The sequence below is a fragment of the Moschus berezovskii genome, chromosome 8, assembly GCF_049115385.1.
Source record: "Moschus berezovskii isolate FMDL1 chromosome 8, NW_MosBer_1.0, whole genome shotgun sequence".
Lineage (NCBI taxonomy): Eukaryota > Metazoa > Chordata > Mammalia > Artiodactyla > Moschidae > Moschus > Moschus berezovskii.
This window is the reverse complement of record NC_142467.1, coordinates 42,634,113-42,778,291: the sequence shown is the minus strand read 5'-3', so window position 1 is coordinate 42,778,291 and position 144,179 is coordinate 42,634,113. Positions and strand designations below refer to the sequence as shown.

At 40.1% G+C, this 144,179-nt stretch overlaps 3 protein-coding genes, 1 non-coding gene and 1 pseudogene across 4 annotated transcripts; all 5 read right to left on the bottom strand.

The window, feature by feature from the left end:
• Positions 1–6,942: 6,942 nt before the first annotated feature.
• LOC129558742 (uncharacterized) lies at positions 6,943–25,829 on the bottom strand. Its single transcript, XM_088838355.1, has 10 exons — positions 25,787–25,829; positions 23,425–23,757; positions 20,608–21,024; positions 19,789–19,926; positions 19,351–19,563; positions 18,228–18,323; positions 15,099–15,154; positions 11,685–11,799; positions 10,800–10,836; positions 6,943–6,961 (listed from the first exon to the last, which is right to left on the bottom strand). The coding sequence occupies exons 1-10, from the start codon at positions 25,827–25,829 to the stop codon at positions 6,943–6,945; spliced, it is 1,467 nt and encodes a 488-aa protein (XP_088694481.1).
• Positions 25,830–36,096: 10,267 nt separating this feature from the next.
• On the bottom strand, positions 36,097–47,763 carry LOC129558962 (plexin-A1-like; annotated as a pseudogene).
• On the bottom strand, positions 44,345–44,574 carry LOC129559679 (small nucleolar RNA U89). The gene has a single exon (XR_008686620.2). It is a non-coding gene; the product is annotated as a small nucleolar RNA U89 (small nucleolar RNA).
• Positions 47,764–81,206: 33,443 nt separating the features above from the next.
• On the bottom strand, positions 81,207–98,102 carry LOC129559328 (hepatitis A virus cellular receptor 1-like). Its single transcript, XM_088838353.1, has 9 exons — positions 98,063–98,102; positions 95,701–96,039; positions 93,004–93,249; positions 92,722–92,799; positions 91,594–91,689; positions 88,079–88,134; positions 84,949–85,063; positions 84,050–84,086; positions 81,207–81,309 (listed from the first exon to the last, which is right to left on the bottom strand). Exons 1-9 carry the CDS (start codon positions 98,100–98,102, stop codon positions 81,207–81,209), a joined length of 1,110 nt encoding a protein of 369 aa, XP_088694479.1.
• A 20,137-nt stretch (positions 98,103–118,239) lies between these two features.
• Positions 118,240–138,309, bottom strand: HAVCR2 (hepatitis A virus cellular receptor 2). The gene is made up of 7 exons (XM_055429729.2): positions 138,047–138,309; positions 135,947–136,285; positions 135,019–135,102; positions 129,203–129,243; positions 127,680–127,806; positions 124,099–124,135; positions 118,240–122,104 (listed from the first exon to the last, which is right to left on the bottom strand). Exons 1-7 carry the CDS (start codon positions 138,099–138,101, stop codon positions 121,945–121,947), a joined length of 843 nt encoding a protein of 280 aa, XP_055285704.2. The 5' UTR covers positions 138,102–138,309; the 3' UTR covers positions 118,240–121,944.
• Positions 138,310–144,179: the final 5,870 nt, after the last annotated feature.

Sequence of the window (144,179 nt, the reverse complement as noted above, 5' to 3'; positions counted from 1 at the left end):
CTCTGAGGTTCCAATCGCCAGTGTTTCCAGGTGTTTGGAAACTTCTCTTTTTTTTCTTTTTAAGCCTCCCTTCCCAGGACGGAGCTCCGTCCCTCCCTCTTTTGTTTCTCTTTTTATCTTTTTATCTATTTCCTACCTCCTTTCAATGACTATGGGCTGCTTTTCTGAGTGCCTGATGTCCTCTGCTGGTATTCAGAAGTTGTTTTGTGGGATTTACTCAGCGTTCAAATGTTCTTTTGTTGATTTTGTGGGGGAGAAAGTGGTCGCCCTGTCCTATTCCTCCACCATCTTCCCGTGCTCCCCCCTAAAACACATAATTATTTTAAAAATCCATCGTGAACTAGCTGAAGGCAGCACCTACTCCACTCTACTGATTCAAAGCTGTAAGTTTGGCAAGACTGGGTCAGCTGCTTCCAGGTCCATGTGATTCAAACTTTGGAGTCAAACATTGGCTCTCTTATTCCAGGACCCACCATCCTAGGCCTGGGCATCCTCAGAGAGTCCTATGGAAAGCCCCACACTTCCAGGACCCTACCCTGTCTTTCCCCATGTACCCTCTCCTGTCATGCCAATCAAACTGGATTTTTACATCTGAACTTAGGACAGTATCACCTAAAGCATGTTAATAAATGTTAAAATATGCTCTGCAGGTTTAGCCCTTGATAGCAAAAGTGCTTTCTATCGCAAGAATGGGATTCTCCTCAAACAGATACATTCATACAGCCCTTTGCATCAGCACCTGAAATGGCACATGATTCTCTAGCTTCATTTCTTTTCAGTCTTCCTCAGTCACTCTGCCTCAGCCACACTAGAACACACCTTACTTTCTCCCTCTTAATATATGGGCTCTTCCTGCCTCAGCACCTTTGCACTTGCTGGATTTCTTCCACATGTCTGCCACCTACACATTCCTTGGTTTCAACTCAAACTCCCCACTTTCCCAGAGGCAGCTCCTAACCAATCCAGCTTAAGCTACACCGATTCTTCATATCCCCATGCCTTCCAGGCATCCTCTATCATAGCAGTTTTTAACCAAGGGTGATATTTCCTCTAAGGGAGACGTTGGTAATGTCTACAGACTTCTGCAGTTGTCACTACCTAGGGGTGGGGGTGGGGGGGGCGAAACAAGTGCCCTCTAGCAAATAGAGTCCAGGTATGTTGATAAACAATCCCATAATGCACAGTACAGTCCCCTCCTACAATGCATTATCTGGACCCAAATGCCATATTTGAGAAGTTTAGCTCTATCAGTGTGTTATGATTTTGCTTCTCATCATCAGTACCAGAACTTATGGTGTCAGGGTTTCTTTCCTGCTGAATAGATTTCCTCGGGAACTGGAATTCAGGGTTGTTCTCTGCTTCACCTCAGTACCTAGAAGAGTGCCAGGCACCTTGACCCTCAAATCTTGTCCCATTTATCCTTGTCCTGAGAGTCCACAGCAAGTTGAGGATGACTGGCCTCAAGCAAATGGTGAGGATAAGAAAATATGTCACTTTAGAAAATGAAAACAAAAATGTGTTCAATTAATGAGTGTACATACAAATGAAGCTCGCAATTGGGAGTTCTTCATGCTTTCATGTACTCAAAAAATTATCTTTAAAGCCATCAGTGAAAGATTGGTTCCTCTACTTTTTAAAATGTGCAAAATTTCTAAGTTCAAATATATGGTTTTAATTATGTTGTTGCTGCTTACTCACTAAGTAGTGTCTGCCTCTTTTGTGACCCCAGGAACTGTAACCCACTAGGCTCCTGTCCGTGGGATTTCCCAGGCAAGAATACTAAAGTGAGTTTGCCATTTCCTTCTCCAGAGAATCTTCCCAACTCAGGGATCGAACACACGTTTCTTCCATTGGCAGATGGATTCTTTTACTACCGAGCCACCAGGATAGCCCTGGTTTTAATTATACCTGTATCCTAATGTCACAAGCGATTGTAGAAAATGTAATCTCAATGATCTCAAAAGACAAAAACGAAGGTCAATACATTCTATATTATTAGCATAGCCACAGAAAATAATTTAATATTAATTAAATACCTTACCTTCCTTCCTTCTAACCCACTCTTCCCCTTGTGTGTGCTCAGTTAGTGAGTGGTGTTCAACTCCTTGCAACCCCATGGACTGTAGCCCACCAGGCTCCTCTGTCCATGGGATTTCCCAGGCAAGAATACTGGAGCAGGTTGCCATTTCCTACTACAGGGGATCTTCACAACCCAAGGATGGAAGCTGTTTCTCTTTAGTCTCACATATTGGCAGGCAAATTCTTTACCACTAACACCACCTGAAAAGCCCATTCTTCCCCTCAGTTATCAAAAAAATTTTCTACACTATGATAGCCAAATTACCCATTATCAACTTTTCTAAAACAGATACATTTGTCAGAAAAATAATCAGGGACCATATAGCAAGAGATTTCTGAATGCAATACCACAGAAATTATATACTTACTACTGATGATGGTAAAGCGTCTGTCTACAATGTGGGAGACCTGGGTTCGAGCCCTGGGTTGGGAAGATCCCCTGGAGAAGGAAATGGCAATCTACTCCAGTACTATTGTCTGGAAAATCCCATGGACAGAGGAGCTTGGTAGGCTACAGTCTATGGGGTCGCAAAGAGTCGGACACGACTGAGCAACGTCACTCACTTCACTGATGATAGATCTCCTATCACTATAAACTACACATACACAGAGACAAGCTGATTCTCTGTAGTGCTTTTCTTTTTTTTCACTTCTATTTTTCTCCCAAATAACATGTCCAGATGTTCAAGTAGGTTTTAGAAAAGGCAGAGGCACCAGAGATCAAATTGTCAACATCCGCTGGATCATGGAGAAAGCAAGAGAGTTCCACAAAAACATCTATTTCTGTTTCACTGACTATGCCAAAGCCTTTGACTGTGTGGATCACAATAAACTGTGGAACATTCTGAAAGAGATGGGAATACCAGACCACCTGACCTGCCTCTTGAGAAACCTGTATGCAGGTCAGGAAGCAACAGACAGAAATGGACATGGAACAACAGACTGGTTCCAAATAGGAAAAGGAGTATGTCAAGGTTGTATATTGTCACCCTGCTTATTTAACTTATATGCAGAGTACATCATGAGGAACGCTGGGCTAGAAGAAGCTCAAGCTGGAATCAAGATTGCCAGGAGAAATATCAATAACCTCAGATATGCAGATGACACCACCCTTATGGCAGAAAGTGAAGAGGAACTAAAAAGCCTCTTGATGAAAGTGAAAGAGGAGAGTGAAAATGTTGGCTTGAAGCTCAACATTCAGAAAACGAAGATCATGGCATCTGGTCCCAACACTTCATGGGAAATAGATGGGGAAACAGTGGAAACAGTGTCAGACTTTATTTTTTTGGGCTCCAAAATCACTGCAGATGTTGATTGCAGCCATGAAATTAAAAGACGCTTACTCCTTGAAAGGAAAGTTATGACCAACCTAGATAGTGTGTTAAAAAGCAGAGACATTACTTTGCCAACAAAGATCCGTCTAGTCAAGGCTATGGTTTTTCCCGTGGTCATGTATGGATGTGAGTGTTGGACTGTGAAGAAAGCTGATCGCCGAAGAATTGATGCTTTTGAACTGTGGTGTTGGAGAAGACTCTTGAGAGTCCCTTGGACTGCAAGGAGTCCAACCAGTCCATTCTAAAGGAGATCAATCCTGAGTGTTCATTGGAAGGACTGATGCTAAAGCTGAAACTGCAATACTTTGGCCACCTCATGCGAAGAGTTGACTCACTGGAAAAGACTCTGTTGCTGGGAAGGAATGGGGGCGGGAGGAGAAGGGGACGACGAAAATGAGATGGCTGGATGGCATCACCGACTCGATGGACATGAGTTTGAGTGAACTCCGGGAGTTGGTGATGGACAGGGAGGCCTGGCGTGCTGTGATTCATGGGGTCATAAAGAGTCGGACACGACTGAGCGACTGAACTGAACTGAACATGTCACTGGAATTACTGCTACACCAATGTATGTGTGGAAATACTTCTAATAGGTGTAAAAAAGTCAGGACAATATTGTAAATCAACTATACTTCATTTAAAAATATATTAAAACTTAGGCATAAAAAATGACCTACTCTAATATCCATGGGGTCGCGAAGAGTCGGACACAACTGAGCGAGCTCACTTTCATGCACTGGAGAAGGCAATGGCAACCCACTCCAATATTCTTGCCTGGAGAATCCCAGGGACGGCAGAGCCTGGTGGGGGCCATCTATGGAGTTGCACAGAGTCGGACACGACTGAAGCAGCTTAGCAGCAGCAGCAGCACTCTAATGTCATTCAATGTTCCTAGTAAGACTTAGAGCTCAGGGATAGTCTCTAATTCTGTGTACCACCTGCTTTCTACTCACCTGCATGTCTTGTTCCACAGAATGCTGCTGGGCGTGCCAGTAGTCATTGTGCTCAGGGGTTTCCAACATTTTGAAAATGCTCAATTAAACAAAGTTAAGCAGATTCCCAGAACCTGTAACATTCCATCACAAAACTTCCGGAAGGAAAGGGAAAATAGAGCATGAATCATAAATTCAAAGGCCCACAAGACACAAAGCAGGTAACAAACATGAGGCTTCAGGCAAGGCAAGGGCTGAGGGATGTGGTGCCATCTAGTAGGGCCCTGACTGCATAGGGATGCCACCCAACGTGTCAGGGCTTTCCTGACAAGTTACAAATCTGGGCTTTAATTTGAAATCTGCATGTTTATGCATATTGTCTTGGATTTTTTTAAAAATGCATTGTAGTTGGAACATAATTTTTTTAAGTCAGATTAATCTGGCCCCATTGGTGAAAACTAGTAAACAATGTTTATCAATATTCTTTGATCATATAACCTTTATTCAGAGGTATTATTTTAATTGCCAAGAATTTAACAAAAGTATAAAAAACATTGCCTTCAAAAACAAGCATCCAGCCCTCATGGACCACTTTGGTGTGAGTAGCTCTGAATGACCCCCAAATTACTAAAGCATGAGTTACTTCAGGGTTTACACAAAGTGAAATTAATCTCCAGTCTTTTAACTGTTCATGTAGAAATGCTTCTAAATGATTAAAATTATACTTACATTTAGCCTTTGTCTAATTCTTCTTAGAAAACCAAATTTTAATTGAGTGGTAAAAAAGAAATATAACACAGATATTGATTCAATATGAAAAAGACCTTTTATCTCTCCAAAACAATTTTAAAAATCAAAGAGGTTTGAGGACAATTTAGCATTTTCTAGAAACTGGTAACACTCTCAAAATATACTATTATATTTGCAAACTCTATTCTCTAAAACAGAAAGCCTCTCTGATACTCCCTCCCTCTCTTTTTCCCTTGTATTTATTTCTGCCCTGCCTCATTCTAAAAATCACAGCCTGCCAGTTGTCAACATAAGCACCTAGAACTGTGGCACTGATGTAGCAAAAATATCATAAACTATATGGCTATTGATTTTCTTCTCCTGCTGTCCTCATGGTCTACTCAATACCATTGCTTCTTCTAACTGCTAAAGCACCATCTTCCTCCCAAAGAAAGCATTTAATGCCTTGTATTTCCAGATCCCTGAGAAACCAAATTTGTCTATAATGGCAAAATCACGCTCACCTCCATTTTTCTATTGGGTAAATAAAAACCTGTACACACCATGATTTGCAACCTTGGGGACCCTAAGCAGTATCACATTTGGAGTCAGTTGATTTAAAAAAAAAAAAAGGACAATCATGAAATGATTGCATGTTAAGTCCTTTAAGTACCAGACTAGATGTCCTGATTCTAAGTTGTATTCAGGTATTCTTGACAGCCTTGGTAACTGAGGTAGAAGTGTTTTTTCCTGTCTTCCCAATGAGAATTCCTGATGGAAAACAGGATTCATGAGGTCTAAAGAGAATGTATAATTCAAAGAAGTATGTTCCATGTTTTAAAGACACCACTGCAATGATCCGGAGAAAGCAATGGCACCCCGCTCCAGTCCTCTTGCCTGGAAAAGCCCATGGACGGAGGAGCCTGGTAGGCTGCAGTCCATGGGGCCGCAAAGAGTCAGACATGGCTCAGTGACTTCACTTTCACTTTTCACTTTCATGCATTGGAGAAGGAAATGGCAACCCACTCCAGTGTTATTGCCTGGTGAATCCCAAGGATGGGGAAGCCTGGTGGGCTGCTGTCTATGGGGTGGCACAGAGTCGGACACGACTGAAGTGACTTAGCAACAGCAGCAGCAGCAGCAGCAGTTGCAATGATCAGTAAGTTTGAGCCAGTTTAGTATAAAAAATTAGGACTCTGTGACAGAGGTTGACTTTACACAGTTGAGCTAGCATCACTGTACCCAGTGTCCCTGACTCATAGGAATGCCATGGGAAACCGACTGAAAAATTGTGCAGCTGACTGAAAGGACTCTGACACGGTATCTGATCACTGTCTTCTACTGTCAAGGGCATAACACTTTAGAATCTGGATGCAGGACTTAGTTTTCAGTAATGTCGACATCGTCTTCTGCTTGGATAGGCTTCAGAGCTGCATTTTTCAAAGCTCCAATGCGAGAATCTTTCAATGGAATCACACTGTAGAATAACATGAGTAAGAGAAAAGAAGATCACTTCTCAAGTATGAGCAGCACATTTGTTTATGTTCATTCAAGCCTGGGTATTTGCATTTCTCAGAGTCCCATTCAAACATCCTATGAAATAAATAGAAGCTTCCAGAATTGTGAATATGAAGTTACAAGAAATTATTTTTAATAAGAAGGTAGAAAGGCACACTTTTTGGTTTCAAAAAACTCACACTGGTCTCTTTCAAGACACTCGTGCAATAGACACAGAAATTTATAATCTAAGAAGACAAATACCACACATCAAATTGAAGTACTAAACCAGGATGCACAGTCTCAAAGATGGCCAGGAAATGGTTTGGCTGGTGTTTTTCTAGATGAGGACTGTGACCCTTCAGCGAATGTTATTTAGTGGTATGTATCCTGTATTTAAGATAAATATAAGTATACAAAATATATAAGTATACAAAAAAAACAAAATGGCTGTCTGAGGAGGCCTTACAAATAGCTGTGAAAAGACAGGAAGTGAAAAGCAAAGGAGAAAAGGAAAGATATACCCATTTGAATTCAGAGTTCCAAAGAATAGCAAAGAGAGATAAGAAAGCCTTCCTCAGTGATCAATGCAAAGAAATAGGGGAAAACAATAGAATGGGAAAGACTAGACATCTCTTCAAGAATATCAGCGATACCAAGGGAACATTTCATGCAAAGATGGGCTCAATAAAGGACAAAAATGGTATGGACCTAACAGAAGCAGAAGATATTAAGAAGAGGTGGCAAGAATACACAGAAGAACTGTACAAAAAAGATTTTCATGACCCAGATAATCACGATGGTGTGATGACTCACCTAGAGCCAGACATCCTGGAATGTGAAGTCAAGTGGGCCTTAGGAAGCATCACTATGAACAAAGCTAGTGGAGGTGATGGAATCCCAGTTGAGCTATTTCAAATCCTGAAAGATGATGCTGTGAAAGTGCTGCACTCAATATGCCAGCAAATTTGGAAAACTCAGCAGTGGCCACAGGACTGGAAAAGTTCAGTCTTCATTCCAATCCCAAAGAATGCTCAAACTACCACACAATTGCACTCATCTCACATGCTAGTAAAGTAATGTTTAAAATCCTCCAAGCCAGGCTTCAGCAATACGTGAACTTCCAGATGTTCAAGCTACTTTTAGAAAAGGCAGAGGAACCAGAGATCAAATTGCCAACATCCGCTGGATCATGGAGAAAGCAAGAGAGTTCCAGAAAAACATCTATTTCTGCTTTATTGACTATGCCAAAGCCTTTGACTGTATGGGTCACAATAAACTGTGGAAAATTCTGAAAGAGATGAGCATACCAGACCACCTGACCTGCCGCTTGAGAAACCGTATGCAGGTCAGGAAGCAACAGTTAGAACTGGACATGGAACAACAGGCTGGTTCCAAATAGGAAAAGGGGTACATCAGGCTGTATATTGTCATCCTGCTTATTTAACTTATATGCAGAGTACATCAAGAGAAACGCTGGGCTGGAGGAAGCACAGCTGGAATCAAGATTGCCAGGAGAAATATCAATAACCTCAGATATGCAGATGACACCACCCTTATGGCAGAAAGTGAAGAAGAACTAAAGAGCCTCTTGATGAAAGTGAAAGAGGAGAGTGAAAAAGTTGGCTTAAAGCTCAACATTCAGAAAACTAAGATCATGGCATCTGGTGCCATCACTTCATGGCAGACAGATGGGGAAACAGTGGAAACAGTGGCTGACTTTATTTTTGGGGGCTCCAAAATCACTGCAGATGGTGACTGCAGCAATGAAATTAAAAGACACTTACTCCTTGGAAGGAAAGTTATGACCAAACTAGACAGCATATTAAAAAGCAGAGACATCACTTTGTCAACAAAGGTCCGTCAAGTTTATGTTTTTTCCAGTGGTCATGTATGGATGTGAGAGTTGGACTATAAAGAAAGCTGAGCACCAAAGAATGGATGCTTTTAAACTGTGGTGTTGGAAAAGACACTTGAGAGTCCCTTGGACTGCAAGGAGATCCAACCAGTCCATCCTGAAGGAGATCAGTCCTAGATATTCATTGGAAGGACTGATGTTGAAGCTGAAACTCCGATACTTTGCCCACCTGATGCAAAGAGCTGACTCATTGGAAAAGACCCTGATGCTGGGAAAGATTGAGGGCAGGAGGAGAAGTGAATGACAGAGGATGATATGGTTGGATGGCATCATTGACTCGACAGACATGGGTTTGGGTGGACTCTGGGAGTTGGTGATGGACAGGGAGGCCTGGCATGCTGCGGTTCATGGGGTCGCAAAGAGCCGGACAGGACTGAGCAACTGAACTGATACAAAATATCAGAGCATATCAGATGCAGTAAAATTGTATTGCTTCACCTAAGCGTGTTCTAGATCACAGAGTCAAAAATCACACCATGCCTTAACAGTCAAAATAGAAAGCCATGGGTTAGGTGAGTTTTATAACATGCATGCTGACACATCGAGAGTACACAAAGGTCATTTGTGGAGTTTTGATATCAATGCTTTTTTAGAAGTTATCTGTAGGCATTATTTTTATTACCTAAGCCTGCACAGAAATTATATGAAATGCACTGAATCGTGACTCAGCTCTGATCTTTAAACAGATTAGTCATACATGTGTGGAAACAGGTTAGGTTCAGCAGCTCAAAATGAGTCAAAGTGATATTGCTGCCCCAAAAATAACATCATGAGTAAATACACCTTTCTGTTTTTGTTTTGTTTGCTTTTCTATATTATACAGCATCTTCCTCAATAAATATTTTCTTTTCTAATTAGGTGATTAGAAACTGAAACTTTAAAGAAGTAAACATTGAAAGAACAAAAATGAACTAACAGGATGTTATCATTCATGATTTTCTGTATGTAGGGAGCACTTATTCTTTCCACTCTTGGAAGCTGACAGTCAAAAACTCCTTAAAGCCTGAGTTTTGGACTCTAAGAGACCTGCTGTCAGGTGTGACCTTGGATGTCACTTAACATCACTAAACTTGTTTTCTAATTTGCAAACTGAGAGTAATACTACTGCCTGTCTCAAAGGTTTATTGCTGTGAAGGGCTTGTCTGCAATAATAAAATCCAGCGTCTATGGAACACTTGCAATATGCTGGAGATTATTCAAGGCATATTTTGTGGACTGGCTCATGTGATTAACTCAGATGTAGGAAAGACTGGATACAAATATCCAATGAAAGAGAACTAAGAATAACGGATGGCAGTTAAAGAGGGATAAATTCAGATTCAAAGAAAGACTTTGCTTAAAGCCCAAGCTGGACCAGATGAAGCAGTTTATTTTGTTGGAAGTAGGCAGTGGTTTCCTACCTTTACAGATGCTTGGAGAAATGACTGCAGGGATGCATACAAAGAAGACTGAATTTTTTATTGGGTGAAGGGGTAAATTTGAAAAAACTGTAAATTGAAATACCAGTGAGGCCAGACGACTAATGTAAATGAACAGAGCAGGCTGGGTACGGAATGATAGGGGATGGAGGGAACCGTTGGGAGCTAGAGGCATGTCCCTACCCACTGCCTTTGCGGGTCTTCAGCCTGGAGGTGTCTTCCTCCAGATTTTTGCAGAGCTGCCTTCTGCTTCTTTGGCGCTTACTCACATAGCCTACTGCCCAGCTCCAGTATTCTCCATGGTATTTCTCTGGAAGTTCTATAGGCCCTGCTTACTTATTTATATGTTTTCTGTCTGTTCTGCTCATCTTTTTGGAATATAATAGAGATTCAACAGACATGCAAAAAACAAAGCACTGAATGAAATCAAATAACAAACTAAACAACCCATTCAAATGATCCCTGAAACAATATCTGCAGTTTAGTTCTCTTGCTCTAAGAGATAAGGTTTAAGGTGTTATTTCTATAGCAGTTTTGACACAATTCCAGAGAAATATAGAGATGCTTGGAGAAGGAAATGGCAACCCACTCCAGTGTTCTTGCCTGGAGAATCCCAGGGACAGAAGAGCCTGGTGGGCTGCTGTCTATGGGGTCGCACAGAGTCGGATACAACTGAAGCGATTTAGCAGCAGCAGCAGCAGAATAGAGATGCTGAAATCATCACTGGAAGGTTGAACAGCAATGGAGGTGCTCTATATACTAGATTTTTCAGGATCCAGAGTATTTAATGGAGAACTCGGAAGGAAAAGAGGAGAGGGACAGAGAAATTTTCCTTATGTTTACTAGAGTAAGAACATCAAAAGGCTTTTTACACAAACCATTTCAAACTTACTGTAGTAGCTCTGCCTTGCTACCCAGGCAAAAATATCCTAAATTGAGGAAAAAATTAAGAGAAAATTAAACATGAAAGCCAAAGGGTTCATGAGATTTTTTTCCAAACCAGTATATTATTACTATTATTATTTTAATATTAGCAAAATCAGTACAGTTCTCAGAGTCTAAAAAGAATTAATTTAGAAGAATATTTTTAAAAAGAAAGAGAAAAAAATCAATCTGGACCCTAACCTGATAACTCCAGGTAACTTCTCTTGAATCTCTAGGAGCCAAATAAGCCCCTTGGTATAAAGTATCTTGTGATTCATAAGTTTAGTGTATTGACCTACATGCCCTAGCTTACTTTAATGCCATTATATTTCACTGAAAAAAAACCCTGAATATTGAGCTTCTCCCATAGATGACAGGTTTTACACACACACACACACACACACACAACTGGTGGAAGGAGACCAGGAGGCGTTGGATAACTGTCATGTGAAACCCTTTGTTCTTCTCCTAGCTCTGAAATCATGTACCCTCCTAATGTGTCTTGAGCTTCTTCTATTAAGTGGGTGTTATAAAACCATCAACAGTTTTACCCCCGATAGGGATAAAAATTTGTTATTGAGGTAAAGGGAAAAGAACAAAATGGGAGGGAACAAATCTTGTATATTACAATGGCTTTTGACTTCCAAATCTCAACTTTACACAACCAATGCTTATTTCTCCGTTTTTAAATTCTCAGAATTTAAATATCATCTTTATGGAACAATAAATTTAAGATAAATTTTTTAAAAAAGGTAAGAACCAAGGAAGTTATGTGAAACTAAATCATGTGGCTCAAGAATACTCCTGTGGGCTCAAGAATATTTCTGAATATTTCAGTACTGAGGTGACTTACTTCTCCTAATCAAGAATGCCACAAACATGAGCAACAATGCCAAAATAGTAACAGAGATTCCAATGTAGACTCCCTTGTTGGTGCTCATCCATGTTTCTTGTGCCAGCGCCGTAACCTACAGAAACATCAGCAGATCAAACACAAAACAGAAAAATAAAACAACCTTGTTAGAGTTATAGGCAGAAAACATTTCAGAAAATAATATACCCAGACACATTATTGTTTATTGGCCCCTGGCTAGTTCTGGATCACGAAGGGTAAGAACAAATGATGTAAAGTTATAGCCTTATAATGAAATTCTAAGACAACTCAAAATTCAAAATGTATTTGGGGGTGGTGGAAATGTTTACATCTTACATCTTACTTGCGGTGGTATTCAGAAAAGGGTACAGATTGGTCAAAACTCAAACTGTGTGCTTCAAATGAGTGTGCTTTATTATTATTATTTACACATATTGTAGAAATAATAAGCTCTTTTCATAAATGATCCTCTTATGATACTAATAAAAAACAATTTTGGTTCCTATATAAGTTGCCATGGTGGTGCTATTTGAATGTGTTCAGTTCCTGAAACTGGCCATTAATTTAAAAACTTTCTTGAACTAGAATTCAAGATTCTATGTCTTTATAAATGGGCATGAAAGTAGCTGCTCAGATTCATGGCTCTGCTTAACAATTAAAATGCTGTGCAATTGGGAAAAAATTCCTAGTGTGAGGGATCATGACTTCCAGGACTAAACCCAAAATATACCAGGCCATCATGCTTGCCTCCTTTACATAGTTTAATTCTAATTCTAAAGATGTCCCACCAGGTAGGTATTTTAACAGAAAGGAAGTGGAAAATCAGAGAAAAAGATTAAGTCTCAAGTCTCCTCCTGCATAAGAGTTTAATCTCTGGAGTCAGAATCCCAGATTAACTTTTATTTAGTTGCTCTGTGACCCTAGAAAGTTATTTAGCCTCTCCAAACCTCTTTTTCTGTCAAATGCAGATTAAATGGGTTCTTGGGCAAGGTACTTCAGGTACCTCCTGATAAACACTAGAGGAATACAGAGGAGGGTGACCTAGCCTCTGAGCTGTCCTTGCCTAAACGGAAAACAGTCGGTGCCTTGGGAGGGAAAAGCTGTGTTATCACCTTACTTGTGGGAGGGAAAGCAGTTAGATGGAACACAGGGTTACAGGAAGCAGTCTTTGCTTGCTTTTTAAAAAATATTATGTTACATAAAAACTGGAAGTTCATTTTAGAGTGTGCAGCTCAGGGTAAAGAAAGGAAAACAAAAATCAACCATAATTTCAACATCCAGAAATAGTTACTATTACCATTTTTCATTACATACTCTTCTAGAATTTTATCTTTCTAGTACTTTTTTTTTCTTTTTTTTTTTATTTATTGGAGGCAAATTACCTTACATTAATATATTGGTTGGTTTTGTCATACACTGACATGAATCCGCCCTGGGTGTACATGTGTTCCCTTTCTTGAACCCCCTTCCCACCTCCCTCTTCCCCATATCCTCCCTCCAGGTCATCCCCGTGCACCAGCCCCAAGCATCCTGTATCATGCGTCGAACCTGGACTGGTGAATCATTTCACATATGATAATATACATGCTACATTGCCATTCTCCCAAATCATCCCACCTTCACCCTCTCCCACAGAGTCCCAACAGACACAGTTACCATATCCAATGTATACTACAGTATATACATCATTTTATTTTGTATCTATAACCTATATATAATGTTTTTTTTCTTTTCATTTTTGGCAATGTTACATGGCATGCGGGATCTTAGTTCCCTATCAGCCATCGAACCTCTACTTACTTCATTGGAGGCATGAAGTCTTAATCATTGGACTGTCAGGGAAGTCCCAATGCTATCTGAAAAGTTAGTTTTTTCATTTAACAATTGACACTGTCTTCCTATGGTATTAATTACACTGCAGTGACAACATTTTTAATGGCAATAAATGGGCATGCTTAATTGATAAGCTATTGATCTCTTATTATTGAACATTTAGTTTGTTTATAACATTTTCATGATTATAAACAGCAGCAATGTATATCTTGTCTTGTACATCTTTATGTATATGTTCATTCTCTCCTTAAGATGCAGCTTAAGTTGACCTACTGGGTGGATATATATGCTGCTTCGTTGCAAGATACCTGGGAAACACCTTGATATCTTCATGGTCAAGACACAAAAGTCCCATGATTGTGCTACCACCTATTGTGAACTTGCTTCTATATTGCTCACATTATATAGAAGAGATTAATTGCTACTAAATATACCTGTCCTGCAGGTAACTGAGGTCAAAACAGTCATCATTCAGAGTGTTTGTTTCTTTTTTTAAACTAGAATAAGTCTGACTGATATGACATTTACATGGTGGCAGTTCTGCTATTTAACAAGCACAAACAAATTCAGCCCATATCCATCAGATCAATCAGTACCCATATCATCAGAGTGATTACAATCTTTCATATCATTCCTACGTGGTAGTGTTCTCATTGTCACTAAGTTATGCAATATAAGGCCATTTGACGTCACATTAACCCCACTTTGCTTGAACTTGAATTTCTCTTACAATGTCCATGCTGCAATTTCTCACCACTTGCAATCAAGATCATTCTCATACCTGAATCTGTTCATGTTTTTTGCTTCTAAGAGTTATTTGCACATAGTGAAAGGAAAGTTGTTTCACCCAAGGAAGCTAAAGTAAAAATGTCACTGATAAATTATTCTAACTTACACACAAAGATGAGGCTTTGATGAACATCATGAGACTATAGTCCCTTGGATTGTTCCCAAGCTAATTGTGGGAAAATTTCAAAAACAAATTACAGAATCACAAAGTTGTAGAAGACCTTAGGACCTTAATACATCCTCAGATTATATATAGAAAGACTCAGCAGTGGCCTCAAAATTTCTCTATAGGAGGAAAATTGGATTGGAAAAGCATATTAGGGGGCCTATGTTTAAGGAACCACACTTTTACTGATATAATATTTTTGGCAGGGATGGACCTCATTCCACTACATCAATTCAAGGCATATTATTTCTCTAACAATGATCTAAGTCTTTCTTGGTACGTAATGTTAAGTCACTATGCCTGAATTAATTCACTCTTTTTTTCTTATTTTCTGGTCAGGAGAAATTCTGTCTTGGGTGTATATGTGTGTCTTGGTAAAACAACACTTTTCAGGTATTTCTAACAAAGTAGTGCATCTATATAGACTTGTAAAATTAACTAAAGTATCCCTATTTAAGAGGCAAATTCTTTTCTTCCTTTATTTTTTAAATTAGAAAGAATCAATCTGTGGACTAGTCTGACAATAATAATCTCTAAATGTAACTTGATTCCAGAAGAGACATATAAGTGAATTAGGCTAATAAAATAGGAAGGAATATGCTTACAGTTTGATTGCTATGCCAATGGGGAGCTGGAGACTGTGTCACAGTGCCATTTCCATCTGCTCAACAAGAAAGAAAATTAATAAGAATTACAAAAAGATATTGAACTTTCCTGCAAACACCAAATATATTTACACTGCCTTCTGGTAATGAAGGGAAAGTTCAATAATCGTGTGGCCTAATGCTGTAGGCATGCCAAGAGTAATACCAAGTTACTAACATTTATTAATTTAAGCAGTAAGGTTGTGCTTCTTAACCATTTTTCATGGACCCTTTGAAAGTGAACCCTTTATTTTTCTCCCTATGGAAAAAAAAATGCATGCTCACAGAAAATTTACTGACAACTTTAGACAAGTCACAGTGACCGATTCTCAGAACTAGGTTAAAAATTACCACGTACAGATAAATAATCAATATTTTCATGGCAGCTCAGAAATTTCCAATGAGTGCTCAGAGGTCATTACACATCCAAAGAGCAGACCACTCTGTTCAAAATGAACATTACATTGGATTTACACTCAAAATCTGAGTGAAATGCACTAATATACCTCAAACAGGTGGCATCCAACTCCTACATTCTATGCCAGTGTTCCCAGACACTGATCCAAAGGTGCTTTAGAAAATATCTTACATCACTCCCAAGGCCAGTATACCTTATACTACCTAAAATCCCAATATAAAAGGATACTATGCCTTAAAGTTTTGAATGTCCAAATTTTAATATTGTTTTGAAATATCTCTTTTGTCACACAGAACATATACTGTTGGCCCTTCTAAGCAATTATAGGTCAAACACAGGATTCTCTCTTTACTGAGTATCTATTATATACAAGCACTTTACATCCTTATACCAATTTTCTTAATCCGAAATTTTAGATAAGGTGCTGAAATGGTTGAAGTTTCCACCTCTACGAAAGGACAAGAGCCTCAGCTCATAACCACCGCACACACTATGTTCCCATCCAATGTAAACTCAGCATGTCTCAGAGATTCCCTTACTACTGACAAAGCTATAAAACCGTCATTTTCTAAATGGTAGTGAAAATGAGCTAATCACATCCCCTTAAATTTTCACACTTTATATTACTGTATCTACAATTTATACATTGCAACACTACTTCTTCAAGAGACAAAAAGAGTATCTACAGTCTAGTCTCTGTGTATGACTTATGTTATAACCTTAAAACCTTAAGCTATAGAATGAGTGATGTAAAAAAATAGCAAGGACTTGAGTCAGATAAAACTTGACTTCAGTGCTGACCTGTCACTTACCAATGTGACCTTGATCAATGTACTTTACATACACATTATATATACATATGCACGTATATACATGTATTTATATTTCTAGCTGAGGTAACCTGGAACTACAAGCTGTTAATAGCATCGGTCTCATAAAGTTGTCACATTAGATGATGCATGTAAGGTGCTTAACACCATATTAAACAAATATCAGGTATCACAATTATGTTGCTATATAACAATAGGAGCAATGGGGAAGGAACACCATGCAATGGATTTTCCAAATATCATGTCCTCATGCCTTACAAACGTAGTGAGGAATGAAACAACTTGCCCATGGGCAGGCAGTTGAATTGGAAGCTGTTTGTCTCCAAAGTAGAATTAAATGTTCTCCTCAGTCTGGCAATGGCAAGAAATAAACCTGCCCTGAAAGAATTAAATGGGATAATATACAACAATTTGCTGGCACATACATCTGAAAAGGTAGGTGCAGGCCATATGAAAACAAAAATTCCTTCTGGACTAAAATTCTTTGCTTTGTGAGGCTTTAGCCCACTAAAGTGTGACTCGGGCACTGTGAGGATTTGGCCAAATGGCCTCAGAGATGCTGCCAAGACAGCAGCAGTCACAGAAGTCGTAGGGACACAGCTGCTCCAATGTCTGTTCCATGCTGGCAAGTCTACCTTGACCAAGTTTTAGTGACATACTTTAGAGAACAATTTCTCATTTTCTACTTTGTTCTTCCCCACAAAAGTATGGGGTACAGTTGCTCCAACTGCTCATACCTGTATTTTTATCTGCTTTCTCTTTTTATGCCAAGAAACAGTTCACACCAAGGATTCCACTTTCAAAACCAAATGTCACTATTAGCTAATTTCAATAAAATTAGTCCCTCTCTGAGTCCCGCTGCATGTCCATTTTCAATTAAGAGCTTCCTTGAATGATTGGCAAGTAGGTCACTCTGGGTGTCTGCTACAGATTAACACCTCCTGAGCAGGATGAATCATACGCACAAGTCTTACAAAGTCTGACCTTGTTTGGATGCTTCACAGGCACATGGACAAATAAGCCAGTTCTGCATTACAAAGGGGTTCACATGTGGCACTCTCCAAATTTACCACCATAGGTAACAGAGTTAGCTGGGAAAGATGACAATTCAATATCATCTTTCTCCATTACAGGACAAACAGACTAATCTTACATCTCAAAAGAATATGCACTTCCCGAAACTAGGGAGAACTGGGAGACTTTTGGAGAGGAATAGCACAGTCCTAGTGGGGCCTGCCTCTTAGGTTCTGGTGTCCATGTCCTCAACCCAATTCAAAGTGTCCATGTGAAATGAAAGCTCGACAAGGCAGCAGGGGAGCCTCCTGGCTTGGTGTAGTTTCTGGGGCTTAGAGGAAGCATAAACAGGTGACCAGTTTGGTCTGAACCATTTTGGATTTAATTGTTTTAAGGCTGTCTCCAGGGAAGTACGCCTAGAAGTAAGTTGAAAGACAAGGCTGATTCATTTTATTTAGATATATGTGGATATGCATGTGGATGGTCCCAAATCATCCAAGCTGCCTATGTCACTCAAATGTACATATTTCTGGGCATTCTAAGTAGCCGTCATAGTTGCCACTCTATCACTTACCTTGTAACTCTGTCCCCAGATCTTTATCTCAAAAGCTTGTAAAAATAAGTAACATTTCCTCCATTTTCCAAAGAATAAAAACAGATTCAAAGAGGGTAATAAGACATTTGATCAAGTTGCATAGCTGAGTGGAATAGCCATTGTTGGCATTCAAGTCATGCTTGTCTTATTTTAGAATATGTGCTCTTAACAATGTGCTAATATTTCTCAAAATTTGAATGCTCCCAGGTGTTCAGGAAAGAAACTGAAGTTACCTGTTGAACAAGAGTGCCACGGTGAGCTGGTTATGTTTGTTTCATACAGGGTAGTAGACTGGGTTTCTGCTGTCTGAGTTGGAGAAGATAAAGAAGCTATAGGAATGACAAGAACAGAAAAATAGTGTTCAATTAGTGGAGGAAAATTTACACCCCCAGGAGTAATAACAAACAAAACTAAATCAGAAATTACCTTTTGACTCTTTCTTAGAAATATATTAATAGATGTCCTTGAGGTATTACCCTGCTATGTAGGCATTTCATTATCATGAATAAATCTGATCTAGATAATGATCTGAGAGCTTAACAACAGAATTATGTCACTTTTTATACTTCTTTTGTTGTTCAGTTGCTAAGTCGTGTCTGACTCTTTGCAACCCCATGACCGCAGCATGCTATGTTTCCCTGTCCTTCTCTGTCTCCTGGAGTTTGCTCAAACTCATGTCCATTGAGTCAGCAATACTATCTAACCATCTCATTCTCTGCCACCTTCTTCTCCTTTTGCCTCAATCTTTCCCAGCATCAGGGTCTTTTCCAATGAGTCAGCTGTTCGCATAAGGTGGCCAAAGTATTGGAACTTCAGCTTTAGCATCAGTCCTGGGGTTGTCATAAGAATTAAGGGGCTTAATAATTATAAAGCAGTTACCATGTTTCCTGACACAGGAAACAGAGTAAGCATTGAAATCTTATCCTCAAGTGTTGGGTTAGGCTTCAAAATGGATTAAATGATCTCTATTCAGAGCTCCTTGTAAGACAGAATCTCATACACTTGGCCCTGTTCTGGCACCTTTATTTTTTCCTCATAATTCTATGTTAAACTGGACTGAATGCACCATCCTTCTAAGATGTCCACGACCAGTGGTCTGGCTTTTTTCTTCTTTTTTGGCTATTAATGATTCCTTTGAATCTAATAAAAACCATAGGTCCATCTCACTCTAAATATGCTTAAAGATACAAACGATGAATATAAGAGGGTACAAGTATTTCACAGATTCTGTGAAGCCAGGTTTGGAAACTTGTTAAGAATCCCTCCCCTAGATTGTACATCTGCCTTAACACTGTGCCCTGGATGGTGTATATCCTCTAGTTTAAAAATTTCTGCACTTAGAAGTACTTTGCTTACCTGGCTGGAGGTGCTTTGTGTGTGCTGGCATTGGAACAGTAGTAGAGGACCTTGCTGTCACTGGAACAGTGGTGACCATCACAGTTGGAGTTGTGGTGTTGATTGTTGTTGGCACAGCAGTGGTGGTGGTTGTTGGAGAAGTGGTGACCATTGTGGTTGGAGTAGTGGTGGTGGTGATGGTTGGAGTTGTGGTGGTGGTTGTTTTGGGGGTAGCAGCATTGGTTGTTGAAATGATGGTAGTCGTTTTTGGAGTAGTAGTAATGGTTGGCTTTCCTGTAGTTTTGGTTGTTCTTGGAGGAGTGGTGGTGGTGGTTGTGATTGTTGGATTCATGGTGGTTGTTTTTGGGGTAGTAGTGGTGGTTGTTGGAATAGTGGTATTCGTTGGAGTAGTAGTAATGGTTGTCTTTCTTGTAGTGGTGGTTGTTCTTAGAGTACTGGTGGTGGTGGTTGTTGGAGTCATGGTTGTTGTTGTTTTGGGGGTAGTAGTGGTGGTTGTTGGAATAGTGGTAGTCGTTGTTGGAGTACTAGTAATGGTTGTCTTTCTTGTAGTGGTGGTTGTTCTTGGAGTGGTGGTGGGGGTTGATGGAGTCATGGTGGTTGTTGTTTTGGGGGTAGTAGTGGTGATTGTTGGAGGAGTGGTAGTCATTGCTGGAGTAGTAGTAATGGTTGTCTTTCTTGTAGTGGTGGTTGTTCTTGGAGTACTGGTGATGGTGGTTTTTGGAGTCGTGGTTGTTTTTTTTGGGGTAGTAGTGGTGGTTGTTGGAATAGTGGTAGTCGTTGGAGTAGTAGTAATGGTTGTCCTTCTTGTAGTGGTGGTTGTTCTTGGAGTAGTGGTGGTGGTGGTTGTGGTTATGGTTGCTGGAGTCGTGGTTGTTGTTGTTTTAGGGGTAGTAGTGGTGGTTGTTGAAGTCATAGTTGTTGTCTTAGGGGTAGTAGTCGTGGTTGTTGGAATAGTGGTAGTCGTTGTTGGAGTAGTAGTAATGGTTGTTTTTCTTGTAGTGGTGGTGGTTCTTGGAGTACTGGTTGTGGCGGTGTTGGTTGTTGGATTTGTGGTGGTTATTATTTTGGGGGTAGTAGTGGTGGTTGTTGGAGGAGTGGTAGTTATTATTGGAGTAGTAGTAATGGTGCTCTTTCTTGTAGTGGTGGTTGTTCTTGGAGTAGTGGTGGTGGTGGTGGTGGTTGTGGTAGGAGTCGTGGTGGTTATTGGAATAGTGGTAGTCGTTGTTGGAGTAGTAGTAATGGTTGTCTTTCTTGAAGTGGTGGTTGTTCTTGGAGTAGTGGTAGTGGTTGTCTTTCTTGTAGTGGTTGTTCTCGGAGTAGTGGTGGTGGTTGTCTTTCTTGTAGTGGTTGTTCTCGGAGTAGTGGTGGTGGTTGTCTTTCTTGTAGTGGTTGTTCTCGGAGTAGTGGTGGTGGTTGTCTTTCTTGTAGTGGTTGTTCTCGGAGTAGTGGTGGTGGTTGTCTTTCTTGTAGTGGTTGTTCTTGGAGTAGTGGTGGTGGTTGTCTTCCTTGTAGTGGTTGTTCTTGGAGTAGTGGTGGTGGTTGTCTTTCTTGTAGTGGTTGTTCTTGGAGTAGTGGTGGTGGTTGTCTTTCTTGTAGTGGTTGTTCTTGGAGTAGTGGTGGTAGTTGTTGTTGTAGTAGTAGTGGTGGTGGTCGTTGTTGTTGTTGTAGGTGGAGCTAGAAATCAACATGAAAGCAAGGATTCATCAAGCAGCAGGAAGCAAGAGACTCGTGCTGGGCCTGTGCACCAACACAGCCAAGGAGACTGTCCCCAGGCAGAACTCAGCACTTATCTCCCATGAACTCATTGGTCAACTAGAATCTGTGACTAAGCAAGGAGTGAAGACATGGTCACAACAAGGCAACACCTGCATTTAAAGGATGATATTTTGGGAGGTGTTGATATTAAAAAATGACACATGGGATTTGTGTTGAAGCACTTTGTAAAGACTAGTCATACATATCAGATTTACATATCTTCCAAAACATCTGTGAGGGAGAGAAAAGTGTCTAGAGCCTGAAGCTGTCTTTTTCCACTTAGCAGTACATGACTAGAACCCAAATAGTAGTTCCCAAGCACTAGGATATTGACCAAGTAAATAACATTCACTTCTGTCAATTCTAAGGGTACCCTCCCAACATATCTGCAACCCAAATGTGGATTAATTCACATCATTAACATACGCTGGATAACAAAGATGCCATATGCCACCTGAGAAGCCCTAAAAACAGTCATAGATAGTATATACATGAATGGATGGGGTTGTGTTCTAACAAACCTTTATTTATTAAAAAAAAAAAAAAACGTTGGTGAGCTTATTTTATAATCTGATCTGGTCCTATGGCTAGAGTATGCTGACCTGGGTCTAACAGTATAGTTAAAGATTTTGAAGAACAGTGCAGTCTCAATCCCCTCCCTTCAGTTTGAAATGAAACCTAAGAAAAAGAGGAAGCAAGAAAATAATCTGATCAAAGGAGGATAACCAGGAGGAAATTTAATCAGCTTGTTTCACTAATGTGTCTTGCTCAGGAGTAAATATTTCCTAAGGAAGAAGCTAGGACACTAAGGCTAGGAAAAGCTGCTGAGGAAGAGCCCTAAGAGAGGGTGAAAGTAAGCTCATTCTGTGTAAAGTGCAAGAAAACTTAAGTAAAGTATTGAGTTGGAGGCAGAGAGTCATTTTGGCTCAGTTATGAACCTGTTTCCCACTGGACAGAGCAGGGACTTTGCAAATATTCATTTATTAAAGAATTTATAAGCACTATAAATGTCCCCTATTAATTTCTGTCTTCCTCCAGACCAATCATATAATTTCACAACTCCAAAAATAATCTCTTCTCCACACACAGCCTCCTGCCCCATGTGTATAGCACCAGCATCTGTTGGCTTTCTTAAATTGCCTCCCAGATGTTTTCCCAGAGTCAGCTATTTTCTGCATCAGAATTGACCTTATTTTACTTGCTGTCATCAAATAAGTTAAGTGTCCTTGATGAAGTTAGGAAAAATTATGAAATTAAAATATCAAGTTCATTTAAACAAAAAAAGAGACCTAACTTATAAAGGCTCTGAGTATTGGGTTCTGTTTTCATTAGAAACTTTAGTGGCAGCATGCTTACTATGAAAGAGCACCAGAGACCAGGAAATTGTTTCGAAGCTACTCCTTTCACCAAGTGGTAAGAAAAACTAAAAAGTCTACATCAAGATAGAAAAACATAAACTTCCCAGACTTTTGGAATTCACAAAATTCTTAAAAGCCAAAAGTGAACAGTTATTGAGATGAAAATGTTCCCATATTACAATAGGGCAATTTTAATTTTTAAACAAGCAATTTAGTGATATGATGTGAGTGAAAGTGAAAGTTACTCAGTTGTGTGCGACTCCATGGACTAGAGAGTTCATGGGATTCTCCAGGCCATAATACTGGAATGGGTAGCCATTCCCTTCTCTAGGGGATCTTCCCAACTCAGGGACTGAACCCAGGTCTCCCATATTGCAGGCTGATTCCTTACCAGCTGAGCCATGATATGGTGTGAATTGTGATTCAAAAAATCCAAGGGTAGAGGGAGGGGATGAAACTATATAGACTCTTTCAATGTATGTGCAACAAAATTGAGTTGACAATTGTCAAAACCAAATGATACATCCATTTGACAGGACCTTATATTATCTGTTTTATATGTGTGAAACTCTCTATGAGTCTTAAAATGTTAAGAAAGAACATTTGAAAATTCTTCAAAAAATGACCTCAGAGAAAAGGTCAGATTTTCAAGAAGAAGAAATTCAGCTCCATAAAAATACTCACTATATCTCAGTGTGGAACAGTGAATGCTTTTTCGTGAACCAACTAGTATTCCTGAAGCACTGCTTCAGGAGAGAGTTTGCCGACTGGGAAGATCCTCTAGCCTATGGTCTTGAATCAAGGTTAGACTTAACACTTCACTCTACACAAATACAAGATATTCAGTTGAAGAGTTATTAGAAACAAGATCATAGGAAACTTTTCTTTTCCTACTAAAACAGAAAACTCTTATCTCTGGGAACCCACAGGAAGTAATCAAAGATGTGGAAGATAAGCTCACCTGGATTGATCCTCAACTCTAGGGTGGTTTTTATGTCATTGAACCACCCTCTCACCTCAATCCGGCAACAATACAAGCCACTGTCAGACACGGCAGCATTGTTTATGGTCAAAGACACATCCCTTCCACCAATATTTCCATTTAGCTGATAACGTCCATTCCTCCGATAGGTGACTCTGTATCCATCAGTCCAGATAATGTTAGTTCCGCACTGTAACCAAGGACATGCCCCTCGGCCCCAACACATGCTTGTGACTTCTCCATTATAGTGGCAGGGTAGAGTGACAGACTGACCCACCACTCCAGTCACTCGATGGTAAGAATTTACACCATCTGTAAATAAAGAGAAACCAGAGCGTGAGGTCTCAAAATTTTAACTTTTATTTTCATTTTGTTCTTTATATAGCATATGTCGTTTGAAATTATCTAACTCTATCTTGAGTTTTTAAATTTAATATATGCATTTTTCTTATAAACATATTCTTTAGCAGTGTTATTATTAACCAGATATATTTGAAGATTAAACATCATATAAACATTCTTTTGTATTCAGGATTACTTCCTACTAGGACAGATTTATGAGAGAAAGTATTAGAATAAAGGGCAGGAATACATTCAGTCTTTTGGTGAATATGATTCAAATTCCTCTCCAAAAGGTTTGAAATAAACGACACTCCAGTAATGTATCAGTGTGTATGCATTTTATCCTGTGTTTGACAGGTATCTGCTTATAAATGTTAATACATACATGTGGTGGCTTTTCCTCTCCCCTAGATTCAATCACTGTCTCAGTTGAAATCTGATTTTAAAACTTTTAAAATTTTGATTTTCAATTTTATTGCAATTTTTAAATGGCTGGCAAAAAATTTCACCTCACAAATCTCTAAGTTAAAGAAAAAATAGCTAATATTCTACTTACAGCACCATTGGCTAGAAGGCAGAAGCCTAGTAAACTCTTTAGAAATCAGTTTTTAGAAAAAAGGGTTTATAATACTCTCAGAAGGAACTGAGGCTTATAATGCGCTTTGTTGTTTTTGTTTAGTTGCTTAGTTGCACTGGACTCTTTGCCACCCCATGGACTGTAGCCCTCCAGACTCCTCTGTTCATGGAATTTCCCAGGCAAGAATACTGGAGTGGGTTGCCATTTCCTTCTCCAGGGGATCTTCCCGACTCTGCAATCAAACCCATGTCTCCTGCATTGGTAGGTGGGTTCTTTACCACTGAGCTACCTGGGAAGCCCATCATGGGATTTAGGATCGATTTTAAAAAATTCAAGCAGGGATCCCTTCTTGTAGTTGATGACTGTCCTGCAATGGAGCACTGTCCAGTTCGCCAGGTGAAACCAAATAATTGGACGATATTCCATTAAATATTAAACTTTACCTTTAAAAGCAAACAGGCAGGAAAACTCTCTCCTGCAGCAGTGGTTTAAAAAACTGTATTGCCAAATGAAGTCTGAGTGGCCCTTAAACGAAATCTGAGATTCAACAACCAGTCATAGTTAGAACCGGGCTGTACGTCTGGGAAATGCTCTGGGAATAAAACACTCATTGCTATATAAAATAGCTTTTATTACTGGGATTCTGATTATATGTAATTTTGCTTAATATCATTTTTGAATTATAAAGGTAATTTATGCTGATTATAGAAATTTGTCACAGAATATAATTTTTAAATGTACTTTTCCTCATATTCCTACCTCTGGAGATTTTTTTTAAACTTACTCCTAAAAATTTCCCTTATCTCATAGAATGTTAAAATATGAGGTAAATTAAATAAGTTTATTAAAAATTAAATTTTTTTATTGACTAAAAAAATTTTTGGCCACATGACACCGCATGTGGGATCTTAGTTCCCCAACCAGGGATAGAACTCGTGCTTCCTGCATTGGAAACACAAAGTTTTAACCACTGGAAAACCAGGGAGGTTAAACAGTCACACGTGGTTAAAAACATCAAAAAGTACAAAATGGTACAATAAAGGACTTGTCTCCTTCCCAGCCATCCCCATTTCCTCTTCCCACCCTCGTCCACGGTTACTCTTTCTTACATGCACTTGAGTAGTTCATGCATACACAACCACCCACCTACTCTTTTTTTTATATTTAAACACAAATGGCAACATAAGCTGTACTGTACTGCAGCATGCCTTATTCACCTACCCGTAGATTTTTTAATTCTTAGAATTTAAACAATTTCTTTGGCTTAAGGTTTCAGCTTGGTTCTGTGCTCACTAGTGGGTCCCATTACCTTCGACAAAGCCCTAGGTGTTAACCTCTACGTTCCTCTACCACACCCACACACCCCCTACACCACCCTCTACATCCTTGGGGTTCCAAAGCACAATCCACCTATTCACTTACCTGGCAGGAGTAGGAGGCCCAGGATGGCTACCCAAGGATGCATTGGCCTGAAGGAAAGAGAAAGCAGACTGCTTGGTGTGGCCCTCAATCAGATGGTCTCAGAACAAGTCTTAATTCTCAGATTGCAACTTCTCCCTTCACCCTTACACGGTGAATCACATAGGCCTGCCTGCTGGAAGAAAGACCACACTTGCAAATGCTTCAGCTCTCTGTCTGCTCCAGGTGACTGACAGCTCTGCCCCTTCCAACAGACAGGCAAAGCTGTCCTCTGAAACAGTCCCTACTTACCCAGCTCCTCTCCTACACTTAGAGTCCAAACTGACTCTAGGTGCTGACGGAGGAGATTAGGGAGCAAACACAAGGAAATGAGAGGAAGCAGGGAACTCCAGAGCAAAGACCAGACTTCCCATGGCAAAGGTACACTTAGCCTTAGCCTTCAAGATGAGTCACCTGGCGTTCTGGTGAGAGGAGGGTACTTCTTCCTTTGTGGTCACAATGGCTAGTCCCCAGCCTTAGTTAAATCATCAAACGTCCACTGAACTAAGAACTGAGAGTTGTGAGTTTCACTTATGGCTCAGGAGACTGCCTCTCAGTTAGCTCTAAGGAACCACGCCCAAGAGGGTTGGAGAGATAAGCTTGTGTGTGATTTTGGAGAAGTACAATCAAACATCTCAGTAGAAAGTTGTTACTAGGTACAAGAAACAAATACCTCAATCAATGCCTTTAGGGTTTTTCCAAGTACAATAAGATGAAACTTGGATTCATAAAATTTTCTCCTGTAAACATCTATCTGAAGGCCTGTTTTACCAGTTTTCCTAGAGCATAGAGTACTTCATTTTGGATCACTGCACAGAATTCCTTTAAGGGTATATTGAGTATCAGTGACTACAGTGGTTAGTGACTTAATTCTTACAGAATAGACAGCAAGGGACATTCCTTAGCTGTCAGTGCCCTCTCATGGTTATAAATTCAATTATGGTTTAGGAGGCAGTTCATGACCATTTTATCCCATAGTGCAGAGTATACCTTTTTCTCAGTCAGGCCAGTATTTTGATGATCTTCAGTGTGTTCTTACTGGACTCAGTTGTGTCTGACTCTGCGACCCCGTGAATCACAGCACACCAGGCCTCCCGGTCCAACACCAACTCCCGGAGTTCACTCAAACTTATGTCCATCGAGTCGGTGATGCCATCCAGCCATCTCATTCTGTTATCTCCTTCTCCTCCTGCCCCCAATCCCTCCAAGCATTAGAGTCTTTTCCAGTGAGTCAACTCTTCGCATGAGGTGGCCAAAGTATTGGAGTTTCAGCTTTAGCATCAGTCCTTCCAATGAACACCCAGGACTGATCTCCTTTAGAATGGACTGATTGGATCTCCTTGCAGTACAAGGGACTAGGCACTGCTAATAGTAGCCAAAAGTCTTTGGACAACATGTCTTTCAAATCTGTTTTGGTCCAGGCAAAATCCCCTGTGTTGCTTCTTCCCAAATGTAGAGCTACACTATTACGATCTTGAGTTCATAAATAAATATATACATGTATAGCTCTTGCTGCTGCTGCTGCTGCTGCTAAGTCACTTCAGTCGTGTCCGACTCTGCAACCCCATAGACGGCAGCCCACCAGACTCCCCTGTCCCTGGGATTCTCCATATTCAAGTTGCCTAGTCATCATTTTTATCAGAGACTTATTCATACATTTTGTAATGCAAGAAATCACAATCTTGTAAAATAAGTAAGTAACATAGTTAGTAGCATTAAAAGGGTCATAAGTAAATATTTAGGCCAAGAGTTTCAGTTAGGTGTGATCCAGTATATTACCAGCTCATCCAACTCAATCTGTCCTGTACAAATCACTATCTTAAAAGTAATGAAATACTTGTATTGTTCACAAGGCATCCAGCCTAATTCCTTAGTGTTATTAGGATGATTATCCTTAGTTTAACTGTTCCCAATGTAAGGGAGCTTTTAAACTTAAATGATTTAAATAATCTGGTGGGAGTCATATAAATCCACCCTGTAACTGAAAGAGGGTCCCTCCTAATAATCAGGAAGTTATATTTGCTGACTGAAATTTAGTTTGTTATTACTGAACTTGAGTAACTTTAAAAGAAAATTCATATTATAGACATGGTCAAAGAAAGCACCATTGATTGGCCAAGTGAGGGAGTCCAATCTAGTAATATCAATAGTTGCTCAATCAGAACTATAGATTTCTCATGGAATAAATTTCCTAAGGGTCATCCAGTTAGACCCGTGGAGAGGAGAAATCCACCAAGGTAACCCAGAAGTACTAGATGTAGGTAACTGATCATAAGCCTAACAACTGGATTAATTTTTAAACTCTGTATAAGACTTACACCATGACAGAAAAACATGGATTTTTGAAAAAGTTAAAGAAATTATCAAAAATAATTATAATATATGATTATATCCATATTTGTATAATTATAACTATATAATATGACATTATCATCTAATGTAACTATTATGCTGAAAACACTGTCAATAATCATACAGGTCAGGTCAGGAATCTAGGGACAGCTGTCCGCTTCTGATGTTGTCTTCTCTTTGTCTTGGTGGGAGTGTAGTTTCTCCTCTGTTTGAACTTTGTTTTAAGGTGAGTCTAATGGCTCCAGTTGGAGAAGGCACTGGCGACCCACTCCAGTACTCTTGCCTGGAAAATCCCATGGACGGAGGAGCCTGGTAGGTTGCAGTCCATGGGGTCGCTGAGAGTTGGACATGACTGAGCGACTTCACTTTCACTTTTCACTTTCATGAACTGGAGAAGGAAATGGCAACCGACTCCAGTGTTCTTGCCTGGAGAATCCCAGGGACTGCGGAGCCTGGTGGGCTGCCGTCTATGGGGTTGCACAGAGTCGGACATGACTGAGGCGACTTAGCAGCAGCAGCAGCAACGGCTCCAGTGCAGGAACTCTTTCCAAGTGGAAAATACAAATCCAAAAGTCAGTTTCTTTCTGTGCACGAGCTAATCAAGATTATCTGACAAGTGTCCTTTGATCTAGGTTGGAGACAGTCCTTTAAATGATGCATAATCTTCTCGTTATAGGTCATGGGGCATCTGATATTCATCCAAAGATAGATTACAATGATAAGCTTCAGAAACAAACTTAGAGTGTCCTTTTAATAATTCAATTAAACTTTACAATAATGTAACCTAACAACGGGGGTCTATTCAGAAGTGAGTCTTGGGCAGTAAATACAGACCTAAATTAACAATACTAGAATTTAATATCCATATATGTATTTTTTCTCTTTAAAATTATGCTGACTTCTATCAAATACAGTCAAATTAAGAGTAATTTGTTTGCAAAAATAAGTCTGCTTTCAGTAAACTTGGCCTGATTACTTACATAAGTGTAATTGATCATACAATCCTTTCAAAAATTGGTTTAGGTGGAACTTTTTATAAAGAATCTCAGATTAAATTTTTAAAAGGCTTCTTTCTCAAGGCAAGAAAAGTCATCCCAAGGGCATGCCATCAGATCCCACCTGTGATACCTAAAGATCTGGGTTAATTTCTTTCTTCTCAGTGTTCCAAAGTGTCTTCAGATTCCTGCAACTGTCAGGAGGTGGACTTTCTTATTTATTTCATAAGTCTGCTAGCAACCTAAGGGTTTGCAATTTTGGAGGGATCAGGTAGAAAGAAAAGATACCTGTTTCAATTTTGCTTACAAAGGTATCACTAACCAATTGCTGTAAGTCATAATTAATTTAAGGGGAAAGGTTTCCTTATACCTGGAAAACAGATTAAAAAGCGGTAATATTTCAGACCAGAAAAACCATAAAAACTATACCATGTTCATCAGTTCACTCAGTCCTACGTAACTCATTCTTGATCTTTTGTTAACAGTTTTATAAAGCTTTTAAAAGCCTGCACTTGTCAAAATTCCTTTCTGTGAATTTTCTTGAAAATGAAGCATTTTTGCAAAGGCATCAGGATCAAACAATAACTGTCTATGAACAACAAAGATTTTTAAAGACATGGTTAAAGGTCCGATTGTGATGCAATTGACAAGGAAATTTCTTTACTGCTGTGACAGAACATTTTAAGATAATAATCAGAATTAAGACTGATAACATTTTACTATGACATACCAGATTCTTAGGAATTCCAATAATTTCTAGAGTATATATAACATTTCACCGTACAATATAGCCTAAGGAAGTTTATCACCATCCCTTTGAAATGCTTCCCATGCAGTTAATATACAATATAAGCCTCAGTTCAGTTCAGTTCAGTCGCTCAGTCGTGTCCGACTCTTTGCGACCCCATGAATCACAGCACGCCAGGCCTCCCTGTCCATCACCAACTCCCGGAGTTCACTCAAACTCATGTCCATCAAGTCGGTGATGCCATCCAGCCATCTCATTCTCTGTCATCCCCGTCTCCTCCCACCCCCAATCCTTCCCAGCATCAGACTCTTTTCCAGTGGGTCAACTCGTTGCATGAGGTGGCCAGAGTATTGGAGTTTCAGCTTTAGCATCAGTCCTTCCAATGAACACCCAGGATTGATCTCCTTTAGAATGGCCTGGTTGAATCTCCTTGCAGTCCAAGGGACTCTCGAGAGTCTTCTCCAGCACCACAGTTCAAAAGCATCAATTCTTCGGCGATCAGCTTTCTTCACAATCCAACTCTCACATCCATACATGACCACGGGAAAAACCATAGCCTTCACTAGACGGACCTTGGTTGGCAAAGTAATGTCTCTGCTTTTTAATATGCTATCTAGGTTGGTCATAACTTTCCTGCAAAGGAGTAAGCGTCTTTTAATTTCATGGCTGCAATCAGCATCTGCAGTGATTTTGGAGACCAAAAAAATAAAGTCTGACACTGTTTCCACTGCTTCCCCATCTATTTCCCATGAAGTGATGGGACCAGATGCCATGATCTTTGTCTTCTGAATGTTGAGCTTCAAGCCAACCTTTTCACTCTCCTCTTTCACTTTCATCAAGAAGCTTTTGTGTTCCTCTTCACTTTCTGCCATAGGGTGGTGTCATCTGCATATCTGAGGTTATTGATATTTCTCCCAGCAATCTTGATTCCAGCTTGTGCTTCTTCCAGCCCAGCGTTCCTCATGATGTACTCTGCATATAAGTTAAATAAGCAGGGTGACAATATACAGCTTTGACGTACTCCTTTTCCTATTTGGAACCAGTCTGTTGTTCCATGTCCAGTTCTAACTGTTGCTTCCTGACCATACAGGTTTCTCAAGAGGCAGGTAAGGTGGTCTGGTATTCCCATCTCTTTCAGAATTTTCCACAGTTTATTGTGATCCACACAGTCAAAGGCTTTGGCATAGTCAATGAAGCAGAAATAGATGTTTTTCTGGAACTCTCTTGCTTTCTCCATGATCCAGCGGATGTTGGCAATTTGATCTCTGGTGCCTCTGCCTTTTCTGAAACCAGCTTGAACCTCTGGAAGTTCACAGTTCACATACTGCTGAAGCCTGGCTTGGAGAATTTTGAGCATGACTTTACTAGCGTGTGAGATGAGTGCAATTGTGCGGTAGTTTGAGCATTCTTTGGCATGCCCTTTCTTTGGGATTGGAATGAAGACTGAACTTTTCCAGTCCTGTGGCCACTGCTGAGTTTTCCAAATTTGCTGGCATATTGAGTGCAGCACTTTCACAGCATCATCTTTCAGGATTTGAAATAGCTCAACTGGAGTTCCATCACCTCCACTAGCTTTGTTCGTAGTGATGCTCTCTAAGGCCCACTTGACTTCTCATTCCAAGATGTCTGGCTCCAGGTGAGTGATTATGCCATCGTGATTATCTTCATCGTGAAGATCTTTTTTGTACAGTTCTTCTGTGTATTCTTGCCACCTCTTCTTAATATCTTCTGCTTCTGTTAAGTCCATACCATTTCTGTCCTTTATCGAGCCCATCTTTGCATGAAATATTCTAGTTAATTTAATATTATTATCTTTGATAAAGAGAGAAAACAATTCTCTTAGGTGTTTCAGGACCTTTTGGAAAATCTCAAAGTAAGCTAGAGGTCAAATGAACTCCATGTAGAATTTGATCTCTGGCAAGTTTGCAAAAAATATCAAAAGGCTTTAAAAAAAAACACTTGGTTAGGTGGCATCACAGGTCACTGTGAAACAACATTTATTCATTTAACCAAAAAACAATAAAATATTTCAAAGGCAAATACAGAGAGTTATAAAAAATTAATTAAATTACAAAGAAAATTAACAATCTGTTACAAAAAGCAGATCAATATTCTTAAGAAAACTCTCCCCTCTTAATAGAGAGAAACCAAATTCAGGTTTTGTACCATTTTACCTTTAATATTGAAATTCATTTGCCCAATCAAAATAATTCTAACCTTAGTTCTGCCCAAACATAGAATCCTTTCTAAAGTTTCTTTTTTCCTCTCAAACCTACAGTTTTCTATACTTAAAATAATCTGTCTCCTCTTTCCTTTTTAGAAATAACTAGCATTAGAACTGGAGAAGGAAATGGCAACCCACTCCAGTATTCTTGCCTGGAGAATCCCAGGGACGGGGGAGCCTAGTGGGCTTCTGTCTATGGGGTCACACAGAGTCGGACACGACTGAAGTGACTTAGCAGCAGCAGCAGCAGCATTAGAACAAAATTATTTTCTTTTTCCTTAATAAAATGTACTTTTATTTCTATATCTTCTTCTTACTTGCATACAAAGATGTTTTCCATATTAACTTTATAGGCTGATTACTTAGAACTATCAAATTTTTTAAAATATTTATTTATTTGACTGCATTGGGTCTTCATTGGGGCATGCAGGATGTTTAGTTGCAGCATGCAAACTCTCAGTTGGGGCACATGGGGTCTAGTTCCCTTACCAGGGATCAAACCCAGGCCCCTGCATTGAAAGTACAGAGTTTTAAATCACTGAACCACCAGAGAAGTCCTGAATTATCAACTTTCAAAAACCTTAATTTCTAGTGAAAACTGTCTTTATATTAGCATCCCATAGATTGGCAAACTTGAAATATTATGTATTAAAACTCAACATGAAAAAACTAAGATCATTCAAAATTGGGAAAGAGTACATCCTGCTTATTTAACTTACATGCAGAGTACATCATGTGAAATGCTGGGCTGGATGATGCACAATCTGGAATCAAGATTGCCGGGAGAAACATCAATAACCTCAGATATGCAGATGACACCACCCTTATGGCAGAAAGCAAAGAGAAACTAAAGAGCCTCTTGATGAAAGTGAAAGAGGAGAGTGAAAAAGCTGGCTTACAACTCAAAGTTCGAAAAATGAAGATCATGGCATCCGGGCCAGTCACTTCATGGCAAATAGTTGGGGAAACAATGGAAACAGTGACAGACTTTATTTTCTTAGGTTCCAAAAACACTGCAGATGTGACTGTAGCCATGAAATTATAAGACACTTGTTCCTTGGAAGAAAAGCTATAATCAACCTAGACAGCATATTAAAAACAGAGGCATTACTTTGCCAACAAAGGTCCATCTAGTCAAAGCTATGGTTTTTCCAGTAGTCATGTATGGATGTGAGAGTTGGACCATAAAGAAAGTTGAGCACCGAAGAACATTGCTTTTGAACTGTAGTGTTGGAGAAGACACTTGAGAGTCCCTTGGACTGCGAGGAGATCCAACCAGTCCATTCTAAAGGAAATCAGTCCTGAATATTCAATTGAAGGACTCTTGCTGAAGCTGAAGCTCCAATACTTTGGCCACCTGATATGAAGAACTGACTAATTAGAAAAGACTCTAATGCTGGGAAAGATTGAGGACTGGAGGAGAAGGGGACGACAGAGGATGAGATGGTTGGATGGCATCACAGACTCGATGGACACGTGTTTGAGCAAGCTTTGGGAGTTGGTGATGGACAGGGAATCCTGGTGTGCTGCAGTCCATGGGGTTGCAAAAAGTCAGACACAACTGAGTGACTGAACCGAAGATTGTGGCATCCAGTCCCATTACTTCATGGAAAAATAGAAGGGGGCAAAGTGGAAGCAGTGATAGATTTTCTTTTCTTGAGTACCAAAATCATTGTGAATGGTGACTGTAGCCATGAAATTAAAAGACACTTGCTCTTTGGAAGAAAAGTTATGACCAACCTAGACAGTGTATTAAAAAGCAGAGGCATCCCTTTACTGCTAAAGGTCCATATAGTCAAAGCTGTGGTTTTTCCAGTAGTCATGTGAGAGTTGGACCACAGAGAAGGCTGAACATTGAAGAACTGACACTTTCAAATTGTGGTACTGGAGAAGACTCTGGAGAGTCCCATGGACTGCAGGAAGATCAAACCAGTCAAACCTAAAGGAAATCGACCTTGAATATTCATTGAAGGACTGATGCTGAAGCTGAATCTCCAATACTTCGGCCACTTGATGCATAGAGCTGACTCATTGGAAAGATCCTGATGCTGGGAAAGATGGAAGACAAAAGGAGAAGAAGGCAGCAGAGGATGAGATGGTTAGATAGCATCACCAACTCAATAAACATGAATTTTGGCAAATGCGGGAGATAGTGTAGGACAGGGAAGCATGGTGTCCTGAAGTCATGGGGTCGCAAAGAGTTGGACTAGACTTAGTGGCTAAACATAATTTCTAAAATGCATGCACTTTCTTAGGGAAAATGTCACAATGTGGCACCAAATGTATTTATTAACAGTCCTGAATCTTTAGTTTCTCTGCAAAATGATGCCCATATTCAGTAATTAATGTTTCAGCTACCTTGTTTTATTTGGAAGGGAACTTGATATTTAATAAACTTTCATCATTCAACTTAATGTAGGAAAATCCTAAAGTTTCAAGTTACCAAATATTTAGAGAGACTAGTTATAAGTATACATTGCTAAAACATGATTATATCTAGAGTTTACCTAAAATCTCTTATCTCATTTACATTTAACAGACTTATATTTTATAAAAAAATGTCATCATACCAAGTTATTTTCCTTGCTGACAAGAAGATCTTATTGTAGTAAATCTTGGTATAATAAAAGTAATACATTTAATGTTGATGGCTGTAAAAACATGTCTATATTAATTAAACCGACAAATTTTTACTTTTACTTCAAATATTAATTTAATACTAAATATTTCTTAGTTCACATGAACCTAATATTCATTTGGGTTAATTTCTTTTATATTTTGAGAATCTATGTAAGTATATCAAGTAAATAGAGTTCATTTACAAGTTAATTTTGGTAATGATCTCCAGAGGTAGACATATCATATCTATAAGGCTCACAATCAGTTCAGTTCAGTTCAGTTCAGTCACTCAGTCGTGTCCAACTCTCCGCGACCCCATGAATCACAGCACGCCAGGCCTCCCTATCCATCACCAACTCCCGGAGTTCACTCAAACTCATGTCCACAGAGTCGGTGATGCCATCCAGCCATCTCATTCTCGGTCGTCCCCTTCTCCTCCCGCCCCCAACCTTTCCCAGCATCAGAGTCTTTTCCAGTGACAACCAGAGATTTCATAGCTTCATTTTTAAAACTTAGTCATGAATCAGGTATTACAATACACTAGTATTTTAAATGACAGTTGGAATAAGTTATTTACTTGCTTGAATTTTAAAAAGGTTTCTCCTTTTTCTTCTTAGTCTCAGAAATTAGAGATGGTCTAGATACTAGTTCCTGAGAGCCCTGGTAAAGTCTTTACATCTCAAGGCACCAGGAGAGAAATGCGAACTTCTCCTAGGAGGAACAAGTCCAACTTCCCACCTAATCACCCAATCCAGATTTATCCAGCCTCTTTCAACCAACCTCGCAGTGTCTTCTAACTTCAGGGAGGTGGGAGAGAGGGGAGCAGTTATCAATTATACACTGCCAAATAAAACTCAGGATCGTCAGTCAATAATCAGGAGACATGAGAACCAAGAAATGTCTACTCAAATTCATCTGGACTCGTCGAGGATGCAGACAGACACAGAGATCCTGCTGGTCTTGGAAGTACCAAGGGCTCTTGATCCTCATTAAGTTCAAGCAAAGGAAAGTCTGGCCTGTGTCTCTTCATGGTCCCCAAAACAGTCAACTGAAATAATAATGCACAATGTACCTGTGAGTTTCTGTTTTATTTGGAGACTTACTGAGTACAAGGAGATGGCCTCTCAGAGAGCTCCGAGGAACTGCGGTGGGGTGCAGGAGGGGATGTCGGCATGTCTGTGATATTGAAACTGTGCAGTCAAGGGCACACAGTAGAAGGCTGCTAGTCACCAGGAACAGACATCTCAGTTAACTGATTTTAGTGCTTTTCTAAGGATGGGAAGGTGAAAGAAATTTGGATTCATGAAATTTTCTCTCAAAAATATCATCTGAAGGCCTATTCTGCCAGTTTTCCCAGAGCACAGGATGTCTCATTACTGATCTCTGCCCTGACTGCTTTCAGGGTGTGTTGAGAGTCAGCTACTGTCATGGCTACAGATTCAATCTTGGTAGAGCCAAGTGGGGAGCAACATTCTTTAGAAGCCACAAGAATTAAGCAAAAATGCAAATAATTATGCCTACCCATTCATGCTACAGGATGTCTCAGGCCGCATCTTACTGAGTGATACAGGAGACTGTTTCAGGAAGCAGAGTCTGGACTAGACAGGTTCAGATCACAGCTCTGTCACTTGATTTCCTCATTTGGAGAATAGCACTCAAAATATTTGCTCTATCTCTATTTTATAAAAGTTCATAAGAATTTTTATTATGAGAAATAAGGCTGTGGGAGCCCTGTCTGGGGATGCTTCAGTCTGAAGAAGGCCTTGGTTGGAGGAGGCTCAAGTCTTAGAGTTTCCTTGACCTACTTGAACACAAGTTCCCTCCTGTTGCTAGGCCTTCACATGCTGTGCCCTGAACTACTTGCTAAAAATTAACTCTTCCATAAAACCAAGAGGTATGATTATATGTCTTTAATAGTCCTCCTAGGGGTCGCAATAGTCGGACATGACTGAAGCGACTTAGCAGCAGCAGCAGCAGCAGCAATAGTCCTCCTAGGGGTCGCAAAAAGTTGGATACAACTGAGCAACTAAGCACAGCACAGTTTTATGATGCTATGCGTGTGAATTCAAGTAGGCAACAAGAGGTGTTCTACCAAAGAATAGCATATTTCTGGGTATCTGCTTTCCTCTTTTTCACTGCCTCTATACTCTTGGAGGGGACCCTATTGACCCCACTTCAATCAGCACCAAAGGCTAGGGGGGAAAATCTGAAATGCCTCATACAAAAGTAGGCCATGTCTTATTTATTTGGGAGACACAGCCAAAGCCCAGTATATCAGTGATAAAAATGTTCTAATTTAATTCAATTCTAACACTCTTATTAATAATATATTGACAGTAACAGAGCATGATTCAATGCATCAAGGAGGAAAAATATCCAGAATTGTGCAATCAGGCAGAGACAGGAATAAGTAAGCAACTAATTAAATTGGACAGAATGATAAAAACGATAAACTTATAATAGGACTACGTCACTACCTGACTTACAACCCTCCTATGGTTCTTTCAGGGAAAAAAAAATCTAACTCCTTACTCAGATTTACAAAACCCTCAGTTCAGTTCAGTTCAGTCGCTTGGTTGTGTCCGACTCTTTGTGACCCCATGAATCTCAGCACGCCAGGCCTCCCTGTCCATCACCAACTCCCGGAGTTCACTCAAACTCATGTCCATCGAGTCGGTGATGCCATCCAGCCATCTCATTCTCTATCATCCCCGTCTCCTCTTGCCCCCAATCCCTCCTCCCAGCATCAGAGTCTTTTCCAGTGAGTCAACTTTTCTCATGAGGTGGCCAAATTATTGGAGTTTCAGCTTTAGCATCAGTCCTTCCAATGAACACCCAGGACTGATCTCCTCTAGAATGGACTGGTTGGATCTCCTTGCAGTCCAAGGGACTCTCAAGAGTCTTCTCCAACACCACAGTTCAAAAGCATCAATTCTTCGGCAATCAGCTTTCTTCACAGTCCAACTCTCACATCCACACATGACCACTGGAGAAACCATAGCCTTGACTAGACAGACCTTGGTTGGCAAAGTAATGTCTCTGCTTTTTAATATGCTATCTAGGTTGGTCATAACTTTCCTTCCAAGGAGTAAGCGTCTTTTAATTTCATGGCTGCAATCAGCATCCGCAGGGATTTAGGAGTCCAAAAAAATAAAGTCTGATGCTGATTCCACTGTTTCCCCATCTATTTCCCATGAAGTGATGGGACCAGATGGCATGATCTTCGTTTTCTGAATATTGAGCTTTAAGCCAACTTCGTCACTCTCCTCTTTCACTTTCATCAAGAGGCTTTTTAGTTCCTCTTCACTTTCTGCCATAGGGTGGTGTCATCTGCATATCCGAGGTTATTGATATTTCTCCCGGAAATCTTGATTCCAGCTTGTGCTTCTTCCAGCCCAGCATTCCTCATGATGTAGTCTGCATATAAGTTAAATAAGCAGGGTGACAATGTGCTGCCTTGACATACTCCTTTTCCTATTTGGAACCAGTCTGTTCTAACTGTGGCTTCCTGACCTGCATATAGGTTTCTCAAGAGGCAGGTCAGGTGGTCTGGTATTCCCATGTCTTTCAGAATGTTCCACAGTTTATTGTGATCCACACAGCCAAAGGCTTTGGCATAGTCAATGAAGCAGAAATAGATGTTTTTCTGGAACTCTCTTGCTTTCTCCATGATCCAGTGAATGTTGGCAATTTGATCTCTGGTTCCTTTTCTAAAACCAGCCTGCCCCACCAATCTCTCAGATTTCTTTTACCATTCTCTCCTTGCCCACAGGGCTCCAACAAATGGAGTTCCTTCAAATGTATCCCTACTTTAGGAGCTTTTCCCTACTGGTGCTTCTGCCTAGATCCCTATTCTTTCACCCCATCATTTTCAAATTTCTTCTATTCATTCTGATCTCTGCTTAAATTTCACCTTCTCAGACATTCCCTTGGTCCTTCTATCTAAAGCAGCCAACCAGTCACTGCCTTTTTTTCAGTTCTCTGAATTTATTTACCTTGTTTCCTATGATGCATTTGTGTGTGTGTGTGTGAGAGAGAGAGAGAGAGAGAAAGAGACAAATCCATCTCTCCATCTCTCCTCCCTCTTGTACAGTGATATCCAATAGGACATTCTGTGATGCTGGAGCTCTATGGGTGTTGTGCAAGCACTTGCAATCTGCCATTACAAGCAACGAATTAATTTTTTTTCCATTTAACTTGATTTATATATAAGTTTAAATAGACAAACATGGCTACTGCGTTGGATGGCACTTGACATAGACTATAAATAAATCCCTTCAAGGTAGGCCACTCCCTTTCATTCTCTATCCTGGAAAACAACTTGTTAGGGATGCAATGGGTATTGACTGAATAAAGAATGAAAGCACAAAGGCACAGAGAGAGACTGTTGATTGACTGAGGGATTGGAGTTTTGGATGGGGGGAAGTCTGTTCAAAATGTGACATATGAGCTTCACAACTGAGAATGGGAAATAGGTAAAGGGTGTTAAGTGGAAGAAATGATGAGTAAGAGGCAAGACAGGGACATAGAACCAAGGCTCTGTGATGTGCAGTAAGTGTACAATTCCATAGGACTGACTGAATTTTCTGACAAGCTGTCTCCCACGGGAGCCCCCTATGTCCTCAAGGGTCCCAAACAGCACAATGGATTTTTTCAATTTGAGCTATTCAGCAGTTGCTACTCTAGAATCAACTTTGTGACCCCTTGAAGATATATCCCAGTTGAGGAATAAGGTTCAGGCAGCAAACGTGAATTTCCAGCTGCTTCCTCCACAGGAAATGAAGCCCCAGTGCAGGCACAGAGAATAGAGGATCAGACTCACCTTTGAGAAGGAATGCAGGGGCCACTATGGTGAGAAGCATGAGGACCTATCAGGAAGCTACTGCAATATTTCTGTCTGCGGGTGCTTCAGTCTGAAGAAAGCCTTGGTTGGAGGAGGCCCTAGTCTTAGAGCTTCCTCGACCTACTTGAACACAAGCTCCCTCCTGTTGCTGGGCCTTCACACATGTTGTGCCCTGAACTACTTGCTAATAATCAACCCTTCCATAAAACCAAGAGGTATGATTATATGTCTTTCACAGAAGAGACGAGGGCGAGCAGCTCAGGCCCTGGTTGTTTCAACCCAGGACCAGCAGGACTTCCTGCAGAGTGTGGAGTAATAGCCTAAAGATGACTCCAAGCGATGTGGCCTGAACAACTGGAAAGACTGGAGGTGCCACCAACTGAGATAGGGGTGGCTGTGTATAACAGTTTGGGAGGAAATAGCGTGGACTTCAGACATTTGAGTTTGAGATTTCTCAGACACCCAAGTGAAAACTGTTCAGGAGAGGGGATCTGGGCTGAAAATACTTATTTGAGAGACATCAGCCTAGAAATGGGATTTTAAAGCCATGAACCAGAGTTGATGCTCAGGGGATGTCCTTGGCTTAGAGACTAGGCCCTGGGGCCTTGTGCAAAAGGTGGAGGTGGAAGAGACACCATCACACACATAGAAACAAGCCAGTGAAGCAGGAGGAAAGGTAAATAGTTAATGGGATCCTACTGCAGCCAAGTGAAACAAATGCATTAACAAAGAGGCAATGATCATGAATCAAATGCCGCAAAGGCAAGGAATGAGATTTGCCTATAAGACAGAGCAACCTGGAGATCATTAATGACCTTAATGAAAGCGGTTTCGCGCAAGAATAGTTGAATGACTGTTCACGTTCCCAATCTATGTTACATCTCAAGAAAAGGGTTTACCAGGAAAGGGAAAATGAAAAGAGAATTAAAAACTGAAGTCAGGGAACTCTTTCAAGGAATTTTGTGACAAAAAATAAAAGGGAGGGGGAGTTTGGAAGTAGGATTAAGAGAAAGATGATAAAAATAACAGCATGTTTGTATGATCTGGAGATGACTGAGTGGAAGAATTGATTTGGGCAAGGAAAAAATGCATGGAGCAATACAGGGACAGAATCACTGTCCAATTAGGGGATTCTACTGAGACATGACTGCGGATAGCACATCTTCGAGAGCAAATGGATGAGGGACTCAAACATGACCACTTGGAAGTGCTGAGGTGCCACTGGAAAGCAAGGGGTCATGAAAGCAAGACCAGCCCAGGAGGTGCCTGTGGAAAGCAAGGGGTCATGACAGCAAGATCAGCCCAGGAGGCCAATGCTCTCCAGCTATCTGCAATTGCCAGCTATGAGGAAGAACCCACATCAAAGATAGTTATTTTTTAAACCTTCTCCAGTATTTAAATAATTCCATCAATTATCTTCCCCATCTTAAAGCATTCAGGCGTTTCCTAAGACCAAAGTTGAAACTCTAAAAGCTGCCCAAAAGACTTCCCAAGCTAGCCACACCCTTCCTTCTATCCCAAGCCTAACAAAACTCCAAGCCAAAACTTGCTAATCTTTGCAAGATCAAGTTTCTAACACACACAAGAATACTATCTAACCTGCAAAAGTCAGAAGCAAATATCAGGCTCCTCCTTTACATTTTACAAATATTGTAACTTTACAAACCACAGACATTGATGACCAAAATTGTTCACATAGATACACATACTCCTATTCCCATTTCCTTGACTACTATATAACACACATCTAACAGATAAGGAGAGATTCAACAAAGGGATGTATTGACTTTAAGTCACACAGCTTTTGTTTCTTTGTTTGTTTCTTCCCCTTGAACGCCTTGTGGGATTTTAGTTTCCCAATCACAGATCGAATCAATGCCCCATGCAGTGGAAGCTCTGAGTCCTACCACTGAACTGTCATGGAATTTCCCACACAGCTTTCAAGTGAGCCTCAATGAGTAGTCCTTCCTCCAAAGGTACCACACAATTCTGCTCAGGTTAATTTTACTCTCTCTTTCCCTCACTGATGTTGCCCAGGGAAAGTTTAAACAATTCCAGTGTGTAAGTCCATGATTCTATTCCTCTCTCAAGAGATAGAAATCCATTTTATATGAATGACCCAATTTCTATTGGGTCATTCATCATTGTGTTAAGATTCCATATTTTACTGAGAAAGTTCAAGCAGCAAAGTTCCAGTTTTCTCTTCAGCGTAAGACAGAGGTGGATGTAAGTACATCCATCAATGTATTTGGATTCAATCTGTGATTGGGAAATCCCACAAGCCATGCAGGGGGACCAAAAAAACAAACAAAAGCTGTGTGACTTAGAGATAATACATTCCTTTGCTGAGCTGAAGAGAAGTACAGTAGTTTCCAGAGAATTATACTTACAGGTGAGTTAGGAGGTAGTTTTCCAGCTTCTCTGGTGGTCTGTCACTGATTCTGTCTCTTTTCTCTTTATGGGTAAAGATGGAATTCTTGTCCTTATCTCTTTGCCACACCTTTCCAGAGAATGTTGGAAAGTATCTTTAGAAGTTAAAATTCTCTAGTCTGCCAGTCTTTTTGCTGGTTTTGATCCAGTCACTAAACACATTACCAGGAGATTTTAGTGAGTTGAAGTAGAATTTGCTCTCTGCTAGGCTGCTTTTATTTTTTAATTGAAGAAGAGTGGATATACAATATTATACAAGTTACAGGTGTATAATGTAGTGATTCACAATTTTTAAAGGTTATGCTCCATTTACAGCTATTATAAAGTATTGGCTGCTGTACAATATGTGCCGTATAGTATATCCTTGTAGCTTATTTTATATCTAGTGGCTAATACCTTTTAACCACCTACCGTTGTTTCCTCTCCCCCATTCCCTCTCCCACTGGTAATCACAAGTTTGTTCTCTATATTTGTGAGTCTGTTTCCTCATCAATTATATTGACTAATCTGTTTTATCTTTTACATTCCACATATAAGTGATTTCAGTACTACAGTATATTTCTTTCTCTGACTTATGTCACTAAGCATCAGTTCAGTTCAGTTCAGTCACTCACATGTCCGACTCTTTGCAACCCCATGAATCATAGCACGCCAGGCCTCCCTGTCCATCACCAACTCCCGGAGTTCACTCAAACTCATGTCCATCGAGTCGAGGATGCCATCCAGCCATCTCATTCTTTGTCGTCCCCTTCTCCTCCCGCCCCCAATCCCTCCCAGCATCAGAGTCTTTTCCAGTGAGTCAACTCTTCGCATGAGGTGGCCAAAGTATTGGAGTTTCAGCTTTAGCATCAGTCCTTCCAATGAACACCCAGGACTGATCTCCTTTAGAATGGACTAGTTGGATCTCCTTTCAGTCCAAGGGACTCTCAAGAGTCTTCTCTAGCACCACAGTTCAAAAGCATCAATTCTTTGGGATCAGCTTTCTTCACAGATACCCTCCAAATCCACCGAAGCTGTTGCAAATAGCAACATTGTGCCTGTATATATACACATTGTAACTTCTTTATCCATTCATATTTATGGACAATTAGGTTGCCTTCATATCTTGGCAACTGTAAATAAGGCTCCTATGAATATTGGGGTGCATATATCTTTTTGAATTACTGCTTCTTTGGGGGGACGATATATAACCAGGACTGGAATTGCTTAGTCCAACCATAGTCCCATTTTTAGTTTTCTTATAAACTTCCATAATGTTTTTCATTAAGGCTGCACTAATTTACATTCCCACCAACAGTGTACAAGGGTTCTCTTTTCTCCATATCCTGCCAACATTTGGTTTTGTGTTCTTTGTTATGAAAGCCATTCTGACAGGTGTGAGGTGATACCTCATTGTGGTTTTGATGTTTTGATTTGCATATCCCTGAAGAGAAGCAATGTCTAACAAGTGCTTGTTGACCATCTTCATGACCCCTTTGGAAAAATGTCTGCTGAGGTCTTCTGTCCATCTTTTAACATGTTTTATTTTGACGTTGCATTGTATGAACTGTTTATATATTTTGGATATTAGACCTTTATTAGTCATATCATTTGCAAATAATTTCTATGTTTCATTATGTTGCCTTTTTGTTTTGTGATGGTTTCCTTTGTTGTGCAAAAGCTTTTAAGTATAATTAGTTCCCATTCATTTTTGTCTTTCTTTTTTTTTTTTTTTTTCAGCTTCAGTAATAAAAATTTATTGAGAATTCCTGGGGTGGTGGTTATCACCTCTGGATCACGAGGGAGGAATCAACACCGTAGCAAATCACTGAGAAATCACACTATCCCCAAACCCCTGGCCAACACAGGGAGGAAAGTCATTGCCCCAGAAATGGTCAGTCTTTGTTCATCAGAAGGGTTGGGAGGAGTGATGCAGAAGGACCTTCTCATGATGGTGGGATGGGGATGGGGTGGGTCCCAAGGTGACTCCTCAAACACCAGGGCAAAAACAGATCCACTTTCTCCCTGGAGGCAGAGTTCTTGGTCAACCAGGCTCATTTCTTACCCTTGATGAGACTGTCACTTCCCCGGGTGAAACTTTCATCCTGGAGGTTGAGCAAGAGGTTGTCAGCAGTGAGATAGATACGATTCTGTGAGGTGGCGATCGTCTTGGAGATGTTCTGGGCTGCCCGGATCTTGCGCAGCTTGATATAACCTGGGTTCTTGCTCAGGGCCTCTCCCAAGTGAGCAGGATGCAGTTAAGGGGCCACACGAGGTCAGATCTCAATCTGTCCAGTCCTGCCTACTCCCTCCACTTGGCCCTCCCCTGGGCTGTCAGATTCAAGGTTGAGCTCAAGTGGCTCGTGCCCAGCCCCACCTGTCGGCCTCCCTGCAGGCAGCTGCCAAGAACTGGAGGCAGCAGCAGACGTGGAGGTGAGGCCAGCCTGCTCTTGATCTGCCTCATGGCAGGGAGCCAGCCCTCGAGTGCTATTTTTGTTTTTCTTTCTCTTGCTTTAAAAGGAGCAGATGCAAGGAAACAAAGCTACTTTTTTTTTTAACGTACAGGTTTTCTAATTCAACATGTATTCTCTCGCTTGCTGACTGCAACATGGGGAAACCCAACCACCACACCCCCTGGTCAATACATCCTGCTGCCAACCAGGCCAATGGGTGTGACCTGAGACCTCAACACTCCCAGCTGCCTGAGCAAAGTAAGCAGGAGTCCATTGTTCCCCTAAACAATGAGCAATGGCCCCCAGATGTCCCCTTGCTCCAGGGCCAGCATGCTGTTGGGGAGCCAGACTGAAGCCTCTGAAAGATTGGTGGCGGGTCAGGGAGTAGGGAGGAGGGTGGTCATGACTGCCCCTGGGACCTCTACAGCTGAGAGCTCAGCCTGAGGCAGGGTGTGGGGGATGGAGGGCATGGTGAGGGGGAATAAATGAGATAAACTTACACTCATGACAGAAGCCCCAGGCCCCAATAAATCCCAGAGGCACAGCCCTGAGGACAGAACAGAAAGTCACTTAGGCCCTGGGTGGAGCCATCCTGCAACCCCTCCATAGGATGGACACTGGGCCTGTCTCTGGGTGAGGTCAATGTGTCACTCCAACCTCAGCCATGGACACCATGTGGTGAATCAAGAGGATGGTGGCTGTGGGTGTGTAGAGGTGAGCATAGGGGTGCTGAAACATAGCAGGTGGGTGGTGATGGCGCTGACAGACTTTAACTCATCATGACTGAGCCCTGGGCATTCAGTCTCCCCACCTGGGCCACAAGCCAGGCCCCCATCCTCATACTCTGCCCAGGAAGCCAGGCACAGCTGAACCCTCCCAGCCCCTGGGTCTAGTCCTGGCCTTGGCAAAATGGTCTCTCCCTCCCAGAGGATCCAGCCTCACCTCCAGGGCCTTAGCAGTCACCTTAATGTCCCAAGAAGGCCCCTGGTCACACCTGGGTTCCCCAACCCCATGCCAAGCAATTCTGGGCATCGAGGGTGCTTCAGGCATCCTCTCTTCCACACCAATTAAGAACTGGGACTCTGGCAGGCTCCAAGGGGAAGGTTAGTGCCAAGGGAACCAGGACTGAACACATGGCCCCCAGCACAGGGCACTTGGCACAGTTGGGACCAGGCCTCTTCTACAGATCTCCCAGCTCTGGTTGCTAGATAGGGGCCAGCCCCAAATTCACTCAAGTCCCCCTGGTCAGATGGTCATAGGCCAATGACTCAGCTACTCAGGGGTACGGTGTGTACTACTTGCTCCAGCTTGCTCCAAAGCAGCTGCCACCAGGTCTGCTTATCCTTCCCCAGGGCTGTGTCGGGGTCTCGTCCTTGTACTTGGTGATGTAAGAGTAGATATCATGCAGGATACTCATGCGATTGAATTGACTCAGGTCCAAAGTGAGATATGCACTTGGATCCTGGTAGCTGATGGCAGGCCATCTGGGTGATGTTGGCATAGTAAATCTCCACCTAGCTCTTGTAGCTAAGGATGTCTTTGGTGTGGTGCAGCTTCTGGGAGGAAAAGTCCTTGCCCAGCTCATGCTCAGATGTGGAGCAGGAATCTGTGAAGGCCTAGGCCACCACTGACAGGCAGGCGTCAGTGCTGCTGCTCTTGTGGATGTTGAATAGGACCTGTCGGTTCTTGATCATCTTCAACCAGAAGCACAGGAACAGGCAGTTTTTCTTCCAGGTGTGATGCATATCTGCAACATATATCTGGTGCCAATCGGCCAGCTCGTCCAGGAAATCAAACATGTACCTGATGGCCAGGAGCAAGGCTGAGCCCCAGTGCATGCTGAAGATGATTTGGAAGAGGGCATCCATAAACTTCTGTAGTGTGCCCTTGATGGCCAAAAGCCGCATCAGGAAGTTCTTGAAGACCGTCTTGCTGCCTCAGTCACCTCTAAGCTGTTCCAGGTGGTCATGGTTCTTGACCAGGAACACTGCTATTTTATATCAAAGAGTGCTCTGCCCATGTTTTCCTCTGGGAGTTCTATGGTTTCTGGTCTATTTACGTCTTTAACCCCTTTATTTTTGTATGTGATATTGAGTGAGTGAGTGAGTCAAAGTCGCTCAGTTGTGTCCGACTCTTTGCGACCCTGTAGACTATACAGTCCATGGAATTCTCCAGGCCAGAATACTGGATTGGGTAGCCTTTCCCTTCTCCAGGGGATCTTCCCAACCCTGGGATCGAACCCAGGTCTCCCACACTGCAGGCGGACTCTTTACCAGCTGAGCTATCGTTCTTCTACCTGTAGCTGTCCAGGTTTCCCAGTACTTCTTTTTGAAGACTGTCTTTTCTCACTTGTCTATTCTTGCCTCTTTTGTCATTGATTAATTGACCAAAAGTATATGATTCTGAATTCTCCATCCTCTTCCATTGATCCTTCTGCCTGTTGAGCCAGTACCGTAATGTTTTGGTTACCATAGGTTTGCAATATAGTCTGAAGTTGGGGAGTGTGATTTCTCCACCTCTGTTCTCTTTCTCAATATTGTTTTGGTCGTTTGGGCCTTTGTATTTCCACATAAATTTTAAAATTGTTCCTAGTACTTTGAAAGATACTATTGGTATTTTGGTAGGGATTGTATTGAATCAATAAATTGCCTTGGGTAATTTTAACAATATTATTTAACAATATTAATTATTGATAAATATTAATAAAATATTTTCATTAATAATTATTAATATAAAATTTGATATATAACACATAATACATTATATAATCATATGTATATTAAATAGTATATAAAATATATGGATATTTATATATTTATGTAAAATTTAAAATATAAATTTATATAAATATTGATAAATATTATAATCAACACTTAACAATATTAATTATTTTAACAATCATTTTAACACTATTAATTCTCCCAACCCAAAAACATGGTATAATTTTCTATCTGTATTATCTTCAGTAGTTTGCCAAGTACAGGTCTTTCACCTCCTTAGGCAGTTTTATGCTAGGAATTTCATTCTTTTTGAGGTAGGCTGTTTTTAAAAGATTCAGTACAGGTCTTGAGTTAGGGTCAGACTTTAGACCTGAAAAGTCATAGGAATTTTGAGACTGTTTATACAAGAAAGGACTTTAACTACCTGGGGCCAAACCTCGTGATCTGTATGTGAATAAACTGAGGACCAGAGAGAAATAGAGGAGAGGACCCACAGAAGTCACTCGGGACAAATGCAGAAGGGAAAGCCAGGTTCACCTACCCCTACTCCACTGTTCCTCTTCCTCAACAAACATCATTCCACCAATGTTTTTGTTGTTGTTGTTCGCAACACTCAGCTTGTGGGATCTTAGTTCCTCAACCAGGGATATAAAGCCACACCCTCTGCAATCATAGCTCTGAGTCCTAACCAGGGAACTGCCAGAGAATTCCCATTTATTTCACCAAATGTTCATCAAGCATCCCATACTAAGCAATGGAACATTTTAAGTAGATAAAGCAAACCCACAATCTCCACCCTTGAAAGTTTATGAAAACAAGCCACCACTTTCAGGATGAATGAAGTCATCGTAGGAAACAAGCTTATGGTTACCAAAGGGGAAGGTGGGAGATAAAGTAGGAGTATACAATTAACAGATACACACTACTAACAGAAGCAGAAGATATTAAGAAGAGGTGGCAAGAATACACAGAAGAATTGTACAAAAAAGATCTTCACGACCAAGATGATCACGATGGCATGATCACTCACCTAGAGCCAGACATTTTGGAATGTGAAGTCAGGTAGGCCTTAGAAAGCATCACTACGAACAAAGCTAGTGGAGGTGATAGAATTCCAGTTGAGCTACTTCAAATCCAGAAAGATGATGCTGTGAAAGTGCTGCATTCAATATGTCAGCAAATTTGGAAAACTCAGCAGTGGTCACAGGACTGGAAAAGGTCAGTTTTCATTCCAATCCCAAAGAAAGGCAATGCCAAACAATGCTCAAACTACCGCACAGTTGCATTCATCTCACACGCTAGTAAAGTCATGCTCAAAATTTTCTAAGCCAGGCTTCAGCAATATGTGAACCATGAACTTCCAGATGTTCAAGCAGGTTTTAGAAAAGACAGAGGCACCAGAGATCAAATTGCCAACATCCGCTGGATCATGGAAAAAGCAAGAGAGTTCCAGAAAAACATCTATTTCTGCTTCATTGACTATGCCAAAGCCTTTGACTGTGTGGATCACAATAAACTGTGGAAAATTCTGAAAGAGGTAGGAATACCAGACCACCTGACCTGCCTCTTGAGAAACCTGTATGCAGGTCAGGAAGCAACAGTTAGAACTGGACATGGAACAACAGACTGGTTCCAAATAGGAAAAGGAGTACGTCAAGGCTGTATATTGTCACCCTGCTTATTTAATTTGTATGCAGAGTACATCATGAGGAACGCTGGGCTGGAAGAAGCACAAGCTGGAATCAAGATTCCTGGGAGAAATATCAATAACCTCAGATATGCAGATGATACCACCCTTATGGCAGAAAGTGAAGAGGAACAAAAGAGCCTCTTGATGAAAGTGAAAGAGGAGAGTGAAAAGGTTGGCTTGAAGCTCAACCATCAGAAAACAAAGATCATGGCATCTGGTCCCATCACTTCATGGGAAATAGAAGGGGAAGCAGTGGAAACAGCATCAGACTTTATTTTTTGGGCTCCAAAATCACTGTGGATGCTGATTGCAGCCATGAAATTAAAAGACGCTTACTCCTTGGAAGGAAAGTTATGACCAACCTAGATAGATTATTAAAAAGCAGAGACATTACTTTGCCAACCAAGGTCCATCTAGTCAAGGCTATAGTTTTTCCAGTGGTCATGTGTGGATGTGAGAGTTGGACTGTGAAGAAAGCTGATTGCCGAAGAATTGATGCTTTTGAACTGTGGTGTTGAGAAGACTCTTGAGAGTCCCTTGGCCTGCAAGGAGATCCATCCAGTCCATTCTAGAGGAGATCAGTCCTGGGTGTTCATTGAAGGACTGATGCTAAAGCTGAAACTCCAATACTTTGGCCACCTCATGCGATGAGTTGACTCACTGGAAAAGACTCATGCTGGGAGGGATTCGGGTCAGGAGGAGAAGGGAACGACAGAGAATGAGATGGCTGGATGGCATCACCGACTCGATGGACATGAGTTTGAGTGAACTCCGGGAGTTGGTGATGGACAGGGAGGGCTGCCATTCTGTGATTCATGGGGTCGCAAAGAGTCAGACATGACTGAGTGACTGAACTGAACTGAACTGATACATAAAATAGACAAGCAACAAAGATTTACTGTATATCATAGGAAACTGGTGACTCAGATGGTAAAGAATTCACCTGCAAGTAAGAGAGCCAGGTTAGATCCCTGGGTTGGGAAGATTCCCTGGAGAAGGGAATGGCTACCCATTCTCAGTATTCTTCCCATGGACAGAAGAGCCTGTCAGGTCACAGTCCATGGAGCTGCATAGAGTCAGACAAGACTAAGTGGCTTACATTTCACGCTATAGGGAACTATATTCACTATCTTGCAATGAACTATAATGGAATATAATCTGAAATACATACACACATATGTGAATCACTTTGCTATAAACCTGAAACTAACATAATACTCTAAATCAACTGTACTTCAATTTAAAATAAAGGAGTTGGAGACGCCTGGCTCCCGGCGGCGCAGACGCGAGAGACGCCCGGCTCCCGGCACAACCGACCACGTGCAGAATCGTGGCTGAGAGGAGCTGCCCCGCAGCCAGGGTTAGGGCGGTGGCCGAGAGGAGCTGTACCACGTCCAGGAGGCGGTGGCTGCTTGGGCACCGGAGGGCCGAGAGGAGCTGATCCACATTCAAAGCAGGAGGCGCGGCCTTGAGGAGATACCCCTCGTCCGAGGTAAGGTACAGCGGCTGCGCCTTGCTGGAGCAGCTGGGAAGAGGTACTCCACGATCAAGTGGAATATAAGAATCCAGTGTTCTGGGGAGGAAGGAACAAGATGGCGGAGGGATAAGACGGCGAGACCACTTTCTTCCCCACAAATTCATCAAAAGAACATTTGAATGCGGAGTAAAGTCCACAAAACAACTTCTGAATACTGGCAGAGGACATCAGGCTCCCAGAAAAGCAGCCATTGTCTTCTAAAGGAAAGAGAAGAAATCAAGCTCCACCCACCAGAACACTGACACATGCCTCCCTAACCAGGGAACCCGGACAAGTCACCCGTCCAACCCCACACACAGCGAAGAAACTACATAATAAAGAGAACTCCACAAACTGCAAGAAGAGGGAAAGGCCACCCCAAGCAAAGCAATATAAGCAAGATGAAGAGGCAGAGAAATACCCAGCAAGTAAAGGAACAAGATAATTGCCCACCAACACAAACAAAAGAAGAAGATATAGGGAATCTACCTGATAAAGAATTTCAAATTTTGATGGTGAAAATGATTCAAAATCTTGAAAGCAAAATGGAGTTACAGATAAATAACCTGGAGAAGAGGATTGAGAAGATGGAAGAAAGATTTAATAAGGACTTAGAAGAAATAAAAAAGAGTCAATATACAATGAATAATGCAATAGATGAGATCAGAAACACTCTGGAGGGAACAAACAATAGAATAACAGAGGCAGAAGACAGGATTAGCGAACTAGAAGATAAAATTGTAGAAATAAATGAAACAGAGAGGAAAAAAGAAAAACGAATTAAAAGAAATGAGGACAATATTAGAGACCTCTGGGACAATGTTAAATGCTCCAACATTCGAATCATAGGAGTCCCAGAAGAAGAAGACAAAAAGAAAGACCATGAGAGAATACTTGAGGAGATAATAGTTGAAAACTTCCCTAAAATAGGGAAAGAAATAATCACCCAAGTCCAAGAAACCCAGAGAGTCCCCAACAGGATAAACCCAAGGCGAAATACTCCAAGACACATATTAATCAAATTAACAAAGATCAAACACAAAGAACAAATATTAAAAACAGCAAGGGAAAAGCAGCAAATAACACATAAGGGGATTCCCATAAGGATAACAGCTGATCTTTCAACAGAAACTCTTCAGGCCAGAAGGGAGTGGCAAGACATACTTAAAGTGATGAAAGAAAATACCCTACAGCCCAGATTACTATACCCAGCAAGGATCTCATTCAAATATGAAGGAGAAATCAAAAGCTTTACAGACAAGCAAAAGCTGAGGGAATTCAGCATCACCAAACCAGCTCTCCAACAAATACTAAAGGATCTTCTCTAGACAGGATACACAGAAAGAGTGTATAAACTTGAACCCAAAGTAATAAAGAAAATGGCTACGGGATCGTACTTATCAATAATTACCTTAAACGTAAATGGGTTGAAATTTTCAAAAAGGCTAGGAAACAATTCTCATAGCCATCAATAGTTCAGTGTTGAGTTCATGAATAGTTTTTAAAGTTTGGGACAAACTGTAGTATTTGCTATTTGAAGTACTATTTGTAATTGGCATATTACGATGTAACATTGGTCTTCATTTCCAACTTAAAACGCCTAAAAATGCCTAACAGATTTTTAGATTTGTGAATTTTAGTTGAAATGTATTTTACGATGTTACTAAACCTGCAGAAATATTGAAATATTTCAGAGAACTTATTCACTGTACATTTAATTTATTTTATTTATAAAAGTTATGAACTGTAGAAAGTTTTACTTGTTGGGTCAAATGCTTGTTGCTTCAAATGCGTTGCATTTGAAGTGCTAGTTACAAGAAAATCAAATACCTTCAATGTATAAATGCTATTAAGTTTTTAAAGGACTCTGGAGTATAAGTCAGTTTGTTTAAAGAAATTTAGTCTATTCAACCTGAATCAGCTCTGTCAAACATTAATTAAAAGCCTCATTTTAAAATAAATAAATAAATAAATAAATAATGGTGGTGGGAGGGAGGGTTGGGAAGCTGGCTGGAGGTGGAGGTGGTGAAGTTTATAAATCTAATTAAAAATGAAGTTGCATTTCCATTTTCCAAATCCACCCATCCACCAGCGTACTGTGTCACTAGACATTATGTACGATTTTACTTTGCGACAGAAACCATTACATTTAAAAATTCATTACAGCAAGGTGAGTTAGACACATGATGGATGCAGCTTTAATTCTGCCATATATTATTACAGTTAAAATGTAAATGATGAAAAATATTTTGTGCTTATCAGCATTTATGTAGAAATGTGTTTTACAGTGATATATGATGTTATATTTCTATTATTGTGATGAAAAAAAAAAGCAATACAAAAAGACGAAGTGTTTATTAAAACATGAAAAAAAAAAAGAAATAAATGGTTTTGCAGCACTGAAGAGATTATAGAAAGTAAATAAGCTAGATCAGACCTGTTTTATGTAGTAATTTTATAGTTTATTTTAATTATTTCAGTTGTAAAATATTGTTATACTGTTAATTAGTTCTGATTGTTCATATTAAACTATTGTAATGCAAATAAATAAATAAATAAATAAAATTAAAACAAAAACAAAAAAAAAAAGAAAGTAAATAAGCTAGATCAGACCTGTTTTAGGTAGTAATTTTATAGTTTATTTTAATTATTTCAGTTGTAAAATATTGTTATACTGTTAATTAGTTCTGATTGTTCATATTAAACTATTGTAATGCAAAAAAATAAATAAATAAATAAAATTAAAACAAGAAAAATAAATAAATAAATAAAATAAAGGAGTTGAGTTACACTGTTCCCCAATATAATTTATATACCTCTCTCACATATTAATACCATGTCCATTGATGTTCCAGGTTTTGAAGTTGTGAATGAGAGGATGTCAGAAAATGGAATATGAGCTAAGTGGGCTCCTGCTCACACAGCTAGAGGGTACTGCATACTGTAAAACAGAACATCTCCCCAAATTATGAAATAATGGGTCCTTTTTCTTCCTCCCCAAAACCAAAATAATGTTTTCTGCTTAAAAACACTGACATCAGAGATTTGTTTAGGGATGAAAACTTTCACTTTTAGCGATGTGTTTTGCTGCATTATTCCATGATTTTAAGTCATTTCTTCCATCCATTTTAGGGAAGATGGGTGGATCAGAAAACAAAAAAGCATGATAGCACTGGGCTTTCATCAGATAAGGTAAGGGAATATTCTGAAGGACTCAGTACTCTTCCAAACCAAGCCCACTGCAAGACTTGGCCACCAACTGAACTCCTGTGCTAGTAGAAGTTATTCAAAATGTGTGCTGAGCTTTATCAAAAGTTTTGTCAAGGCACTGCATTTGTAGTGAGCTTTGGGACTTACCACACTGACAACAGAACCCTGTTTGTTAACTAGCTATGTTGCTAAAGAATGTAGACATTTTAAAATTTCAAAACTTCAAAATGTCAAAAATCAAAAATGAATTACTTCAAGTGAAAGGAACAATATTGAAATAAATTACTTTCTCAAATGACTACCTTGAGAAAAAATATATATTTAGTAATATACTGAATGGTATATATCTTTAAAAATATACTATTGTTCTATTGTCTTGATACTTCAAATACAATCACATCCTTTGACACAACATTCCCATGTCCAGAATCATAAATATTGGAAGTATACAAATGCACATAGGTTTTTGTATAATTGAAATGGGAGAAAAAAAATTAAATATCTATGTGTGGGGAAGTGATTTACTAGATTAAGCACATTTGTTTTACTTAATACTACATAGCTGTCTAAGTAAAGGCTGTTATCCCATTCTCACAGGGAATGATGAGCTTCTGTAAGTAGTGGAAAAAATTAGATTACCGTGTGTGTGTATGAGTGAAAGAGAGAGAGAGAAAATAAGAGAATAGCCCAGAACTTTGCTAAATCTAGAGCCACTAGCTACATGTGGCTATTGAGCAAATAAAAAGTGACTAGTCAGAATGGAGATGTCCTCTAAAAGGAAAATACTCACTGAACTGTGAAGAACTAAAATGAATAAAAGCAACAACAACAAAAAAAAAATAAGAAAAAACCAAAAACACTGCATTTCTACTGGACAGTGCTGACCTAGGACTGTTCCTGGGGAGCGGGACTGGGGAAAAATTTTGATGGAGAGGACAGGGAATAGGGATTTCCACTTTTAATTGTTTTTCAGAGAGCACTGAAGATTTTAAAAATCAGAGTAGCAATGCAAGCAAAATTTATCATTTAGTTAACATTATGTGTCAGTCTTAATTTCTTAGTTTTGACAAATGGTACCACGGTTATGTAAGCTGTTAACCAAAAAAACAAAAAAAAATATGCTGAATACAGGAACTCTATACTATCATTGCAATTTTTCTGCAAATCTCAAATTATTTCAAAATAAAAACCTAAAAAAAACAACAATGAGGGAAACAAGCACTCTAATAAGATGTATCTTCTGCTTAGAGATTCTTACTTGGAGTCTCAAAGTACTTACTGTAAAGTAACTCACCTACCCACAGTTCCTTGAAAACACATTTGCTTGAAACAAGGCAGCTAAGATTACTAAATATCATATTCCTTAGCTCCCACCTGAAATTCCATCAATTCAGAAAACTCCTTTCTCCTTTGGTGATTAGAAGCTGTCTGGCTGCTGCTTAGGTACCAGGAATTTTTGCTGGCGTAAGAGGCTTGCTCAGAGAACAGGAAAGGTGCCACCTCTACAAGGATTTCACTGAGGCCTGGGCAGCTAGAAGTTTTCAAAGCCCCTTCACTTGCTCCTTGCTGCCTCATCAGCTCCTTGCTTCAGCCCTCAGACTAAACCAACACTAAGGTCAAGAGGTTTTTGCTAAGATCTCATCATGAACTTTGAGATTTAAAAAATGAATCAAAAATCAATATTATTAGTGTAACAACCTTCACCTTATTTATACAGGTGTTACTTTTAACTTAAAGGTTTCAAGATCAAGAACTAAACTCAGCATGATAATGAGTAGGAATGGCAGGTAAAACTGGATAACAAAATTTAAAACAGATCTGATATAAATAAATAGATACATGGTTATTTCAGAACTGGCCAAACGAAGATAAATTTAAACACTGCATTGGAGTGTAAAATACTCTTATTTTACATGAAGTAGGTTTAAAAGGCATGAAATGTAGAAATTACAAAGGACAACATGTCAGATTGTCATGAGGCATGTTGTTAAGTATAGACTATAAAGCTGTAACAAAATATTTTCCAAAGGTGACCCACCCACAAAACAATTATATTAAAAATAATGTGGGTATTTAAACAGACATTATACTACCACATGACACCTGCATAGCTTAAATAATATTTTTAAACATCACTACCTTCTCTGGAAAAAGAGTCACACCATAAGCAGAAGGAGCTTGACTAAGAATTACAAAAGAAAACTGCTACTATGTAAATGAGTGACCTTTATAATTATAGTCAATACACTGAAAAAAAGATGTAGAGGATCTAGACTCTTGAAAGTCACATTTCTGACTCATTCTCTACTGCACAGCTTTTCCACTGAAAGCTGGTTAAAATCTAAGCTTTCCTTAAGCTTGAGAACTCTCCAACCAAGTGTCCCATCTGCCTCTCTCCTTTTACCCTCTTTCCAGCTGAGTTCCAGAAAAGAATGATGAAAATCTTTAAAATTATAGATCTAGGGCATCTCTACTTACCTCTGGAAAGACTTTCTCAGTAGAAATCTGGGGACAAAATTAATTTTTATTCAGTTTTAAAAAATTCAAACTTAAGTGAAAATTTAAATGGAAATAAGACAGAGAATGAGATGGCTGGATGGCATCACCGACGTGATGGACATCAGCTTGAGTGAACTCCAGGAGTTGGTGATGGAAAGGGAGGCCTGCCATTCTGTGATTCATGGGGTCGCCAAGAGTCGGACACGACTGAGCGACTGAACTGAAATGAACTGAACTGAACTGAAACATAAGGGGATGTTCCCAAATAAATGAATGACAAGACAAACCACTTGGGTTTCTGCCTTGGGAATGTGAACACTAAAAGTGATAGGCAGATAAAGCATGGCAAGATCTTAAATTTTCAGTCTGAAAAGATCAGGGAGCCTCTCCGGGCCCTGTGGGTGTCTATGGCAGAGATCTAGCAGAAAAATTTCTAAGGCACTTCTAAGAGAAAAATCACACATTCAATCATTTTATGTTGTTTTTAATTAAGTTACCACTTGTCATCACCCAGACCCTTTGGGGGTTCCTTGATAGTTTGTTATCTTTCTGCCATCTTCCTCATTACACATCACTGATACAGAGTTGATCCTACCCTGAAAACCAGGGTCCCAATCCCTGCTGGAACCACTCTTGACACATCTGGAGTGATGCTACACACTACTGCTGGTTGTGACCCTGAACTTATCCAAAGTCTTCATTTCTTTCTATGAGGAGGAGGGTGGACAGGAAAACATTGCGATCATACTTAAATCAATTCTTTTATTACAAAAAATTGGAGAAAATGATTCAAACAGTTATAGATGCACATGAAAGGAAAAAGTGAAACTTGTGACTATTTGCCCCGTGGAATAACCATATTAACTTTGCAATATGCTTCTGGAATATTTTACATTAAAAGAAAAAACAGAATTAACTATGCTATTTTAGAACTTTTTCTTTTTATTAGCAACATAGATTTCTCCTTTGACAAGTAACAGAAGCTCTGTGAAACTAGGGATTTTGTCTGTTTCCTTCACTGTTATATTTCTAGGAGCTAAAACACTGTCTGGCACAAAGTAGGTGCCAAAAATTGTTCACTGAATGAATGAATGAGATCTTTCTTCCTGTCAGATCAGTCGGAAGTTCCACGGGGTCAGGGATGTGTCTATTTGGTCTCTGTGATCCCAGCACCAGAGTACCTGGCACAAGGTAAGCACTCAGTATCTGCTGAACTAGCAAAACAACCCAATGATGAAACCACCTAATTTTTTAACTGTTCCAGTGTGTTGACAATACCACAATAACCAGCTATTCCCCAATCCATGGAAAAAGTCTCTCACAAACACTGTTGCAAATGTTGTCCTTATATATAGATCCTTGTTTAAAGACTTTTTTAGGATAAGAATCCCTTTTGTGGGGCAATCATTGACCTGGTTTAAATCTGTTCTGAAATCTCGTCCCCCTAGAATTTCATAAGTTAAAAACACTTAAGATTAATTTTTCAGCTTGTTTAAAAGCCACTGCCTTGAACTTTGCAAAATGATCTCCCTTTCAAATCTCCAGGAGAAAACAAATGCTTCCCAATCCTGTCTAGATGCAGCCTGAACACTGTAACAGGCTGCCTGCATCCTTGGTGACCAACATCTCCTGCATGCAACACAGTAGCAGTTTAGTCATCACCCAGAGATGCCGTTTTCAGGCATCATCAGGATTCATCCAGCAGAAAGGAGGAAGAAGACAGGAGAGTAATAGACTTCCAGGGCCTGAGCTGGAAGAAGATGCTGAGAAACTAAGAGCTGGACAAGACCAGAAACAGGAGCTTAAGAGTATTTTTGAGTTCCCCAACAAGTGAAGGTACAGAGCTCTATCTGAATTCTCCAATGGAAAAGTTTTTCCAGAAAGTTACCTTGCTGCTTATTTAATTTTTTCACTCCAAAGATATTAAGTAAATCTCTATTATGTGTCAGAGCTGTGCCATAACTGGGGAGGAAAACAACGGTCAGGATGGACCTACTCTCCACCGTCTTGGCACTGAAGCTTATGGACCATTGTCGAAGCACGAAGGGATCTGACTCTGACAAATAAAGATGGCTAGAGACCTTCACCTACTTTCCACCAGGGAACAGAATTTGTGTCCCAGTCACTGCTTCTTCTTTTATGAAAAACACTGCTCCATTTCTCTCCATGAATGGAGAAGTCGGTCAGAGACCTTTCCCTTTGTGTACACCCCAAGCAAAACTGGTCAACACACACTGAGCGTACTTCCTTTTTCTCCAGGAGCATCTGCCACACCACAGGCCTTGCTGGGCCATCTTCTTAACCGACACCAAGGAGAGCTGTGCATTGGCACTTACTGTGGCAGAGTCAACATTCAAAGAAGTATAAACCTTGAGGCTTTTAGGGAATCTTTAAGACCATCTCCTGCAGTTTCCTAACTTCAAACTCCTGTAGTTTCCTAACCCCTTCTATGGATCACAGAGCTCTTTGAGAATCAGTGACCCCTTTAGACTTCCTGTATTGGAAAAGACACACATATATCTCAGCACGTAATTTCCCCTGTATTTTCAGGAGTTTCATGCACACATCATGTAATAGAATATCTAGAATTCCAGAGATCCCATATTAAGAATTCTTACTCTCTATAAAAGCCCACTTGAACTCTAATGTCCCAGTTAGCAGTCTCAGAGTTGGTTGGATGGAACACAGAGGCAATGTAGTGCCTGTGTATTACCACACAGGTCCCAGCTCAATCCTCGAGTGAGCTAGTTATCTTTAAAATATGGAAAAACTGCTCGGTGCCAAGGACAGAATTTCTAAAATCACTCAGCTGAGCCATCTCATGTTTTCAAAGAAGACAACACCAAGCCCCAAAATGCAGTGGTTGAATCTGGTGGCGTTGAAAGGTACAAGCAGCCCAGAGGTTGTTAGGATTGCTGCCCACTGTTGGCGGAGCAGTAATACTCATATGGATCCTCCACTTCATATACGTTTTCCTCAGTGATATAGATGTTTTCCTCGGGGTTCATCCCCTCTGCTCCTGCATTTGCCAACCTTGAAGGAGAAAGGTTGGCCAAAGTGATGAGACTGTGGAAATAAAGTATTGTAGTTGAGTTAAGCATTTTCTGGACAGCATGTTACAGAAGTGAGAGAACGGGCTTTGCTGAAGAGTTAGCAACCAAGGCAGTATACGATCCTTGATCATGTCCTGACTAGGAAGGGAAAACATAAAATAGCAATTAAATAGTCTGGGAACTATTCTGTACAAATTCAAATTAATCTGAAATTTCTTAGGTATAAAAGTGGAATTGTGTTATCTAAGAGAATATACTTATTCTGAGCAAGTGCACACTAAAGTGTTTATGTGAAGTGTCAAGATGTCTGAAACACCTGTACAAATGTTTCAGAAAAAAAACAAAATTGTATACATAAAGAGAGAAACAAAGTAAATGTGACAAAATATCAAATAACATGCTCAAATTGCTCTGTCATTTCAATTATTATGTGGGTTTAAACAATTCCAAAAAGTAAAAGGAATATGTTATGGATCCAGTGAGACTTGAGTTTGAATTCTACCTCTGTTGCTTGCCATCCATATGATCTAGGCTAAGTCAGATTTGCCTTTTCCATTTATTCATTCAAGAACTATTTAGTGTCTTACACACTGAGCCCATGCATCAAGAGATACAACAGTGAACAAAACACAAAAAGCTCCTGGAGGCTGTATATTAGTAAACTTAGGGTGTTTGGATCCTCATCTATACAATGGCAATAAGACTTTTCTCTCACAGGGCTGCTGTAAGGAACACTTATCCAGTCAATCCTCAAATATTAATGAAGTGTGTACTGAGTCAGGTGTGCACTAGGGGATAGAGTTGTCAATGTGGCTGATAAGTTGCTAATTTCTATGGAGTTTACATTTATAGGTAGAGATAAAACATTAACCCAATATTTTCATAAAGAAGGAACTAGTAGTACATGTAAATGCAAATATTACCTACTGATATTACAACATTTCAGGTTTCAGCTCTAATAAATAATGGTTATAGATCATATAAAGCCATGATGATTAAATGTGCTATTTGGTCTTATTTGACTTTTTTACTGCAGACTATTTTGTCTTCATAACTCGACTATCTTGTGTGTGTGAATGCTGTCACTTCAGTCCTGTCCAACTCTTCACGATCCTAGGGACTGTAACCTTCCAGGCTCCTCTGTCCATGGGATTCTCCAGACAAGTGTGGGTTTTCATGCCCTCTTCCAGGGGATCTTACCGACCAATAGAGTGAACCTGCATCTCTTATGTCTCCTGCACTGGAAGGCAGGTTCTTCACCACTAGCACCACCTAGACTTAGTCTAAAATTATTAGTGGTTCAGATAGTATTCAGTGGACAGAATCATTTTTTTTCTTAAAATATATTTCACTCTTCCCATGTCCCAAATGTCACAGAAACCCAGTAAAAGTTATATAAGCTTTGTGTGTGTGTGCTGCTGCTACTGCTAAGTTGCTTCAGTCATGTCCCACTCTGTACGACCCCATAGACGGCAGCCCACCAGGCTCCCCCGCCCCTGGGATACTCCAGGCAAGAACACTGGAGTGGGTTGTCATTTCCTTCTCCAATACATGAAAGAGAAAAGTGAAAGTGAAGTCACTCAGTCGTGTCCAACTCTTCGCGACCCCATGCACTGCAACCTACCAGGTTCCTCAATCCATAGGAATTCCAGGCAAGAGTACTGGAGTAGGTTGCCATTTCCTTCTCAGTTGTGTGTGTGTAGTGTAGTGTAATTAGGAATGGAGACTAATTCTGCAATATGACAGACAAGCAGTTTTCAACTCTGTTTGTACACTACAATTACTCAGAAAATTTTTAGAACAATAAGGGCTTCTGGTGGCTCAGATAGTAAAGAATACACCTGCAATGCAAGAGACCCGAGTTTGATCCCTGAGTCGGGAAGATCCCCTGGAGAAGGGAAGGGCCACCCACTCCAGTATTCCTTCCTGGAGAATTCCATGGACAGAGGAGCCTGGCAGGCTACAGTTCATGGGGTCACAAAGAGTTGGACATAACCTAGCAACTATTTCACTTTTTCACTACGATGAGACCTGTTCCACAAAGATTCTGACTCATTTGCTCTGGGGTAGACAAATATGTTTAAATGACCTAGGTGATCCTAATAGGCAATCAGAGTTCAGAATAACCAGGCTGGGTTATAAAACGCTCTGAGAGTAGACTCTAAGATTCTCATTCACTTCTGTAAACAATGACCACCTAGGGCCTGGGTGTAGTAGATGCTCCATCAGTTGAAGGGTCATCCGAGATTCCCACCTTCTCCTACCCTACACATGTATCTTCTCTTTTCTATCAGAATACCCTAAGTAAAAGGGCTAAGAAAAGTCAATTTAATAAAATAAATGAGATAAAAAAACAAAACAGGGAGGAAAAGATTGTTTAGGGAAATCTTGTCTACTGGTTAAGATTGAATTACATCTGACCACTGATATGAGTCTTGGTTTATTACATAAACTGTGGTAGAAAGTAATAAAGAGGTATTTTCATATTTAACAAACATAGGGAGTGCCTACTACATATCTGGTAGTATGCCAAGCACCAGGGACCCAAAAATGAATTGTGAGCCCTGACATCATTAAGCTTATCTTCCAGTGGGGAAGCATTTAAGAAAAATGTAAATAGAAAAAATAAAATAATTTCAAACTGTGATGTGACAGAAAGAAAAGTACTGCAGCAAAATGGATTAACCTAGAGATTATCATATGAGTGAAATAAGACACAGAAAGACAAATATTGTATCATTTATATGTGAAAGCTAAAAACATTACAAATAGGTTTATTTACAAAACAGAAACAGACTCACAGACACAGAAAACAAACTTATGGTTGCCAAAGGGGAGAGGGGAGGAGAGATGAATTAGGAGTATGGAATGAACAGACACATACCACTAAGATGAACTTTAAGCTCAGTTCTGAAAGAAGAGAATGAGTCAGCCAAATGAAGAGCCCAGGTGAGCATTCTGGATTGAGTAAAGCCCTGGTAAAGATGGTGATAAGTGGCCGAAACTGAAAGCATGACTGGAATAAAAGAGTGGCACATGGTAAGGTCTGAAATGGAGGTTGGGCTAGATACTATAGAACCCTAGAAGTCATAATCAGGAGCTTGGGTTTTATCCTAAGACATAAGAAATAATTGAAGGCCAGAAATATGATATAACCTGGTTTCGAGAAAATCACTTTGGTTGCTATGTGGAGAATGAACTAAAAGGAGGTATGAAAAAAAGAGCAGGCAGTAAGTCATGAACTGCCTCAGAGTAAGGTAGTGACAGAGAGCCACAGAATCATGAATGGATTTTAGATATGTTTTGGGAAAAGTGCAGGAAGTGAAGCTGGATTGCGTGTAGTTGGGATTGTGTGTTAGGAGTGAAGGAGGAGAGAATTCAAGGATGGCTTCTAGCTTAGGCAACCAGTTGGATGGTAGTGAAACAGTATGATGAAGACCCAGGGAGAGGGGGCAGGGTTTTAAAAAGGTGGGATATAGACTCTAGAGCTCCTTTTTGGATACAGTAAGGTGGGAGACATGTAAGTGGAGATAACACCTAAACAGCTGGACAATCAGTACCAACATGCTTGAGTACGGAAGACAGAAACTAAGGATGACATTTAAGTCTATGGAAATACAGGTTATCATCATCCAGAGGGTATGGAGAGAGGAAAAACACAAGCTCTGGGGAATCTCAACACCTAAAGATCATGCTGAAGAAGAGAAAATAATACAAATGACTGAAAAGGAGTGGCCAAACTGACAGTGATGTTTCAGAAGTCAAGAGAAGGAAGACTTTTTTGGAATGAGAAAGGTTCAACTTAGGTGAGTATTACTGAAAGATGGATGTACTGCAATGAAGACAGAGGTATCTGCTGGGTTTATCAAAGTGGAGATCACTGAGCTTGAACTAAAACTACTTCCTAGGCAATTCAGGTGTAAAAGCTAAATGGGGTGGGAGTGTTTGAAGAGTACAGAGGAATGAAATATAGGAATAACTCTTCTGAGAAAAATGCCTGTGAAGGAAAGGAGAGAAACGGGAGTAGCTGGAGAGCAATGTGTGAACTAGATCTTATTTTTATGCTAATAAAAAAAAAGCACAGATAGGAATGGAGACAGAGATGATTCTGGAGAAAGCCGTCAAAGGAAGAAGGAAGTCAAAGTCGTTGACTTTGGCAAAGTCAAATGGCAATGGCAAAGTCGTTGAAACAGGCTTTTAATACTTCATCAGTGCAGTGAGAAGGGAGGGAGGTTTGCGGAGCAGTGAAATGTGTGATGCTCATCTCAGACACTGCACTAAGAAGATACAAGATTGCTGCACATCTCTGAGGGCCAATTTAGGCTTTGCTGTCGTGATTAAAAACCTGTCACCCTCGTTGTGTGATTTTCTCTAGCAGCTGCTAGGGAAAAGACTGCAAATTGTACACAACTTTCCCATCTATTCTTCTAAGTAGTCATGGTTTGAGTTTTGGCAGTAATCATATGTGTGTACAAAACATGAATTCTCCTACTCTTCATCAACCTCTTTCCACACCCTTTCACACAAACCATAACGGTCCCCAATACCAGGCCTTGGCAGAACTCAAAAAGTGGGTGTTATCATTGCTCCTTATCTACCTGTAGACTCCATATTCATGTGGTCAATTCCCAAACTCCACTGCTACCTCTACCTAAACTAGGGTAAGTGGGAGTGAGTAGCTTCTTCCTCTGAACAATTCACTTACCATTAATGGCAGAATAACAAAAAGGTAAGCAGGATAGCCCTAGTTTCAAATCCTCTATCAATTAACAGTGTCACGTTGGACTAAAAGTTACTTAACCTTTAAACACAATGGCTTTCCAACCAGTAAATGAGAATAATATTAGTACCTTTCTCAACATGGTAATTATGAGGATTTAATGCACAAAGATTGCTGGGAGAAATATCAATAACCTCAGATAAGCAGATGACACCACCCTTATGACAGAAAGTGAAGAGGAACTCAAAAGCCTCTTGATGAAAGTGAAAGAGGAGAGTGAAAAGTTGGTTTGAAAATCAACATTCAGAAAACAAAGAACATGGCATATGGTCCCATCACTTCATGGGAAATAGATGGGGAAACAGTGGAAACAGTGTCAGACTTTATGTTTTTGGTCTCCAAAATCACTGCAGATGCTGATTGCAGCCATGAAATTAAAAGACGCTTACTCCTTGGAAGGAAAGTTATGACCAACCTAGATAGCATATTAAAAAGCAGAGACATTACTTTGCCAACAAAGATCCGTCTAGTCAAGGCTATGGTTTTTCCAGTGGTCATGTATGGATGTGAGAGTTGGAGTGTAAAGAAAGCTGAGCGCTGAAGAATTGATGCTTTTGAACTGTGGTGTTGGAGAAGACTCTTGAGAGTCCCTTGGACTGCAAGGAGATCCAACCAGTCCATTCTAAAGGAGATCAGTCCTGGGTGTTCATTGGAAGGACTGATGCTAAAGCTGAAGCTCCAATATTTTGGCCACCTCATGCGAAGAGTTGACTCACTGGAAAAGACTCTAATGTTGGGAGGGATTGGGGGCAGGAGGAGAAGGGGACGACAGAGAATGAGATGGCTGGATGGCATCACCCACTCGATGTTGGTGAGTTTGTGTAAACTCCAGGAGTTGGTGATGGATAGGGAGACCTGGTGTGCTGAGATTCGTGGGGTCACAAAGAGTCAGACACGACTGAGAGACTGAACTGAACTGAACTGAATGCACATAAAGCACTTGGAAGCATAATGCACATAAGCCACATAGGATGAGCAGCTCATCCCAGTTTCCCTGGACTGTTCCAGTTCTAGCACTGAAAACCCATATAATCGGACCCCTCCTTCAGTCCTGGGAAGTTTTGAGATGGTTTGTAATCCTACGCACAGTTGATGTTTACAGATGAGTAAGAAAGGCTACTAAAATAATAGAGGTATAAGGCCTTGGCCTCTGCCCCAAAAAGAAGAGAATATTTCAGAATTATTTAAGTATGTGAGGCTTTCGGAGTGATGGAAGTGTTTGGTCATTGATTGTGGTGATGGTTTCCTGAGTGAAATCATCTCAAAAATTCATTAAGTTGGACACATTTTAAATATACAGTTTATCGCATATAAATTATACTTATTTTTATTTTGGGGGGCTCCAAAATCACTGCGGCTGCTGATTGCAGCCATGAAATTAAAAGATGCTTACTCCTTGGAAGGAAAGTTATGACCAACCTAGATGGTATATTAAAAAGCAGAGACATTACTTTGCCAACCGAGGTCCGTCTAGTCAAGACTATTGTTTCTCCAGTGGTCATGTATGGATGTGAGAGTTGGACTGTGAAGAAAGCTGATCACTGAAGAATTGATGCTTTTGAACTGTGGTGCTGGAGAAGACTCTTGAGAGTCCCTTGGACTGCAAGGAGATCCAACCAGTCCATTCTAAAGGAGATCAATCCTGGGTGTTCATTGGAAGGACTGATGCTAAAGTTGAAACTGCAATACTTTGGCCACCTGATGCGATGAGTTGACTCACTGGAAAAGACTCTGATGCTGGGAAGGATTGGAGGCGGGAGGAGAAGGGGACGACAGAGAATGAGATGGTTGGATGGCATCACCGACTCTATGGACACGAGTTTGAGTGAACTCCGGGAGTTGGACAGGGTGATGGACAGGGAGGCCTGGCGTGCTGTGATTCATGGGGTCGCAGAGTCGGACACGACTGAGTGACTGAACTGAACTGAACTGAACTTAGAAGTAAAATGTTTGCTGAGTGCCACAATGGAGGAAAATAACAAATACTGCAACCTTGACCATGACCCAGTGTTAAAGGAACCTGCTGCCCTTCTTTAAAGAACCACACAAATAAGATAGAAAATGCATAGAAGGAAGTCACTGTTGATTCGTGAATTTAAAAGATTCATATTCTTTACAAAATAAGAAAACAGGTACTAGAATCAACCTGCCTGAATTTGAATTCCAGCTTTGTCACTTACTGATTCTGAAACCTTGAGAAAACCCTGAAAGTTTACCATCTCTAAGTATTACTCTCCTCTGCTGTAAAAAATGGGGATGACAGTACTACCTACCTTATAAGATGGTGATGATGATAAACATAAAAACATGCTTGTTACATGGTAAGCACTGAATAAAAATGAGCTATTATTAATCCTGTGTTTGAAAGGACTAAACAGTATTCATTCTACTCGATATAACCTAATGATTATAATCCCTAATTTTGGGTTGGTTTCTATATTAACAGTTCCTTATCACAGGGAGAGAGAAGCACCATCAAATAACACGTTTGAGAATTAAACCACCAGAGATAAGAATCAGAGCCAGGAAAAAACATTTTGGGGTCAGTCCTAAGATGGTGGAGGAATAGGACTGGGAGACCACTTTCTCCCCCACAAATTCATCAAAAGAATATTTGAACGCTGAGCAAATTCCATAAAACTTCTGAATGCTGGCAGGGGAAATCAGGCACCCAGAAAGGCAGCCCATTTTCTTCGAAAGGAGATTACGTGGCAAAGGGCAACTCCCAGCAGAGAAGCAACCCAGATGCTTGCATCAGCCACTAGCAAGCAGGCGCAGGACAGAGAGGTGCAGGCTGCATTGCTTAGGGTAAGGACTGGGCCTGAACGTCCCGAGGGCAATCTGAGGGAACTAACTTGAGATAGCTTTCCAGACTGTGGGATAGCTATCCTGCGACAAGGCCTAACTTAAGACACCACCAGGCCTGCTCACAGAATAAAGGACTGAGCAGAACTAGCTGGCTGTGGACCGGCTCATCCCCTGCTTGAGACAGGCAGGCGAGGGCAGCCAGAGCTGGAAGGGGGCAATCATGACCCCAGGGAGGCATCCTCTACCAAACTGCAAGCTGGCTTCATTGCTAACCAAGACTTCTTGGGATTCTGGATGGTCAACATCCACTGGGAAGGTCACAACCAGAGATCAGCTCCCCAGAAGAGACACTCAGCACACCTGAGAAGGCGCACCCATTGTAAACCCAGAAAACCAAGCGGCTGGGATGAGGGAGGCAATAAGACGCAGCCTCCAAGGAGTTGGGGGAGGAGCGCAACTGCACTCGCCAAACACCTGGTCACCTGAGCTGCTCGGACCTGGGAAGGGCACAAAACGCAGGCCCAACCAAGTCTGCACCTCTGTGGAGTACCTGAGAACCTGAACCTGAGTGGCTTAGACCTGGGAAGTGCATGCAACACAGGGTGCACCTTAGAGAGTTGCCCGCAGAGCAACCTAGACTCTGAGCAGTGTAGACTTGGAAGAACACACGCCATGAGCAGGGGCACACTCAGTGTGGCCAAGACACTGCAAGCACTCCCCACACACGCCAGTGATATTTGTTTGCAGTGTTCCTCCCTCCCCACAGCACGACTGAACAAGTGAGCCTAAAAAAGTGACCACCACCACTCCCTCATGTCAGGGTGGAAATTAAGACACTGAAGAGATCAGCCAACAGAAGAAGCTAAAATAAATAGAGGGAACTGCTTTGGAAGTGACAGGTGCAATAGATTAAAACCCTGTAGTTAGCACCAACTACATTGGAAGGGGCCTATAGATCTGGAGAAGTATAAGCCAGATCAAGGATCTGTCTGAAAATGAACTGACCCCACACTGTCTGCAACAGCTCCAGAGAAAGTCCTAGATATAATTTTTTACTATTATCATTTTATAAATTTTCTTACACTTAAAAAATTTTTTAAGTTCTCTATTACTCCTTTAATTTTCATTTTTATAACCTACTATTACCTTGAAAAAAAAGACCCTATTTTTAAAGCAAACTTCATATATATATTTCATAATTTTTGTGACTTTGTTTTCTTTTTTTTAATATTGTATTTTTGAGAATCTAACCTCTACTATAGATTTTTAATCTTTGCTTTTTGGTATTTGTTATCAACTTTGTACCTTTAAGAACCCAATCTTCAGTAACCATTTTTACCTGGGAGTGAGATTACTGGCCTGATTGCTCTATCCCCCTTTTGACCTTCTTTTTTTTCCACCAGGTCGCCTCTATCTCTTCCCTTCCCCTTCTCTTCTCTACCCAACTCTGTGAATCTCTTTGTTTGTTCCGGGCTGTGGAGAACACTAAGGGAACTGATTACTGGCTGGACCTGTCTCTCTCCTTTTGATTCCCCCTTTTCTCCTCCTGGCTACCTCTGTCTCCTTCCTCACTCTATTCTTCTCTGTGTAACACAGTGAACCTCTCTGAGGGATCCAGACTGTGGAGAGAACATAGGAAGTCATTACTGGCTAGCTTGCTCTCTCCCCTTTTGACTCCCCCTCTTCTCCTCCTGGTCACCTTTATTTCCCTCCTCCATCTTCTCTTCTCCATGTAACTCTGTGTACCTCTCCAGGTGTCCCTCACTGTGGAGAAACTTTTCATCTTTAACCTAGATGTTTTATCATTGGTGCTGTATAGACGGAGAAGTCTTGAGGCTACTGTAAGAATACGACTGAAAACCAGAGGCAGGAGGCTTAAGTCCAAATCCTGAGAACACCAGAGAACGCCTGACTCCAGGGAACATTAATCGATAGGAGTTCATCAAAAGCCTCCATACCTACACTGAAACCAAGCACCACCCAAGGGCCAACAAGTTCCAGAGCAAGACATACCATGCAAATTCTCCAGCAACACAGGAACATGGCCCTGAGCTTCAATATACAGGCTGCCCAAAGTCACATCAAACCCACTGACATCTCAAAACTCACTACTGGACACTTTATTGCACTCCATAGAGAAGAAATCCAGCTCCTCCCACCAGAACACTGACACAAGCTTCCCTAACCAGGAAACCTTGACAAGCCACCCATCCAACCCCACCCACAGTGAGGAACCTCCACAATAAAAAGGAACCACACACTGCCAGAAGACGGAAAGGCCACCCCAAACACAGCAATATAAACAAGATGAAAAGGCAGAGAAATACTCAGCAGGTAAAGGAACAGGATAAATGCCCACCAAGCTAAACAAAAGAAGAAGAGATAGGGAGTCCACCTGATAAAGAATTCAGAAGAATGACAGCGAAAATGATCCAAAATCTTGAAAATAAAATGGAGTTACAGATCAATAGCCTGGAGACAAGGATTGAGAAGATGCAAGAAATGTTCAACAAGGACCTAGAAGAAATAAAAGAGTCAATATATAATGAATAATGCAATAAATGAGATCAAAAACCCTCTGGAGGGAACCAACAGTAGAATAATGGAGGCAGAGGATAGGATAAGTGAGGTAGAAGATAGAATGTTAGAAATAAATGAAACAGAGAGGAAAAAAGAAAAAAAGAATTAAAAGAAATGAGGACAACCTCAGAGACCTCTGGGACAATGTTAAATGCCCCCAACATTAGGATCATAGGAGTCCCAGAGGAAGACAAACAGAAAGACCATGAGAAAATATTTGAGGAGATAATAGTTGAAAACTTCCTGAAAATGGGGAAGGAAATAGTCACCCAAGTCCAACAAACCCAGAGAGTCCCTAACAGGATAAACCCAAGGCGAAACACTCCAAGACACATATTAATCAAATTAACAAAGATCAAACACAAAGAACAAATATTAAAAGCAGCAAGGGAAAAACAACAAATAACACACAAGGGGATCCCCATAAGGATAACAGCTGATCTTTCAATAGAAACTCTTCAGGCCAGGAGGGAATGGCAGGACATACTTAAAGTGATGAAAGAGAAAAACCTACAGCCCAGATTACTGTATCCAGCAAGGATCTCATTCAAATATGAAGGAGAAATCAAAAGCTTTACAGACAAGCAAAAGCTCAGAGAATTCAGCATCACCAAACCAGCTCTCCAACAAATGCTAAAGGATCTTTTCTAGACAGGAAACACAGAAAGGATGTATAAACTCAAACCCAAAACAACAAAGTAAATGGCACTGGGATCATCAGTTCAGTTCAGTTCAGTTCAGTCGCTCAGTCGTGTCCGACTCTTTGCGACCCCATGAATCACAGCACGCCAGGCCTCCCTGTCCATCACCAACTCCCAGAGTACACTCAAACTCATGTCCACAGAGTCGGTGATGCCATCCAGCCATCTCATTCTCCGTCGTCCCCTTCTCCTCCCGCCCCCAACCTTTCCCAGCATCAGAGTCTTTTCCAGTGAGTCAACTCGTCTCATGAGGTGGCCAAAGTATTGGAGTTTCAGCTTTAGCATCAGTCCCTCCAATGAACATCCAGGATTAATCTCCTTTAGAATGGACTGGTTGGATCTCCTTGCAGTATAAGGGACTCTCAAGAGTCTTCTCCAACACCACAGTTCAAAAGCATCGATTCTTCGGCGATCAGCTTTCTTCACAGTCCAACTCTCACATCCATACATGACCACGGGAAAAACCATTGCCTTGACTAGACGGACCTTGGTCGGCAAAGTAATGTCTCTGCTTTTTAATATACTATCAAGGTTGGTCATAACTTTCCTTCCAAGGAGCAAGCGTCTTTTAATTTCATGGCTGCAATCAGCATCTGCAGTGATTTTGGAGCCCAAAAAAACAAAGTCTGACACTGTTTCCACTGTTTTTCCATCTATTTCCCATGAAGTGATGGGACCAGATGCCATGATCTTTGTTTTCTGAATGTTGAGCTTCAAGCCAACCTTTTCACTCTCCTCTTTCACTTTCATCAAGAGGCTTTTGAGTTCCTCTTCACTTTCTGCCATAAGGGTAGTGTCATCTGCATATCTGAGGTTATTGATATTTCTCCCAGCAATCTTGATTCCAGCTTGTGCTTCTTCCAGCCCAGCGTTCCTCATGATGTACTCTGCATATAATACTTATCAATAATTACCTTAAATGTAAATGGGTTGAATGCCCCAACCAAAAGACAAAGATTGGCTGAATGGATACAAAAACAAGACCCCTAAATATGTTGTTTACAAGAGACCCACCTCGAAACAAAGGACACATACAAACTGAAAGTGAAGGGTTGGAAAAAGATATTCCATGCAGATAGAGACCAAAAGAAAGCAGAGGTAGCAATACTCATATCAGATAAAATAGACTTTAAAACAAAAGCTGTGAAAAGAAACAAAGAAGGACACTACATAATGATCAAAGTGTCAATCCAAGAAGATATAACAATTATAAATATATATGTACCCAACATAGGAGCACCACAATATATAAGACAAATGCTAACAAGTATGAAAGGGGAAATGAACAGTAACACAATAATAGTGGGAGACTGTAATACTCCACTCACACCTATGGATAGATCAACTAAACAGAAAATTAACAAGTAAACACAAACTTTAAATGATACAATAGACCAGCTAGACCTAACAGATATCTATAGGACATTTCACCTAAAACCAATGAATTTCACCCTTTTCTCAAGTGCACATGGAACCTTCTCCATGATAGATCACATCCTGGGCCATAAAACTAGCCTTGGTAAATTAAAAAACATTGAAACCATTTCAAGCATCTTTTCTGACCACAATGCAGTAAGATTAGATGTCAATTACAGGAGAAAAACTATTAAAAATTCCAACATATGGAGGCTGAACAACACGCTGCTGAATAACCAAAATATCACAGAAGAAATCAAAATATGAATATAAACGAATGAAAATGAAAACACAACAACCCAAAACCTATGGGACACTGTAAAAGCAGTGCTAAGGGGAAAGTTCATAGCAATACAGGATTACCTCAAGAAACAAGAAAAAAGTCAAATAAATAACCTAACTCTACACCTAAAGCAACTAGAAAAGGAAGAAACGAAGAATCCCAGGGTTAGTAGAAGGAAAGAAATCTTAAAAATTAGGGCAGAAATAAATGCAAAAGAAACAAAAGAGACCATAGCAAAAGCTGGTTCTTTGAGAAGATAAATAAAATTGACAAACCATTAGCCAGACTCATCAAGAAACAAAGGGATAAGAATCAAATCAACAAAATTAGAAATGAAAATAGAGAGATCACAACAGACAACACAGAAATTCAAAGGCTCATAAAAGACAACTATCAGCAACTATATGCCAATAAAATGGACAACTTGGAAGAAATGGACAAATTCTTAGAAAAGTACAACTTTCCAAAACTGAACCAGGAAGAAATAGAAAATCTTAATAGACCCATCACAAGCACGGAAATTGAAACTGTAATCAAAAATCTTCCAGCAAACAAAAGCCCAGAACCAGATTGCTTCACAGCTGAATTCTACCAAAAATTTAGAGACGAGCTAACACCTATCCTACTCAAACTCTTCCAGAATATTGCAGAGAAAGGTAAACTTCCAAACTCACTCTATGAGGCCACCATCACCCTAACACCAAAACCAGACAAAGATGCCACAAGAAAAGAAAACTAGAAGCCAATATCACTGATGAACATAGATGCAAAAATCCTTAACAAAATTCTAGCAAACAGAATCCAACAACATATTAAAAAGATCATGCATCATGACCAAGTGGGCTTTATCCCAAGGATTCAAGAATTCTTCAATATCCACAAATCAATCAACATAATACACCACTTTAACAAATTGAAAGATAAAAACCATATGATTATCTCAATAGATGCAGAGAAAGCCTTTGACAAAACTCAACATCCACTTATGATAAAAAAAAAAAAAACCCTCCAGAAAGCAGGAATAGAAGGAACATACCTCAATATAATAAAAGCTATATATGACAAACCCAAGCAAACATTATCCTCAATGGTGAAAAATTGAAAGCATTTCCCCTAAACTCAGGAACAAGACAAGAGTGCCCACTCTAACCACTACTATTCAACATAGTTCTGGAAGTTGTGGCCACAGCAGTCAGAGCAGAAAAAGAAATAAAAGGAATCCAGATTGGAAAATAAGAAGTAAAACTCTCACTGTTTGCAGATGACATGATCCTCTACATAGAAAACCCTAAAGACTCCACCAGAAAATTACTAGCACCAGGACTGCAAAAAGGTCAGTCTTCATTCCAATCCCAAAGAAAGGCAATGCCAAAGAATGCTCAAACTACCGCACAATTGCACTCATCTCACACGCTAGTAAAGTCATGCTCAAAATTCTCCAAGCCAGGCTTCAGCAATATGTGAACTGTGAACTCCCAGATGTTCAAGCAGGTTTTAGAAAAGGCAGAGGAACCAGGGATCAAATTGCCAACATCTGCTGGATACTGGAGAAAGCAACAGAGTTCCAGAAAAACATCTATTTCTGCTTCATTGACTATGCCAAAGCCTTTGACTGTGTGGATCAAAACAAACTGTGAAAAATTCTGAAAGAGATGGGAATACCAGATCACTTGACCTGCCTCTTGAGAAACCTGTATGCAGGTCAGGAAGCAACAGTCAGAACTGGTCATGGAACAATAGACTGGCTCCAAATAGGAAAAGGAGTACGTCAAGGCTGTATATTGTCACCCTGCTTATTTAACTTATATGCAGAGTACATCATGAGGAACGCTGGGCTGGAAGAAGCACAAGCTGGAATCAAGATTACTGAGAGAAATATCGATAACATCAGATATGCAGATGACACCACCCTTATGGCAGAAAGTGAAGAGGAACTCAAAAGCCTCTTGATGAAAGTGAAAGAGGAGAGAGAAAAGGTTTGCTTGAAGCTCAACATTCAGAAAACAAAGATCATGGTATCTGGTCCCATCATTTCATGGGAAATAGATGGGAAAACAGTGGAAACAGTGTCAGCCTTTATTTTTGGGGGCTCCAAAATCACTGCGCATGCTGATTGAAGCCATGAAATTAAAAGACGCTTACTCCTTGGCAGGAAAGTTATGACCAACCTAGATAGTATATTAAAAAGAAAAGACATTACTTTGCCAACCAAGGTCCGTCTAGTCAACGCTATGGTTTTTCCAGTGTTCATGAATGGATGTGAGAGTTGGACTGTGAAGAAAGCTGATCGCCGAAGAATTGATACTTCTGAACTGTGGTGCTAGAGAAGACTCTTGACAATCCCTTGGACTGCAAGGAGATCCAACTAGTCCATTCTAAAGGAGATCAGTCCTGGGTGTTCATTGGAGGGACTGATGCTAAAGCTGAAACTCCAATACTTTGGCCACCTCATGCGAAGAGTTGACTCACTGGAAAAGACTCTGATGCTGGGAAGGGTTGGGGGCGGGAGGAGAAGGGGACAACAGAGAATGAGATGGCTGGATGGCATCACCGACTTGATGGACATGAGTTTGAGTGAACTCCAGGAGTTGGTGATGGACAGGGAGGCCTGGCATGCTGTGATTCATGGGGTCGCAAAGAGTTGGACACGACTGAGCAACTGAACTGAACTGAATCAATGAATATAGTACAGTTGCAGGACATAAAATCAGCACATAGGTTTGATACACTTTCCTATACCCTAACAATGAAAAAACAGAGAAATTAAGGAAACAATTTCATTCACCATTGCCACAAAAAGAATAAAATACTTAGGAATATATCTACCTAAAGAAACAAAAGACTTATATATAGAAAACTTAAAACACTGATGAAAGAAATCAAAGAGGACACAAATAGATGGAGAAATATACCATGTTCATGGATTGGAAGAATCAATATAGTGAAAATCAGTATACTACCCAAAGCAATCTATAGATTCAATGCAATCCCTATCAAGCTACCAACGGTATTTTTCACAGAGTTAGAACAAATAATTTCACAATTTGTATGGAAATACAGAAGGGAGAGACGCCGGCCCCAGTGGCGCAGACGCAAGAGATGCCGGCCCTGGCGGCTCAGACGCAAGAGACGCCGGTCCCGGAGCAACCGACCAGCAAAGAGGCGCAACCGACCAGCAAAGAGGTGCGGCCGAGAGGAGCTACCCCACACCTGAGGCCAGGGCCAGCAGCCGAGAGGGGCTGCCCCACGTCCAATACGCGGTGGCTGCACGGGTGCAGGAGGGCCGAGAGGAGCTACTCCACCTTCAAGGTCAGGAGGGGCGGCCTTGAGGAGATACCCCTTGTCCAAGGTAAGGTACAGCGGCTGCACTTTGCTGGAGCGGCTGTGAAGAGATTTTCCATGACCAAGGTAAGAGAAACCCAAATATGACGGTAGGTATTGCGAGTGGGCATCAGAGGGCAGACACACTGAAATCATAATCACAGGAAACTAGTTGATCTGATCACATGGACCACAGCCGAATGTGGTCCACTGGAGAAGGGAATGGCAAACCACTTCAGTATACTTGCCTTGAGAACCCCATGAACAGTATCAAAGGGCAAAATGATAGGATACTGAATGAGAAATTCTCCAGGTCGGTAGATGCCCAGTATGCTACCGGAGATCAGTGGACAAGTAACTCTAGAAGGAATAAAGGGATGGAGCAAAAGCAAAACCAATACCCAGCTGTGGATGTGACTGGTGATAGAAGCAAGGTCCGGTGCTATAAAGAGCAATATTACATAGGAACCTGGAATATTAGGTCCATGAATCAAGGCAAATTGGAAGTGGTCAAACAGGAGATGGCAAGAGTGAACATAGACATTCTAGGAATCAGTGAATTAAAATGGACTGGAATGGGTGAATTTAACTCAGATGACCATTATATTTACTACTGTGGGCAGGAATCCCTTAGAAGAAATGGAGTAGCTGTCATGGTCAACAGAAGAGTCCGAACTGCAGTACTTGGATGCAATCTTAAAAATGACAGAATGATTTCTGTTCGTTTCCAAGGCAAACCATTCAATATTACAGTAATCCAGGCCTATGCTCCAACCAGTAATGCTGAAGAAGCCGAAGTTGAATGGTTCTATGAAGACCTACAAGACCTTTTAGAACTAACACCCAAAAAAGATGTCCTTTTCATTATACGGGACTGGAATGCAAAAGTAGGAAGTCAAGAAACCCCTGGAGTAACAGGCAAATTTGGCCTTGGAGCACGGAATGAAGCAGGGCAAAGGCTAATAGAGTTTCGTCAAGAGAACGCACTGGTCATAGCAAACACCCTCTTCCAACAACACAAGAGAAGACTCTACACATGGACATCATTAGATGGTCAACACCGAAATCAGGTTGATTATATTCTTTGCAGCCAAAGATGGAGAAGCTGTATACAGTTAGCAAAAACAAGACCAGGAGCTGACTGTGGCTCAGATCATGAACTCCTTATTGCCAAATTCAGACTGAAATTGAAGAAAGTAGGGAAAACCACTAGACCATTCAGATATGACCTCAATCAAATCCCTTATGATTATACAGTGGAAGTGAGAAATCAATTTAAGGGACTAGATATGACAGATAGAGTGCCTGATGAACTCTGGACGGAGGTTCGTGACATTGTACAGGAGACAGGGACCAAGACCATCCCCATGGAAAAGAAATGCAAAAAAGCAAAACGGCTGTCTGAGGAGGCCTTACAAATAGCTGTGAAAAGAAGAGAAGCGAAAAGCAAAGGAGAAAAGGAAAGATATAAGCATCTGAATGCAGAGTTCCAAAGAACAGCAAGGAGAGATAAGAAAGCCTTTCTCAGTGATCAATGCAAAGAAATAGAGGAAAACAACAGAATAGGAAAAAACAAGAGATCTCTTCAAGAAAATTAGAGAGTCCAAGGGAACATTTCATGCAAAGATGGGCTCGATAAAGGACAGAAATGGTATGGACCTAAGAGAAGCAGAAGATATTAAGAAGAGGTGGCAAGAATACACAGAAGAACTGTACAAAAAAGATCTTCACGACCAAGATAGTCACGATAACGTGATCACTGACCTAGAGCCAGACATCTTGGAATGTGAAGTCAAGTGGGCCTTGGAAAGCATCACTATGAACAAAGCTAGTGGAGGTGATGGAATTCCAGTGGAGCTCTTTCAAATCTTGAAAGATGATGCTGTGAAAGTGCTGCACTCAATATGCCAGCAAATGTGGAAAACTCAGCAGTGGTCACAGGACTGGAAAAGGTCAGTCTTCATTCCAGTCCCAAAGAAAGGCAATGCCAAAGAATGCTCAAACTACCGCACAATTGCACTCATCTCACACGCGAGTAAAGTCATGCTCAAAATTCTCCAAGCCAGGCTTCAGCAGTATGTGAACCGTGAACTCCCAGATGTTCAAGCAGGTTTTAGAAAAGTCAGAGGCATCAGAGATCAAATTGCCAACATCCACTGGATCATGGAGAAAGCAAGAGAGTTCCAGAAAAACATCTATTTCTGCTTCATTGACTATGCCAAAGCCTTTGACTGTGTGGATCACAATAAACTGTGGAACATTCTGAAAGAGATGGGAATACCAGACCACCTGACCTGCCTCTTGAGAAATCTGTATGCAGGTCAGGAAGCAACAGTCAGAACTGTACATGGAACAACAGACTAGTTCCAAATAGGAAAAGGAGTACGTCAAGGCTGTATATTGTCACCTTGCTTGTTTAACTTATATGCAGAGTACATCATGAGGAACACTGGGCTGGAGGAACCACAAGCTGGAATCAAGACTGCTGGGAGAAATATCAATAACCTCAGATATGCAGATGACACTACCCTTATGGCAGAAAGTGAAGAGGAACTCAAAAGCCTCTTGATGAAAGTGAAAGAGGAGAGTGAAAATGTTGGCTTGAAGCTCAACACTCAGAAAACAAAGATCATGGCATCTGGTCCCATCACTTCATGGGAAATAGATGGAAAAACAGTGGAAACAGTGTCAGACTTTATTTTTTTGGGCTCCAAAATCACTGCAGATGCTGATTGCAGCCATGAAATTAAAAGACGCTTACTCCTTGGAAAGAAAGTTATGACCAACCTTGATAGTATATTAAAAAGCAGAGACATTACTTTGCCAACAAAGTTCCATCTAGTCAAGACTATGGTTTTTCCTGTGGTCATGTATGGATGTGAGATTTGGACTGTGAAGAAAGCTGATCACCGAAGCTGATCACTGAACTGTGGTGTTGGAGAAGACTCTTGAAAGTCCCTTGTACCGCAAGGAGATCCAACCAGTCCATTCTAAGGGAGATCGATTCTGGGTGTTCATTGGAAGGACTGATACTAAAGCTGAAACTGCAATACTTTGGCCACCTCATGAGACAAGTTGACTCACTGGAAAAGACTCTGATGCTGGGAAAGATTGGGGGCGGGAGGAGAAGGGGATGACGGAGAACGAGATCGCTTGATGCATCACCGATCTGTGGACATGAGTTTGAGTGAACTCCATGAGTTGGTGATGGACAGGGAGGCCTGACGTGCTGTGATTAATGGGGTCACAGAGAGTCAGACACGACTGAGCACTGAACTGAACTGAACAAAAAAACCTCAAATTGCCAAAGCAACCTTGAGAAAGAAGAATGGAACTGGGGGAATCAACCTGCCAGACTTCAGGCTCTACTACAAAGCCACAGTCATCAAGACAGTATGGTACTGGCATAAAGACAGAAATATAGATCAATGGAACAAAATAGACAGCCTAGAGATAAATCCATGCACCTATGGACACCTTATCTTTGACAAAGGAGGCAAGAATATTCAATGGAGAAAAGACAATCTCTTTAACAAGTGGTACTGGGAAAACTGGTCAGCCACTTGTAAAAGAATGAAACTAGAACACTCCCTAACACCACACACAAAAATAAACTCAAAATGGATTAAAGATCTAAATGTAAGACCAGAAACTATAAAACTCCTAGAGGATAACATAGGCAAAACACTCTCTGACATAAATCACAGCAGGATCCTCCATGACCCACCTCCCAGAATATTGGAAATAAAAGCAAAAATAAACAAATGGGACCTAATTAAAATTAAAAGTTTCTCCACAGCAAAGGAAACTGTAAGCAAGGTGAAAAGACAGCCTTCAGAATGGGAGAAAATAATAGCAAATGAGGCAACTGATAAAGAATTAATCTCAAATATATACAAGCAACTCCTGCAGCTCAATTCTAGAAAATTAAACAACCCTTTAATCAACAAATGGGCCAAAGAACTAGACAGACCTTTCTCCAAAGAAGACATACAGATGGCTAACAAGCACATGAAAAGATGCTCAACATCACTCATTATCAGAGAAATGCAAATCAAAACCACAGTGAGGTACCATTTCATGCCAGTCAGAATAGCTGCTATCCAAAAGTCTATAGGCAATAAATGCTGGAGAGGGTGTGGAGAAAAGGGAACCCTCTTACACTGTTGGAGGGAATGCAAACTAGTACAGTCACTATGGAGAAAATTGTGGAGATTCCTTTAAAAACTGGAAATAGAAAACTGGAAATTGCCATATGACCAACAACCCCACTGCTGGGCATACACACCAAGGAAACCAGTATTGAAAGAGACACATGTAGCCCAATGTTCATTGCAGCACTGTTGATAATAGCAAGGACATGGAAGCAACTTAGATGTCCATCAGTAGACAAATGGATAAGAAAGCTGTGGTACATATACACAACAGAATATTACTCAGCAATTAAAAAGAATATATTTGAATCCATTCTAATAAAGTGGATGAACACTATTATACAGAGTGAAGTAAGCCAGAAAGAAAAACACCAATACAGTATACTAATGCATATATATGCAATTTAGAAAGAAGATAATGATAACCCTATATGCGAGACAGCAAAAGAGACACAGGTGTATAGAACAGTCTTTTGGACTCTGGGAGAGGGTGAGGGTGGGATGATTTGGGAGAATGGCATTGAAACATGTATTTTATCATATGTGAAACGAATCACCAGTCCAGGTTCGATGCATGATACAGGATGCTTGGGGCTGGTGCACTGGGATGACCTGGAGGGATGGGATGGGGAGGGATGTGGGAGGGGTGTTCAGGATGGGGAACACATGTATAACCGGGGCGGATTCATGTCAATGTATCACAAAACCACTACAATATTATAAAGTAATTAGCCTCCAATTTAAATAAATTTATATTAAAAAAAAAAAACAAGCATCCAGCCCTCATGGACCACTTTGGTGTGAGTAGCTCTGAATATCCTCCAAATTACTCAAGCATGAGTTATTTCAGAGTTTACTCAAAGTGAAATTAATCTCCAGTCTTTTAACTGTTCATGTAGAAATGCTTCTAAATGATTAAAATTATCCTTACATTTAGCCTTTGTCTAATTCTTCTCAGAAAACCAAATTAAATTGAGTGGTGAAAAAGAAATATAACACAGGTATTGATTCAATATGAGAAAGACATTTTATCCCTCCAAAACAATTTTTAAAATCAAAGTGGTTTGAGGACAATTTAGCATTTTCTAGAAACTGGTAACACTCTCAAAATATACTATTATATTTGCAAACTCTATTCTCTAAAACAGAAAGCCTCTCTGATACTCCCTCCCTCTCTTTTTCCCTTGTATTTATTTCTGCCCTGCCTCATTCTAAAAATCACAGCCTGCCAGTTGTCAACATAAGCACCTAGAACTGTGGCACTGATGTAGCAAAAATATCATAAATTATATGGCTATTGATTTTCTTCTCCTGCTGTCTTCATGGTCTACTCAATACCATTGCTTCTTCTAACTGCTAAAATACCATCTTCCTCCCAAAGAAAGCATTTAACGCCTTGTATTTCCAGATCCCTGAGAAACCAAATTTGTCTATAATGGCAAAATCACACTCACCTCCATTTTTCTATTGGGTAAATAAAAACCTGTACACACCATGATTTGCAACCTTGGGGACCCTAAGCAGTATCACATTTGGAGTCAGTTGATTTAAAAAAAAAAAAGGACAATCATGAAATGATTGCATGTTAAGTCCTTTAAGTACCAGACTAGATGTCCTGATTCTAAGTTGTATTCAGGTATTCTTGACAGCCTTGGTAACTGAGGTAGAAGTGTTTTTTTTCTAATTCCCAATGAGAATTCTTGATGGAAAACAGGATTCATGAGGTCTACAGAGAATGTACAATTTTAAGAGGTACGTTTCATGTTTTGAAGAGACCTCTGCAATCATCAGAAAGTTTGAGCCTATTTAGTATAAAAAAAGAGAACTCTGTGACAGAGATTGACTTTACACAGTTGAGCTAGCATCACTCTACCCAGTGTCTCTGATCATAGGAATGCCATGGGAAACTGACTGAAAAATTCTGCAGCAGATTGAAAGGACACTGACACGGTATCTGGTCACTGTCTTCTACAGTCAAGGGCATAACACTTTAGAATCTGGATCCAGGACTTAGTGATAGTCATCAATAATGTAGACATTGTCTTCTGCTTCGATAGGCTTCAGAGCTGCATTTTTCAAAGCTCCAATGTGAGAATCTTTCAATGGAATCACACTGTAGAAAGAATAACATGAGTAAGAGAAAAGACACTTCTCAAGTATGAGCAACATATTTGTTTATGTTCATTGAAGCCTGGGTATTTGCCTTTCTCAGAGCCCCATTCAAACATCATACGAAATGAATAGAAGCTTCCAGAATTGTGAATATGAAGTTACAGGAAATTATTTTTAATAAGGAGGTAGAAAGTCACACCTTTTGGTTTCAAAAAACTCACACTGTTCTCTTTCAAGACACTAGTGCAATAGAACACAAAAATTTATAATCTAAGAAGACAAATACCACACATCAAATTGAAGTACTAAACCAGGATACACACTCTCAAAGATGGCCAGGAAATGGTTTGGCTGGTGTTTTTCTAGGTGAGGAATGTGACCCTTTAGCAAATGTTATTTAGTGGAATGTATCCTGTATTTAAGATAAATATTTATAAGTATTCAAAATATCAGAGCATATCAGATGTAGTAAAATTGTATTGCTTCACCTAAGTGTGTTCTAGATCACAGAATCAAAAATCACACCCTGCCATAACAGTCAAAATTAGAAAGCCATGGGTTGGGTGAGTTTTATACATTGCATGCTGACACATCGAGTGTACACAAAGGTCATTTGTGGAGTTTTGATATTAATGTTTTTTTAGAAGTTGTCTGTAGGCACTATTTTACCTAAGCCCACCCAGAAATGATATGAAATGCACTGAATCTTCACTCAGCTCTAATCTTTAAACAGATGAGTCATACATGTGTGGAAACGGGTTAGGTGTCAGCAGCTCAAAATGAGTCAACATGATATAGCTGCCCCAAAAATAACATCATGAGGAAATACACCTTTCTGGTTTTGTTTTGTCTGCTTTTCTATATTATACAGCATCTTCCTCAATAAATATTTTCTTTTCTAATTAGGTGATTAAAAACTGAAACTTTAACAAAGTAAACATTGAAAGAACAAAAATGAACTAAAAGGATGTTATCATTCATGGTTTTCTGTCTGTTCAGTTCAGTTCAGTTCAGTCGCTCTGTCGTGTCCGACTCTTAGCGACCCCATGAATCACAGCACGCCAGGCCTCCCTGTCCACCACCAACTCCCAGAGTTCACTCAAACTCACTCCAACTCACCTCCATTGAGTCAGTGATCCCATCCAGCCACCTCATTCTCTGTCGTTCCCTTCTCCTCCTGCCCCCAATCCCTCCCAGCAGCAGAGTCTTTTCCAGTGAGTCAACTCTTCTCATCAGGTGGCCAAAGTACCATCAGCTTTAGCATCAGTCCTTCCAATGAACACCCAGGACTGATCTCCTTTAGAATGGACTGGTTGGATCTCTTTGCAGTCCAAGGGACTCTCAAGAGTCTTCTCCAACACCACGCAACAACACAACTATCTGTAAGGAGTACTGTTTTTTTTTCCACTCTTGGAAGCTGACAGTAAAAAACTCCTAAAAGTCTGGTTTTGGACTCTAGGAGACCTGCTGTGTGATGTGACCTTGGATGTCACTTAACATTTCTAAACCTGTTTTCTAATTTGCAAACTGAGAATAATACTACTGCCTCTCACACAGGTTTACTGCTGTCAAGGGCATGTGAGAAATAATAAAATCCAACATCTATGGAACACTTGCAATATGCTGGAGATTATTCAAAGTGTATTTTGTGGACTGGCTCATGTGATTAACTCAGATGTAGGAAAGATTGGGTACAAACATCCAATGAAAGAGAATTAGAATAATGGATGGCAGTTAAAGAGGGATGAATTTGGATTCAAAGACTTTGCTTAAACCCCAAGCTGGACCAGATGAAGCAGTTTATTTTGTTGGAAGTAGGTAGTGGTTTCCTACCTTTACAGATGCTTGGGAAATGACTGAAGGGATGCATACAAAGAAGATTGAATTTTTTATTGGGTGAAGGGGTAAATTTGCAAAAACTGTAAATTGAAATACCAGTGAGGCCAGACAACTAATGTAAATGAACAGAGCAGGCTGGGTATGGAATGATAGGGCATGGAGGGAATCGTGGGGAGCTAGAGGCATGTCCCTACCCCCTGCCTTTGCGGGTCTTCAGCCTGGAGGTGTCTTCCTCCAGATTTTTGCAGAGCTGCCTTCTGCTTCTTTGGGGCTTACACATAGCCTACTGCCCTGCTCCAGTATTCCCCATGGTATTTCTCTGGAAGTTCTATAAGGCCCTGCCTATTCATTTATATGTTTTCTGTCTGTTCTGCTCATCTTTTCATAATATAATAGAGATTCAATATACACGCAAAAAACAAAGCACTGAATGAAATCAAATAACAAACTAAACAACCCATTCAAATGATCCCTGAAACAATATCTGCAATTTAGTTCTCTTGCTCTAAGAGATAAGGTTTGAGGTGTTATTTCTGTAGTAGTTATGACACAATTCCAGAGAAATAGAGATGCTTGAAGAAGGAAATGGCAACCCACTCCAGTATTCTTGCCTGGAGAATCCCAGGGACAGAGGAGCCTGGTGGGCTGCCGTCTGTGGGGTCGCACAGAGTCGGATATGACTGAAGCAAATTAGCAGCAGCAGCAGCAGAATAGAGATGCTAAAATCATCACTGGAAGGTTGAACAGCAATGGAGGTGCTCTATACACTAGATTTTTCAGGATCCAGAGTATTTAATGGAGAACTTGGAAGGAAAAGAGGAGAGGGACAGAGAAATTTTCCTTATGTTCACTAGAGTAAGAACATCAAAAGGCATTATTAACACAAACCATTTCAAACTTACCGTAGTAGCTCAACCTTGCTACCCAGGCAAAAATATCCTAAATTGAGGGAAAAATGAAGAGAAAATTAAACATGCAAGCCAAAGAGTACATGAGATTTTTTTTCCAAACCAGTATATTATTATGATTATTACTTTGAGTACAGCTCTCAAGAGTCTAAAAAAAATTAATTTAGAAGAAAGAATATTTTTAAAAAAAAAAAAAAAATCAATCTGGACCCTAACCTGATAACTCCAGGTAACTTCTCTTGAATCTCTAGGAGCCAAGTAAGCCCCTTGGTATAGAGTATCTTGTGATTCGTAGGTTTAGTGTATTGACCTACATGCCCTAGCTTACTTTAATGCCATTATATTTCACTGAAAAAAAACCTGAATATTGAGTTTCTCCCATACATGACAGGTTTTACGCACACATACACACACAACTGGTAGAAGGAGACCAGGAGGCGTTGGATGACTGTCATGTGAAATCCTTTGTTCTTCTCCTAGCTCTGAAATCATGTACCCTCCTAAATGTCTCTTGCACTTCTTCTATTAAGTGGGTGTTATAAAATCATCAACAGTTTTACCCCCGATAGGGATAAAAATTTGTTATTGAGGGAATGGGAAAAGAACAAATGGGAGGGAACAAATCTTGTATATTACAGTGGCTTTTGACTTCCAAATCTCAACTTTACACAACCAATGCTTATTTCTCCGTACTTAATTTCTCCTATGGAGAATTTAAATATCATGTTTATGGAACAATAAATTTAAGATAAATAAAAAAAGAACAAGGTAAGAACCAAGGAAGTTATGTGAAACTGATATCATATGGAATGTATAGCTACATGCATTTAGCTCAAGAATACTCCTGTGGGCTCAAAAATATTTCTGAATATTTCAGTACTGAGGTGACTTACTTCTCCTAATCAAGAATACCACAAACATGAGCAACAATGCCAAAATAGCAACAGAGATTCCAATGTAGACTCCCTTGTTGGTGCTCATCCATGTTTCTTGTGCCAGCGCCGCAGGCTATAGAAACATCAGCAGATCAAACACAAAACAGAAAAATAAAACAACCCTGTTAGAGTTATAGGCAGAAAACATTTCAGAAAATAATATACCCAGACACATTATTGTTTATTGGCCCCTGGATAGTTCTGGATCATGGGGGGTAAGACCAAATGATGTAAAGTTATAGCCTTAAAATGAAATTCTAAGACAACTCAAAATTCAAAATGTATTTGGGGGTGGTGGAAATGTTTACATCTTACTTGCGGTGGTATTCAGAAAAGGGTACAGATTGGTCAAAACTCAAACTGTGTGCTTCAAATGAGTGTCCTTTATTATTATTATTTACACATATTGTAGAAATAATAAGCTCTTTTCATAAATGATCCTCTTACGATACTAATAAAAAACAATTTTGGTTCCTATATAAGTTGCCATGGTGGTGCTATTTGAATGTGTTCAGTTCCTGAAACTGGCCATTAATTTAAAAACTTTCTTGAACTAGAATTCAAGATTCTATGTCTTTATAAATGGGCATGAAAGTAGCTGCTCAGATTCATGGCTCTGCTTAACAATTAAAATGCTGTGCAATTGGGAAAAAATTCCTAGTGTGAGGGATCATGACTTCCAGGACTAAACCCAAAATATACCAGGCCATCATGCTTGCCTCCTTTACATAGTTTAATTCTAATTCTAAAGATGTCCCACCAGGTAGGTATTTTAACAGAAAGGTAGTGGAAAATTAGAGAAAAAGATTAAGTCTCAAGTCTCCTCCTGCATAAGAGTTTAATCTCTGGAGTCAGAATCCCAGATTAACTTTTATTTAGTTGCTCTGTGACCCTAGAAAGTTATTTAGCCTCTCCAAACCTCTTTTTCTGTCAAATGCAGATTAAATGGGTTCTTGGGCAAGGTACTTCAGGTACCACCTGATAAACACTAGAGGAATACAGAGGAGGGTGACCTAGCCTCTGAGCTGTCCTTGCCTAAACGGAAAACAGTCGGTGCCTTGGGAGGGAAAAGCTGTGTTATCACCTTACTTGTGGGAGGGAAAGCAGTTAGATGGAACACAGGGTTACAGGAAGCAGTCTTTGCTTGCTTTTTAAAAAATATTATGTTACATAAAAACTGGAAGTTCATTTTAGAGTGTGCAGCTCAGGATAAGAAAGGAAAACAAAAATCAACCATAATTTCAACATCCAGAAATAGTTACTATTACCATTTTTCATTACATACTCTTCTAGAATTTTATCTTTCTAGTACTTTTCTTAACAGACACAGTTACCGCATCCAATGTATACTACACTATATACATCATTTTATTTTGTATCTATAACCTATATATAATGGTTTTTTTGCTTCATTTTTGGCAATGTTACATGGCATGTGGGATCTTAGTTCCCTAATCAGCCATCGAACCTCTACTTACTTCATTGGAGGCATGAAGTCTTAATCATTGGACTGTCAGGGAAGTCCCAATGCTATCTGTAAAGTTAGTTTTTTCATTTAACAATTGACACTGTCTTCTCATGCCAGTAAGTACACTGCAGTGACAACATTTTTAATGGCAATAAATGGGCATGCTTAATTGATGTTATTAATCTCTTATTATTGAATGTTTAGGTTGTTTATAACATTTTCATGATTATAAACAGCAGCAATGTATATCTTGTCTTATACATCTTTGTGTATATTATACATCCATTCTCTCCTTAAGATGCAGCTTAAGAAATTGACCTACTGGGTGGATATATATGCCGCTTGGTTTCAAGATTCCTGGGAGACACCTTGATATCTTCATGGTCAAAACACGAAAGTCCCACGATTGTGCTACCACCTATTGTGAACTTGCTTCTATATTGCTCACATTATATAGAAGAGATTAATTGCTACTAAATATACCTGTCCTGCAGGTAACTGAGGTCAAAAACAATCATCATTCAGAGTGTTTGTTTCTTTTTTTTTTAACTAGAATAAGTCTGACTGACATGACATTTACATGGTGGCAGTTCTGCTATTTAACAAGCACAAACAAATTCACCCCATATCCATCAGATCAATCAGTACCCATATCATCAGAGTGATTACAATCTTTCATATCATTCCTACGTGGTAGTGTTCTCATTGTCACTAAGTTATGCAATATAAGGCCATTTGACGTCACATTAACCCCACTTTGCTTGAACTTGAATTTCTCTTACAATGTCCATGCTGCAATTTCTCACCACTTGCAATCAAGATCATTCTCATACCTGAATCTGTTCATGTTTTTTGCTTCTAAGAGTTATTTGCACATAGTGAAAGGAAAGTTGTTTCACCCAAGGAAGCTAAAGTAAAAATGTCACTGATAAATTATTCTAACTTACACACAAAGATGAGGCTTTGATGAACATCATGAGACTATAATCCCTTGGATTGTTCCCAAGCTAATTGTGGGAAATGTCCAAAAACAAATTACAGAATCAAAGTTGTTGAAGACCTTAGGACCTTAATATGTCATCATATGGGGAGGATTATATACAGAAAGATTCAGCAGTGGCCTCAAAATTTCTCTATAGGAGGAAAATTGGATTGGAAAAGCATATTAGGGGGCCTATGTTTAAGGAACCACACTTTCATTGACATAGTATTTTTGGTGGGGATGGCTCCCATTCCACTACATCAATTCAAGGCATGTTATTTCTCTAACAATGATCTAAGTCTTTCTTGGTACGTAATGTTAAGTCACTATGCCTGAATTAATTTACTCTTTTTTTTCTTGTTTTCTGGTCAGGAGAAATTCTGTCTTGGGTGTGTATGTGTGTCTTAGTAAAATATCACTTTTCAGGTATTTCTAACAAAGTAGTGCATCTATATAGACTTGTAAAATTAATTAAAGTATCCCTATTTAAGAGGCAAATTCTTTTCTTCCTTTATTTTTTAAATTAGAAAGAATCAATCTGTGGACTAGTCTAACAATAATAATCTCTAAATGTAACTTGATTCAAGAAGAGACATATAAGTGAATCAGGCTAATAAAATAGGAAGGAATATGCTTACAGTTTGATTGCTATGCCAATGGGGATCTGGAGACTGTGTCACAGTGCCATTTCCATCTGCTCAACAAGAAAGAGAATTAAGAAGAATTACAAAAAGATATTGAACTTTCCTGCAAACACCAAATATATTTACACTGCCTTCTGGTAATGAAGGGAAAGTTGAATAATCATATGGCCTAATGCTGTAGGCATGCCAAGAGTAATACCAAGACTCAGAGGTAAAGCGTCTGCCTCCAATGCGGGAGACCCGGGTTCGATCCCTGGGTCGGGAAGATCCCCTGGAGAAGGAAACGGTAACCCACTCCAGTATTCTTGCCTGGAGAATCCCATGGACGGAGAAGCCTGGTAGGCTACAGTTCATGGGGTCACAAAGAGTCGGACACAACTGAGTGACGGAATGGAACGGAACATTTATGAATTTAACTAGTAAGGTTGTGCTTCTTAACCATTTTTCATGGACCCTTTGAAAATGAACTGTTTTTTAATTTCTCCCTATGGGGGAAAAAATGCATGTTCAAAGAAAATTTACTGACAATTTTAGACAAGTCAGAGTGACCCATTCTCAGAACTAGGTTAAAAATTACCACTTACAGATAAAGAATCAATATTTTCATGGCAGCTCAGAAAGTTCCAGTGAGTGCTCAGAGGTCATTACACATCTAAAGAGCAGAACCACTGTTCAAAATGAACATTACATTGGTTTTACATTCAAAATGTGAGTAAAATACACTAAGATACCTCAAACAGGTGACATCCAACTCCTACATTCTATGCCAGTGTGCCCAGACACTGACCCAAAGGTGCTTTAGAAAATATCTTACATCACTCCCAAGGTCAGTATACCTTATACTACCTGCTGCTGCTGCCGCCGCCAAGTCATTTCAGTAGTGTCCGACTCTGTGCAACCCCATAGACGGCATCCCACCAGGCTCCGCCGTTCATGGGATTCTCCAGGCAAGAACACTGGAGTGGGTTGCCATGTCCTTCTCCAATGCATGAAAGTGAACAGTGAAAGTGAAGTAAAATCCCAATATAAAAGGATACTATACCTTAAAGTTTTGAATGTCCAAATTTTAATAGTGTTTTGAAATATCTCTTTTGTCACACAGAACATATACTGTTGGCCTTTCTAAGCAACTATAGGTCAAACGCAGGATTCTCTCTTTACTGAGTATCTATTATATACAAGCACTTAACATCCTTATACCAATTTTCTTAATCCAAAAATTTAGATGAGGTGCTAAAATGGTTGAAGTTTCCAATTCTACTAAAGGACAAGAGCCTTAGCTCATAACCACTGCACACATGATGTTACCATTCAATGAAAATACTGCAGGTCTCAGAGATTCACATATGACTGACAGAGTTATAAAACCATCATTTTCTAATGGTAGTGAAAATGAAGTAACCATATTTCCCCTAAGTTTTCACAGTTTACACTACTGTATCTACAATTTAAACATTCCAATGCTACTTATTCAAGAGACAAACAGAGTATCTACAATCTAGTCTCTGTGTATGACTTATGTTATAACCTTAAATCCTTAAGCTATAGAATGAGTGTTGTAAAAAAAATAGCAAGGACTTGAGTCAGATAAAACTTGAATTCAATGCTGACATGTCACTTACCAATGTGACCTTGATCGATGTCCTTTACATACACATTATATACATATGCACGTAAATGTATGTATTTATATTTCTAGCTGAGGTAACCGTGAACTACAAGCTGTTGATAGCACCCATCTCATAAAGTTGTCACATTAGATGATGCATGTAAGGTGCTTAACACCATATTAAACAAATATCAGGTATCACAATTATGTTGCTATATAAAAATAGGAGCAATGGGGAAGGGACACCACACAATGGACTTTCAAAATATTATGTCCTTCACTCCTTAAAACATGTAGTGAGGAATGAAAAAACTTGCCCATGGGTGTGCAGCTTGAAACTGCCATGGGCAGGCAGTTGAATTGGAAGCTGTTGATCTCCAAAGTAGAACTAAATGTTCTCCTCAGTCTGGCAATGGCAAGAAATAAACCTGCCCTGAAAGAATTAAATGAGATAATATACAACAATTTGTTGGCACATGCATCTGAAAAGGTAGGTGCAGGCCATATGAAAACCAAAATTCCTTCTGGACTAACATTCTTTGCTTTGTGAGGCTTTAACCCACTGAAGTGTGACTCGGGCACTGTGAGGATTTTGGCAAAATGGCCTCAGACATGCTGCCAAGATGGCAGCAGTCACAGAAGTCGTGGGGACACAGCTGCTCCAATGTCTGTTCCATGCTGGCAAGTCTACCTTGACCAAGTTTTAGTGACATATTTTAGAGAACGATTTCCCATTTTCTACTTTGTTCTTCCTCTTAGCCTAAAAGTATGGGGTACAGTTGCTCTAATGCTCATACCTGTATTTTTATCTGCTTTCTCTTTGTTTCTGTGCCAAGAAAGAGTTCACACCAACGATTCCACTTTTAAAACCAAATGTCACTATTAGCTAATTTCAATTAAATTGGTCCCTCTCTGAGTCCCACTGCATGTCCATTTTCAATTAAGAGCTTCCTTGAATGATTGGCAAAATAGGCCACCCTGGGTGTCTGCTACAGATTAGCACCTCCTGAGCATGATGAATCATATGCACAAGTCTTACAAAGTCTGACCTTGTTTGGATGCTTCACAGGCACATGGACAAATAAGCCAGTTCTGCATTACAAAGGGGTTCACATGTGGCACTCTCCAAATTTACCACCATAGGTAACAGAGTTAGCTGGGAAAGATGACAATTCAATATCATCTTTCTCCATTACAGGACAAACAGATTAATCTTACATCTCAAAAGAATATGCACTTCCCGAAACTAGGGAGAACTGGGAGACTTTTGGAGAGGAATAGCACAATCCTAGTGGGGCCTGCCTCTTTGGTTCTGGTGTCCATGTCCTCAACCCAATTCAAAGTGTCCATGTGAAATGAAAGCTCGACAAGGCAGCAGGGGAGCCTCCTGGCTCAGTGTAGTTTCTGGGGCTTAGAGGAAGCATAAACAGGTGACCAGTTTGGTCTGGACCATTTTGGATTTAATTGTTTTAAGGCTGTCTCCAGGGAAGTACACCTAGAAGTAAGTTGAAAGACAAGGCTGATTCATTTTATTTAGATATATGTGGATATGCATGTGGATGGTCCCAAATCATCCAAGCTGCCTATGTCACTCAAATGTACATATTTCTGGGCATTCTAAGTAGCCGTCATAGTTGCCACTCTATCACTTACCTTGTAACTCTGTCCCCAGATCTTTATCTCAAAAGCTTGTAAGAATAAGTAACATTTCCTCCATTTTCCAAAGGATAAAAACAGATTCAAAGAGGGTAATTTGTTCAAGTTGCATAACTGAGTGAAATAGCCATTGTTGGCATTCAAGTCATGCTTGTCTTATTTTAAAATATGTGCTCTTAACAATGTGCTAATATTTCTCAAAATTTGAATGCTCCCAGGTGTTCAGGAAAGAAACCGAAGTTACCTGTTGAACAAGAGTGCCACGGTGAGCTGGTTATGTTTGTTTCATACAGGGTAGTAGACTGGGTTTCTGCTGTCTGAGTTGGAGAAGATAAAGAAGCTATAGGAATGACAAGAACAGAAAAATAGTGTTCAATTAGTGGAGGAAAACTTATACCCCCAGCAGAAATAACAAACAAAACTAAATCAGAAGTTATCCTTTGACTCTTTCTTAGAAATATATTAATAGGTGTCCTTGAGGTATTATCCTGCTATGTAGGCATTTCGTTATCATGAATAAATCTGATCTAGATAATGATCTGAGAGCTTAACAACAGAATTATGTCACTTTTTATACTTCTTTTGTTGTTCAGTTGCTAAGTCGTGTCCGACTCTTTGCAACCCCATGACTGCAGCATGCCATGTTTCCCTGTCCTTCTCTGTCTCCTGGAGTTTGCTCAAACTCATGTCCATTGAGTCAGCAATACTGTCTAACCATCGCATTCTCTGCCACCCTCTTCTTCTTTTGCCTTCAATCTTTCCCAGCATCAGGGTCTTTTCCAAAGAGTCAGCTGTTCGCATAAGATGGCCAAAGTATTGGAGCTTCAGCTTTAGCATCAGTCCTAGGGTTGTCATAAGAATTAAGGGGCTTAATAATTATAAAGCAGTTACTATGTTTCCTGACACAGGAAACAGAGTAAGCATTAACTTCACTGAAATCTTATCCTCAAGTGTTGGGATAGGCTTCAAAATGGATTAAATGATCTCTATTTAGAAATCCTATAAGACAGAATCTCATTCATTTGGCCCTCTTCTGGCACCCTTATTTTTTCCTCATAATTCTATGTTAAACTGGGCTGAATGCACCATCCTTCTAAGATGTCCACAACTAGTGGTCTGGTTTTTTATTTTGCTATTAATGATTCCTTTGAGAATCTAATAAAAACCATAGGTCCCTCTCACTCTGAAAATGCTTAAAGAAACAAAAGATGAATACAAGAGGGTAAAAGTGGTTCACAGATGCTGTGAAGCCAGGTTTGGAAACTTGTTAAGAATCCCTACCCTAGACTGTACATCTGCCTTAACATCGTGCCCTGGATGGTGCATATCCCCTACTTTAAAAACTTCCGCACTTAGAAATACTTTTGCTTACCTGGCTGGAGGTCCTTTGTGGGCACTGGCATTGGAAGAGCAGAAGTAGAGGACCTCGTTGTCACTGGAGCAGTGGTGACTGTCACGGTTGGAGTAGTGGTGTTGATTGTTGTTGGCACAGCAGTGGTGGTGGTTGTTGGACCAGTGGTGACCATTGTGGTTGGAGTTGTGGTAGCTGTTGTTTTAGGGGTAGCAGTGGTGGTTGTTGGAGGAGTGGTAGTCGTTGGAGTAGTAGTAATGGTTGTCTTTCTTGAAGTGGTGGTGGTTCTTGGTGTAGTGGTGCTGGTGGTAGTGGTTGTTGGAGGAGTGGTGGTGGTTGTCTTCCTTGTAGTGGTTGTTCTTGGAGTAGTGGTGGTTGTCTTTCTTGTAGTGGTTGTTCTTGGAGTAGTGGTGGTGGTTGTCTTTCTTGTAGTGGTTGTTCTTGGAGTAGTAGTGGTTGTCTTTCTTGTAGTGGTGGTTCTTGGAGTAGTGGTGGTAGTTGTTGTTGTAGTAGTAGTGGTGGTGGTTGTTGTTGTTGTTGTAGGTGGAGCTAGAAATCAACATGAAAGCAGGGATTCATCAAGCAGCAGGAAGCAAGAGACTCGTGCTGGGCCTGTGCACCAACACAGCCAAGGAGACTGTCCCCAGGCAGAACTCAGCACTTATCTCCCATGAACTCCAAGTTCTTGTCATTGGTCAACTAGAATCTGTGACTAAGCAAGGAGTGAAGACATGGTCACAACAAGGCAACACCTGCATTTAAATGATGATATTTCGGGAGGTGTTGATATCAAAAAATGACACATGGGATTTGTGTTGAAGCACTTTGTAAAGACTAGTCATACATATCAGATTTACATATCTTCCTAAACATCTGTGAGGGAGGGAAAAGTGTCTAGAGCCTGAAGCTCTTTGTCCTCTCAGCAGTACATGACTAGAACCCAAATAGTAGTTTCCAAGCACCAGGATATTGACCAAGTAAATAACATTCACTTCTGTCAATTCTAAGGGTACCCTCCCAACATATCTGCAACCCAAATGTGGATTAATTCACATCATTAACATACGCTGGATAACATAGATGCCATATGCCACCTGAGAAGCCCTAAAAACAGTCATAGATAGCATATACATGAATGGATGGGGCTGTGTTCTAACAAACCTTTATTTATTAAAAAAAAAAAAAAACAAAACTATTGGTGAGCTTATTTTATAATCTGATCTGGTCCTATGGCTAGAGTATGCTGACCTGGGTCTAACAGTATAGTTAAAGATTTTGAAGAACAGTGCAGTCTCAATCCCCTCCCTTCAGTTTGAAATGAAACCTAAGAAAAAGAGGAAGCAAGAAAATAATCTGATCAAAGGAGGATAACCAGGAGGAAATTTAATCAGCTTGTTTCACTAATGTGTCTTGCTCAGGAGTAAATATTTCCTAAGGAAGAAGCTAGGACACTAAGGCTAGGAAAAGCTGCTGAGGAAGAGCCCTAAGAGAGGGTGAAAGTAAGCTCATTCTGTGAAAAGTGCAAGAAAACTTAAGTAAAGTATTGAGTTGGAGGCAGAGAGTCACTTTGGCTCAGTTTGAACCCGTTTCCCACTGGACAGAGCAGTGACTTTGCAAATATTCATTTATTAAAGAATTTATAAGCACTATAAATGTCCCCTATTAATTTCTGTCTTCCTCCAGACCAATCATATAATTTCACAACTCCAAAAATAATCTTGTCTCCACACACAGCCTCCTGCCCCATGTGTACAGCACCAGCATCTGTTGGCTTTCTTAAATTGCCTCCCAGATGTTTTCCCAGAGTCAGCTATTTTCTGCATCAGACTTGACCTTATTTTACTTGCCATCATCAAATAAGCTAAGTGTCCCTGATGAAGTTAAGAAAAATTATGAAATTGAAATATCAAGTTCATTTAAATGAAAAAAGAGACCTAGTTTATAAAGGCTCTGAGTATTGGGTTCTGTTTTCATTAGAAACTTTAGTGGGAGAATGCTTACTATGAAAGAGCACCAGAGACCAGGAAATCCTTTCAAACCTGCTCCTTTCACCAAGTTGTAAGAAAAATTGAAATGTCTACATCAAGATAGAAAAACATAAACTTCCCAGACTTTTGGATTTCACAAAATTCTTAAAAGCCAAAAGTGAGCAGTTATTGAGATGAAAATGTTCTCATATTGCAATAGGGAGATTTTAATTTTTAAACAAGCAATTTAGTGATATGATGTGAGTGAAAGTGAAAGTCACTCAGTTGTGTGCAACTCTTTGCAACTCCATGGACTAGAGAGTTCATGGGATTCTCCAGGCCATAATACTGGAATGGGTAGCCATTCTCTTCTCTCAGGGATCTTCCCAACTCAGGGATCGAACCCAGGTCTCCCACATTGCAGGCTGATTCTTTACCAGCTGAACCATGATATGGTGTGAATTGTGATTCAAAAATCCAAGAGTAGAGGGAGGGGATGAAACTATATTATAGACTCTTTCAATGTATATGCAACAAAACTGAGTTGACAATTGTCAAAACCAAACGATACATCCATTTGACAGGACCTTATATTATCTGTTTTATATGTGTGAAACTCTCTATGAGTCTTAAAATGTTAAGAAAGAACTTTTGAAAATTATCCGAAGAAATGACCTCAGAGAAAAGGTCAGATTTTCAAGAAGAAGAAATTCAGCTCCATAAAAATACTCACTATATCTCAGTGTGGAACAGTGAATGCTTTTTCGTGAACCAACTAGTATTCCTGAAGCACTGCTTCAGGAGAGAGTTTGCCGACTGGGAAGATCCTCTAGCCTATGGTCTTGAATCAAGGTTAGTCTTAACACTTCACTCTACACAAATACAAGATATTCAGTTGAAGAGTTATTAGAAAACAAGATCATAGGAAACTTTTCTTTTCCTACTAAAGGAAAAGAAAGTTAATATCAAACAGAAAACTCCTATCTCTGTGAACCCACAGGTAGTGATCAAAGAAGTAGGAAGATAAGCTCACCTGGATTGATCCTCAACTCTAGGGTGGTTTTTATGTCATTGAACCACCCTCTCACCTCAATCCGGCAACAATACAAGCCACTGTCAGATACGGCAGCATTGTTTATGGTCAAAGACACATCCCTTCCACCAATATTTCCATTTAGCTGATAACGTCCATTCCTCCGATAGGTGACTCTGTATCCATCAGTCCAGATGATATTAGTTCCACACTGCAACCAAGGACATGACCCTCGGCCCCAACACATGCTTGTGACTTCTCCATTATAGTAGCAGGGTAGAGTGACAGACTGACCCGCCACTCCAGTCACTCGATGGTAAGAATTTACACCATCTGTAAATAAACAGAAACCAGAGCATGAGGTCTCAAAATTTTAACTTTTATTTTCACTTTGTTCTTTATATAGCTTATGTCGTTTGAAATTATCTAACTGTATCTTGAGTTTTTAAATTTAATATATGCATTTTTCTTATAAACATATTCTTTAGAAGTGTTATTATTAACCAGATATATTGGAAGATGAAACATCATATAAACATTTTTCTGTATTCAGGATTACTTCCTACTAGGACAGATTTATGAGAGAAAGTATCACGATAAAGGGCAGAAATACATTCAGTCTTTTGGTGAATATGATTCAAATTCCTTTCCAAAAGGTTTGAAACAAATGACACTCCAGTAATGCATCAGTATGTGTGCATTTTATCCTGTGTTTGACAGGTATCTGCTTATAAATGTTAATACATACATGTGATGGCTTTTCCTCTCCCCTAGATTCAATCACTGTCTCAGCTGAAATCTGACTTTAAAACTTTTAAAATTTTGATTTTCAATTTTATTGCAATTTTTAAATGGCTGGCAAAAAATTTCACCTCACAAATCTTCTCTAAGTTAAAGAAAAAATAGATAATATTCTACTTACAGCACCATTGGCTAGAAGGCAGAAGCCTAGTAAACTCTTTAGAAATCAGTTTTTAGAAAAAAGGGTTTATAATACTCTCAGAAGGAACTGAGGTTTATAATGCGCTTTGTTGTTTTTGTTTAGTTGCTAAGTTGCACTGGACTCTTTGCCACCCCATGGACTGTAGCCTCCCAGACTCCTCTATTCATGGAATTTCCCAGGCAAGAATACTGGAGTGGGTTGCCATTTCCTTCTCCAGGGGATCTTCCCGACTCTGGGATCAAACCCATGTCCCTTGCATTGGTAGGTGGGTTCTTGAGCCACCTGGGAAGCCCATCATGGGATTGAGGATCGATTTAAAAAAATTCAAGCACGGATCCCTTCTTGTGAGTTGATGACTGTCCTGCAATGGAGCACTGTCCAGTTAGCCAGGTGAAACCAAGTAATTGGACGATATTCCATCAAATATTAAACTTTACCTTTAAAAGCAAACAGGCAGGAAAACTCTCTCCTGCAGCAGTGGTTTAAAAAACTGTATTGCCAAATGAAGTCTGAGTGGCCCTTAAACGAAATCTGAGATTCAACAACCAGTCATAGTTAGAACCGGGCTGTACGTCTGGGAAATGCTCTGGGAATAAAACACTCATCGCTATATAAAATAGCTTTTATTACTGGGATTCTGATTATATGTAATTTTGCTTAATATCATTTTTGAATTATAAAGGTAATTTATGCTGATTATAGAAATTTGTCACAGAATATAATTTTTAAATGTACTTTTCCTCATATTCCTACCTCTGGAGATTTTTTTTAAACTTACTCCTAAAAATTTCCCTTATCTCATAGAATGTTAAAATATGAGGTAAATTAAATAAGTTTATTAAAAATTAAATTTTTTTATTGACTAAAAAAATTTTTGGCCACATGACACCGCATGTGGGATCTTAGTTCCCCAACCAGGGATAGAACTCGTGCTTCCTGCATTGGAAACACAAAGTTTTAACCACTGGAAAACCAGGGAGGTTAAACAGTCACACGTGGTTAAAAACATCAAAAAGTACAAAATGGTACAATAAAGGACTTGTCTCCTTCCCAGCCATCCCCATTTCCTCTTCCCACCCTCGTCCACGGTTACTCTTTCTTACATGCACTTGAGTAGTTCATGCATACACAACCACCCACCTACTCTTTTTTTTATATTTAAACACAAATGGCAACATAAGCTGTACTGTACTGCAGCATGCCTTATTCACCTACCCGTAGATTTTTTAATTCTTAGAATTTAAACAATTTCTTTGGCTTAAGGTTTCAGCTTGGTTCTGTGCTCACTAGTGGGTCCCATTACCTTCGACAAAGCCCTAGGTGTTAACCTCTACGTTCCTCTACCACACCCACACACCCCCTACACCACCCTCTACATCCTTGGGGTTCCAAAGCACAATCCACCTATTCACTTACCTGGCAGGAGTAGGAGGCCCAGGATGGCTACCCAAGGATGCATTGGCCTGAAGGAAAGAGAAAGCAGACTGCTTGGTGTGGCCCTCAATCAGATGGTCTCAGAACAAGTCTTAATTCTCAGATTGCAACTTCTCCCTTCACCCTTACACGGTGAATCACATAAGCCTGCCTGCTGGAAGAAAGACCACACTTGCAAATGCTTCAGCTCTCTGTCTGCTCCAGGTGACTGACAGCTCTGCCCCTTCCAAAAGACAGGCAAAGCTGTCCTCTGAAACAGTCCCTACTTACCCAGCTCCTCTCCTACACTTAGAGTCCAAACTGACTCTAGATGCTGACGGAGGAGATTAGGGAGCAAACACAAGGAAATGAGAGGAAGCAGGGAACTCCAGAGCAAAGACCAGACTTCCCATGGCAAAGGTACACTTAGCCTTCAAGATGAGTCACCTGGCGTTCTGGTGAGAGGAGGGTACTTCTTCCTTTGTGGTCACAATGGCTAGTCCCCAGCCTTAGTTAAATCATCAAATGTCCAGTGAACTAAGAACTGAGAGTTGTGAGTTTCACTTATGGCTCAGGAGACTGCCTCTCAGTTAGCTCTAAGGAACCACGCCCAAGAGGGTTGGAGAGATAAGCTTAAGTGTGATTTTGGAGAAGTTACAATCAAACATCTCAGTAGAAGGTTGCCACTAGGTACAAGAAACAAATACCTCAATTAACGCCTTTAGGGTTTTTCTAAGTACAATAAGATGAAACTTGGATTCATAAAATTTTCTCCTGTAAACATCTATCTGAAGGCCTGTTTTACCAGTTTTCCCAGAGCACAGAGTACTTCATTTTGGATCACTGCACTGAATTCCTTTCAGGGTATATTGAGTATCAGTGACTACAATGGTTAGTGACTTAATTCTTATAGAACCAGATGGCTAGGGACATTCCTTAGCTGGCAGTGCCCCCTCATGGTTATAAATTCAATTATGATTTAGGAGGCAGTTCATGACCACTTTATCCCATAGTGCAGAGAATACCTTTTTCTCAGTCAGGCCAGTATTTTGATGATCTTCAGTGTACTCTTACTGGACTGCTGCTGCTGCTGCTAAGTCACTTCAGTCATTTCTGACTCTGTGTGACCCCATAGACGGAAGCCCACCAGGCTCCCCCGTCCCTGGGATTCTCCAGGCAAGAACACTGGAGTGGGTTGCCATTTCCTTCTCCAATGTGTGAAAGTGAAAAATGAAAGTGAAGTCGCTTAGTCGTGTCCGACCCTTAGCGACCCCACGGACTGCAGCCTACCAGGCTCCTCCATCCATGGGATTTTCTGGGCGAGAGTACTGGAGTGGCTTGCCATTGCCTTCTCCGACTAGGCACTGCTAATAGTAGCCAAAAGGCTTTGGACCACATGTCTTTCAAATCTGTTTTGGTCCAGGCAAAATCCCGTGTTTTTTCTTCCCATATGTAGAGCTACACTATTACAATCTTGAGTTCATAAATAAATATATACATGTATAGCTCTTAAATAAATATATATGTTCAAGTTGCCTCGTTATCATTTTTATCAGAGGCTTAGCCACACATTTAGTAATGCAAGAAATCACAATCTTGTAAAATAGGCCGAATACAAGTAACATGCTAGTAGCATTAACAGGGTCATAAGTAAATATTTAGGCCAAGAGTTTCAGTTAGGTGTGATCCAGTATATTACCAGCTCATCCGACTCAATCTGTCCTGTACAAATCACTATCTTAAAAGTAATGAAATACTTGCATTGTTCACAAGGCATCCAGCCTAATTCCCTAGTAGGCTGATTATCCTTAGTTTAACTGTTCCCAATGTAAGGGAGCTTTTAAACTTAAATGATTTAAATAATCTGGTGGGAGTCATATAAATCCACCCTGTAACTGAAGGAGGGTCCCTCCTAACAATCAGGAAGTTATATTCGCTGACTGAAATTTAGTTTGTTACTTTTGAGCTTGAGTAAAATTAAAAGAAAATTCATATTATAGCCATGGTCAGAGAAAGCACCATTGATTGACCAAGTGAGGGAATCCAATCTAGTAATATCAATATCTGCTCAAACAGAACTATAGATTTCTCATGAAATAAATTTCCTAAGGGTTATCCAGTTAGACCCGTGGAGAGGAGAAATCCACCAAGGTAACCCAGAGAAGTACTAGATGTAGGTAACTGATCATACGACTAACAACTGGATTAATTTTTAAACTCATGGTGTAAGTGTAAGACTTACACCATGATAGAAAAACATGGATTTTTTAAAAATGTCCAAGAAATTATCAAAAAGAATTATAATATATGATTATATCCATATTTCTATAATTATAATTATATAATATGACATTATCATCTAATGTAACTATTATGCTGAAAACAATGTCAATAATCATACAGGTCAGGTCGGGAATCTAGGGACAGCTGTCCACTTCTGATGTTGTCTTCTCTTTGTCTTGGTGGGAGTGTAGTTTCTCCTCTGTCTGAACTTTGTTTTAAGGTGAGTCTAACGGCTCCAGTGCAAGAACTCTTTCTAAGTGGAAAATACAAATCCAAAAGTCAGTTTCTTTCATCTGTTCTGTGCACGAGCTAATCAAGATTATCTGACAAGTGTCCTTTGATCTAGGTTGGAGACAGTCCTTTAAATGATGCCTTTCCAAAATGCATAATCTTCTCGTTTTAGGTCATGGGGCATCTGATATTCATCCAAAGATAAATAACAGTGATAAGCTTCAGAAACAAACTTAGAGTGTCCCTTTAATAATTCAATTAAACTTTACAATAATGTAACCTAACAACAGGGATCTATCTCAGAAGTGAGTCTTGGACAGTAAATACAGACTTAAATTAACAATACTAGAATTTAATATCCATACATGTAATTTTTCTCTCTAAAATTATGCTGACTTCTATCAAATATAGTCAAATTAAGAGTAATTTGTTTGCAAAAATAAGTCTGCTTTCAGTAAACTTGGCCTGATTACTTATATAAGTGTGATTGATCATACAATCCTTTCAAAAATTGGTTTGGGTGGAACTTTTTATAAAGAATCTCAGATTGAATTTTTAAAAGGCTCTATCTCAAGGCGAGAAAAGTCATCCCAAGGGCATGCCATCAGATCCCACCTGTGATACCTAAAGATCTGGATTAATTTCTTTCTTCTCAGTGTTCCAAAGTGTCTTCAGATTCCTGCAACTGTCAGGAGGTGGACTTTCTTATTTACTTCATAAGTCTGCTAGCAACCTAAGGGTTTGCAATTTTGGAGGGATCAGGTAGAAAGAAAAGATACCTGTTTCAATTTTGCTTACAAAGGTATCACTAACCAAATTGCTGTAAGTCATAATTAGTTTAAGGGGAAAGGTTTCCTTATATCTGGAAAACAGATTAAAAAGCGGTAATATTTCAGACCAGAAAAACCATAAAATCTATAACCATGTTCATCAGTTCACTCAGTCCCATGTAACTTATTCTTGATCTTTTGTTAACAGTTTTATAAAGCTTTTAAAAGCCTGCACTTGTCAAAATTCCTTTCTGTGAATTTTCTTGAAAATGAAGCATTTTTGCAAAGGCATCAGGATCAAACAATAACTGTCTATGAACAACAAAGATTTTTAAAGACATGGTTAAAGGTCCGATTGTGATGCAATTGACAAGGAAACTTCTTTACTGCTGTGACAGAATATTTTAAGATAATAATCAGAATTAAGACTGATAACATTTTACTATGACATACCAGATTCTTAGGAATTCCAATAATTTCTAGAGTATCTAAAACATTTCCCCAAACAATATACCCTGAGGAAGTTTATCACCATCCTTTTGAAACGCTTCCCATGCAGGTTAACATACATATAAGCCTAGTTAGTTTAATATTTTTGATAAAGAGAGAAAACAATTCCCTTAGGTGTTTCAGGACCTTTTGGAAAATATCAAAGTAAGCTAAAGGTCAAATGAACTTCAAGTAGAATTTGATCTCTGGCAAGCTTGCCAAAAATATCAAAAGGCTTTAAAAAAAACACTTGGTCAGGTGGCATCACAGGTCTCTGTGAAACAATACTTTATTCACTTAACCAAGAAACAATAAAATATTTCAAAGGTAAATACAGAAAGTAATAAAAAATACTTAAAATACAAAGAAAATTAACAATCTGTTACGAAAAGCAGATTAATATTTTTAAGAAAACTTTCCCCTCTTAATAGAGAGAAACCAAATTCAGGTTTGTACCATTTACCTTTAATATTGAAATTCATTTACCCAATTAAATTAATTCTATCCTTCAGTTCAGTTCAGTTCAGTTCAGTCGCTCAGTCATGTCCGACTCTTTGCAACCCCATGAATCAGTCTGCCCAAACATGAAATCCTTTCTAAAGTTTCTTTTTTCCTCTCAAACCTACAGTTTTCTATACTTACAATAATCTGTCTCCTCTTTCCTTTTTAGAAATAACTAGCATTAGAACAAAATTATTTTCTTTTTCCTTAATAAAATGCATTTTTATTTCTTATATCTTTTTCTTACTTGCATACAAAGATATTTTCCATATTAACTTTATAGGCTAATTACTTAGAATTATCAAATTTTTTAAAATATTTACTTATTTGACTGCATTGGGTCTTCATTGGGGCATGCAGGATGTTTAGTTGCAGCATGCAAACTCTTAGTTGAGGCACATGGGGTCTAGTTCCCTGACCAGGGATCAAACCCAGGCCCCTGCATTGAAAGCACAGAGTCTTAATCACTGAACCACCAGAGAAGTCCTGAATTATCAACTTTCAAAACCTTAATTTCTAGTGAAAACTGAGAAGCAAGCAATTATATACTGTCTTTTACATTAGCATCCCATAAATTGGCAAACTTGAAATACTATTTATAAAAACTCAACATGAAAAAACTAAGATCGTTCAAAATTGGGAAAAGAGTACATCAAGGCTGTATATTGTCACCCTACTTATATAACTTATATGCAGAGTACATCGTGAAATGCTGAGCTGGATGAAGCACAAGCTGGAATCTAGATTGCCGGGAGAAACATCAATAACCTCAGATATGCAGATGACACCATCCTTATGGCAGAAAGCGAAGAGAAACTAAAGAGCCTCTTAATGAAAGTCAAAGAGGAGAGTAAAAAAGCTGGCTTATAACTCGAAGTTCGAAAAATGAAGATCATGGCATCCGGGCCAGTCACTTCATGGCAAATAGTTGGGGAAACAATGAAAACAGTAACAGACTTTATTTTCTTAAGCTCCAGAATCACTGCAGATGGTGACTGCAGCCATGAAATTATAAGACACTTGTTCCTTGGAAGAAAAGCTATGATCAACCTAGACAGCATTTTAAAAAGCAAAGACATTACTTTGCCAACAAAGGTCCGTCTAGTCAAAGCTGTGGTTTTTCCAGTAGTCATGTATAGATGTGAGAGTTGGACCATAAAGAAAGTTGAGCACTGAAGAATTGATGCTTTTGAACTCTAGTGTTGGAGAAGACACTTAAGAGTCCCTTGAACTTCAAGGAGATCCAGCCAGTCCATCCTAAAGGAAATCAGTCCTGAATATTCAATCGAAGGACTCATGCTGAAGCTGAAGCTCCAATACTTTGGCCACCTGATATGAAGAACTGACTCAATAAGACTCTGATGCTGGGAAAGATTGAGCACTGGAGGAGAAGGGGACGACAGAGGATGAGATGGTTGGATGGCATCACAGACTTGATGGACACGCATTTGAGCAAGCTTTGGGAGTTGGTGATGGACAGGGAAGCCTGGTGTGCTGCAGTCCATGGGGTTGCAAAGAGTCGGACACAACTGAGGACTGAACCAAAGATTGTGGCATCCAGTCCCATCACTTTATGGCAAATAGAAGGGCGCAAGGTGGAAGCAGTGATAGATTTTCTTTTCTTGATTACCAAAATCATTGTGGATGGTGACTGCAGCCATGAAATTAAAAGACACTTGCTCTTTGGAAGAAAAGCTATGACCAACCTAGACAGTGTATTAAAAAGCAGAGGCATCCCTTTGCTGCAAAGGTCCGTATAATCAAAGCTGTGGTTTTTCCAGTAGTCATGTGAGAGATGGACCACAAAGAAGGCTGAACACTGAAGAACTGATGCTTTCAAATTGTGGTGCTGGAGAAGACTCTGGAGAGTCCCATGGACTGCAGGAAGATCAAACCAGTCAAACCTAAAGGAAATCAACCCTGAATATTCATTGAAGGACTGATGCTTAAGCTGAATCTCCAATACTTTGGCCACCTGACCCATAGAGCTGACTCATTGGAAAGATCGTGATGCTGGGAAAGATGGAAGACAAAAGGCGAAGAAGGCAGCAGAGGATGAGATGGTTAGATAGCATCACCAACTCATGAACATGAATTTTAGCAAATGCCAGGGGATAGTGAAGGACAGGGAAGCATGGTGTCCTGAAGTCATGGGGGTCACAAAGAGTTGGACTAGACTTAGTGACTAAACAACATAATTTCTAGAATGCGTGTGCTTTCTTAGAGAAAATGTCTCAATGTGGGACCAAATATATTTATTAACAGTCTTGAATCTTTAGTTTCTCTGCAAAATGATGCCTATATTCAGTAATTAATGCGGACAATGCTCTGTGATTGCAGTAAGTGTACAATTCCATAGGACTGAATTTTCTGACAAGCTGTCTCCCACGGGAGCCCCCTATGTCCTCAAGGGTCCCAAACAGCACAATGGATTTTTTCAATTTGAGCTATTCAACAGTTGCTACTCTAGAATCAACTTTGTGACCCCTTGAAGATACATCCCAGTTGAAGGATAAGGCTCAGGCAGCAAACATGAATTTCCAGCTGCTTCCTCCACAGGAAATGAAGCCCCAGTGCAGGCACAGAGAATAGAGGATCAGACTCACCTTTGAGAAGGAATGCAGGGGCCACTATGGTGAGAAGCATGAGGACCTATCAGGAAGCTACTGCAATATTTCTGTCTGCGGGTGCTTCAGTCTGAAGAAAGCCTTGGTTGGAGGAGGTCCAAGTCTTAGAGCTTCCTCGACCTACTTGAACACAAGCTCCCTCCTGTTGCTGGGCCTTCACACATGTTGTGCCCTGAACTACTCGCTAAAAAGCAACCCTTCCATAAAACCAAAGGTATGATTATATGTCTTTCACAGAAGAGACGAGGGCGAGCAGCTCAGGCCCTGGTTGTTTCAACCCAGGAGCAGCAGGACTTCCTGCAGAGTGTGGAGTAATAGCCTAAAGATGACTCCAAGCGATGTGGCCTGAACAACTGGAAAGACTGGAGGTGCCACCAACTGAGATAGGGGTGGCTGTGTATAACAGTTTGGGAGGAAATAGCGTGGACTTCAGACATTTGAGTATGAGATTTCTCAGACACCCAAGTGAAAACTGTTCAGGAGAGGGGATCTGGGCTGAAAATACTTATTTGAGAGACATCAGCCTAGAAATGGGATTTTAAAGCCATGAACCAGAGTTGATGCTCAGGGGATGTCCTTGGCTTAGAGACTAGGCCCTGGGGCCTTGTGCAAAAGGTGGAGGTGGAAGAGGCACCATCACACACATAGAAACAAGCCAGTGAAGCAGGAGGAAAGGTAAAAAGTTAATGGGATCCTACTGCAGCCAAGTGAAACAAATGCATTAACAAAGAGGCAATGATCATGAATCAAATGCCGCAAAGGCAAGGAATGAGATTTGCCTATAAGACAGAGCAACCTGGAGATCATTAATGACCTTAATGAAAGCGGTTTCGCGCAAGAATAGTTGAATGACTGTTCACGTTCCCAATCTATGTTACATCTCAAGAAAAGGGTTTACCAGGAAAGGGAAAATGAAAAGAGAATTAAAAACTGAAGTCAGGGAACTCTTTCAAGGAATTTTGTGACAAAAAATAAAAGGGAAGGGGAGTTTGGAAGTAGGATTAAGAGAAAGATGATAAAAATAACAGCATGTTTGTATGATCTGGAGATGACTGAGTGGAAGAATTGATTTGGGCAAGGAAAAAATGCATGGAACAATACAGGGACAGAATCACTGTCCAATTAGGGGATTCTACTGAGACATGACTGGGGATAGCACATCTTCGAGAGCAAATGGATGAGGGACTCAAACATGACCACTTGGAAGTGCTGAGGTGCCACTGGAAAGCAAGGGGTCATGAAAGCAAGACCAGCCCAGGAGTTGCCTGTGGAAAGCAAGGGGTCATGACAACAAGATCAGCCCAGGAGGCCAATGCTCTCCAGCTATCTGCAATTGCCAGCTATGAGGAAGAACCCACATCAGAAGATAGCTATTTTTTAAACCTTCTCCAGTATTTAAATAATTCCATCAATTATCTTCACCATCTTAAAACATTCAGGCGTTTCCTAAAACCAAAGTTGAAACTCTAAAAGCTGCCCAAAAAAGACTTCCCAAGCTAGCCACACCCTTCCTTCTATCCCAAGCATAACAAAACTCCAAGCCAAAACTTGTACTTGCTAATCTTGCAAGATCAAGTTTCTAACACATACAAGAATACTATCTAACCTGCAAAAGTCAGAAGCAAATATCAAGCTCCTCCTTTACATTTTACAAATATTTTAACTTTACAAACCACAGACATTGATGACCAAAACTGTTCACAGAGATACACATACTCCTATTCCCATTTCCTTGATACTATATGAAGTGAAGTGAAGTGAAATGAAGTCGCTCAGTCGTGTACGATTCTTTGCGACCCCATGGACTGTAGCCTAGCAGGCTCTTCCATCCATGGGATTTTCCAGGCAAGAATACTGGAGTGGGTTGCCATTTCCTTCTCCAGGAAATCTTCCCAACCCAGGGATTGAACCCGGGTCTCCCGCATTGTAAGCAGAGGCTTTACCATCTGAGCAACCAGGGAAGAGGGCGATACTATATAACACTCATCTAACAGATAAGGAGAGATTCAGCAAAGGGATGTAATGACTCTAAGTCACATAGTTTTGTTTGTTTGTTCCCCTTGCATGCCTTGTGGGATTTTCATTTCCCAATCACAGATCGAATCCACGCCCCCTGCAATGGAAGCTCTGAGTCCTACCACTGAACTGTCATGGAATTTCCCACACAGCTTTCAAGTGAGCCTCAATGAGTACTCCTTCCTCCAAAGGTATCACACAATTCTGCTCAGATTTATTTTCCACTTGCTTTCCCTCACAGATGTTGCCCAGGAAAAGCTTAAACAATTCCAATGTGTAAGTCCATGATTCTATTCCTCTCTCAAGAGATACAAATCCATTTTATATGAATGACCCAATTTCTATTGGTTCATTCATCATTGTATTAAGATTCCATATTTTACTGAGGAAGTTCAAGCAGCAAAGTTCCAGTTTTGTCTTCAGCGTAAGACAGGATTGTACTTACAGGTGGATGTAAGTACATCCATCCATCAATGTACTTTGATTCGATCTGTGATTGGGAAATCCCACAAGCCATGCAGGGGGACCAAAACAAACAAACAAAAGCTGTGTGACTTAGAGACAATACATTCCTTTGCTGAGCTGAAAAGAAGTACAGTAGTTTCCAGAGAATTGTACTTACAGGTGAGTTAGGACGTAGTTTTCCAGCTTCTCTGGTGGTCTGTCACTGATTCTGTCTCTTTTCTCTTTATGGATAAAGATGGAATTCTAGTCCTTATGTCTTTGCCACACCTTTCCAGAGAATGTTGGAAAGTATCTTTAGAAGTTAAACTTCTCTAGTCTGCCAGTCTTTTTGCTGGATTTGATCCAGTCACAAAATGCATTACTGGGAGATTTTAGTGAGCTGGAGTAGAATTTGCTGTCTGCTAGGAGAAGGCAATGACAAGCCACTCCAGTACTCTTGCCTAGAAAATCCCATGGACAGAGGAGCCTGGTGGGCTACAGTCCACGGGGTCGCTACGAGTCAGACACGACTGAGCGATTTCACTTTCACTTTTCACTTTCACGCATTGGAGAAGGAAATGGCAACCCACTCCAGTGTTCTTGCCTGGAGAATCCCAGGGATGGCGGGGCCTGGTGGGCTGCCATCTATGGGGTCGCACAGAGTCGGACACGACTGAAGCGACTTAGCAGCAGAGGCAGGCTGCTTTTATTTTTTAATTGAAGTAGAGTGGATGTACAATATCATATAAGTTACAGGTGTATAATGTAGTGATTCACAGTTTTTAAAGGTTATGCTCCATTTACAGCTATTATAAAGTATTGGCTGCTGTACAATATGTGCCGTAAAGCATATCTTTGTAGCTTATTTTATATCTAGTGGCTAATACCTTTTAACCACCTACCGTTGTTTCCTCTCCCCCATTCCCTCTCCCACTGGTAATCACAAGTTTGTTCTCTATATTTGTGAGTCTGTTTCCTCATCAATTATATTGATTAATCCATTTTATCTTTTACATTCCACATATAAGTGATTTCAGTACTACAGTATTTGTCTTTCTCTGACTTATTTTACTAATCATCAGTTCAGTTCAGTTCAGTTGCTCAGTCATGTCCGACTCTTTGCAACCTCATGAATCACAGGACACCAGGCCTCCCTGTCCATCACCAATACCCTCCAAATCCACCCAAGCTGTTGCAAATGGCAACATTGTGCCTGTATATATACACACTGTAACTTCTTTATCCATTCATGTTTATGGACAATTAGGGACGGGGGAGCCTGATGGGCTGCCGTCTATGGGGTCACACAGAGTTGGACACAACTGAAGTGACTTAGCAGCAGCATATCTTGGCAACTGTAAATAAGGCTGCTATGAATATTGGGGTGCATATATCTTTTTGAATTACTGCTTTTTTGGGGAAGGATATATAACCTGGACTGGAATTGCTGAGTCTGACCATAGTCCCATTTTTAGTTTTCTTATAAACTTCCATACCGTTTTCCATTAAATCTGCACTATTTACATTCCCACCAACAGTGTACAAGGGTTCTCTTTTCTCCATATCCTTTCTAACATTTGGTTTTGTATTTTTTTTTATGAAAGCCATTCTGACAAGTGTGAGGAGATACCTCACTGTGGTTTTGACGTTTTGATTTGCATTTCCCTGAAGAGAAGCAATGTCTAACAAGTGCCTATTGATAACTTCATGACCTCTTTGGAAAAATGTCTGCTCAGGTCTTCTGTCCATCTTGTAACATGTTTTCTTTTGATGTTGAGTTGTATGAACTGTTTATATATTTTGGATATTAGACCTTTATTAGTCATATAATTCGCAAATAATTTCTAAATTTCATTATGTTTCTTTTGTTTGTTGCTGGTTTCCTTTGTTGTGCAAAAGCTTTTAATTAGTTCCCATTTATTTTTGTTTTTCTTTCTCTTGCTTTAAAAGGAGCAGATGCAAGGAAACATAGCTACATTTTTTTTTTTTTAATGTACAGGTTTTCTAATTCAACATGTATTCTCTCGCTTGCTGACTGCAACATGGGGAGACCCAAACTCCAGACCCTCTGGTCACTGCACCCAGCTGCTAACCAGGCCAATGGGTGTGACCTGAGACCTCAACACTCCCAGCTGCCTGAGCAAAGTAAGCAGGAGTCCATTGTTCCCCTAAAAAATAAGCAATGGCCCCCAGATATCCCCTTGCTCCAAGGGGCCAGCATGCTGTTGGGGAGCCAGGCTGAAGCCTCTGAAAGGTTGGTGGTGGGTCAGGGAGTGGGGAGGAGGGTGGTCATGACTGCCCCTGGGACCTCTACAGCTGAGAGCTCAGCCTGAGGCAGGGTGTGGGGGATGGAGGGCATGGTGAGGGGGAATAAATGAGATAAACTTACACTCATGACAGAAGCCCCAGGCCCCAATAGCTCCGAGGCACAGCCCTGAGGACAGAACAGGAAGTCACTTAGGCCCTGGGTGGAGCCATCCTGCAATCCCTCCATAGGATGGGCCCTGGGCCTGTCTCTGGGTGACGTTGATGTGTCACTCCAACCTCAGCCATGGACACCATGTGGTGAATCAAGAGGATGGTGGTTGTGGGTGTGTAGAGGTGAGCATAGGGGTGCTGAAACATAGCAGGTGGGTGGTGATGGCCCTGACAGACTTTAACTCATCATGACTGAGCCCTGGGCATTCAGTCTCCCCACCTGGGCCACAAGCCAGGCCCCCATCCTCATACTCTGCCCAGGAAGCCAGGCACAGCTGAACCCTCCCAGCCCCTGGGCCTAGTCCTGGCCTTGGCAAAATGGTCTCTCCCTCCCAGAGGGTCCAGCCTCACCTCCAGGGCCTTAGCAGTCACCTTATTGTCCCAAGGAGGCCCCTGGTCACACCTGGGTTCCCCAACCCCATGCCAAGCAATTCTGGGCATCGACGGTGCTTCAGGCATCCTCTCTTCCACACCAATTAAGAACTGGGACTCTGGCAGGCTCCAAGGGGAAGGTTAGTGCCAAGGGAACCAGGACTGGACACATGGCCCCCAGCACAGGGCACTTGGCACAGTTGGGACCAGGCCTCTTCTACAGATCTCCCAGCTCTGGTTGCCAGATAGGGGCCAGCCCCAAATTCACTCAAGTCCCCCTGGTCAGATGGTCATAGGCCAATGACTCAGCTACTCAGGGGTACGGTGTGTACTACTTGCTCCAGCTTGCTCCAAAGCAGCTGCCACCAGGTCTGCTTATCCTTCCCCAGGGCTGTGTCGGGGTCTCGTCCTTGTACTTGGTGATGTAAGAGTAGATCTCATGCAGGACACTCATGCAATTGAATTGACTCAGGTCCAATGTGAGATATGCACTTGGATCCTGGTAGCTGATGGCAGGCCATCTGGGTGATGTTGGCATAGTAAATCTCCACCTAGCTCTTTTAGCTGAGGATGTCTTTGGTGTGGTGCAGCTTCTGGGAGGAAAAGTCCGTGCCCAGCTCATGCTCAGATATGGAGCAGGAATCTGTGAAGGCCTAGGCCACCACTGACAGGCAGGCGTCAGTGCTGCTGCTCTTGTGGATGTTGAATAGGACCTGTCGGTTCTTGATCATCTTCAACCAGAAGCACAGGAACAGGCAGTTTTTCTTCCAGGTGTGATGCATATCTGCATCATATATCTGGTGCCAATCGGCCTACTTGTCTTGGAAATCAAACATGTACCTGATGGCCACAGCAGGGCTGAGCCCCAGTGCATGCTGAAGATGGTTTGGAAGAGGGCATCCATGAACCCCTGTAGCATGCCCTTGATGGCCAGAAGCCACATCAGAAGTTCTTGAAGACCGTCTTGCTGCCTCAGTCACCTCTAAGCTGTTCCAGGTGGTCATGGTTCTTGACCAGGAACACTGCTATTTTATATTAAAGAGTGCTCTGCCCATGTTTTCCTCTGGGAGTTCTATGGTTTCTGGTCTATTTACGTCTTTAACCCTTTTATTTTTGTATGTGATATTGAGTGAGTGCATCAAAGTTGCTCAGTCGTGTCCGACACTTTGTGATCCCGTAGACTATACAGTCCATGGAATTCTCCAGGCCAGAATACTGGACTGGTTAGCCTTTCCCTTCTCCAGGGGATCTTCCCAACCCTGGGATCGAACCCAGGTCTCCCGCACTGCAGGCGGACTCTTTACCAGCTGAGCTATCGTTCTTCTACCTGTAGCTGTCCAGGTTTCCCAGTACTGCTTTTTGAAGACTGTCTTTTCTCATTTGTCTATTCTTGCCTCTTTTGTCATTGATTAATTGACCAAAAGTATATGATTCTGAATTCTCCATCCTCTTCCATTGATCCTTCTGCCTATTGAGCCAGTACCATAATGGTTTGATTACCATAGGTTTGTAATATAGTCTGAAGTTGGGGAGTTTGATTTCTCCACCTCTGTTCTCTTTGGCAATATTGTTTTGGCCTTTTTGGTTTTCTGTATTTCCATATAAATTTTAAAATTGTTCCTAGTACTTTGAAAGATACTATTGGTATTTTGGTAGGGATTGTATTGAATCAATAAATTGTCTTGGGCAATTTTAACAATATTATTTAAATAATATTAATTACTGTTAAATATTAGTAAAATATTTTCATAAATAATAATTTATTTATATAAAATTTATGATATATATCATATATAATACATTATATAATTATATGTATATTATATATTATATATAATATAAATGAATACTTATATATTTATATAAATTTAGAATATAACTTTATATAAATATTAATATTATAATTAACATTTAACAATATTAATTATTTTAACAATCATTTTATCACTATTAATTCTCTCAACCCAAGAACATGGTATAATTTTCTATCTGTATTATCTTCAGTAGTTTGCCAAGTACAGGTCTTTCACCTCCTTAGGCATTTTTATTCTAGGTATTTCATTCTTTTTGAGGTAGGCTGTTTTTAAAAGATTCAGTACAGGTCTTGAGTTAGGGTCAGACTTTAGGCCTGAAAAGTCATAGGGACTTTGAGACTGTTTATACAAGAAAGGACTTTAACTACCTGGGGCCAAACCTCGTGATCTGTATGTGAATAAACTGAGGTCCAGAGAGAAATAGAGGAGAGGACCCACAGAAGTCACTCGGGACCAATGCAGAAGGGAAAGCCAGGTTCACCTACCCCTACTCCACTGTTCCTCTTCCTCAACAAACATCATTCCACCAATGTTTTTGTTGTTGTTGTTCGCAACACTCAGCTTGTGGGATCTTAGTTCCTCAACCAGGGATATAAAGCCACACCCTCTGCAATCATAGCTCTGAGTCCTAACCAGGGAACTGCCAGAGAATTCCCATTTATTTCACCAAATGTTCATCAAGCATCCCATACTAAGCAATGGAACATTTTAAGTAGATAAAGCAAACCCACAATCTCCACCCTTGAAAGTTTAGGAAAACAAGCCACCACTTTCAGTATGAATGAAGTCATCGTAGGAAACAAGCTTATGGTTACCAAAGGGGAAGGTGGGAGATAAAGTAGGAGTATAGAGTTAACAGATACACACTACTATACATAAAATAGACAAGCAACAAAGATTTCAGTTCAGTTCAGTCACTCAGTTGTGTCCGACTCTCCGCGACCCCATGAATCACAGCACGCCAGGCCTCCCTGTCCATTATCAACTCCCGGAGTACACTCAAACTCATGTCCACAGAGTGGGTGATGCCATCCAGCCATCTCATTCTGTGTCGTTCCCTTCTCCTCCCACCCCCAACCTTTCCCAGCATCAGAGTCTTTTCCAGTGAGTCAACTCGTCGCATGAGGTGGCCAAAGTATTGCAGTTTCAGCTTCAGCATCAGTCCTTCCGATGAACACCCAGGACTGATCTCCTTTAGAATGGACTGATTGGATCACCTTGCAGTACAAGGGACTCTCAAGAGTCTTCTCCAACACCACAGTTCAAAAGCATCAATTCTTTGGCGATCAGCTTTCTTCACAGTCCAACTCTCACATCCACACATGACCACGGGAAAAACCATAGCCTTGACTAGATGGACCTTTGTTGGCAAAGTAATGTCTCTGCTTTTTAATATGCTATCTAGGTTGGTCATAACTTTCCTTCCAGGAGTAAGCGTCTTTTAATTTCATGGCTGCAATCACCATCCGCAGTGATTTTGGAGCCAAAAAAAATAAAGTCTGACACTGTTTCCACTGTTTTTCCATCTATTTCCCATGAAGTGATGGGACCAGATGCCATGATCTTTGTTTTCTGAATGTTGAGCTTCAAGCCAACCTTTTCACTCTCCTCTTTCACTTTCATCAAGAGGCTTTTGAGTTCCTCTTACTTTCTGCCATAAGGTTAGTGTCATCTGCATATCTGATGAGGTAATTGATATTTCTCCCGGCAATCTTAATTCCAGCTTGTGCTTCTTCCAGCCCAGCGTTCCTCATGATGGACTCTGCATATAAGTTAAATAAGCAAGGTGACAATATACAGCCTTGACGTACTCCTTTTCCTATCTGGAACCAGTCTGTTGTTCCATGTCTAGTTCTGACTGTTGCTTCCTGACCTGCATACAGGTTTCTCAAGAGGCAGGTCAGGTGGTCTGGGAGTCCCATCTCTTTCAGAATGTTCCACAGTTTATTGTGATCCACACAGTCAAAGGCTTTGGCATAGTCAATGAAGCAGAAATAGATGTTTTTCTGGAACTCTCTTGCTTTCTCCATGATCCAGCGGATGTTGGCAATTTGATCTCTGATGCCTCTGACTTTTCCAAAACCTGCTTGAACATCTGGGAGTTCACGGTTCACATATTGCTGAACCCTGGCTTGGAGAATTTTGAGCAGGACTTTACTAGCATGTGAGATGAGTGCAATTGTGTGGTGGTTTGAGCATTCTTTGGCATTGCCTTTCTTTGGGACTGGCATGAAGACTGACCTTTTCCAGTCCTGTGGCCACTGCTGAGTTTTCCAAATTTGCTGGCATATTGAGTGCAACACTTTCACAGCATCATCTTTCAAGATTTCAAATAGCTCAACTGGAATTCCAAAACCTCCACTAGCTTTGTTCAGAGTGATGCTTTCTAAGGCCCACTTGACTTCACATTCCAAGATGTCTGGCTCTAGGTCAGTGATCACGTTATCGTGACTATCTCGGTCGTGAAGATCTTTTTTGTACAGTTCTTCTGTGTATTCTTGCCACCTCTTCTTAATATCTTCTGCTTCTGTTAGGTCCATACCATTTCTGTCCTTTATCGAGCCCGTCTTTGCATGAAATGTTCCCTTGGAATCTCTAATTTTCTTGAAGAGATCTCTTGTTTTTACCTATTCTGTTGTTTTCCTCTATTTCTTTGCATTGATCACTGAGGAAGGCTTTCTTATCTCTCCTTGCTATTCTTTGGAACTCTGCATTCAGATGCTTATATCTTTCCTTTTCTCCTTTGCTTTTCGCTTCTCTTCTTTTCACAGCTATTTGTAAGGCCTCCTCAGACAGCCATTTTGCTTTTTTGCATTTCTTTTCCATGGGGATGGTCTTGATCCCTGTCTCCTGTACAATGACACGAACCTCCATCCAGAGTTCATCAGGCACTCTATCTATCAGATCTAGTCCCTTAAAACTATTTCTCACTTCCACTGTATAATCATAAGGGATTTGATTTAGGTCATATCTGAATGGTCTAGTGGTTTTCCCTACTTTCTTCAATTTAAGTCTGAATTTGGCAATAAGGAGTTCATGATCTGAGCCACAGTCAGCTCCTGGTCTTGTTTTTGCTAACTGTATACAGCTTCTCCATCTTTGGCTGCAAAGAATATAATCAACCTGATTTCAGTGTTGACCATCTGGTGATGTCCATGTGTAGAGTCTTCTCTTGTGTTGTTGGAAGAGACTGTTTGCTATGACCAGTGCGTTCTCTTGACAAAACTCTATTAGATTTTGCCCTGCTTCATTCCGTGCTCCAAGGCCAATTTTGCCTGTTACTCCAGGGGTTTCTTGACTTCCTACTTTTGCATTCCAGTCCCCTATAATGAAAAGGACATCTTTTTTGGGTGTTAATTCTAAAAGGTCTTGTAGGTCTTCATAGAACCATTCAACTTCAGCTTCTTCAGCGTTACTGGTTGGAGCATAGGCCTGGATTACTGTAATATTGAATGGTTTGCCTTGGAAACGAACAGAAATCATTCTGTCGTTTTTAAGATTGCATCCAAAGACTGCATTTTGGACTCTTTTGTTGACCATGACGGCTACTCCAATTCTTCTAAGGGATTCCTGCCCACAGAAATATAATGGTCATCTGAGTTAAATTCACCCATTCCAGTCCATTTTAATTCACTGATTCCTAGAATGTCTATGTTCACTCTTGCCATCTCCTTTTTGACCACTTCCAATTTGCCTTGATTCATGGACCTAACATTCCAGGTTCCTATGCAATATTGCTCTTACAGCACCGGACCTTGCTTCTATCACTGGTCACATCCATAACTGGGTATTGGTTTTGCTTTTGCTCCATCCCTTCATTCCTTCTAGAGTTATTTCTCCACTGATCTAAACTGGTGACTCAGATGGTAAAGAATTCGCCTGCAAGCAAGAGAGCCAGGTTAGATCCCTGGGTTGGGAAGATTCCCTGGAGAAGGGAATGGCTACCCATTCTCAGTATTCTTCCCATGGACAGAAGAGCCTATCAGGCCACAGTCCATGGAGCTGCAAAGAGTCAGACAAGACTCAGTGGCTTACATTTCACACTATAGGGAACTATATTCACTATCTTGCAATGAACTATAATGGAAAATAATCTGAAATACATTTACACACACACACATGTGAATCACTGTACTATAAACCTGAAACTAACATAATACTCTAAATCAACTGTACTTCAATTTAAAATAAAGAAGTCGAGTTACAATGTGCCCCAATATAATTTATATACCTCTCTCACATATTAATACCACGTCCATTGATATTCCAGGTTTTGAATCTGTGAGTGAGAGGATGTCAGAAAATGGAATGTGAGCTAAATGAGCTCCTGCTTACACAGCTGGAGGGCATTGCCTAACATCTCTCCAAATTATGAGATGATGGGTCCTTTTTCTTCCTCCCCAAAACCAAAACAATGTTTTCTACTTAAAAACACTGACAGCAGAGACTTGTTTGGGGATGAAAACTTTCACTTTTAGCGATGTGTCTTGCTGCATTATCATGATTGTAAGTCATTTCCTCTGCATCCATTTTAGGGAAGATGAGTGGATCAGAAAAAAAAAAAAAAATTCATGATAGCACTTTGCTTTCATTAGAGAAAGTTAAGGGAATTTTCTGAAGGACTCATACTCTTCCAAACCAAGCCCACTGCAAGACTTGGGCACCAGTTGAACTCCTGTGCTAGTAGAAGTTATTCAAAATGTATGCAGAGTTTTGTCAAAATTTTTGTCAAGGCACTACATTTATAGTGAGCATTGGGACTTACCACACTGACAACAGAATCCTCTGTTTGTTAACTAGCTATGTTGCTAAAGAATGTCGACATTTTAAAATTTCAAAGCTTCAAATGTCAAAAATCAAAAATGAATTATTTCGAGTGAAAGAAACACTATTGAAATAATAAATTGCTTTCTAAAATGACTGCCTTGAGAAAAAAACATTCATTTAGTAATATACTGAATGGTATATTTCTTTAAAAATATACTATTGTTCTATTGTCATGATACTTCAAATATAATCACATCCTTTGACACAACATTTCCATGCAGAATCATAAATATTGGAAGTATACAAATGCACATAGGTTTTTGTATATTTGAAGTGGGGAAAAAAAAAACTAAATATCTATGTGTGGGGAAGTGATTTAATAAATTAAGCACATTTGTTCTACTTAATAGTACATAGCTGTCTAAGTAAAGGCTGTTGTCCCATTCTCACAGGGAATGATGAGCTTCTGTAAGTAGTGGAAAAAATTAGGTTACCGTGTGTGTATGAGTGAAAGAGAGAGAGAGAGAAAATAAGAGAATAGCCCAGAACTTTGCTAAATCTAGAGCCACTAGCCAAATGTGGCTATTGAGCACATAAAAAGTGACTAGTCAGAATGGAGATGTCCTCTAAAAGGAAAATACTCACTGAACTGTGAAGACTTAAAATGAAGAAAACAAAACAACAACAATAAAATAAAAAAAAACACTGCATTTCTATTGGACAGTGCTGACCTAACACTGTTCCTTGGGAGTGGGACTGGGAAAAAATTTTGATGGAGAGGACAGGGAATAGGGATTTCCACTTTTAATTATGTTTCAGAAAGCACTTAATTTAAAATTTTAAAAATCAGAGTAGCAATCCAAGCAAAATTTATCAAATATGTGTCAGTCTTAATTTCTTAGTTTTGACAAATGGTACCACAGTTATGTAAGCTGTTAACCAAGAAAAAACAATATCTGCTGAATACAGGAACTCTGTACTATCATTGCAATTTTTCTGCAAATCTCAAATTATTTCAAAATAAAAATCTAAAAAAACAACAATGAGGGAAACAAGCACTCTAACAAGATGTATCTTCTGCTTAGAGATTCTTACTTGGAGTCTCAAAGTACTTACTGTAAAGTAACTCACCTACCCACAGTTCCTTGAAAACACATTTGCTTGAAACAAGGCAGCTAGGATTACTAAATATCATATTCCTTAACTCCCACCTGAAATTCCATCAATTCAGAAAACTCCTTTCTCCCTTGGTGATTAGAAGCTGTCTGGCTGCTGCTTAGGTACCAGGAATTTTTGCTGGCGTAAGAGGCTTGCTCAGAGAACAGGAAAGGTGCCACCTCTCCAAGGACTCCACTGAGGCCTGGGCAGCTAGAAGTTTTCAAAGCCCCTTCACTTGCTCCTTGCTGCCTCATCAGCTCCTTGCTTCAACCCTCAGACTAAACCAACTCTAAGGTCAAGAGGGTTTTGCTAATTCTCATCGTGAACTTTGAGATTAAAAAAATGAATCAAAAATCAATATTATTAGTATAACAACCTTCACCTATATTTATACAGGTGTTACTTTTTACTTAAAGGTTTCTAGAACAAGAACTAAACTCAGCATGATAATGAGTAGGAATGGCAGGTAAAACTGGATAACAAAATTTAAAACAGATTTGATATAGATAAATAGATATATGGTTATTTCAGACCTGGCCAAACGAAGATAAATTTAAACACTGCATTGGAGTGTAAAATACTCTTATTTTACATGAAGTAGGTTTAAAAGGCATGAAATGTAGAAATTACAAAGGACAACATGTCAGATTGTCATGAGGCATGTTGTTAAGTACAGACTATAAAGCTATTAACAAAATATTTTCCAAAGGTGACCCACCCACAAAACAATTACATTAAAAATAATATGTGTATTTAAACAGACATTCTACCACCACAACCACACCTGCATAGCTTAAATAATATTTTTAAACATCACTACTTTCTCTGGAAAAAGAGTCACACCATAAGCAGAAGGAGCTTGACTAAGAATTACAAAAGAAAACTGCTACTATGTAAATGAGTGACCTTTATAATTATAGTCAATACACTGAAAAAAAGATGTAGAGGATCTAGACTCTTAAAAGTCACATTTCTGACTCATTCTCTACTGCACAGCTTTTCCACTGAAAACTGGTTAAAATCTGAGCTCTCCTTACACTTGAGAACTCTCCAACCAAGTGTCCCATCTGCCTCTCTCTCTTTTTCCCCTCTTTCCAGCTGAGTTCCAGAAACGAATGACGAAAATCCTTAAAATTACAGATAGGGCATCTCTACTTACCTCTGGAAAGACCTTCTCAGTAGAAATCTGGTGACAAAATTAATTTGTATTCAGTTAAAAAAAATTCAAACTTAAGTGAAAATTTAAATGGAAATAAGCATAAGGGGATGTTCCCAAATAAATAACAAGTCAAATCACTTGGATTTCAGCCTTGGGAATTTAACACTAAAAGTGATAGGCAGATAAAGCATGGCAAGATCTTAAATTTTCAGTCTGAAAAGATCAGGGAGCCTCTCCGGGCCCTGTGGGTGTGTATAGCAGAGATCTAGGAGAAAAATTTCTAAGGCACTTCTAAGAGAAAAACCACACATTCAATCTTTTTATGTTGTTTTTAATTAAGTTACCACTTGTCATCACCCAGATTTTTAATTAAGTTACCACTTGTCATCACCCAGACCCTTTGGGGGTTCCTTGATAGTTTGTTATCTTTCTGCCATCTTCCTCATTACACATCACTGATACAGAGTTGATCCTACCCTGAAAACCAGGGTCCCAATCCCTGCTGGAACCACTCTTGACACATCTGGAGTGATGCTACACACTACTGCTGGTTGTGACCCTGAACTTATCCAAAGTCTTCATTTCTTTCTATGAGGAGGAGGGTGGACAGGAAAACATTGTGATCATACTTATATCAATTCTTTTATTACAAAAAATTGGAGAAAATGATTCAAACAGTTATAGATGCACATGAAAGGAAAAAGTGAAACTCGTGACTATTTGCCCCGTGGAATAACCATATTAACTTTGCAATATGCTTCTGGAATATTTTACATTAAAAGAAAAAACAGAATTAACTATGCTATTTTAGAACCTTTTTCTTTTTATTAGCAATATAGATTTCTCCTTTGACAAGTAACAGAAGCTCTGTGAAACTAGGGATTTTGTCTGTTTCCTTCACTGTTATATTTCTAGGAGCTAAAACACTGTCTGGCACAAAGTAGGTGCCAAAAATTGTTCACTGAATGAATGAATGAGATCTTTCTTCCTGTCAGATCAGTCGGAAGTTCCACGGGGTCAGGGATGTGTCTATTTGGTCTCTGTGATCCCAGCACCAGAGTACCTGGCACAAGGTAAGCACTCAGTATCTGCTGAACTAGCAAAACAACTCAATGATGAAACCACCTAATTTTTTAACTGTTCCAGTGTGTTGACAATACCACAATAACCAGCTATTCCCCAATCCATGGAAAAAGTCTCTCACAAACACTGTTGCAAATGTTGTCCTTATATATAAATCCTTGTTTAAAGACTTTTTTAGGATAAGAATCCCTTTTGTGGGGCAATCATTGACCTGGTTTAAATCTGTTCTGAAATCTCGTCCCCCTAGAATTTCATAAGTTAAAAACACTTAAGATTAATTTTTCAGCTTGTTTAAAAGCCACTGCCTCGAACTTTGCAAAATGATCTCCCTTTCAAATCTCCAGGAGAAAACAAATGCTTCCCAATCCTGTCTAGATGCAGCCTGAACACTGTAACAGGCTGCCTGCATCCTTGGTGACCAACATCTCCTGCATGCAACACAGTAGCAGTTTAGTCATCACACAGAGATGCCGTTTTCAGGCAGGTCTCTACTGTTGATTCATCAGCAGAAAGGAGGAAGAAGACAGGAGAGTAATAGACTTCCAGGGCCTGAGCTGGAAGAAGATGCTGAGAAACTAAGAGCTGGACAAGACCAGAAACAGGAGCTTAAGAGTATTTTTGAGTTCCCCAACAAGTGAAGGTACAGAGCTCTATCTGAATTCTCCAATGGAAAAGTTTTTCCAGAAAGTTACCTTGCTGCTTATTTAATTTTTTCACTCCAAAGATATTAAGTAAATCTCTATTATGTGTCAGAGTTGTGCCATAACTGGGGAGGAAAACAATGGTCAGGATGGACCTACTCTCCACCATCTTGGCACTGAAGCTTAAGGACCATTGTCGAAGCACAAAGGGATCTGACTCTGACAAATAAAGATGGCTAGAGACCTTCACCTACTTTCCACCAGGGAACAGAATTTGTGTCCCAGTCACTGCTTCTTCTTTTATGAAAAATACTGCTCCATTTCTCTCCATGAATGGAGAAGTCGGTCAGAGATCTTTCCCTTTGTGTACACCCCAAGCAAAACTGGTCAACACACACTGAGCATACTTCCTTTTTCTCCAGGAGCATCTGCCACACCACAGGCCTTGCTAGGCCATCTTCTTAACCGAGACCAAGGAGAGTTGTGCATTGGCACTTACTGTGGCAGAGTCAACATTCAAAGAAGTATAAACCTTGAGGCTTTTAGGGAATCAATACCATCTAGTCCTACTCCAGTAGTTTCCTAACCCATTCTGTGGATCATGGAGCTCTTTGAGAATCAGTGACCCCATTAGATTTCCTGTATTGAAAAAGACACACATATATCTCAGCACGTAATTTCCCCTGTATTTTCAGGAGTTTCATGGACATACTATGTAAACAAATATCTAGAGTTCCAGAGATCCCATATTAAGAATTCTTACTCTCTATAAAAGCCCACTTGAACTCTAATGTCCCAATTAGCAGTCTCTGAGTTTGGTGGATGGAACAAAGAGGCAATGTAGTGCCTGTGTGTTACCACACAGGTCCCAGCTCAATCCTCGAGTGAGCCAGTTCTCTTTAAAATATGGGAAAAACTCTGCTCGGTGGCCAAGGACAGAATTTCTAAAATCACTCAGCTGAGCCATCTCATGTTTTCAAAGAAGACAACACCAAGCCCCAAAATGAAGTGGTTGAATCTGGTGGCGTTGAAAGGTACAAGCAGCCCAGAGGTTGTTAGGATTGCTGCCCACTGTTGGTAGAGCAGTAATACTCGTACGGATCCTCCACTTCATATACGTTTTCCTCAATGATATAGATGTTTTCCTCTGGGCGCATTCCCTCTGCTGCTGCATTTGCCAACCTTGAAGGAGAAAGGTTGGCCAAAGTGATGAGGCTGTGGAAATAAAGTATTGTAGTTGAGTTAAGCATTTTCTGGACAACATGTAATAGAATTGAGAGAATGGGCTTTGCTGAAGAGTTAGCAACTAAGGTAGTATACGATCCTTGATCACGTCCTAATTAGGAAGGGGAAACATAAAATAGCAATGAAATAATCTGGAGAATATTCTGTACAAATTCAAATTAATCTGAAATTTCTTAGGTATAAAAGTGGAATTGTGTTATCTAAGAGAATATACTTATTCTGAGCAAGTACAGACTAAAGTGTTTATGTGAAGTGTCAAGATGTCTGAAACACCTGTACAAATGGTTCAGAAAAAAAACAAAATTGTATACATAAAGAGAGAAACAAAGTAAATGTGACAAAATATCAAATAACGTGCTCAAATTGCTCTGTTATTTCAATTATTATGTGGGTTTAAACAATTCCAAAAAGTAAAAGGAATGTGTGATGGATCCAGTGAGACTTGAGTTTGAATTCTACCTCTGTTGCTTACCATCCATATGATCTAGGCTAGGTTAGATTTGCCTTATCCATTTATTCATTCAAGAACTATTTAGTGTCTTACACACTGAGCCCATGCATCAAGAGATACAACAGTGAACAAAACACAAAAAGCTCCTGGAGGCTGTATATTAGTAAACTTAGGGTGTTTGGGTCCTCATCTATACAATGGGAATAAGTACTTTTCTCTCATAGGGCTGCTGTAAGGAACACTTATCCAGTCAATCTTCAAATATTAATGAAATGTGTACTAAGAATCAGGTGTGCACTAGGGGATAGAGTTGTTAATGTGGCTGATAAGTTGCTAATTTCTATGGAGTTTACATTTATAGATAGAGATAAAACATTAACCCAATATTTTCATAAAGAAGAAACTAGTAGTACATGTAAATGCAAATATTACCTACTGATATAACAACATTTCAGGTTTCAGCTCTAATAAATAATGGTTGTAGATCATATAAAGCCATGATGATTAAATGTTCTATTTGGTCTTATTTGACTTTTTTACTGCAGACTATTTTGTCTTCATAACTCGACTATCTTGTGTGTGTGAATGCTGTCACTTCAGTCCTGTCCAACTCTTTACGATCCTAGGGACTGTAACCTTCCAGGCTCCTCTGTCAATGGGATTCTCCAGGCAAGAGTGGGTTTTCATGCCCTCTTCCAGGGGATCTTCCCGACCAATGGAGTGAACATACATCTCTTATGTCTCCTGCACTGGCAGGCAGGTTCTTCACCACTAGCACCACCTAGACTTAGTCTAAAATTATTAGTGGTTCAGATAGTATTCAGTGGACAGAATCATTTTTTTTCTTAAAATATATTTCATTCTTCCCATGTCCCAAATGTCACAGAAACCCAGTAAAAGTTATATAAGCTTTGTGTCCGTGTAGTGTAGTGTAATTAGGAATGGAGACTAATTCTGCAATATGACAGACAAGCAGTTTTCAACTCTGTTTGTACATTACAATTACCCAGAGAGTTCTTAGAGCAATAAGGATTTTCCTGGTGGCTCAGATAGTAAAGAATTCACCTGCAATGCAAGAGACCCGAGTTTGATCCATGAGTAGGGAAAATCCCCTGGAGAAGGGAATGGCCACCCACTCCAGTATTCCTTCCTGGAGAATTCCATGGACAGAGGAGCCTGGAGTTCATGGGGTCACAAAGAGCTGGACATAACCGAGCAACTATTTCACTTTTTCACTATGATGAGACCTCATCCACAAAGATTCTGACTCATTTGCTCTGGGTAGACAAATATGTTTAAGTGCCCTAGGTGATCCTAATAGGCAATCAGAGTTCAGAAGAACCAGGCTGGGTTATAAAACACTCTGAGAGTAGACTCTGAGTTTCTCATTCACTTCTGTAAACAACGGCCACCTAGAGCCTGGGAATAGATGCTCCAGGGTGTAGTAGATGCTCCATCAGCTGAAGGGTCATCCGAGATTCCCACCTTCTCCTACCATACACATGATTCTTACCTTGAATTTTGTATCTTCTCTTTTCTATCAGAATACCCTAAGAAGAAAGGCAAAGAAGAGTCAATTTAAAATGCTTTAATAAAATAAATGAGATAAAGAACAAAATGGGCTAACTGAAGGCAAAGATTGTTTAGGGAAATCTGGTCTACCGGTTAAGATTGAATTACATCTGACCACTGATATGTGTCTTGGTTTATTACATAAACTGTGGTAGAAAGTAATAAAGATGTATTTTCATATTTAACAAATATAGGGAGCGCCTACTACATATCTGGGGGTATGCTAAACACCAGGGACACACAAAATGAATTATGAGCCCTGACATCATTAAGCTTATCTTCCAGTGGTGAGGCATTTAAGAAAAATGTAAATAGAAAAAATAAAATAATTTCAAACTGTGATGTGACAGAAAGAAAAGTACTGCAGCAAAATGGATTAACCTAGAGATTATCATACTGAGTGAAATAAGACACAGAAAGACAAATATTGTATCATTTATATGTGAAAGCTAAAAACATTACAAATAGGTTTATTTACAAAACAGAAACAGACTCACAGACACAGAAAGCAAACTTATGGTTGCCAAAGGGGAGAGGGAGGAGAGATGAATTAGGAGTATGGAATGAACAGACACATACCACTAAGATGACCTTTAAGCTCAGTTCTGAAAGAAGAGAATGAGTCAGCCAAATGAAGAGCCCGGGTGAGCATTCTGGATTGAGTAAAGCCCTGGTAAAGATGGTGATAAGTGGCCGAAACTGAAAGCATGACTGGAATAAAAGAGTGGCACATGGTAAGGTCTGAAATGGAGGTTGGGCTAGATACTATAGAACCCTAGAAGTCATAATCAGGAGCTTGGGTTTTATCCTAAGACATAAGAAATAATTGAAGGCCAGAAATATGATATAACTGGGTTTCAAGAAAATCACTTTGGTTGCTATGTGGAGAATGAACTAAAAGGAGGTATGAAAAAAAGAGCAGGCAGTAAGTCATGAACTGCCTCAGAGTAAGGTAGTGACAGAGAGCCACAGAATCATGAATGGATTCTAGATATGTTTTGGGAAAAGTGCAGGAAGTGAAGCTGGATTGCATGTAGTTGGGATTGTGTGTTAGGAGTGAAGGAGGAGAGAATTCAAGGATGGCTTCTAGCTTAGGCAACCAGTTGGATGGTAGTGAAACAGTATGATGAAGACCCAGGGAAGGGGGGGCAGGGTTTTTAAAAGATGGGATATAGACTCTAGAGATCCTTTTTGGATACGGTAAGGTGGGAGAAATATAAGTGGAGATAACACCTGAACAGCTGGACAATCAGTACCAACACACTTGAGTGCAGAAGACAGAAACTAAGGATGAAATTTAAGTCTATGGAAATACAGGTTATCATCTTTCAGAGGGTATGGAGAGAGGAAAAACACCAGCTCTGGGGAATCTCAAAACCTAAAGATCATGCTGAAGAAGAGAAAATAATACAAATGACTGAAAAGGAGTGGCCAAACTGACAGTGGTGTTTCAGAAGTCAAGAGAAGGAAGACTTCTTTGGAATGAGTGAGGGTCAACTCAGGTGACTATTATTGAAAGATGGATGTACTGCCATGAAGACAGAGGTATCTACTGGGTTTATCAAAATGGAGATCACTGAGCTTGAACTAAAACTACTTCCTAGGCAATTCAGGTGTAGAAGCTAAATGGGGGTGGGGGTGTTTGAAAAGTACAGAGGAATGAAATGTAGGAATAACTCATCCGAGAAATATGCCTGTGAAGGAAAGGAGAGAAATGGGAGTAGCTGGAGAGCAATGTGTGAACTAGATCTTATTTTTATGCTAATAAAAAAGCACAGATATGAATGGAGAGAGAGATGATTCTGGACAAAGCAGTCAAAGGAAGAAGGAAGTCAAGGCTATGGCAAAGTCGTTGAAACAGGCTTTTAATACTTCATCAGTGCAGTGAGAAGGGAGGGAGGTTTGAGCAGCAGTGAAATATGTGATGCTCATCTCAGACACTGAACTAGAAAGATACAAGATTGCTGTACATCTCTGAGTGCCAATTTATGGCTTTGCTGTCATGATTAAAAACCTGCCACCCTCGTTGTGTGATTTTCTCTAGCAGCTGCTAGGGAAAAGACTGCAAACTGTACACAACTTTCCCATCTGTTCTTCTAAGTAGTCATGGTTTGAGTTTTGGCAGTAATCATATGTGTGTACAAAACATGACTTCTCCTACTCCTCATCAACCTCTTTCCATACCCTTTCACACAAACCATAACGGTCCCCAATATCCAGGCCTTGGCAGAACTCAAAAAGTGGGTGTTATCAATGCTCCTTATCAACCTGTAGACTCCATATTCATGTGGTCAATTCCCAAACTCCACTACTACCTCTCCATAAACTAGGGTAAGTGGGAGTGAGTAGCTTCTTCCTCTGAACAATTCATTTACCTTTAACAGCAGAATAACAAAAAAGTAAGCAGGATAGCCCTGGTTTCAAATCTTCTATCAATTAACTGTGTCACTTTGGACTAAAAGTTACTTAACCTTTCAACACTCTCCAACTGAAAAATGAGAATAATATTAGTACCTTTTTCAACAGGGTAATTATGAGGATTTAATGCACGGAAAGCACTTGGAAGCTTTAAGCCACACAGGATGAGCAGCTCAACCCAGTTTCCCTGGACTGTTCCAGTTTTAGCACTGAAAACCCACATATTTGGAACCCCCTTTCAGTCCTGGGAAGTTTCGGACTGGTTTGTAAGCCTACACACAGTTGATGTTTACAGATGAGTAAGAAAGGCTACTAAAATAATACAAGTAAGGCCTTGGCCTCTGCCCCAAAAAGAAGAGAATATATCACAATTATTTAAGTACATGAGGCTTTCCAAGTGAAGGGAGTGTTTGGTCATTGATTGAGGTGACGGTTTCCTGAGTGAAATCATCTCAAAAATTCATTAAGTTGGACATATTTTAAATATACAGTTTATCGCATATAAATTATACTTTTTTTAAAAAAAATAAACATAAGCAACTTAGAAGTAAAACGTTTGCTGAGTGCCACAATGGAGGAAAATAACAAATGCTGCAACCTTGACCATGACCCAGTGTTAAAGGAACCTGCTGCCCCTCTTTAAAGAACCACACTTAAGAAATAAATAAGATAGAAACTGTATAGAAGGAAGTGATTGTTGATTCATGAATTTAAAAGATTTATGTTCTTTACAAAATAAGAAAACAGGTATTAGAATCAACCTTCTTGAATCTGAATTCCAGCTTTGCCACTTACTGATTCTGAAACCTTGGGAAAACCTTGAAAGTTTACCGTCTCAAAGTGTTACTCTCCTCTGCTGTAAAAAATGGGAATGACAGTACTACCTACCTTATAAGATGGTGACGATGATAAATATAAAAACATGCTTGTTACATGGTAAGCACTGAATAAAAACGAGCTATTATTAATTCTGTGATCTGAAAGGACTAAAGAGTATTCATTCTAATCAATATAACCTAATAATTATAACGTCTAAGTTTGGGTTGGTTCCTATATTAACAGTTCCTTATGAGAGGGAGAGAGAAGCACCATCAAATGACTTACATTTGAGAATTAAACCACCAGAGATAAGAATCAGTGCCAGCCCAGCAGAGACTCCTGCTCCTATGTAGAGGCCTGCTCTGGTGGTGGCACCCATGTCTTGTAACTCAGTAGCCATTGTGGATATTTCCTATGGAAACACAAACAGAATTACAGCAAATGGCCAGAAACCCATTGTCTGCCCAGGTAATCTCACAACTTATGCATCACACCAGCCCTTTCACAGTGTCCCAGGAATGCAGGGACCTTGAAATGACTCACAATCTGTCCCCTTCTAGACAAGCTTCAAAGCACCCAAAGAAAGAGATTAGCTGAAGTTTTGCAGTCAGCAAGAGAATAAGATATGCTTGTCTGTGCTGTAGGTGGAGAAATAGCCTTAGTAAATGGACTCCCAATTTCCCCAACAAAAATGAACATTAAAGCGGAACCCTATTTATATAAGATTCCCTCGTGTTTCCAGGGAGTTTCAGAGAGTTCTAAATTTGGTGTTGTACCATGAAACCCCAATTTCCACAGAAAGATAGTGATTTAAAAGCTAGGAATTTGTAGCCTGACAGTCTTGGGTTCAAATCCCAGTTCTGTCACCAAAGAGCAGTCATCTTGTAAAGTTATTGGGGAAATTAAGTGACAAAAAACAAAAATGCTTGGCACAGAGCCTGGTGCAGGATAAATGATCAATCAATGGTAGCTTTTATTGCTATTGCTCTACATCCTGCTTCTAAAATTTCAATTCATGTTCCCTCTTTAAAAAGAGTAACAGTGAACACTTTTAAAATAACATAGAGCAATTAAGTCCTCCATTTATTCAACACACAGTTACTGCAAGTGCACTGTGCAAATGCACCCTAAGCAGTGTGGCACAAAGAGGTATTTAAAAGGCAGTGCTGGATTGCAAAGACCACAGGACAAGCACAAAATACTTGAGAGTGAGTCAGACTGAGTCAAATGAATGCAGACTCCCGGGTATGTCCTCAAACAATTTCCCAGTCACTGCTATCAGATTGTTTTCTAGTGGTTTTCCCTTCCACTCTGAGAAGGTGGGAGACATTAAAATGGTGGTTGATTGAAATACTGCTTTGTTTTTGGTTAGATATGTAAGTTCTTACCTTAGAATATTACTGACTGGTGTCTTGTCATAAATAAATAAATTTAAATAAACAATCTTTCTCATTAGGGTAGAAATGTTAACAAGGAAAAACACTACTCAGGAGATGCAGGGTGCCTGAACCCTCCACTGTGGTATACAGTTGTGAAATTTCAGGATAAGAACAAAATGCTAGTGCTTCTTCCTTTTGGTTTTCCAGCACCTACTATGTGCCAGACACTTTTTTATGCATCATCTCATTCCATCCTTATAGGCCTCTGCAGTTACAACTGTTGTCAGCAACGTTATAGTCAAGGAACCCAACGACAAGGGAGATTAGGCATTTTTCCCCAAGGAAAGAGTGGACAGGAAGGAAGTCTAAAGCCATACTTTTTTTTCTTTGAGTTGAGCACGAGCTCAGCTCACACACACAGTTACTTACGGTCTGATTTTTATCATGGAGGGTCTCCAATGTCTGCGTCTCTACCACAAAGAAGAAAAATAGCCAAAACAGTTAGGAACGCTCTTTTATATGAGGTTAGTTGTTTGTTTGTTTTTTTTAAGCTGCCTATAATTCTATTTTAAATTAATTCTACTTCATACTCTTCACAATAATTAACTGAGAAATCAACAGAATTTATTGAACACTTACAAATCAACTCTAGGATGATCACGTTTTTTCACCCAGATAACAAACCAAACTACCTATGTTCTATGAAATGGAGACTTCTTCTGGGAGGATGTATTTTGAATACGTGGTTTGTTGTGTCCATAGGACCTAAAAGGGTCTGCAAAATTCTAACAACATTCACAATACACAAGCAGGCATTATAATTAGACCTTTTTTTAGATCAAATGACTGCTCTTTAATATTTATTTTGTTCATTTTTTAATTGATGTACAGTTAATTTACAATGTTGTGTTAATTTCAGGTATACAGTAAAGTGATTTAGAATATATATATTCTTTTTCAGACTCTTTTCCCTTACAGGTTATTACAACTTATTGAGTATAGTTCCCTGTGCTATACAGTAGATCTTTGATGGTTATCTATTTTACATATCTGTGTGCTCAGTCACTCAGTCATGTTCAACTCTTTGAGACCCCATGGACTATAGCCTGCCAGGCTTCTCTGTTCATGGAACTTTTCCAGGCAAGAATACCAGAGTGGGCTGTCATTTCTTACTCCAGGGGATCTTCCTGATCCAGGGACTGGACCCCATCTCTTGCATCTCATGCATTAGCAGGTGAATTCTTTACCACTAGGGCCAACTGGAATGCCTCTTCTATGTTAATCCCGAACTGCTAATTTATCCCTCCTTCACCCTTTTCCCTTTTGGTAGCCATCAGTTTGTTTCCTATGTCTATAAGTCTATTTCTGTTTTGTAAGTAAGTTCATATGTACAATCTTTTTATATTCCACACATAAGCAATATGATATGACATTTGCCTTTCTCTGTCTGGCTTACTTCACTTAGTATGATAATCTCAAAGTCCACCCATGTTGCTGCAAATGGCATTATTTCATTTTTATAACTAAGTAATATTCCATTGTATAGATGTCCATCAACAAATGAATGGATAAAGATGTGGCATGATTAGATTCTGAAAGGTAAAGAAAGTTAATTTTCTCAAAACCATTTAACATCTACTCATTAAGAGAGAGAGTATTTTGTTCCCTAAAAAATGAAAATAATAATAACTGTAACTATAATTTACTATGAATAGGCATTGTGTTAAATTCTTCAGGTGAAGTATCTCATTTAGCACTCAAAACAACTATCTTAAAGTAGGGACTATCTGTCCCAAGGTCATACAGCTTAGCGAATAACAGAAATGGCCTTCCAATTTTGGTCTGCATGGCCTTAAGTACACACTCTTAACTATGCTGCCTCCAACAATGCTCACCTCGGCACTATGATTACTAAGCTCATCATGTTGCCCAAATACTGGCTCACTTTCTTTCCTTTTTAGGCACTTATTTATTTATCTACCTATCCATTCAATGAACATATATTACATCCCCACTCTATGCCAGGCACAGAGGACAGAACAGTGAACAAGATGGGCACAGGCCCTTATCTCAGAAACAATGCATTTTAAAAAGCAATAAATCGTCAGCCTTGGGAAGATTAAGCATGCAAACTCATTTTTCTGGTTGAGTCAGAGGCTCTGAAACTTCCTAAATGTCACGGTCACTTTCTGAAAGCTTCAAAGTCTAAGCCTTTTAATGCAAAAGTCCTGGCATACAGACTCTGATTTTAATATTATAAAAGCATATTCTCAGCCTAAAGTTTTGTTTGTTTATTTTTTAAGAAAAGGAAAGACATTATCTCCCATTTACCTTTGCTCCTATTACGAAAAGGAATTTAAAAACTACACTGGTGGAACTACTAAGTAAACTACACATACAGTATTTTCTCGTGTAAATCTAGTTTCTGCTCCCATACAATTACTTTTCTTTGCTTAAATGATAAGACTGTCTAACTTCTAACTTTTTTTTAACTTCATTTTACAGTGAAAATGATCAATAAACTATAGCACTATTGGGTTATCACAGCTAATTTTCACATAGATTGACATCAACCAAGATGGGTGGGACAGATGGAGGAAGTTACAGTGTGTTTCCTAGAGGACCCAAGACTGGTGGAGCAGGTTGATGATCTTAAAAGTATACAAACTTAATATTTACCATCTAGCAAGTTTTATGTGCCTGACACAGTGCTTAGTACTCTACATGCACAATATCATTTCATCTTCACCACAACGTTGTTCTTGTTCAGTCACTAAGTCACGTTCAACTCTGTAACCCCATGAACTGCAGCACATCAGGCTTCCCTGTCCTTTACTATCTCTGTGAGATTGCTCAAACTCATGTCCACTGAGTAAGTGATGCCATCAACCATCTCATCCTCTGTAACCCCTTCTCTTGTCCTCAATATTTTCCAACATCAGGGTCTTTCCATTGAGTCAGCTCTTCACTTCAGGTGGCCAAAGTACTGGAGCTTCAGCTTTAGCACCAGTCTTTCCAATGAGCATGCAGGGTTGATTTCCTTTAGGATTGACCGGTTTGATTTCCTTGCAGTCCAAGGGATTCTCAAGAGTCTTCTCCAACACTACAGTTCAAAAGCATCAGTTCTTCGGTACTCAGCCTTCTGCATGGTCCAACTCTCACATCCATACATGACTACTGGAAAAAACATTTTGACTATACAGACCTTTGTCAGCAAAGTGATGTCTCTGTTTTTTAATACACTGTCTAGAGCTGTCATCGCTTTTCTTTGAAGAAGCAAGCATCTTTTAATTCCATGGCTGCAGTCACTGTGAGCTAAGTACTATTATTTTCCCATTTTTCAAATGAAGGAGTCTCAGAGAGGTATTTTGTCCAAGATCGCATAGCTATTAACTGGAGAACCCAAGATTTAAATCAAGTCTACTTCCAGAGCTAAGGATTCATCCGTGATCCAGTCCTGCCTTCTTCAAGTGGAAGAGAGATTTCACTTGTCCGATGTTCAAAGTTGGTTTAGGAACCTCAAAAACCCTTGGAACTCTTACTTTTAAAGGTTCCTCTCCACTTCATAGCAAGCATATTATATGTACCCACATTCCACATTAAAGAAAGGGTGTGTACAACTACACACAAGTTTACTTTCAGGTAATTAACTGGTATAATGTCACATATTATAGTCATACAATTAAATACTAATTAATTTCAACTTTTCATTTCATTTCTATAGTTTAGAGCCATTGCCTTTTTTTTGTTTAAGTATTTTCTCAGGCCTTTGAAAAGCTCAGAGATTGTAGGCACTCTGCCTATATTCCCAGGTGCAAAAGATGGCCCCATTCTGTTGCCCTAAAGGGAAGGAACAAACAAGTAAAACCTGAAGTGAAGGCCACTTCTGGTTATGGTACAGACACCTCAAAAAATGTGCACTGCCTTGTGAGGAAGCTACTTCTCTATCTGGGAAGGTGTGTGGTCACACAGCAAATGTCCACTTGGGCGTGACGTTGTAGAGAGCACTGAAACCCATGATGGGTAAGTGGGATTCCCACAATTCCCTTCAAGGTCTACAGTCGTGGAATTCTTTAAAATATAACAATGACATATGATAAACACTTGGTATGATTTGATTAGCTCACTATTTGGGTGATCATCTGTTTCCACCATATTTAACTTCCTTACTAAGTACATGAGAGATGTTGGTATCCAGTGACTACCAACAAAAAGATTCAACCTCTAGAGAACTGACATTAATATTTAAAATAACTAAAGAACTGATGCTTTTGAACTGTGGTGCTGGAGGAGACTCTTGAGAGTCCCTTGGACTGCAAGGAGATCCAACCAGTCCATTCTAAAGGAGATCAATCCTGGGTGTTCATTGGAAGGACTGATGTTAAAGCTGAAATTCCAATACTTTGGCCACCTCATGTGATGAGTTGACTCACTGGAAAAGACTCTGACGCTGGGAAGGATTGGGGGCGGGAGGAGAAGGGGACAACAGAGAATGAGATGGCTGGATGGCATCACCGACTCGATGGACATGAGTTTGAGTGAACTCCGGGAATTGGTGATGGACAGGGAGGCCTGGTGTGCTGTGATTCATGGGGTTGCAAAGAGTCGGACACGACTGAGTGACTGAACTGAATTGAACTGAGTGCTTTCTCTGGGCAGGGCATTAATGTATTATGCTTAGTGCTTTACATATGTCATCACATCGATCTTTACAATAGTCTTTTGACATAGGTACTGGAAATTAACCTCATTATAGAGGTAATGAAATTGAGCCTCACAGAGTTTGAGCAACAAAACTGAGTTTATAAAACTAACACAAAAAGCTGACATTAGAACCCATTCTGCCTATCACTGAAGTGCTGTGCTGTGCTCAGTTGTTTCGGTTGTGTCCAACTCTTTGCAACCGTATGGACCATAACCTGCCAGGCTCCTATGTCCATGGGATTCTCCAGGCAAGAATACTGAAGTGGGTTGCCACGTCCTTCTCCAGGGGATCTTCCTGACCCAGGAATTGAACCTTCATCTCTTGTGTCTCCTGAATTTCAGGCAGGTTCTTTACCCACTGAATCACCTGGGTAGCCCATCGGTGAAGTAGTACTTAACTGCAATCTCATTCTGCCTCTAGATCTTACTGAAAATGACAATAACTAACATGTACTGAGTATGCACCATGATCAGACTCTAGGCTAAGCACTTTAGACACACTTTCTTATTTAAATCTGAGACATTTAATAGATTAGGATTGGAATTTACCTATTATTAAATTTTAGGGCTTTCCTGGTTGCACAGAGGTAAAGAATCCACCTGCCAATTCAGAATACGTGAATTCAATTCCTGGGTCTGGAAGATCCCCTGGAGAAGGAAACGGCAACCCACTCTAGTATTCTTGTTGGGAAATCTCATGGACAGGAGCTTGATGGGCTACAGTCCATGTGGTCACAAAAGAGTCAAACATAACTTAGCAACTAAACAACAACAACAACCTCATTTTACGGAATCAAAGACTATGCTTTGGAGAGTTTAGAGAGACCAGGACTCCTTCCTGATCAGTCTGACTTGAGGTCCGCTCTGTCAACCGTATCTTCTTTCTAGAGCACTGTGGAAAACACTTGTTGAAACACTTGAAGGATTTAGCTGCTTCTTCTGAGGTCAGAATCTGAGGAAGATGATGGACTTTATTCCAGTTAGAAAGAACTCTTGAAATAGCCTAATCCAAATTATCCCAAAAATGGACTGGGGCCAATACATGACAAAACATCATCAGTACAGGAGTAAATCAGAAAATAATAAGGAAACATAACGAGTTTTTCATTAAACTTACATAAGAGTATCCTCTTTTTTTTTTTTTTAAACACGGGGATGTCAATAGTAGAAATCTTTTTTTCGCTTGTTTGGCAAAATACAAAGCTCATCAAAAATCTTTTTCAGGAGTCAGAATTATTGGGTGGTAAAATCCAAGTCTCTGAACTCATTCCTCAGACAGAAGAGGAAGCTGCTATCATGAGAAGTGAAAGGCTTTGGCTCGGGTAGAGGGCTACTCATGACTAATTCAGAATCCTAGCCTGGGGCACTTTTTTCCCAGCATAAATTTACCTTCTCCCCTTCCTTACCTCTGTCACTATCTTGGGTGCACAGAAATATTCATGCCTCCACTCAAACTATTTTCTCATATTTTCCCCATATTCTAAATCCTCTGAACTCAGAAACCAACTAAAGGTTTCCTCCTATACACCATGTGTAATTACCTGAGACAGGTCCCTTTGTGGTGAGCATCCTTGGAAAGGCTGTAGTTATGTCCCTCCATGGAGTCCAAGCTGGGGTGACCTTGGCTAAAGTCAGAAACCAATGTAAGGATGAGGCTTTTCTGACAGCAGAAAAGTGGCAACAGAAAAAAATTGTAAACACAACAATAGAAGAGAAACACATGCTAAACTTCCAAACCTACCTGAATACCTTCATTGAGAGTATATGATACTCAGAATGTCTGACAGAGGTGTGTTACATCATTATTATCACAGTCTAATTGTTAATAATAAAACTTACAGCCAGAGTAAATGCTTTCCACAAAACATCTCATAAAATCCTCCCAGTGACCTCTAGGGTAGGTAGTATTATATTTTATAGAGGAAGAGGTCACAGCGTTTAAATAACTTGACCAAGATTACACAGCTGGTAAGAAGCAGTGTCAAATTTGAACTTAGCTCCATCAACCACTAAGTACACACTCTATAAGCATTAAAACATGAAAGCATATGTGCCCCCTCTTCCCCACACAAGCAGAGTCCAGTGGTTCTCAATCCTGGCTGCACATGGGGGAAAATCATTGGGGGTAGACTTTGTAAAACTCCCATGCTCCATCCACCTCCAGAAATGCTGATTTCCCTGGTTTAGGGGTGGAGCCCAAGCATCTTGGGAGTCAAAAGGCTCCCCGGGTGATTCCAATGACCAGTCAGGTACTCAGACCACTGATCTAGCACTTTCCTTCATTTTATGGCCATGAGGTTCAAAATAGATGGAGGGAATTAAACATGGTTGGACCCGTTAATCTTTAGGTCTCAGGGACCCAACTGGAGTGCTGTAATTGGGAAGACCAAAGGTGAGATCCGTCAGTGTATTTAATATGATCCACAGGCAAATCTCATTCAGAAAGAAGGTATGCAAAAATCTACTTACCTTGTTTGATGATCAACTCCAGGTTTGATTTTCGATCATTCATTAGACCTGGGAATTGGATCCGGCAGCAATAGGTCCCACTGTCAGCTAAAGTCACATTCTTTATGGTTAAAGTCACGTCTCCTTTGTGCAAATCCCTCTTTAGTAGGTATCTGCTGGATGTCTGATAGGTCACGTTCCTTCCATCAGTCCTGAGCACCAAACTGTAACATTCAAACACAGGGCAGGGTCCCTTGCCCCAGCACACAGGCACGAGATTTTCAGTGGTAGCTGGAGAGTAGGTGCAGGGCAGATCAGCATTCTGACCCACCTGAGACACATATGCCCCTTTCAAAGAACCTGCATGAAGAGGGAAAGAGAGCAGTGAGAGAGGTTGGTCCATTTCAAGAAAACTGCAAGCAATGTTTTGCAGAATAAGAGGAAATCACTGCTGCTTTCCTGCTTTGAGAACAGTTCACTCACTATAGCAATGATTCTCAGACTCAAGGGGCACCAGAATCACCAGAAAGCCTTGTTCAAACAGAGAGAGCTGGGCTCAACTGCGAGAGCTCCCCATTCAATTGTTCTTGGGTGGGGCCCAAAAATTGTATTTCTGTGAAGAGGAACTCAAAAGCCTCTTAATGAAAGTGAAAGAGGAGAGTGAAAAGGTTGGCTTGAAGCTCAACATTCAGAAAACAAAGATCATGGCATCTGGTCCCATCGCTTCATGGGAAATAGATGGAAAAACAGTGGAAACAGTGTCAGACTTCATTTTTTGGGGCTCCAAAATCACTGCAGATGCTGATTGCAGCCATGAAATTAAAAGACGCTTGCTCCTTGGAAGGAAAGTTATGACCAACCTTGATAGTATATTAAAAAGCAGAGACATTACTTTGCCAACCAAGGTCCGTCTAGTCAAGGCAATGGTTTTTCCCATGGTCATGTATGGATGTGAGAGTTGGACTGTGAAGAAAGCTGATCGCCGAAGAATCGATGCTTTTGAACTGTGGTGTTGGAGAAGACTCTTGAGAGTCCCTTATACTGCAAGGAGATCCAACCAGTCCATTCTAAAGGAGATTAATCTTGGATGTTCATTGGAGGGACTGATGCTAAAGCTGAAGCTGCAATACTTTGGCCACCTCATGCGACGAGTTGACTCACTGGAAAAGACTCTGATGCTGGGAAAGGTTGGGGGCGGGAGGAGAAGGGGACGACGGAGAATGAGATGGCTGGATGGCATCACCGACTCTGTGGACATGAGTTTGAGTGTACTCCAGGAGTTGGCGATGGACAGGGAGGCCTGGCGTGCTGTGATTCATGGGGTCGCGGAGAGTCGGACATGACTGAGTGACTGAACTGAACTGAACTGAACTGAACAAGTTCCCAGGACACACTCAGGATATGGTTCATCTTAGAACCTCACTTTGAGAACCAGTGCCCAAGGAGAGAATCATGGCCTGGTCCTGTAAACATTGAAGGGCACCGCTGATAGAAACAGATAACCAGCAGTGGGTCACTGTCAGCCAGGAAGAGAGCTCGCTCACCCATTTAGGCTAGTGGTCTACTCAGAAACTCAGGGCAGTTATCCTAACACAAAATTGTCTCTCCGTTTTTTTTTCAAAACCAAGCACCAGTCACATAATGAATAAAAACCCTTGGCTGAATAAGAAGTTAATGTATGGCTGTTCTGAGGTTTAAAATTTATATAAACTACACATTAATACTGAGCAACTGAACGGAACAGAACACATTAATATACACACATATTCAAGCAGTATAAAAAGTATATGACAACTCTCCCATACCCTGCTCTTTTCCATGTCCCAGCTCCCTTTCCCAGAGAATCATTCATGAATTCCCACTCCCCTGTGACACACACAAAAACAAGTCCAATATATCCATTTTTCTGCTCCTTGCTTACTTCAATTAACATTATGATTTAAAGATATCTCATATCATTATGTTTCATCAGCTTTGCTATTTGTATCATGGATATATCACAATTTCTTTACCCACTACTCTGCTGGTGGACATTTAGGTTGCTTCCAAACTTTTGCTTATTACAATGACCATCCTTGCATCTTTATCTTGCACTATCCAACTGCGAAAATCCACACTTACTTGTAAGCAGTAGCAGCATGAGCAGGACACGGTCAAAAAAAAGATGTGAAAACATGAGTTCTGAAGAAGAAAGTCAAAACAATGGCTCTGATTAGGTGCCGTTTTAATTCTCCAATCGAACTGAGTATTTCCTGGAACTGTGTCTCTTCCCAAGTCACAGAAGCAGTGGCCACTCTCCAGACTGCTGGCTCAGCACAACAGGCGTTTAACTACCAATCACTCCTCTCTTAACACTGTCATCTACGATGACAGCAAAGGAAATGCCAGTTCTCTCTCATGCTAGACCACACACATCCTGTGAAGACTGACATTTACCCTGTCCTCATCAACAAGAGGAAGCAATACTCAGAGGAAGAAAAGTGTTACTCTGTCAAGTGTCTCTGGCAAGTAGAGTGAACCCTCTACTATCTCCAGTGAAATAACAGTCCTCTGTCTGAAACGGACAGTGTTCACTGGGAACACAGGTAGAAATATATCACTCGTACATTCATTCGGTCAAGTCAGTCAGCTGGTGAGTTCTGTGATCAATGTTTATGAAGCATCTACTATTTGTCAGGAACTGGACTAGGAGCTGGGAAATGAATGAATAGCCTGATCCTTTTTTTTTTTTTTTGGCCATGCCATGTGACTTGTAGGATCTTAGTTCCCTGACCAGGGATCAAACCCATGCCCCCTGCATTGGAACTGGGCATTCTTAATCACTGAATTGCCAGGGAATTCCTAATATTAGGTGCCCTTTCTACTCCAATCATGAAACTAATTCTTAGCCTTGCTCTAATACAAACTGAGCTATGTCATATAAGCTTACTAGGCTGGCCTCCCCATTTATAAAATTTATAACATGAGGAAATTGTGTTAGGTGATATATGCACAGCTGCTCTAATATTCTGACTTTGACCTGAACTTTCAAACTCTTCCACCAAGGAAAAATGCATTCCTTTCTGCAATGATCCTTTCCCCCTCCTGTTGGGGGAACTGAGGGCACCTCAATATTCTACTTCTCATATACACTAGATGTCCCCTCTCCTTCTATCCCAAGGGCTTTGGGCATCAATTGTCAGAAAGTGTTGAACCACACTCTCCATTATTGAGGTTAACATCTCAGACTCAAACAGTCTCAACTCTGGGAGAGTGACTTTTGTCTGGAAATCTTAAAAGCAAACATCTATTTATAAAAGGGAAGTGAGCTCTCAAATGGAATAGTTTCTGAAAACCCTGTGGTCTTCCTCTGTCTTCTCTGCCTGAATTTCCTTGTCACTTACTTTAAACATTACTAAATGCATTTATTATAAATATCCAGCTTGTTCTGTGTGTGTACCTTTATAATGCCACAAAGTTAGTGGTGATTCAAGAGATCATGTTCAATTTCTTTATGGTATAGACAAGGAAACTGAGACCTGAAAAGACCAATTTGCCCAAAGGCATATGACTGTTCATTTCAAGCAAGAACACAAGTTTCCCTAAGAACCAGATTGTTTTCCCACTGTAAACTATGTTTCATAAATTTCATTTGCCCTTACTGTCTGCCCACATACCTAATAACAACAAGCAAATGTACATATTCAAGTGTAAAGTAGATTTGATTAAACATGGGGTCAGAGGTTAGATTTACTAACAGCATGCATGAGTCCAAGCAAAACTCTTTTAAAAGTTTCAGGCCTCACATTTTGTGTTCTGATTTTGGTTTGCTTTGTTTCTTATTATTATTACTCTGTCCTCTATCCAACTCTAGAATTATTTATTACTGGATCCAGCTTAATAAAAGTTTAACAATGGGAACTTCCCTGGGAATCCACCTGCCAATGTAGGGAACACAGGTTCAATCCCCATAGCCCAGGAAGATTCCACATGCCATGGAACTAAGCCCACATGTAGCAGCAAAGACCCAGGACAGCCTAAATAAATAAACAAAATTATTTTATAAATGAAATTACTTACTAGTTAGGCTTTAAAAAAAAATTAACAATGTATTAATTCATTGAAGCCTAGACATGAAGGCGCCTAGAAATCTATTCTAACCCCTTTCTTTTTCTCTGTGTATACAGGACTTTTTCTGAATATTGTCATTTTCACTTAACTTTTATTTCTTGGTTTTTTTTTTTTTAACTGTTTAGGCAACACATCCAGAAGGCTAAAGTTTAAAGCAATATAAAAAACACATACTGAGAAGCTTCTTTCTCACCCCTTCAGTTCACCAGTTTCGCCCACCCACCCTATAGGTTTCTATTTTCATAAATCTTTTCTGTATCCTTCCAATGCAAACACAAGAAAATAAAGTATATATTCTTGTTTCTCCCTTTTTCAGACAAAAAAGCATATCGTAACACATTTTACAATTTGCATTTTCCATTTACTATTTCACATAAATTTTTTGATATAGCAAAAGCAGAGAGAATAGAACACACTCTCAATATACAAAGTCAAAATTATCAAATTTTTCTTTTAAAACAAATCCCAGATGTCATGTTATTTCACCCTTACAGATGTCAATGTGCATCTTGTTTTTTCAAAATTGATACTCTGCTAATTACCATTATCACATAAGACAAAATTAATAATTATGTCTTAGCAGCACCTGATTCTTCAGTCCATAATCAAATTCCCCTGATTATCTCAAAAACGTCCTTTTATAATAGGTTTCAGTCCAGATCTAAACACTGCATTTGTTCTGTAATAACCCTTGTGCTTTTGGCTGTTGTAACCCTACACTGCATTTGGTTGTTATAACCCTTGTGGTCTGTGTGCTCAGTCACTTAGTTGTGTCCGACTCTTTGCAACCCTTTCGACTACAGTAGGCCAGGCTTCTCAATTCATGGGATTTTTCAGGGAAGAATATTGGAGTGCACTGGGACAACCCAGAGGGATGGGATGGGGAGGGAGGTGGGAGGGGGGTTTGGGATAGGGGACATATGTACACCAGTGGCTGATTCATGTCACTGTATGGCAAAAACCACCACAATATTGTAAAGTAATTAGCCTCCAATTAAAATAAATACATTAATTTTTTTTAAATCACTTCAGCTGCTGCATTATAAAACCAGTTAAGAAGTGTTCACAGATTTCCATGTGAGAGATAATAGTAACTTGAATAAGAGTAGCAGTTCAGTTCAGTTCAGTCACTCAACTGTGTCTGACTCTTTGAGACCTTATGGACTGCAGCACGCCAGGTCTAGGGAGACCATCACCAACTCCTGGAATTTACTCAGACTCATGTCCATTGAGTCCGTGATGCCATCCAACCATCTTGTCCTCTGTCAGCCCCTTCTCCTCCTGCCTTCAATATATCCCAGCATCAGGGTCTTTTCTAATGAGTCAGTTTTTTGCATCAGGTGTCCAAAGTATTGGAGTTTCAGCTTCAGCATCAGTCCTTCTGATGAATATTCAGGACTGATTTCCTTTAGGATGGACTGGTAGGATCTCCTTGCTGTCCAAAGGACTTTCAAGAGTCTTCTCCAACACCAGAGTTCAAAAGCATCAATATTTTGGCACTCAGCTTTCTTCATAGTCCAACTCTCACATCCATACATGACTACTGGAAAAACTATAGCTTTGACTAGACAGATCTTTGTTGGTAAAGTAATGTCTCTGAATTTTAATATGCTGTCTAGGTTGGTCATAACTTTTCTTCCAAGGAGCAAGCATCTTTTAATTTCATGGCTGCAGTCACCATCTGCAGTGATTTTGGAGCCCCCCCAAAATAAAGTCTATCACTGTTTTCACTGTTTCCAATCTATTTGCCATGAAATGATAGGACCAGATCGCCATGATCTTAGTTTTCTGAATGTTGAACTTTAAGCCAACATTTTTACTCTCTTCTTTCACTTTCATCAAGAGGTTCTTTAGTTCTTCACTTTCTGCCATAAGGATGGTGTCATCTGCATATCTGAGGTTCTTGATATTTCTCCCGGCAATCTTGATTCCAGCTTGTGCTTCCTCCAGCCCAGCGTTTCTCATGATGTACTCTGCATATAAGTTAAATAAGTAGGGTGACAATATACAGCCTTGACGTACTCCTTTATTTGGAACCAGTCTGTTGTTCTGTGTCCAGTTCTAACTGTTGCTTCCTGACCTGCATACAGATTTCTCAAGAGGCAGGTCAGGTGATCTGGTATTTCACCTCTTGAAGAATTTTCCAGAGTTTGTTGTGGTCCACACAGTCGTGAAGATGAATAAAATTGCTTCCAAGCTCTATTTGAGATGTAGAAAAAGCAAGACCAGATGGGACCAGAGGGGTGAGTGAAAGGGAGGAGTGGATAATGACACTCAAGTTTCAGGCTTCAGTGACAACGTGAATGAGGGTGTCATTCACCAAGATAAAAATAAGTCAGCAATGGTAGGTACTGGCCCCAAAATATGCTTAAATAAATTCTGAAAACCTTCAACAACAACAAAAAAAAGAATACTGGAGTGGGTTGCCATTTCCTCCTCCACAGGTTATAACCCTTAAGTTTCTTTTAATCAAGGCCAGTCTTCCCTCCTTTCCCCCTGCCATTCACAAGTTGTACAAAACAATGTGCTGTTCCACGTTCCGGGTTTGTTTCCTTGTATCTCTTCATTTAAAGTATTCCTCTTTTCTTTGTATTTCCTATAAATGTAACTTAGCTCTAGAGATTTGGTAAGATTCAGGCTTAATTCTTTGGCAAGAACACACAGCTGGTGCTACTCCATTACAATTGTCTAGTTGTGCCACATCTAGAAATGCTAAGATCGATCAGCTTGCATCTTCCTTTTTCAATTTCATATTCTATTCTGAGCATTTCTCCATTTCAGCTTATATAGAATGTTCTTGTTCTTTATTATGGCTACATAGATCTTACTGGGTGAAAACACTGGGTGGAAATAATAGTGATTATTCTTTTGAAAGGAATACATCATGTCTCAACTTATTTATAAAGATGACCATAAAAGACCCATGAAGGTCTATGATTCTTTAATTATGTACAAGAAAAGTCTGCTTTTTAAAAGGAGCCATTGAATGTATTTTTGGTAAAGAAGTCTTCCCTACTGTAATATTTTCTAAATTCTGTTTATTAATAGAAACTCATATCATTAATTTTCTTAAGGGCGTGTTGAGAGTTGGCTATAATTATGTGAAGGGATAACTACAAAATAAAACTACTACATATGATATTACTGTAGAAGTTAAGTGTTCTGTTTTCTCCCTATGTCAGCAGGAAACGTGACAGAAAATCTCAGACTCCTTAAAGATATCCTCCAAACACTAAATGGAAACACTGGAATTATGTGTAATTAGAATTACACATTTAAAGGTAACTAAGGGGTGAAAAGCAATGCCAAAGAATGCTCAAATCACTGCACAATTGCACTCATCTCACACACTAGTAAAGTAATGCTCAAAATTCTCCAATTCAGGCTTCAAAAATACATGAACTGTGAACTTCCAGATGTTCAAGCTGGTTTTAGAAAAGGCAGAGGAACCAGAGATCAAATTGCCAACATCCACTGGATCATCAAAAAAGCAAGAGAGTTCCAGAAAAACATCTGTTTCTGCTTTATTGACTATGCCAAAGCCTTTGACTGTGTGGATCACAATAAACTGTGGAAAATTCTGCATGGAACAACAGACTGGTTTCAAATAGGAAAAGGAGTACGTCAAGGCTGTATATTGTCACCCTGCTTATTTAACTTATATGCAGAGTACATCATGAGAAACGCTGGGCTGGAGGAAGTACAAGCTGGAATCAAGATTGCCGGGAGAAATATCAAGAACCTCAGATATGCAGATGACACCACCCTTATGGCAGAAAGTGAAGAGCTAAAGACCTTCTTGATGAAAGTGAAAGAGAAGAATGAAAAAGTTGACTTAAAGCTCAACATTCAGAAAACGAAGATCATGGCATCTGGTCCCATCACTTCATGGGAAATAGATGGGGAAACAGTGGAAACGGTGACTGACTTTATTTTTCTGGGCTCCAAAATCACTGCAGATGGTGATTGAAGCCATGAAATTAAAAGACGCTTACTCCTTGGAAAGAAAGTTATGACCAACCTAGATAGCATATTAAAAAGCAGAGACTACTTTGTCAACAAAGGTCCATCTAGTCAAGGCTATGGTTTTTCCAGTGGTCATATATGGATGTGAGAGTTGGACTGTGAAGAAAGCTGAGCACCA

Excerpts from the sequence above, each read along its gene's own strand:
- LOC129558742 (XM_088838355.1), bottom strand. The coding sequence starts at position 25,829 with ATGCATCCTTGGGTAGCCATCCTGGGCCTCCTACTCCTGCCAG. Across the intron at positions 19,564-19,788 it reads GACTCCAACAACCACCACCA|CTACCCCCAAAACAACCACC; the intron begins CCAGTACTCTAA and ends CAACCAATGCTG. Across the intron at positions 18,324-19,350 it reads CACAAAGCACCTCCAGCCAG|CTTCTTTATCTTCTCCAACT; the intron begins GTAAGCAAAGTA and ends TCATTCCTATAG.
- LOC129559328 (XM_088838353.1), bottom strand. The coding sequence starts at position 98,102 with ATGCATCCTTGGGTAGCCATCCTGGGCCTCCTACTCCTGC. Across the intron at positions 92,800-93,003 it reads TCCAACAACCACTACCACCA|TCACCACTGCTCCAGTGACA; the intron begins GCACCACTACAC and ends CAACCGTGACAG. Across the intron at positions 88,135-91,593 it reads GTGGCACTCTTGTTCAACAG|ATGGAAATGGCACTGTGACA; the intron begins GTAACTTCGGTT and ends CTTGTTGAGCAG.
- HAVCR2 (XM_055429729.2), bottom strand. The coding sequence starts at position 138,101 with ATGTTTTCACATCTTTTTTTTGACCGTGTCCTGCTCATGCTGCTACTG. Across the intron at positions 135,103-135,946 it reads GGAGTTGATCATCAAACAAG|CCAAGGTCACCCCAGCTTGG; the intron begins GTAAGTAGATTT and ends TTCTGACTTTAG. Across the intron at positions 129,244-135,018 it reads CACAAAGGGACCTGTCTCAG|AGACGCAGACATTGGAGACC; the intron begins GTAATTACACAT and ends TCTTTGTGGTAG.